The 127,927-nt window shown below is 41.3% G+C and overlaps 2 protein-coding genes across 3 annotated transcripts; one reads left to right on the forward strand and one right to left on the reverse strand.

Annotated features, from left to right (window-relative positions):
- The first annotated feature begins 3,658 nt into the window (after nt 1-3,658).
- CROT (carnitine O-octanoyltransferase) lies at nt 3,659-51,758 on the forward strand. Of its 2 annotated transcripts, XM_081102570.1 has the most exons (18): nt 3,679-3,709; nt 4,290-4,384; nt 8,934-9,069; nt 17,770-17,894; nt 19,685-19,866; nt 20,036-20,160; nt 29,294-29,402; nt 32,641-32,734; nt 33,024-33,149; nt 36,394-36,495; nt 42,064-42,147; nt 42,229-42,336; nt 42,741-42,871; nt 44,934-45,057; nt 46,263-46,341; nt 46,428-46,521; nt 46,840-46,959; nt 49,584-51,758. In XM_081102570.1, exons 3-18 carry the CDS (start codon nt 8,955-8,957, stop codon nt 49,702-49,704), a joined length of 1,839 nt encoding a protein of 612 aa, XP_080958696.1. In that variant the 5' UTR covers nt 3,679-3,709; nt 4,290-4,384; nt 8,934-8,954; the 3' UTR covers nt 49,705-51,758. The 2 variants fall into 2 exon arrangements, 1 of the variants encoding a protein (XP_080958696.1); XR_013996602.1 differs by lacking the exons at nt 36,394-36,495; nt 42,064-42,147; nt 42,229-42,336; ... (4 more) ...; nt 46,840-46,959; nt 49,584-51,758 and having other exon boundaries at nt 3,659-3,705; nt 19,685-19,881; nt 33,024-33,101.
- A 1,730-nt stretch (nt 51,759-53,488) lies between these two features.
- On the reverse strand, nt 53,489-120,477 carry ABCB4 (ATP binding cassette subfamily B member 4). Its single transcript, XM_081102569.1, has 28 exons — nt 120,366-120,477; nt 120,094-120,179; nt 116,373-116,427; nt 113,806-113,956; nt 107,767-107,824; nt 106,303-106,494; nt 105,052-105,223; nt 103,658-103,782; nt 100,475-100,646; nt 98,069-98,182; nt 96,917-97,027; nt 95,097-95,222; nt 90,691-90,894; nt 90,069-90,239; nt 85,721-85,882; nt 80,750-80,926; nt 77,696-77,842; nt 75,724-75,828; nt 74,100-74,177; nt 72,269-72,352; nt 70,930-71,133; nt 66,747-66,847; nt 62,082-62,222; nt 59,612-59,768; nt 58,432-58,629; nt 56,759-56,965; nt 54,882-55,028; nt 53,489-54,336 (listed from the first exon to the last, which is right to left on the reverse strand). The coding sequence occupies exons 2-28, from the start codon at nt 120,171-120,173 to the stop codon at nt 54,130-54,132; spliced, it is 3,846 nt and encodes a 1,281-aa protein (XP_080958695.1). The 5' UTR covers nt 120,174-120,179; nt 120,366-120,477; the 3' UTR covers nt 53,489-54,129.
- Between the last annotated feature and the right edge of the window lie 7,450 nt (nt 120,478-127,927).

Here is a 127,927-nt window from a genome sequence, read left to right on the forward strand (position 1 = left end):
GGAAAGACTGCTACTTAAGAGAATTTTTTTATTAAATATACTGGAGAAGTTGCCCCTAAGAAAACCCTTAGTTTATATTTGTATACATCCATATTGTTTGTATCAAATTTGCCCGACTTCTGAAGCTGAAGTAATCAAGGAATGGAAAACAGTTGTCTTCCAAGTCAGGTGCCACAGCTCAGTGGACACAGATGTAACAAGTGGAACATTAACAATATGCCTAGAAAGATCTATAGGCACTTCTGTATTTTGATCTTGCCTTTAGCGATGCAGGAACTATATAACATAATGCAGCAGGGCTCTGGGAGGGCATCCTGGGTAGCAAGCTCCGTTTTCTCCTTCAGTAATGAATTCCTTCGTGAAAGAGAAAGATTCTTCTTTGGTCCTATCTCTTCACAGCTTGCTTTTCATTCTGCTACACTTCCTAAAACTTATTTTAAAAAATAACCTTTTCCCCCTCCTATACAATCAAGTTTCTGTACAACTCATTTTCATTCAGTCCCACAGTTCTCCCCCGAAACCTCCTCATGAATCCAGAAATCTTTACACAAGTATCGTGTTTCCCTTTAAATAAATATCAAGACCAGGAGAATGACAGTGCAACGTAGTGACCCTAAATTTTATGCCACCAACAGGCATTAAACATGCATGAACTTGTAAAGAGGTGCTAAACTTCGCCAGCAAGGAGAACAATAATTCAATGAAGGTTTCTTTTTCTTTTTCTTTCTCATGTAATTAATTAATTTTCTTTTTCTTTTTTTAAAAATATATATTTTATTGATTTTTTACAGAGAGGAAGGGAGGTGGATAGAGAGTTAGAAACATCGATCAGCTGCCTCCTGCACACCCTCTACTGGGATGTGCCTTCAACCAAGGTACATGCCCTTGACCGGAATCGAACCTGGGACTCTTCAGTCCGCAGGCCAACGCTCTATCCACTGAGCCAAACCGGTTAGGGCTAATTAATTTTCTTAAAAAAAAAAAAAATCTTTATTGTTGAAAGTATTACATAGGGCTTCCTTCCCCCCCCCCCCCATTAACCCCTTCCAGACTGCTCCCGCCCCTCCCTCCCCATGAAGGTTTCTGAGTAGTCTTTTATTATTGTTTAAGAATAAGCGAATTTTAACATTATTCACAACACAGCACTTCTACACTAATAAAAGAGAAAAATGGTAATTGGCGTACGGCGATACCGTTTTCATTGGCTAATCAGGGCTATATGCAAATTAACTGCCAACAAGATGGCGGCTAATTTGCATATGTAGGCACAATGCAGGGAGGCAAAAGGGAAAGCAGGAAGAAGCCCGCTGCCACTGACAGTGATCTGAAACCCAGGGGGGAGCTAAGAGCTGGGGGGCAGGGCAAAGGCGGCCCTGGGGCCGCCTTTGCCCTGCCCCCCAGCCATGATCGGAGAATCAGGCGCCTTTGCCGCCCTGGCCAGTGATAGCAGGAAGTAGGGGTGGAGCCAGCGATGGGAGCTGGGCATGGTCGAAGCTGGTAGTCCCAGGAGCTAGGGGTCCCTTGCCTGGGCCTAAAGTGAAGCCCATGATCGCGGCGCCCCCCGCTGCCACTGCGGGTCCCCGCTGCCCGGGCCAGACGCCTAGGCCAGAGGCGTTAGGCCTGGGCAGGGGCGGAGCCTGCAACCGCGGGGAGCTGGGGGTCCCCTGCCCAGGCCTGACACCTCTGCCGGAGGCCTCAGGCCTGGTCAAGGGGCCGATCTGGTGATTGGTGATTGGAGGGTGATGAGGGTCAACTCCTCTGGCCGAGGCATCAGGCCTGGGTGGGGGGCGGAGCCGGGGATTGGGGGGATATGATGGTCCCCTTGCCCAGGCCTGAAGCCTGGGTCAGAGGCGTCAGGCTTGGGCGGGGGGTGGAGCAAGCGATCAGAGGGAGATGGGGGTCCCCTGCCCAGGCATGATTCCTGGGCCAGAGGCCTCAGGCCTGGGCGGGGGCCAGAGCCAGTGATCGGGGGGAGATGGGGGTCCCCTGTCCAAGCCTGACACCTCTGGCGGAGGCGTCAGGCCTGGGCAAGGGGCCGATCAGGCGATCGGAGGGTGATGGGGGTCAACGCCTGAGGGCTCCCAGTATGTGAGAGCCGCCAGGCTGGGCTGAGGGACACTCTCCCCCCTCTCCCCCCCGCCACACCCAGTGCACGAATTTCGTGCACCGGGCCCCTAGTATATGCTATAAGAGAAAAGTTCTTTATTGCTTCAGAAATTACTTATACAAGTTTACACTCCCTTATCTGAACTTTTGGCCTGGTATATTTCAGAATTCAGAACTTTTACTAGAAAGGCGTGTCTGCCACCTATTAGGCAACCTCTCCAACGAGGGCTGGGACTGCACTGCGGTCTGCGGGAAGCTTACGGCTGTTCACACCAAGTGAACATGTATTTATACATAGCCTCAGTTCCCTCCGGGTCAGATTTCACCAAGGGAGTTAGGAAAGATAAGGATTGGGACCTTCGATCTGACATGTTAACTTGAAATCTAGTTCTTAATATTTGATATCTAGTTTAGAGCCACTGTACATTACTGTTGTTTCTTTCTTTAAAAAAAAAATACTTTATTGATTTTTTACAGAGAGGAAAGGAGAGGGATAGAGAGTCAGAAACATTGATCAGCTGCCTCCTGCACACCCCCTACTGGGAATGTGCCTGCAACCAAGGTACACGCCCTTGACCGGAATTGAACCTGGGACCCTTCAGTCCGCAGGCCGACGCTCTATCCACTGAGCCAAACCGGTCAGGGCTCACAACAAATACACAGTGTATTTAAAATGAAACAGTCTATTTTATTTCAGGAAGTAAATGTAAAATAGATTAACCTGTGAAACTAAGTTAACTACATTATGATCTTCCTCTAGTCTAGAACTTGCCTAGTTCCACTCTGGTTAAAAAACTCTTATTTTTTGGCGCGATCGTACATGACTTCCAGCTTGCCGTGGGAGCATCCCTGGGGCTCCCGGGACCTTCGGCACCGTGCAGACCCGTGCAAGGGCAGGGAGGCGGGGATGGGCTGCAGCACGCCCAGCGGGCGAACTCCCGCCTCCACGGGTGAAGGTGAGAGAGGCAGGTGGGGACGCGTGGCGGTTCCCGCACAGGGCGAACAATGAGATTCCTTTAGAAGGCGCTGGCATCGCTTCTTGCTGTTGGGGTGGCGGGAAAAGTCGCTCTGGGAGGGGGAGGAGCGGCTGGTAAACCCGAGATGTGGCTGCAAGAGGAAGGGAAACGGGGCGCCGAGCCTTGAGCAAGTTGGGTAGTAATGGGTCAGGGCCATCGTGTCCCGCGCCCGTCCCACAGGGTTAGGTATCTGTGTGGGTGGCGCGGGGGGTCGGGGGGGGGTGCGAGACCCGCCGTGTCGGGGCCTGGGCGCTGCGCTCCGCCGGCAGCGAGTCCCTGAGCGCCGCCAGGCCGGGTCGCACCGTTCGCCCGCATCCTCCGGGCTTTCCCAGGCCCGCAGCCTGGAGCCTGCCCAGCCCGAGGCGCCCGCGGGAGGCGGGGTCGGTCCCGGCAGAGCGCAGGCCCGGCCCGGCCCCGCCTTCGAATGGGGGCGGGACCTTCTGGGCTTCCACCCAATCCACGCTCCCCGGTGGCCGAGGGGGCGGGCCCTCGCAGCTTTCCACCCAATCCCCGCTCCCCGGTGGCCTTAAGGGAGCGGGCTGGTGCGGGTGTCGGCGGCGGCGGAATGGGCGAAGGGCGCGGAGTGAGTGAGGCCCCCGAGACAGCACTCCCCGTTCCCCGAAGCTGCCCCGGGGTGGGGGGCAGTTCAGTGGTGTAGAACCGAGTTACATAGTGTAGGCGGGCAGGGGTCAAGGCTCGGCCTGGTGGGGTCAGCAGGCGTCTTGCCTGCGGGGTCGGGGAGGTACCCCCGGTGTCGGCCGCCGGGCGGGACCGTCGCGGTGCTGGGTTAGATTTCTCTCCGTCGGTGGCGTCCCGAGGGTGCAGAGCTGACCTTGGTTGGAGGGCGGAGTCTCCGAGCTCGGGTCGCTCTCTGCGCCTCCGTCTCTAGAGCCCAGCCTTGAACTCTGTCGCCGTGTACCCTGTGGACCCAATGGAGGGCAGTGCGGTTGTTTGCGAACTAGTGAGCCGTGTAGTATTTATCCGATTCTCCAGCAGATGGACTTTTGGAGTATGTTTGCTGTGCTTTCCCCAAAAGTTTGAGTCGTGGGGCCTCCCAACCTCTAGATTGTCTGTCTTCCACCTTCTTTCACCAGTTTTTGCCAATACTTCCCCCCCCCCCACCCCCCACGCACCATCCGCAATTATTAACTTTCTTTCTTCCCACAGTCACCAGCCTAAGCCTAGTTCAGCTCCCGTGATCTGAAAACAGAATTGTTGCAACAGGCTCCTGGAATTCCTAAACAACTCCTCTTGGTGTTCTGGTAGGTGGCAATCAGATTATTATTATTGTTATTATTTTTACTTCTTGTTCCTGGTTCTCTTTTCCACTTTGATTTTACATCTTTTGGCTCCCAGGAAGCCCACTATAATGAAATCCAGTGTCATCATTTTCTTATTGCACATATAGGTTCTTTTGGAATTATGTTATTTAATTTAATCTTTATGATTGAGAATTTAAAAAGCATCCTTCATGAAAGAATCTGATAATTCTTATTTTAATGTGTACCTCTTGGTTAGTTAAGACTTGAGTGGGTATGGAATTGGTATTCTTGGTCTGTTTCCTAAAGGCTGAGGAATACAGAGAATAGCTTTTCTATATATGTATACTAGGTTCCTATTGCTGCCATAACAATTTATCACAAACTTAATAAAAAAACCCCACGAATTTATTATCTCACAGCTTCTGTAGATCAGAAGCCCGGGTGGGTACTCGGCCTAGGATCTCAAAAGCTGAAGTGAAGGTTTCTTTAGGTGTGGGTTCTTGTCTGCGGGCTCTGGGAGAGACCCCACCTCCAGGAGGCCCATTGAGGTTGTTGGCAGAATTCATCTCCCTGCAGCTGTAGGACAAAGGTTCCCATTTCCTTCCTGGCTGTCAGCCGGGGCCTCTCTTCCTTCCATAAGACCACCTGCCAGAGAACACCTTTTGTGGTTTTAATCTCTCGGACTCTTCTGTCACCAGCTGGAGAAAGCTTTCTGCTCCTAAAGGCTCAAGTGATTCGATGAAGCTCACCTGATAATCTCCCTATTTTAAGGTTGATTGTGCTGTGTAAAATAACAAAATCACAAGCATGGAAGTGAAAATCTCATATTCGCAGGTTCTGTGGGTTGGGGTGGGAGGGTGGGTACCAGGGGGGCATTCATAGAAATTCTGCCTAGCTAGCATAATATGGTCATCTGAACCGGATTATTTTTATTTTGTGCAGTGTTAAAAAAATAAAACCTCACAACAGCTTTGTTTGATTATATGATTACTAGAGGCCAGGTGCATGATATTTGTGCGGGGCTGGGGGAGGTGGGGTAGGGGGCGGTCCCTCAGCCCAGCCTGCGCCCTCTTGAAATCCAGGACCCCTCTCGTAGGGTCTCTAGGCCTGGCCAGGGATCAGGGCCTATTGGGACTTTCCTTCCCCAGGCTGCCGGCAGCTGGCCCCGCCCCTACCGCTGCCACTGCTTGCCATCTGTGCAGTGCTGCCCCCCCCCCAAATCTCCCTCTGTGGAAAACAGGTGTGAGGTGCAGTTGCTTGGCTTGCCTGGGCCTCCCTCTGCAGGGTGATTAATAATAGAGCCCCCCCCCCCCCCCATCGCCCTGCAGAGGGAGGGCCTCCTTCTGAGGGGTGATTGTGGCGCTGCCCCCGCCCCCCCCCCCCCCTCCAGCTCCACCAATTGCATTGCACCTGCCTTGGCTGGCCTGGCACCAGTACGTGTCATAGCGTGGTCACCCAGAAGGTCATCCAGATGGTCATTCTGCTGTTCGATGGGTCATTCTGCAGTTCAGTTGTTTCGTCGATTTGCATATTACGCTTTGATTATTATAGATGCTCTCTACAGTTAAGGAAATGGAGTTAAAGTTAGTTGCCCATGGGCACATGTCTAGAAAGTGCAGAGTTGGTATTTGAACCCAGATCTACATTTCCATTAGTTCTAAAGCCATGTTTATGGGTAGTCAAAGTGAAGTGCAGCGAAAGTCATCAGACAGGAAGAGGCTGAGGAACTGTGAGAGCTCTATTGTATCACATTTTTGGATTATATCTTTTTATTAGTGGTATAGGCTAAGCTCTTCTACCCTAACAAAGGAAACCCAAAATGCAATGGTATAAATAAAAGCTTTTTTTTGTTTTTCTTTTCATAAATCTAGAGGGAGGAGTACAGGGCTAGTAGGAAGATTCTGACAACGTCATTACAAGCATCCTTTGTTTTATTTCGCTTCACAGATTTTTTACAAATTGAAGGCAAGACCCACTACCAGCAAAAAGATTACAACTCACTTTATTGCAGTGGTCTGGAACCGAACCCCCACAATATCTCTGAGGTATGCCTGTACATTATGTACATGGCTTCCATAAATGGGCCCAAGGTGCTCTTCCAGTTGGGACTACCTACTAGGCAGTGAGGAGACAAAGCATATGTAACCCTTTCTAGGGTCATGACCTGGAGGTGACACACCCATCACAAAGCCATGCTGAGCTCCAAGGGAGGGTAGGAGAGCTATAGCTATGTAGCTACATGTCCAGCAAAAAACTCGAGATTCTGTTAAGAAAGAAGGGGAAATTATATTGGCTAAAAAGAATCTCTACCATACCCTTGTTTTTGATGTTTTTATTCTGTAACCTCCTATGAGTGGTATATTTTGTTTGTCTTTGATATTAGTTTTAAAAGGTAGTATTTGAAAGGAGAGGGAATTCTTACTCAATATTAGGGGTCCTTGATTTCTCAATTGCTATTTTAATATATAATTACTTTATAAAGGCTTTTTTGAGAAATCTCATTTTTCATTTAGCACTTGTATGCCTCATTCACACTTTGGGTTAGTTTGAATTTTCTGATGAAAATTAGTACAGTTGTGGAAAATGTTCAAGATTGCTTTGGGAAACTTGAAACCATTCTGTGTAAGTCTCATACCATCTGCACAATTAGATTACAGAAGTTTGTCATGTGATTTTATGTATTCTGTAATATTCTTAGATATTTGCTCTCTAAAGTTCTCTCAGTCCATTATCCTCTTCTATACATCTGAATTCTACCTACCCATGTAGATCTACTGCAGGTCCCCTCCCCACTATTATGTAGCATTGTATAGGGAGAGGACTGTAGTCACAGATCTGGATTTGAGTTGTTTGTTTGATCTGAGGCAAGTTACCAAATCTGTCTGAGTTTTAGTTTCTTCATTTGTAAAATGGCAGTGAATGCCACCTTTCAGAAATAATATGGAGATTAGGGAGATAACACATGTTCTGTAACGCCTACTGCAATATTTAACAAATAGAAGGTGCCCAGTAAATGATAATTTTCCTGGTCCCACTGCTTACTCCTTGACTTCTAGCACTTTGAGTTGTAGGGAGGAAAAATACTTCTTTTTTTATTTTATTTTATTTTTTTTATTGCTTAAAGTATTACAAAGAGTATTACATATGTCTCCTGCCCCCCCCCCCCCCCCCCCGCCCTTGACAATCCCCTGGCCTCCCCTACCCCCAGTGTCTTATGTCCATTGGTTATGCTTATATGCATGCATACAAGTCCTTTGGTTGATCTCTTACCCACCCCCCTCCTGCCCTCCCACCCTCCCCGGCCTTCCTGCTGTAGTTTGACAGTCTGTTCGAGGCAGCTCTGCCTCTGTATCTATTTTTGTTCATAAGTTTATAATGGTCTTTATTATCCAGAAATGAGTGAGATCATGTGGTATTTTTCCTTCATTGACTGGCTTATTTCACTTAGCATAAGGAAAAATACTTCTGCCATTCTAAATTCTTCGATTTGGTCCAATAATCAAATTGACATGAAACAGAGTAACAGGAGAAAGTAATCAAATTTATTACGTATATACATACTGAGGTTCTGTAAGAATGTGGGCCCTGAGGACAGGTCTGGCAGTTAAGGCTTATTTGCCATCTTGAGCTAAAAAGAAGTGGGAGGTTGTGGTGTGGGGCTTCCAAGGGCAGGGAGGCAATTAACATGGAGATAGGAAAGCAAGTGTTTGGTAAATGAATGTTTGCTGGGCTATCTTTAGCAATGATCACACTTTATCTATCTATCTATCTATCTATCTATCTATCTATCTATCTATCTACCTATCTATCTATCTATCTATCTATCTATCTATCTATCTATCTATCTAAAGGCTAAGTGCCCTGTATATCACACTTAACTTATATCTGTATATATAAAAGGCTAAATGACCGACAGTCTGTTCGACTGACGAGCTGGTACATATGACATGCACTGGCAATTTAAAAATAAACGTTGACTCGTGCATATAAAGCTCTCGATACATATAAAGCTCTCGCTGGTGCCAGTCGCACGCATGTGTTTCGATCTGTCATTGTCGATCGTGAATTTGGTTGATACTTCTATTATAGAGAAAGGGTGAATAGCAATATTAAAATATTTCTTCTAATTAATTTCCTTTCAATGTGCATGAATCCATGCACCAGGCCACTAGTTTACTTATAGTTATCTATTACTGTCCTCCCTGAAGCAGGTCCTATATCAACTTCTTTTAGGTTGTTTGAAGGAATGTCAAAGTTTTTCCTGAATCTTTTGTTTCTTAAAAATAACGAGCTTAAAATAATCAATATCCCAAAAAAGGCATATTTTGGGGTGGCAAGCTTGGCTTTCCTTCAGAGTCTATACTTCTTAAAAATGGGTTCTCTCACTGACAAGTTTATGAAATTATTAAGGATGAGGACCAAGTCCTGGCTATACTGGTGGTACCTAAATACTGATTTAGTGAATTGGACCTACCATATATAAAAATATTTATGAGGTTGAAGTTGTGAGTGCTGTCTTTTTTTTTTTTTTTTTTTTTTTTTTTTTAAGTTTTCCTACTGTGATTGCATCATGGAAAATCAATTGGCTAAGTCAACTGAGGAACGAACATTTCAGTACCAGGATTCTCTTCCATCACTGCCTGTTCCTTCACTTGAAGAATCATTAAAAAAATACCTTGAGTCAGGTATGTTTGTAATTTTTTTTTTTAATTTTTATTTTTTTAATATATTTTTTATTGATTAAGATATTACATATGTGTCCTTGTCCCCACGTTACCCTCTACCCCCCCCCCCCGCTCATGCCCTCACCCCCCCGTTGTCCGTGTCCATTGGTTAGGCCTATATGCTTGCATATAAGTCCTTTGGTTCATCCTTCCCCCTTCCCCCCACCCTCCCCTACCTTCCCTCCAAGGCCCGACAGTCCAATCAATGCCTCTCCGTCTCTGGATCAGTCTTTGTTCATCAGTTTATGTTGTTCATTATATTCCACAAATGAGTGAGATCCTGTGGTATTTATCCGCTCTCCAGTTCCATCCATGCTGTGGCAAATGGTAAGAGTTCCTTTTTCTTCTTCCTCTTCTTAAAGAATACCTTTCAGCATTTCATATAATGCTGGTTTGGTGGTGATGAACTCCTTTAGCTTTTCCTTATCCGTGAAGCTCTTTATCTGACCTTCTATTCTGAATGGTAGCTTTGCTGGATAAAGTAATCTTGGTTGCAGGTTCTTGCTATTCATCACTTTGAATATTTCTTGCCACTCTCTTCTGGCCTGCATGGTTTCTGTTGAGAAATCAGCTGACAGTCGTATGGGTACTCCCTTGTAGGTAACTGACTGTCTTTCTCTTGCTGCTTTTAAGATTCTCTCTTGCCGAAACCGGTTTGGCTCAGTGGATAGAGCGTCGGCCTGTGGACTGAGGGGTCCCGGGTTTGATTCCCGTCAAGGGCATGTACCTGGGTTGCGGGCACATCCCCAGTAGGAGATGCGCAGGAGGCAGCTGATCGATGTTTCTCTCTCCTCGATGTTTCTAACTCTCTCTCTCTCTCCCTTCCTCTCTGTAAAAAATCAATAAAATATATTTTTAAAAAAGAAAAAAAAAAGATTCTCTCTTTATCTTTTGCTCTTGGCATTTTAATTATGATGTGTCTTGGTGTGGTCCTCTTTGGATTCCTTTTGTTTGGGGTTCTCTGCGCTTCCTGGACTTGTAAGTCCATTTCTTTCACTAGGTAGGGGAAGTTTTCTGTCATTATTTCTTCAAAAAGGTTTTCAATATCTTGCCCTCTCTCTCCTTCTGGCACCCCTATAATTCTGATGTTGGTACGCTTGAAGTTGTCCCAGAGGTTCCTTACACTATCTTCATATTTTTTGAATCTCTTTTCTTTTTTCTTTTTCGGTTGGATATTTTTTGTTTCTTTGTATTTCAAATCTTTGACTTGATTCTTGGGATCCTCTTGTCTGCTGTTGGATCTCTGTAAATTATTCTTTATTTCAGTCAGTGTATGCTTAATTTCTAGTTGGTCCTTTTTCATGTCCTCCATGGTCTCACTATACTCCTTGAGGGATTCATTAAATTTATCGGCGGTTTCCATAAAATTCTTGAAAAACCTTATAAACGTGGCCTTGAACTCTATATCCAGTCGTTTGCTTTCCTCCATTTCTGCCATTTGTGACCTGTTTCTTTGTCTCCGCATTTTGGCTGCTTCCCTGTGTTGATAGAGTGGCCCTGCGCGCCAGGTGTCCTGTAGGGCCCAGTGGCTCAGCCTCCCCAGTTACCTGAGGTGGACACTCTTGGTGCACTCTTGGTGCCTTGGTTGTTGTAGGATCACTGGGAGGAATTGACCTCCAGGCCAGTTGGCTGTGAGAATCAGCTGTGTCTGAAGTGGGAGAACTTCTGTGCTGAAGACACCCTTCTGGGGCAAGACTTGCTTCAGTGGGGCTTTGGTGCTCACTGAGTCTGCTCCTTGAGTGTGTCCCTTATGGATCTGAGGAGTTGCAATCTGGATGGTCCCCCTCTGACCACTGGGTACAGTGGCTCCTGGATCTAAGGAGGTGCTAATTCAGCCTCTGCCTGCGGCCACACAGCAGGAGCCACGAAGAGGCTCAGCTGTGGAGCAATGCAAGCCGCTGTGGGGCCTTGGGCCTTCTCTTGGAAGTTCTGGGTCTGCCTGGCTGGCTGCAGTTAGGTACATTCACATGCAAAAGCCTCTGCCGCAGCCTGGGTGGGGCGGGGTCTCAGGGAATCAAAGGGCGGAGCAAGCAGCTATGGCTGATTCTCCGCCCAGCCCTAAGGAGTCGCGCGTCTCAGTGACCCAATAATTGCTGCAAGCACCTCTGAGGGAAAGCCGCCCTCAAGTTCGCCCGCTGCCCGACAGTCCAGCTTCTCCCCGTATGAGTCCTGGGTCCCCAGAGACTTCCCGGAACCAGAGTTCAGAGCAGTCGGGAGCTTGTGATTCAAAAAAACAGCCGCGTCCTCAGGTGCCACCCTCTTTCCGCCTGCGCGTGAGCCGCCGTACCTCTGCACTTCACCTCCGCAGCTCCTCTGGCTCTCAGCGTGCTTTTCTTTCCTTCTAGTTGTAGAATTTACACTCAGCCAGCCTTCCTGTTGTTCTGGATGATGTCCGCTCTGTCCTTTGCGGTATTTTTCAATTGTTGTGGGAGGCGGCAATTTCCCGGTGTTTATCTATGCCGCCATCTTAGTTTCTCTCTGTTTGTAATCTTTTAGTATAACTATTGTTAGCAACTTAAAAAACTATGAAATTGTTAGAAGTCGATGAAGATCTAATTGCTTTTTCTTTTAGACTCATGATAATTAAATATCCTTAAAATGTCCAAATGTTTCTCTTATGTTAATTTTTCCATAGTTTAAAAAGTCAGATAGTACCATTAGGCTTACAATAAAAAGTAGTAGTTCTTTGCCTCATCCTCCCACCCTCTGCAAATTCCACTTTCTCAAGCTAGCATATTCAAATAATTTATCTGTTCTTGTGTTATCTCCAGGCTTAAACTTCTTATGCCACTATTGCATGGATTTTTTGGTTGTTGATATTATGAATTAGTTCCTAAAAATATGTGGATTTAGCTCTCTTACACCCTCTAACCTCTCCCCCTCCCCAACATATATGCAATTCAACATATCCACATTTTCCCTCTCATTTTCTCAATATAGTTGTACAAATCACCAGTTGGGATTAAATTAGTATTCACCTGATTTAACTTAGGGTTTCACCTGATACAGATCAGTATTTACCTGAGTCGATTGAGCTGACCATTTAGGGCAGCGGCTCTCAACCTGTGGGTCGTGAACAATGAAAATACATCCTGCATATCAGATATTTACATTATGATTCATAACAGTAGCAAAATTACAGTTATGAAGTAGCAACGAAAATAATTTTATGGTTGGGGGTCACCACAACTTGAGGAACTGTATTAAAGGGTCGCGGCATTAGGAAGGTTGAGAACCACTGATTTAGGGTTTATGGTTTTGCAGTTATTCGCATGAGAACCATTTGGTGAACTTTGATTACCTTTTTGCTGCATCCTGCCCCTGCCTCCCCCCCTCCCCCCATTTTTCATTTGCTTAGTTTGCTTTGTATTCACAACGAATTCACTCCCAAACACTTTAATACACTGAGAATCTCTGAATATATTTAAATACATAAGATATTCTTTCAGCTTCATTTTTTTCTTGAAGGCAACCCTACTGACACCTCTACCCTCCTGCTCCAATCATCGTTTCTAGAGCTGGTGGGGCAACTGTTGTCCTAGGACAGTGATGGCGAACCTATGACACGCGTGTCAGAGGTGATACACGAACTCATTTTTTTGGTTGATTTTTCTTTGTTAAATGACATTTAAATATATAAAATAAATATCAAAAATATCTTTGTTTTACTATGGTTGCAAATATCAAAAAATTTCTCTATGTGACATGGCACCAGAGTTAAGTTAGGGTTTTTCAAAATGCTGACATGCCGAGCTCAAAAGGTTCACCATCACTGTCCTAGGGATTTCCTTTGGTCATCATCCTGGCAGCTCTCTTCCCCCCTCCTCTGTTGGATCCCTTGGCTCTTGGATTCTGTCTTCCTCTTTTTTCCCCTTTCTCTTCTCAGGTTGTAGTGCAGTACATCTTCAGTAGCCACTTGAGAAAGGGTGTCTGGGAGGAAAATAATGTAGGACCTAAAAAACATTTCTTCTGCCTTCATGCTTGGTGGTTTGGAAGAATGTAGAATTCTTGGTTGGAAATGATGCTTTTAAAGCATTTTGAAGGCACTGTCTGTTCTTCTTGAGAAGTCTAATGCTGTTCTGGTGTTCAGTCCTTTAATATGTGATCTATTGTTTTTTACTGTCTGGCTACCTCTTTTTTTATTCCTACCATTCTGAATTTCTCAATGATGTTGCTTAGTATGTAGGTTTCTTTTATTTCTCTGAATACCCAATGGGTTCTTTTAGTTGAAAAAGTTAATATTCTTTAGTTCTAGGAAATTTTTGAAATATTTCGTTGGTAGTTTTTTCCTCACTTCTTACTTTCTGTTTCTGGAACTATTGTTGCTCCGATCTGGATCCTTCTAGGCTAAGCTTTGAATTTTAAAATGTTTCCCTTCCGTTATTAGTGTATTAATTGCTGTTGAGTCAGCTTTGACTCCTGGCGACTGTGAATGAGTGATGTCCACAATGGCTCAGCTCCTGTAGACTCATGCCTGTGGCTTATTTTACGCAGTCAGTCCCCTCTGGTCTTCCTCTTTTCGTGTTGTCATCTATTTTCCCAGTTCTATTGTCTTGTCCAAAGAACCCTGCCTTCTCATGATGTGCCCAAAGTAGGGCAGATGCAGTTTTGTCCTTTTTTCCTCCAGTGATATTTCAGGCAAACTACCAGATCCACTTGTTCTTCCTTTCTGGGGGCCCAGAGTATCCAGAGAGCTCTCCTCCAACACCATGTTTCAAATGAACCAGTTTTTTTTCCTGTCAGCCTTTTTCACTGTCCAACTTTTGCACCCATATATGGTTATTGGAAATACAAGGGTGTGGATGATCTAAGTATTGGTCTCTAATGACAAGCTTTGCTTTTGGTGTTCTTTTCTAATTCTTCCATCGCTGCCCTTCCAAGTCTCCACATCCTCTTGATTTCTTGGCCGCAGTCTCCATCTGAATTGCTGACTGAGCCAAGGTAAGCAAAACCTTAACAATGTCAATATCTTCATTGTCTTTGTTAAAGTTGTGTATTTCTTCTGTAGTTATGATTTTTTGCCTTGCTGGTCAAATATAGACCTGCTTTGGCATTTTCTTCTTTCACTTTCATCAGAAGTCCTTTTAAATCATTGCGACTTTCTGCCAGTGAGATGGTGTCATCTGCATATTTTAAATTATTGATAGTTCTTCCACCAATTTTCACTCCTCCTTCCTTTGAATCTAGTCCAGTTTTTTTGTATGATATGCTCTGTGTACAGGTTAAACAAAAAGGGAGACAAAGTGTACCCTTGTCTGATACCTTTGCCTGTAGGAAACTCTCTGGTCTCTCTCTATTCTGCCCTGACAGAGGCTTCCTGTCCACTATACAAGTTATGTGTCAGGACGATCAAATGCTGACACACGCCATTTATTTTAGAGCAACCAATAGCTTTTTACGATTGATGTAGTCAAAGGCTTTATTGAAGTCTATAACACATAGACTAACCTTTTGAAATTCTTTGGAGCACTCCAGTATCCAGCAAATGCCAAATGCTTGCAATTAGAGTGCCTCTTCCTTTTCTGAATCCAGCTTGAACATCCAGCATTCCTGAAAGGTAAAAGTCTTTGCTGCATCACCTGGAGCATCACTTTACTTGTGTTCCTGCACACCTTGGCATCTCCTTTCTTGAAAATTGGAATGTATAGTCATTATTAATGCCGTCACCTTTTTGGTCTGTTTACTCTTTGATATTACCAATCCTTTGTTAGTTCTCTCTTACTCATTTGACTTTCCTCAAATATCTGGCAATCCTTAGACATTCATATTTGAGTCAGACCCTAAAAAACTGAGTAGGAGCTCTGTGTGCATGGGTCTAAGGCAGCCGTGGGCAAACTACGGCCCGCGGGCCGGATCCGGCCCATTTGAAATGAATAAAACTAAAAAAAAAAGACCATACCCTTTTATGTAATGATGTTTACTTTGAATTTATATTAGTTCACACAAACACTCCATCCATGCTTTTGTTCTGGCCCTCCAGTCCAGTTTAAGAACCCATTGTGGCCCTCGAGTCAAAAAGTTTGCCCACCCCTGGTCTAAGGGCTTGGTGACTAGTGAGCCTTAGAGTGAGCCTTCTAGGACAGTGGTCGGCAAACTGCGGCTCGCGAGCCACATGCGGCTCTTTGGCCCCTTGAGTGTGGCTCTTCCACAAAATACCACGTGCGGGCGCGCACATACAGTGCGATTGAAACTTCGTGGCCCATGCACAGAAGTCGGTACCAGTACTCCTTTCTCTTATACTGATCAGTTTTACCAAAGAAGAATCCTGTTAACATTTGTTTAGAAGGCAAAAGCCAGACTGCTGGTGTGTGGGGAACTTAGAAGAGGGAAGGGGTTGGAGGACTTACTGTTCCGGGCATGCATTTTCATCATAATCCAGCCCTCTTTTTTCAGTTTGAACTAGAACCTAGGTATTCTGCTTGTCTGGTTTAACTTCTCCTGAGAGTAAACCTCCACATTTCTACTGGCATTGGAGGAAGTTTCCTGGCTTTTTATACAGATGCCAGTGTGGATAGGGCAATTGTGAGCTGCTTCTAAAGACTGTTTTCAGCCTCAGTTTGCCCCTGCCTTTGGAATTACATGTGTCCTGAATTCTTGAGCCTTTCTAGGATTATATTGCAAGAATTGGCTTGCTTCTTGGTTTGTACCTAACTCGACCCTACCTCCCGCTTTAGATACTTTGCTTCATTCTACAAAGTCAGTTGCCATTTTCCCATGTATTTTTGTAATTTGTAAAATGTTAGCTTGATGTATCTACGGTCCTCTCTCTTTTTTTTTTGTCCTGACAGATTTACTAGTATACCTTTTAAATTACTGTCATTTTAGTGATTTGCTAGAAGTAGTGGAGGTAAATCTATGTATTTAGCTCACTTTAACTGGAAGCCATTTGGTTTTTACATGATTTTTAAATTCTTTTTCTCTCTTCTTTTTTCTCATCTACTTTCATCTGGAAATTCTAGGTGTTTTTTTTTGTTGTTGTTTTTTTCCCTTTGGAAAAACTGTTCTTTATTATGGATTAGTCTTGGGATTTATCCTGCACATTTGAAAGGAGACGCTAGCTTAAAACCCTATCCAAAATGGGATGGTGCACACATTAGTTTTAAGCCAGCTTTTCTCCTTACACGTGCACAGAAATCCCAGACGCACTTACTTGGGGAGGGGGTGACCTGTTTCCACAGACCCTCACTCAGGCGGCCACCCGACCGCCACACAAAGGAGGGGGGAGGGCAGTCCCCCTCCCTCCACACTCGCACACTTTCACCAGACATTCATTCAGAGTTTAAACAATCCAATTCCTAACAACTTCCCAACCCCTGAGGGAGCTCTAAAGCCTCCCCCAGTCTCCTTGAAATGATCAATCACAATACCCAAAGGTGCAGTCTGAGTCCATCCCATAACATCCATCCAGTACAAACACAGAACACTAAACAGGGCCCGAAAATACAGGCTTCCAATTCCATGGAAGCCAAACCCGAAAGCTAGACGTTGGCCTCATGCCAAACCGGCAGGAGCGACCCGCCTCGTCTCAAATCCGCGAGGGGCATATCCATCCCTCCTGGGGAGCGGAACGTCTTCCAACTCTCCCCCCGCCTGTGGTCGTTCACGGGCGTCCTCCTGGACCCCTCAGGCAATTACAGATTCCAGAAACGAGCTCAAACAGAACAGAACACACAAGGACACACACCTACCGCGGTCAGTCAGACTCTTGGGATCGGGGGTCCCTCGATGGCCTTGGGAATCCCGGGCGAGCCCCCAAAATGTTGTGCCCAGATTTCAAGGTTCCCAGGACTCCCAGGGAGCCCGTCAGTCCGATGCAAAAGCAAAGAGTCCTTCATTTCGAACTAGTTCGGCTCCCCGACCACACTCACCGATGCAACGGTAGCCCAGTGGCCGAGAGAGATCTAGTATTTTTTTTTAAATTCACTGATTAATCACTGTTTTTGATTATTCACTTGTACTCTTTATGCATACCGATATTTAAATTGATTTTAAGATAAGATTTTGAAAAAGCAAAATAGGACAAAAGGTAAATATTAATGTCCCAAGATTTCTAAAATTTGTAAAATACTTGTAGATATAGTTTAATTTTCAGAGCACTAGGTTATGATGGATTAAGAACCCTGTATCTTTCTTTTTTCTTTTTCTTCTCTCTCTCTCTCTCTCTCTCTCTCTCTCTCTCTCTCTCTCTCCCTTTTTGTAAAGGAAACCATTACTGGCCACAGGGCACCAAGCACTATTCTTGGGCAGGCATTATACTTGCACATTGCATTTCCAAGGCTCTGCTTGAACATTAGTAGAAAGATGCTTTAATTTCTCTTATTTGTGGCTCAACAGGATTTACTTTCCTATTGGACTGATAGCTACATGCTGGTCCTGCCTTTGTCATTTTAACTATCATCATCCATAATGATTTTAAAATAATTTTTTAGAAAATGGTTATTAGATTACGTAATTTCCACTGTTTTCTTTTTTTATAGTATTTTTTTATTGTTGCTCTTTAGCTATTTTCATGTTATAAACTCTAATTTATTGAACTGCTGTGATAATTAATAGTCCATAATTGTTTTACATAACTGAGTCTCAATATTTGTCTAAGTAATAATGAGGTGCGTTTGTGGTACCTGATGTCTAACTACTTTAATGCATACTTTTTCTTTATAGTAAAGCCATTTGCAAATGAAGAAGAATATAAGAAAACTGAAGAAATTGTCAAAAAATTTCAAAATGGTATTGGAGAAAAATTGCACCAGAAATTACTTGAAAGGGCAAAAGAAAAAAGAAATTGGGTATGTATGTTATTATACTTAAGATTAGAAAATTGATGATGCTTAAAAAATGAAAAATAAAAATGTACATAGCTTTCATTTTAAAATTATTACTGTAAAAATTCTTGCAGTCACTATTGTCATGATCATCATTCAAAAGAATGAATGAACTGCTTAACACTGGAGTTTTGAGTTTTGTGGGTGGGCTACTCTCTTATTATATGGAAAACTTGTTAAAATGCAGATTTCCTGAGACCAGTCATTCTGATGCAGTATCTCTGGAATGAAACCCAGAAATCCTTATTTTAACAACTATGCCACGTGGTTTATAGACCAGGCTTGAGAGAAACATTTTATCTAGGTCATTGTTGCCTAAAAAACATCAAAACACGTGTCATATCGGTGGTGTACAAGTATTGAAACAATGCATGTGAGAAAAAGGGCCATTACAAAATTGGAGGGGAAATGGTTATGAGTATTCTGTGTGTCAATTAGATTAATGACACATTGCTATAATAGCCATTTAGGATATCAATTTTCTACAAGGAATCTTCTTTGACTTCTTCAGCTTAACTACTTGTGTAGTGTAAACCAAAGGACTGAATTAAAAATTACTCTAATCTAGAAATAATGATTACAGTTATTTTAGTTTTCGAAATGAAAAAGCAAGCTTATCTTTTTCATCAGCCATTGATACCTATAATGGAATAATAAAATTTTATACTTCCAGATTGCTTTATTCTCAATCTTGAACCTTGAATGATTTTTTAAAAAATTAATCTCAGAGAGAGGAAGAGAGGAAGAGAGGGAGGGAGGGAGGGAGGGAGGGAGAGAGAGAGAGAGAGAGAGAGAGAGAGAGAGAGAGAGAGAAACATCGATAGATGGCCTCCTGCACATGCCCCAATGGGATCGAACCCACACCCTGGGTATGTGCCCTCACCAGAAATCAAACTGCCACCTTCTGGTATATGGGACGATGCTCCAACCAACTGAGCCACACTGGCCAGGGTGAACCTTGAATGATTTTAATTAAATTAGGGTAAAGTTAACAAGTTGTTTTGCCTGTATCCTTTTTATTTATATCTTTTTTTGAATGACTCATTGTAATTGAGAACATCAGTTTCTTCAAAAATAACTCTAGGTAACTTGATAAGATATGCTTACTGATGTATGAAATTAAAGTGCATATAGTGCCCTAACCGGTTTGGCTCAGTGGATAGAGCGTCGGCCTGCAAACTGAAAGGTCCCAGGTTTGATTCCGGCCAAGGGCCTGTACCTTGGTTGCGGGCACATCCCCAGTGGGGGGCGTGCAGGGAGGCAGCTGATCAATGTTTCTCTCTCATTGATGTTTCTGACTCTCTATCTCTCTCCCTTCCTCTCTGTAAAAAAATCAATAAAATGTATTTTTTAAAAAAGTGCATATAGTGAAAGAGGGATTTAGAACATTGTCTGTGAAAAACCCAAATTAGTTTTTTTAAACCTACTCAAAAAGTTTTTATATTTCTGATTTAGTATTTTAGTTTTTGCTTGGAAAAGGAAAATTGTAAATCCCTTAATTGAGGATTTATTGAGTAGCTATTTTTCTCAGGTACTCTGAGAAAACACACCTAAATACATTGTCAGGTATTTGTGACTTCAACTTGATCTGCCTGAAAGTGCTTTTTGTTTCATGTTTTTGACAACATAGTTAAACACAATAGTATTTAAGACCCTACAGTTCCAAAGGAAAGAAGAGAGGAAAAAAAACACACCAAGTAGACAGTAACTTATTTTTTACATATTCATGTATTATCTGATGTTCTTTATTTTAGTTGGAAGAGTGGTGGCTGAATGTTGCTTACCTGGATGTCCGTATACCATCACAACTGAATGTCAACTTTGGGGGTCCGGCACCCCATATGGAACACTACTGGCCTCCAAAGGAAGGCACGCAATTGGAAAGAGGAAGCATAAGTCTTTGGCATAACTTGAACTACTGGCAACTGTTAAGAAAGTAAGGATACTTAAGGTGAATTTAGTATGAAATTTAGTATGAAGATTTAAGTGTCAGGTAAAGTTGAGAAGCTTAATTTACTTAGATGGGGATGAATATTACAGTTGTGACTATTTGGTTTATAAGTTTTATAATTACTTCTTAAAGTACTTACTTTTTGTTTTAATAGAGAAAAATTGCCTGTTGATAAAGTTGGAAATACTCCTCTAGATATGAATCAATTCCGAATGCTATTTTCTACCTGTAAGATTCCAGGAGTTTCTAGAGATTCAATTATGAATTATTTTAGGACTGGTAAGTAGAAAATGCGGGTACTTTCTTTGGTAAAGGCATTGGGATTTGGGTAGTTTCACTGTAGTTTCTATGACACTGAAACATTTTGGAGAATATTTCTGGTTGGATTTTGACTAATAAAAGGCTTTCTGTGAACCTTGTCTTTCAGTCATTCAGATTGGTTGAAAGTGATTTATGGGAATGGATTTCCTAAACTCTGTCTTACATGGTTTTATATAAACTTGATGCTTACATTACATCATTTAAATTTTAGTTAAAAGAGTAGAATTATAAATCAGAGTATTAGGAAATCTGGAGAATATAATTTGGGTCCTGTTTCTACCCTCATTACTTCTTATCAAAAGGCTCTTTTTCAGTATTTGCTTGTGTGTGCTCATCATGCCCGTCTTCATTGTGAATTTGCTTTCCTCTGTCGTCTATGAGGTGAGAGCCTGGTATCAATCTTCTTAAGGTTACATGAGTTCAGATTGACTCATCAAAGTCTTTGTTTTTACTGCCAGTTTAATGGCAGTGTCCGCTTGGTGTCCTAGCATATCTTGCAATGGAAAATTCTGTTGTAGCAACTGCTAGTTTTGTTACTTCAGGAATATTTATTTATTTATTTAGTTTTGTATAGCAAAGGTGGGAATTTATTGAAGAACAAGTACAGACTCCCATGTGGGGAGGGGGAAAGAGTCCCAGGAATTTTTATTTTTTATAAATTTAATGACCATTTATAATTACTACAGAATTTAATTGTAAATGGATATTTTTTGTACATCCAATTGTATTTAAAAGTAAATTTTCTGTAGCCAACTTTGCTTGTAGTGTGAGAGGTCTGAGTTTATTTTCATGTAGAACTCAACTCCTTTTTGTAAACCTCTTTAGATGCTTGAGATAATGTCCTCAAGCCTACACACATTTACCTTGAGGTTGCAAGTGAAATATTTAAAAGAAAGGATTAAGGAACCTGGTTATTTATGACATGAAGTTTAATGCCTAAATATGAGTGGAAAAGATGAACATGAGACTAGCAGTAGCAAAGAGAGATAATATATACATCAGGTAAAAACTAATATCAGTAGACCTGGTTTTGAATTAAATCTTTATCACCAAGTAGTTATATCTTTCAATAAGGTATCTCCTTTAAGTTACAGTATGTAAAATGGAGATTCATTAATGATATGCATCTTGATACAGTGGCTTAAGCTGTCATGGTTAGTATATTCTTGAACTTATGGCTATGTGAAGAGGTATAGATAGGGATAAATCTGAGGTAATAAGTAAATACGAAAAATATCAGAGAGTTGGTGACAAATACAATATAGAAAATTCAAATAATGTGAGCAATTGGTGGCTGTTTTAGACTAGGTAGTTAGGGAAGACCTCTCTGACGATCTGAATGATAAGATAATCAAGCACAGTTTTTTGACATTTTTTGTTTGCTTGTTTAGTTCATTTATTGTTGTTTTCATTTGTTTGTGTTGCGGAGGAATCCCCTGGGCATATTAAACTTGGCATGTGTGAAGGGCATTGTGGATGGAGCAGAATAGGCAGGAAGGAGGAGCAGATTGGAAAGGTGACTAGAGACTAGGTTGTATGCTACTTTGTAAGCCAACTAAGGATTTTGGCTTTTATTTTAAACCAGAGGCCCGGTGCACAAAAATTTGTGCACTGGCGGGGGGAGGGGGGGTTGTCTCTCAGCCCGGCCTGTGCCCTCTCACAGTCTGGGACCCCTCGAGGGATGACACCTGCTGGCTTAGGCCTGCTCCCCGGGGGATTGGGCCTAAGATGGCAGTCAGACATCCCTCTGGCGGCTCGGCAGCCCTCGGGGGATGTCCACTTGCCAGTGGGGAGCAGACCTAAGCTGCAGTCAGATCCTTAGTGCTGCTGAGGAGGCAGGAGAGGCTCCCACCACCACCACTGTACTGGCAGCCATCAGCCTGGCTTGTGGCTGAGCAGAGCTCCCCCATGTGGGATCGACTGACCACCAGAGGGCAGCTCCTGCATTGAGTGTCTGCCCCCTGGTGGTCAGTGTGTGTCATAGTGACCAGTCATTCCCAGTCTTTCTGCTGTTATGGTCAGTTTGCATATTACCCTTTTACTATATAGGATAGAGGCCTGGTACACGGGTGGGTGCCGGCTGGTTTGCCTTGAAGTGTGTCCTGGATCAGGGTGGGGGTCCCGCTTGGGTGCCTGGCCAGCCTGGGTGAGGGGCTGATGGCTGTTTGCAGCTGGTCACACCCCCTTCAGGGTGAGGGTCCCCATTGGGGTGCCTGGCCAGCCTGGATGAGGGGCTGATGGCTGTTTTCAGGCTGGCCACACCCCCTTTAGGGTGGGGGTCCCCACTGGGGTGCCTGGCCAGTCTGGGTGAGGGGCTGAGGACCGTTTTCAGGCTGGCTGGGACTGAAGCTCCCAGCCTCTCCTTTTTTTCTTTTTTTTTTTTTTATTCTGAGATCTATTTATCTTCTATAATTGAAACATTGTTGCCATCACTGGTGCTCCCAGCTCTGAGGCTGTGGCTGGCCGGCTGAAAGCAGGTATCTGGGGTTTGTTTAGCTTCTATAATTGAAACCTTGTTGTTTCGGGCTCAGAGCCGGGCCGCAGCAGGCGGGGAACCTTGGCTTCCTCTATCACTGGAGCAAGCAAGCCTCCTGCTTGCTTCAGCTGCGTGGCTGCCGGCCGCCATCTTTGTTGGCAGTTAATTTGCATATCGCCCTGATTAGCCAATGGGAAGCATAGCAGAGGGTAAAGTTAATTACCCTTTTTGTCTTTTATTAGATTAGATGTGAATGGATACTATTAGTGGGTTTTGAGAAAGCGTGATGTGATCAGGTTGATATTTTAAAGATAATTCTACCTGCTGTGTGAAGAAAAGATTTTTTAGGAGACAGACAAGTGTAGAAGCAGGGTCAGTTAGAAAGGTGATAGTCCAGGTGGGCCATAATGATGATTTGTACTAGGGTGGTTGCATAGAGTGGTGAAAAGTTATTCGATTCTGGATATATTTTGAATTTGGGCTTAGCAGAATTATTCATAGATTGGTTATAAGATATGAGAAAAAAACAGGAATTAGAGATGGCTCCAAGATACTTGGCTTGCATAACTAATGGGGTAGATAGGTGTGTTGGTTCATGAGGTGGCAAAAATGGAGAAGAGATATTTGGAGGGGGAGGAAAATCAAAAGTCCTGTAGACTATGTTAAGGTTAAGATGCCTTTTAGATTTCTAAGTGGAAATGTTAAGTAGGCAGTTAGATGCAAAGTTTGGAGTTGTGGGGGAGAATTCAGGACTGCAGATAAAGACTTAGGGATCATTATTAGCAAGCATAGAAATCATTTTAAAGCCATAAGAGTAGCGGAGATTACTTTTGGAATAAATAGATGAAGATGACTGATTCTTATTACAATCAAATTCAATATTTGGTGCTCAGAGGAGGCGGCAGCAGCAAAAAAGACCAAGGTAGGAAGAAAACAAGGACAGTGGTCTCCCAGAAGCCAAGACAATGAAGTATTTTATATAACATTTTTGAAAGATCAACTAAGATATAAAAATTAACAGTGACCATTGAATTTGTCAACATGATGAGGACAAAGTCTGCCTCGACAAGAGCAGCATTGGTGGAAGTTGGAGAAGGGAGCTCAGGTGGAGGAAATCAAAGCAAACAAGTGGTGATAACATCTGGAAATAATGCTTGTGAAAAAAGTGTTTTGTTTTATTTTTTTCATAAATGTGAAAAAAGTTTTGATGTGTAGTGGAATTTTTTCAGTTTGTTTTAAAAGATGAGTAATATTATATCATAAGAATGACAAAGAGAAGGAAAAATCATTTTTCAGGGGAGTGGATAAGGTGCCAAAGTCACTGAGAAGATAAGAGCTGAGAGGATCAAGTACAGAAATAGTGGAGGGATTGGACTTTGGTCTTCAAGGGCAAGGATGAGGGGGAATGTGGAAAGTATGCATCTGGATGCAGACAGATGAGGCAATTTTGTTGTAGGGAAATGAGGTCCTCTGTGTTCTTCGTGTTTTCCCTGATGAAATAAGAACTGACATGGAAGATTTAAGGAGAAAGGAGAAGGTTTGAGATGGTCCCTTTGGAAAGTGGGGAAAGCGCACATGCTGTAGAAATGTAGTGTAGCTGAGCAGGGTGGAGTGCCCATTTGAGATGTGTGTTTATGAATTTAAACTTAGACTAGATGGTGTGTTGTGGTTTTTTCTTCAACAATTAGAGGCAAGTGCAGAGGAGAGGGTGTGAAGGATTTAAGGTTTTTTGCAAGGGGGAAATTATAATGCTGGATGCTAGGATCTTTCCTGGATAAGGTAAAGGTTGAAGAAAGTGTGTGTGTGTGTGTGTGTGTGTCAGGGGCGGGTAGGGGGCAGCATGTAAGCTGCTGTGGCTACAAAGCTAGTCTCAATAAGGAGGCAATAGTTAGAACTAGTTTTTGTTTGTTTGTTTTTTTTGCTTATCACCTAAGACAGTGGTCGGCAAACTCATTAGTCAACAGAGCCAAATATCAACAGTACTTCTTCAAAATTGACTCGCCCAGGCCGAAAACCGACTTCTGCGCATGGGCCACAAAGTTTCAATCGCACTGTACGTGTGCCTGCACGTATTTTGTAGAAGAGCCACACTCAAGGGGCCAAAGAGCCGCATGTGGCTCGCGAGCCGCAGTTTGTCGACCACTGACCAAAGAGACCATTAAGACTAATTCAATCTTACCTTTCATCCTGTTCACCTTATTTTGCCCAAGAAGTTCAGACTTCCTATGTCATGTCCTGTCATTGGGATTCATGCATTTGTGGATAGCCTAATTTGAGCCAAGGTCCCCACTACTAATTTGACCCACCCCAAACCCTTTGCTGTACTTTATGGAGCTCGTGGTCAGCAAAATTCATTATATTCTTAACCTATTTTTGGAAAGTTTCTGTTTCCTTCTGAAAGGTACTGGTACTGAACCCTGGTTATGCTTTGAGCGTACTGCTTTCCATATGACCATCTAGTAGGGATTTTTTCCCTCTTATACTTGGTGCTATAGGCATGTAGGAGATCTTCATGTCCTCTCTATTTCCTATTGCCTTGTCCATTTTTTCTTCTTTCTTACAATTTGAGCTCTTGGAAAAAATGTATCACCACTGCTTGTCTCTGTTTTAGTGACTTTCCTTTTGATCCTTCCCCTTCATTCATGGGTTGTTTTAGCACCGGTCTCACTCTCTTTCCATTATTACCTCAGTCACATTCTTGATGACTTGAGCTTCCAGTTGTAGATGATGTAGGCCCTCTCCTTTTCTTCATTTTCTTCCTCCTTCTCAAGCAGCAAGCCACTCCCATGGCAATGCCCTAACCTTGTTATTATCAAAAACTCCATCATCTCGCCGAAACTGGTTTGGCTCAGTGGATAGAGCGTCGGCCTGCGGACTGAGAGGTCCTGGGTTCGATTCCGGTCAAGGGCATGTACCTTGGTTGCTGGGGGATGTGCAAGAGGCAGCTGATCGATGTTTCTCTCTCATAGATGTTTCTAACTCTCTCTATCTCTCTCCCTTCCTCTCTGTGAAAAATCAATAAAATATATTTAAAAAAACAAACAAAAAAAAACTCCATCATCTCTAACATTACAGTTAAAAGCATCTCAGTCTGATATCCACCTTCTCTTCACCATTCACTTCCTTTCGTAGTCCACCTCAGCTATTTTTTGACCACATTGTGACTTACAATTCAGTTACCCTACAGTTCTTCACAGTTCCATCCCTCCCTCCCCCACCCCAATCTTCACTTCTTTCTATGATTCTTCACTGTAATCACTCTGTAGCATATGCATTGAAATCTTTGCCCACCCACTTCCTCCCCACTGCATCCCTGAAATTTATAACGCTGTTTAAAATTCAATTTTTAGTTTTACTTCTACATGTCCAAGATACCTATCCTAGCAATTTACTTGGCCAGAGAAAACCACAAAACCTCATTTACTTCTCTCTCTTTTTCTTTCTCCCTTTTCCCCCCAACTTACTTTTCTCAGTTAAACCTTAAGTCAGTGGTTCTCAACCTTCCTTATGCCGTGACCCTTTAATACAGTTCCTCATGTTGTGGTGACCCCCAACCATAAAATTATTTTCGTTGCTACTTCATAACTGTAATTTTGCTACTGTAAAAATGTATCGTAATGTAAATATCTGATATACAGGATGTATTTTCATTGTTACAAATTGAACATAATTAAAGCATAGTGATTAATCACAAAAACAATATGTAATTATATATTCAATATGTGTTTTCCAATGGTCTTAGGTGACCCCCAAAGGGGTCACGACCCACAGGTTGAGAACCGCTGCCTTAAGTGAACCCACATTACTATCTTGCCATATTCTTTTGTCAGGTTACTCTCCCAGAAAAGGCTGTTTCATGCCTTTCTCCTTCCTTATTCTCAGCTAATGAGCTCTTTTCTTATTCTCAACAAATGTCAAGCAATCTTCCCATTCCCAGAGTTACCATTCTGGTAGACAGAATTTACACTCGGCTCCTCCCTCCCTGGCTAGTATGGAACCGGTTGGATGTGTTAGGTTACATGATAAAGAGGATTTAAGACTGTAGATGAAATTAAGGTTGCTAATGAATTTAATAAACTGACCTTGAGATGGGAGATTATCCTGATTATTCAGGCAGGCCCAAAGTAATCACAAGAGTTCTTACAAGTGGAAGAAAGAGGCAGAAGAGAAAAACCAGAGACAGCAGCTTGAAGAAGTCAAGATTTCCCCTCGATGACTTCAAATATGGAGGAAGCGGGGCAGAGCCCAGGAATGTGGGCAGCTTCCAGAGGCTAGAAACATGAAGGAGACATTCTTGCTTAGTCTCCAGGAGGAACACAGATCTCCTGACACCTTCATTTTAGCCCAATAAGCTACATTTCAGACTGCTGGTCCCCAGACTTGTAAGGTCATACATTTGTGTTGTTAGTGGTACTTTCCACTAAGTTAGTGGGAATTTGTTTCAGCAGTCATAGAAATATACTCATTTAAGTATTTGCCCATCCTACAACCCCCTTGCAATACATTACTGCACAGTCATATATTTTGCCTTCCCTTTCTAAAAATGGACAAACTGACTCCTTAGGACAGTGATGGCGAACCTATGACACGCATGTCAGAGGTGACACACGAACTCATTTTTTTGGTTGATTTTCTTTGTTAAATGGCATTTAAATATATAAAATAAATATCAAAAATATAAGTCTTTGTTTTACTATGGTTGCAAATATCAAAAAATTTCTCTATGTGACACGGCACCAGAGTTAAGTTAGGGTTTTTCAAAATGCTGACACGCCGAGCTCAAAAGGTCGCCATCACTGCCTTGGGACAACCCTTCCATGTGGTGCACTGGGCCCCTCCTCCTCTTGCCTAATCAAGGACCTTGCTTTGGATTATCTTTTCTCTCTCTGCCGTGTTATCAGTTTCCCCTTCTTAGTGGGTAGTTCCAATCTAGACTGTCTTCTCAAAGGGGAAAAAAAATTGACCTCTCGTCTCTTTCATGAGTCACACTCCTGTCAAAACCACCATCACCTTCCACTTCTATCATTATCATCTGATCCCCTACAGTTACTTCCTAATTGATCTTGCTGTGTATTCTCTTTTTTTTTTTTTAAATATATTTTATTGATTTTTTACAGAGAAGAAGGGAGAGAGATAGAGAGTTAGAAACATCGATGAGAGAGAATCATCGATCAGCTGCCTCCTGCACATCTCCTACTGGGGATGTGCCCGCAACCCAGGTACATGCCCTTGACCGGAATCGAACCCGGGACCTCTCAGTCCGCAGGCCGACGCTCTATCCACTGAGCCAAACCGGTTTCGGCTCTCTTTCCTCTTATAATCTCTTGTCCGTATATCTGCTGGAGTGACCTTTTTAAAGTATCAATTAGATCACATTATTATTCTCTTGCTTAAAACCCATCATACTTAACATTGAAAGCCTTTTCTGAAGCCAGTATGATCTGGTCCCAACCATATCTGCCTGCTACAGCTGCACTGATCTTGTTTTCCTTTAAGCAAACCAGTTCAAGCAAACTCTATCAAATATTTTCATGGTTCACTCCTTTTCCTTTGCTCAAATATTCCATCTTAGGCTCATCCTGAGGTAGCATCCTTCTGTCACCCTCCTCCCAAACATTTATTATTTTTGTATGAATCTTTTACATGGTGGTAAATGTAAAAGAGAAAGGGGGAGGGTTGAAGGAGGAGAGAAGAAATGGGTTGGGATTAGCCATGAGGGACAAGGATAATGCATGCCTCACCTCTTAGGATTTGAGGAAATAGGATATAAGGGAAGAATTAGTAGTCCTCTCAGAAAATGAATAGTTGATGAATAGATTTCATGAAATAATATCTGTAAAGCATTTGGCACAGTTCCGTGTACATAATATCAACCAGTAAATTTCCTTCCAGAGGCAATATATGTCTTTTCTAACTGTTCTTTCACTCCCCCCGCCCCCCTCCCCTTTCTTCGAGGGAAGGAGCAGGAGTCATACAAGAAGATCCTTGTTAAAGGGACTAGTACTTGAAAAAATGACGCTAAGTCAGAATAGTCTGAGGTTTATAGCAAACTAGTTCTTGGGGAGCTAAGGTGTGCCAAAGGAAACATAGAATCAGATACCAGTGGCTTACCGGGCATTATCAGAGCTTTAAATAAAACTACAGATTGGGCAGAATTCTTTCTCTTTGCCACTCAGACATACAGTGTCCTTATTCTCCTGAAAACTATTTTATTGAGAAATAATAGCTAGATATTATTGGAGTCAACATTAACATAATATGAAAGAGAAACTTGCTAATTCAAATAGCTCTCTTCCAGGGTCCCTCTGCTATCCTTTCCCCTTCCCCCTCCTATCCGTAAATAAAACTAGAAAGCCCTGCAGTAGTTGGAATTTATATGATTTTCAAGGTGTACAAATACTTGAAACTCCCATGGATTTCTAGATGTTTCACATGGACAGGTTTTGGGACCATGCATTTATATCATAGTAACTGGAATTCCATCACCTTATGAGTGTTTTATTCATGTGACTTACTGAATACATGATAAATAAAATATTGGAGGAATGTATATGCAACTTTACTCTTGTTTAACTTTGAAAGATTTGGTTTTGTGTTTTCTGTTGTTTTTTCCAGAGAGCGAAGGGTATTCCCCAACTCACATTGTAGTGCTGTGCCGAGGCCGCGTTTTTGTCTTTGACGCAATTCATGAAGGATGTTTGATCACCCCGCCAGAGATTCTCAGGTTTTCAAACTACTTTCTTGAATCTCATTAGGTCTTAAGCTTTTGCATGAGTTAAAAATAAATACAGAATTGCCTATTTATAAGGTGACAGAAAATTAAAAATTTTACATATGCTGAATTAAAAAATATTTTTATCTTTTTAATTTAAATTAATTTTTAGTTTTACTAGGCATATATGAATATATTCTAGTTGGAGAAAAGGAAAACATTACAAATACTACCAGTTTCATCTGCTACCCCAGGATTAATCACTGTTACTAGTTTGTTGTATTCTAGCCTTACGTATCTACTTATATGTACATATAGACTTAAAATATATATATTTTTTTATTGATTTCAGAGAGGGAGAGAGAGAAACAACAATGATGAGAGAGAATCATTGATCGGCTCCCTCCTGCATGCCCTCCACTGGGGATCAAGCCCAACCCAGGCATATGTCCTGACCGGGAATCAAACTGTTACCTCCTGGTTCATAGCTTGATGCTTAACCACTGAGCCACTCCGGCCAGGCAGGGTGAATAATTATTATTAAACAACTGTGGCTCTATTCTTAATAGGTGCCCTTCCCCACGATCAGAAATACTTACCAAGGTTGTTAGAAGCTTTTCCCCCATGTGTTCTTCTGGGAGTTTTATTGTTAAGGTCTCACATTTATACCTTTAATCCATTTTGAATTGATTTTTGTGTATGCTATAAAATAGGGGTCCAGTTCCATTCTTTTGTATGTGCAATCCAGTTTCCCCAGCACCATTTATTTAAGAGACTATCTTTTTCTCATTGTGTATTCTTGGCACCTTTGGCAACCTCAGTGGAAATCTATACAAGTAGATTTATTTGGGAGCTCTCTATTCTGTCCCACTGTGCATATGTCCATTTAAAAAAAATATTTCTTTACTGATTTCAGAGAGGAAGGGAGAAGGAGAGAGAGATAGAAACATCAATGATGAGAATCATCCATTGGCTGCCTCCTGTACGCCCCCTACTGGGGATCAAGCCTGCAACCCAGGCATGTGCCCTTGGCTGGAATCAAACCTTGGACCCTTCAGTCTGCAGGCCGACGCTCTATCCATTGAGCCAAACCAGCTAGGGTGCATATGTCCATTTTTATGTTTTGATTACTGTCACTCTGTAGTAATATATTTATTTTGAAATCAGGAAGTGTGATACCTCCAGCTTTTTTCTTCTTGCTCAGAATTGCTTTGGCTATTCAGAGGTTTTTTTGTGTGGCTTCGTGTGAGTTCTAGGATTTTTTTTTTCTATTTCTTTGAAAAATGCAATTGGTATTTTGATAGGGATTGCATTGAATCAGTAGATTGATTTAGGAAGTATGGACTTCTTAATGGTGAAGATTTAGGCAGTTATTATCTGACCTTTTATTATCAAACTTAAAAAATGTCATTTCAGGTTTAACACATTTTCTCTGGTAATTTCTTTGTAATAATGACCATGTTTTATGAGGCGATCATTTCCCACTGAATATAAAAATGGCCATATCAGGGAGCAGGAGAAAGTTTCGTAGTCAAAACTGGTGACTTGAGGTGGTAAGGAAAGAGCAGCAACCAATACCATGTGGAGAAAAAGGCTGAGGTAGATTTTATTACTTTAGCATTCAGAATTCATGCCTAGGCAATGTGCTCACCACATACCCACCAACTGTAGACACTTTATTTTTTAAATATATTTTTATTGATTTTTTACAGAGAGGAAGGGAGAGGGATAGAGAGTTAGAAACATGGATGAGAGAGATACATCGATCAGCTGCCTCCTGCACACCCCCTACCAAGGTACATGCCCTTGACCGGAATTGAACCCGGGACCCTTGAGTCTGCAGGCTGACGCTCTTTCCACTGAGCCAAACTGGCTAGGGCGAAACTTTATTTTTAATTAAAGCAAAATCAGATTTAGCAAAGACAGGTAAACAGGGACAGACAGGGCATGTCATTTACCCCCGCCCCATAGGTGCAGATTGTTTGGTGAAGAAACTGCTGCCTAGGACTCCACTCGTGTTCAAATAAAGGGGGAGGAGTTTATTTCCTCATCAGTATTACAGAAATAGTTAAGGAACAAAAATACAGTTGAAAGTTGTATTTTTTTCCAGTTTGGAATGAAAAAGTCACAAATAAGGGATGGCTACTAGTGGTGCCTTTTGATCATATTTTAAGCTACATTAGCTCACTTTCTAAGAAATGCTTGGAAGCTTTTAATTGAGGTAATTTCTTAGCATGTTCCATGAGGAAGTAAGGCTGAAACTAACCTCTGTAGATTTTTGACTGATAAAAATGTATTTCTTTATGGAAGAACCCTGTTATTTACTGGCCATTTGTTTGAAAATTACATTAAACTGCCCTAACCGGTTTGGCTCAGTGGATAGAGCGTCAGCCTGCGGACTCAAAGGTCCCAGGTTCGATTCCGGTCAAGGGCATGTACCTTGGCTGCGGGCACTTCCCCAGTAGGGGGTGTGCAAGAGGCAGATGATCGATGTTTCTCTCTCATCAATGTTTCTAACTCTCTTTTCCTCTCCCTTCCTCTCTGTAAAAAATCAATAAAATATATTTTAAAAAAATAAAAATAAAAATTACATTAAACCATCAGACTGGGAATATAGAATGTTATGGGGTGAAAGAATTTATTCTTAGCTAATAGAGTCTTTAAAATATAATGGTTGTAATTAATAACAACATGGACTAAATGGTACTTAAATGTTTGTTGGGTTTAACACAAATATTAATTTGGTATAGGTAAGTCCTCCATTAAATATAAGGTGTCCTAAAAATTGTATATGCACTTTGAATAATTATTCTAATGGGTTAAATCTGAAAAGAAAGAATCAGCTGTTGAAGTGTGTATACATTTTTGGGGGACACCCTGTATTTACGTACATAGTTTTCAGCTAGATAAGATGTATAGAATATAATTCAATTTCTCTGTTGTGTAAGGGGTATTTACTTAGACCCTGAAGTTACATATACATTTTAAAAGCATAAATTATATCAGCCAAACACCAAATTTATTAAGTTTATTGTCAAATACACTTTTGGTGTTAATTAATCATGTAGTTCTCTTTTTAAAAAATGATGTGGTATTGGAAATAAATCTATTACCGTTGAGATTATAACCCCTTTCTTTGGATAATATATCAAAGCATTTAAAAATGGTAAACATGACCTATTAAAGGCCAAAGTAGCTAGTGATCCTGCCTATGCTCTTTTTGAATCCTCTTTCTTTAATCTTCCGTAAGGCAACTGACATACATCCACAAGAAGTGCCATAGCGAACCTGATGGACCTGGGGTGGCAGCATTAACTAGCGAGGAGCGAACTCGATGGGCAAAGGTTATAATTTACACTTTTTTTTTTTAAATTGAGCTATGATTGACATAGACCATTACACTGTAATTAGGTGTATAACATAATGATTTGATATTTGTGAAATAATCACCACAGTGTCTAGTTAATGTGTCACACAGTTACAAATTTATTTTCTTGTGATGAGAAATTTTAAGATCTACTCCCAGCAAGTTTCAAATATCTAATACATTATTAATTATATACTTGTCTTAATGAACCTTTTCTCTCCTGGATATAGTATTAATTTGTAACATTTAATCATTATCTCCTTTAGGCACGAGACTATTTGATTAATCTTGATCCAGAGAACTTGACTAGGTTGGAAAAAATTCAGAGCAGTTTGCTGGTGTATTCCTTAGAGGATGACAGTCCACATGTAACACCAGAAGATTATTCACAGGTACTTAACTATCGTGTTTTGTTATTTCTTCCCACAAATTCTTTCTGAAGGACTCTTGTATGTATTGAATATGAGAAGATTATTTTGTTATATTCAGGCTCTTAAAATGTTTTCTTACATTTTCTTACATGGTATATATACATGTACCAAATTGAAGTTTATAATCTATATTAGAGGCCTGGTGCATGGTGGGATCCCTTGGCCTGGCCTGGGCCCTCTTGCAATCCTGGACCCCTCGGGGGATGTTGGATAGCCAGTTTCAGTCCGATCCCCACAGGCCCCATCCAGATAGGAGGGAGCCTGATCCCCGTAGGCCCGATCCAGACAGGAGGGAACCCGAACCTGTGTGTTGAGCATCTGTCCCCTGGTGGTCAGTGCGTGTCATAGCAACTGGTCATCCGGTCATCAGGTCCCTTAGGCCAGTGGTCGGCAAACTCATTAGTCAACAGAGCCAAATATCAACAGTACAACGATTGAAATTTCTTTTGAGAGCCAAATTTTTTAAACTTAAACTATATAGTTAAGTACATTGTTATTAACTTAATTAGGGTACGCCTAAGCTGGCCTTTGTTAAAAACGTCCTAAATCTGATTGAGGTACGTTCGCTGAGGTCGACCCCTTCCTACTCTCCCATCCACACTCATCTTGTATACTTGTTTCAGATAGACGAGTGTGGATGGGAGAGTTGGAAGGGGTCGACCTCAGTGAAAGTACCTCAAAACAATGTACCTCCCCCACGCTGCGTATCCCACGGCCTGCCTGCGCTGCGTCTCCCGTTGCCCAAATGACCGACACCCCCCCACTTCTTCTAATGCCACTTCTTCAAAATAGACTTGCCCAGGCCGAAAACCGACTTCTGCGCATGGGCCATGAAGTTTCAATCGCACTGTATGTGCGCGCCTGCACGTGGTATTTTGTGGAAGAGCCACACTCAAGGGGCCAAAGAGCCACATGTGGCTCGTGAGCCGCGGTTTGCCGACCACTGGCTTAGGCAATGATTACGACCGGACAACTGGACAACCGGTCAGTAGCTATGATATACACTGACCACCAGGGGGCAAACATTCAAGGCAGGAGCTGCCCCCTAGTGGTCAGTGTGCTCCCATAGCCAACCTCCCATGGGTGGCCAACCTCCCATGGTCCCTCCCCCTGGCTGGTTGGCCCCAATCGGCCCCACTCGCCAGCCAGGCCAAGGGACCCCACCTGTACACAAATTTGTGCACTGGGCCTCTAGTAGATAAATAATGCTTTGTGAATTCTTTCCACATTGTTTAGGTCCAGTTAGATAAATCTTGTATGTTGTTTAAAGAAGTATGACTATTGTTTGCAAATCCCATATCAGTGTTTCTCTACACTTTTATTGAATGCGTATACAGAAAATTTTCACAGGTCACTGGGCTAAATGAGCTTTTCATGCCAATGGTGACATGAGAACCTACCTGTGACCCATACCAGTGTGCCTTGAAACCTTAGCTGTTGAGTTCTATCCTAAGAATTATATCAAACTATAAGTAATTTACTTTATCATTAGGTGTTAGTGAACAAACTGACAGTAGTGAGTTTAAGGGTAAATGTGGCTTTACCTTTTCCCCCCTGGGAAAATATCATTTCCTGGGAAATAATAAAAGGTGAAAGTCATATTTTTAGAAGTCTCACTTAAATTATTTCATAATGCATTCATCAGTATGAAATTATAGCAATGAAATAATACAGAATTGAAAAACCTTGTAGCTAGAAACCAACTTTTCCTCTTATTTATTTATTTATTTATTTAGCAAAAGAATCACTAAACTTTTTTTTTTAATATATTTTATTGATTTTTTTTACAGAGAGGAAGGGAGAGAGAAACATTGATGAGAGAGAAACATTGATCAGCTGCCTCCTGCACACCCCCTACTGGGGATGTGCTCACAACCAAGGTACATGCCCTTGACCGGAATCGAACCTGGGACCCTTCAGTCCGCAGGCCGACACTCTATCCACTGAGCCAAACCGGTTATGGCAGAATCACTAAACTTCTTGAGGAAGAATATGTTTTAATGCAGTCTTTTTTAAACTGCAATCTACAGTTAGACATACATTGAAACTGCAGCTCACTACACACACATGTGCACACACACACATGCTTATACACACACATGTATATAAGAGAAGTTTCACAAAACAGTAATTACTTTTATTATCTGTGATGTACTCTGATATTTATGTTTTATTTGATTCTTTCTTTTTGTAAAGAATACATACTGTGATACACTAAATTCATTTCATGACTCAACTAGTGGGCCAAAACCTACTGTTTGAAAAACAGGTGTGGTGAGATCTGAATTTTGAAATATTTTTCTCGTAACTAAATTTTTTTTTAAAAATATATTTTATTGATTTTTTACAGAGAGGAAGGGAGAGAGATAGAGAGTCAGAAACATCGATGAGAGAGAAACATCGACCAGCTGCCTCCTACACATCTCCTACTGGAGATGTGCCCGCAACCCAGGTACATGCCCTTGAACGGAATCGAACCTGGAACCTTTGAGTCCGCAGGCCGACGCTCTATCCACTGAGCCAAACCGGTTTCGGCTCATAACTAAATTTTAATGACTGAATTTATCAAGGCCTCTTAACACTATTCAAGTTGCAAAAGCATTGTCCTTTCAATTGTATGTTCTCGAAACATTTATGAACATTGTACTAGCATTCTCTTTTATAGAGGAGTTCTTGAAATTTTTAAGAAATATCTAGAGGACCAGAATTATTATCTCTTGAGTATAACTGTTATCATTATTTAAATTTGGTTTAGCTCAGCGGTTCTCAACCTGTTGGTCGTGACCCCTTTGGGGGTCGAACGACCCTTTCACAGGGGTTGCCTAAGACCATCGGAAAACACATATATAATTACATATTGTTTTTGTGATTAATCACTATGCTTTAAATATGTTCAATTTGTAACAATGAAAATACATCCTGCATATCAGATATTTACATTACGATTCATAACAGTAGCAAAATTACAGTTATGAAGTAGCAACGAAAATAATTTTATGGTTGGGTGTCACCACAACATGAGGAACTGTATTAATGGGTCGCGGTATTAGGAAGATTGAGAACCACTGGTTTAGCTGAATGGGAAAAGTGAGACTATATTTACATATATGTATATATGTGTGTGTGTGTGTGTTTATGTTTAAGATAAAATACTTACAAATCAATATTAAAATCCTTTTAATTTGGAAATATTAAATTATTTTAGGTAATTGCAATGGTCCTCACTGGAGATCCAACAGTACGCTGGGGTGACAAATCCTATAACTTGATTTCCTTTTCTAATGGAGTATTAGGCTGTAATTGTGATGTAAGTAACTTACTATAGTTATTTTTTCTTTTTTATCTTTTAGGTTGATTTAATGGCAATAAGCTACAATATTTATGCCATGGTGTGGTAGTATGAGTAAACACTTCTTCATTTTTATGTCATTATCATAAAAGGTTTGGTTATGAATTCTACTCAGTGAAAGTAGAGTGTAGGACAAGTTCTTTTTATCTGTAGTAAAGCTGATAGTTTGGTGTATATGTGCAAAGTTGAATTTGCATATATTTTCATGTAGAATAAGCACTTTTAAATTCACTGTTGAGAATTATAATCTATTTTAAAAGATATACAGCATTATGCATATGTTCTATGCACAGAGAAATATATGTAGATATTTCTAGATTTACCAGTAATTTTGTAACTATTTTCCCAAAATGACACATGCTCTATGGAACATTATTTATTTCACTATGGATATTAAAATGTCTGGTATTTAATACCATTTTTACCTTCTTCATAAAACAACAACAACAAAAAATCTTTGCTTATTTCTCTTCTGTTCTCCCATGCTGTTCATTAGCTCTACTTTGTCATCTTCTGGTAGATAGTCAGGAGGGCTATGAATCAAGAAAATTTAAAAATCAACCTTAGTCAGATTTGCAGGACACACTTGTAATCTCATTGTAACACTTTTCATAAAGTATGTAATTTGGCATAGAGTATAGTATGATGTAGATTTTTTGTTTTTTAAAAATTTAAATTCTTTATTGTTTAAAGTATTACATATGTCTCCTTTTTCCCCCATTGACGTCTCCCTGGCTGTTCCCACCCCCTAGCACATGCCCTCACCCCCCTATTGTCTGTGTTCATGGGTTATGCTTATATGCATGCATACAAGTCCTTTGGTTGATCTCTTACTACCCCTCCTCCTCTGCCTTCCCTCTGAGGTTAGACAGTCTGATTGATGCTTCTCTGTCTCTGGATCTATTTTTGTTCATCAGTTTATGTTGTTCATTATATTCTACAAATGAGTGAGATCATGTGATATTTATCTTTCTCTGACTGGCTTATTTCGCTTAGCATAATGCTCTCCAGTTCCATCCATGCTGTTGCAAATGGTAAGAATTCCTTCTTTTATACAGCAGCGTAGTATTCCATTGTGTAGATGTACCACAGTTTTTTAATCCACTCATCTGCTGATGGGCCCTTAGGCTGTTTCCAAATCTTAGCTATTGTAAATTGTGCTGCTATAGAATAAAAAAGACCCCAAATAGCCACAGCAATCCTGAGCAAGGAGAACAAAGTTGGAGGGATCACAATACCAGGTATCAAGTTGTATTACCAAGCCGCTGTTCTCAAAACTGCCAGTTACTGGCATAAGAACAGACACATAGACCAATGGAACAGAACAGAGAACCCAGAAATCGACCCAAGCTATTATGCTCAATTAATATTTGACAAAGGAGGCAAGAGCATACAATGGAGTCAAGACAGTCTCTTCAATAAATGGTGCTGGGAAAATTGGTCAGATACATGCAAAAAAATGAAACTAGACCACCAACTTATACTATACACAAAAATAAACTCAAAATGGATAAAGGACTTAAATGTAAGACGGGAAACCATAAAAATCTTAGAAGAATCCATAGGCAGCAAAATATCAGACATACGTCGTAACATATCTTTACCGATACAGCTCCTAGGACAATGGAAACTAAGGAGAAAAAAAGCAAATGGGACTTTTGTTAGTTTTTGATGGCCTGCCTCTAAAAGAGCAGTTCTCAACCTGTGGGTCGCGACCCCTTTGGGGGTCAAACGACCCTTTCACAGGGGTCACCTAAGACCATCGGAAAACATATATAATTAAATATTGTTTTTGTGGTTAATCACTATGCTTTAATTACGTTCAATTTGTAACAATGAAATTGGAGGTCACCACAACATGCGGAACTATAGTAAAGGGTCGCGGCATTAGCAAGGTTGAGAACCACTGCTCTAAAAGCATTTAGTGACTGCAAAATACTAAAAAGACCTATTAATGTTCAGTGATTGTATTAATCATTATTTATTCAGTTTTAGGTGATACAAACCTAAATCAAATGGGCATTAGTTTAAGAAGATAGCTTTTGGCCTAGGTATGCAGCTACATTTGGGTCAAGCTGCCTTTCAGTGTTCTAACACTTTCATTAGAAATTACTCTTTCCAGTTTTTGGTACGGCTTTCCTATGTTTGCCTTTATATTTAGGTAGACTATCCCATTTGATTGTTGTATCCACAATCTCCTGCCTTCTCAGCTCTTTTCACAGATTAGATCTCTTCCCTATGGAAATAGCCAGTTATTTCCCCCCAGTGGTACCAGCAGAAGTCCTGGGGATAGCGCTCATGTGATTGTCGAATGTGAACCTGTGCCCATTCCAGGCAATCGGGTACTCTGATTCACCTGGTCTGGGTCACAAGCCAAACCTTGGGACCTAGGGGTAGAATCACTCTTATTCAAACCACCACAAAGATATGTGGTGGTTGCCTAAAGGAAAATGAAGTTGTAATTATCACACAAAGGTGGAGTGACTAATGAGTAGGTAATGAAATTAGGTGTCTATTATAGTAGCTCACCAGAGTGAAAGGTTGCCATGAGTCATTTTGAAGTTTTGTTGTCTTTGCTCTTCCTTGGAGTCCAGTGTTGACAAAATGTTTCTTGTTAATTGCCTCAGTTTTCTACTCTTCAGCTTCTCTTTGATTCTTCTTCATCTCCTCTGTCTGGTTTATATCCTCACTAGTCCCTGGAAACTCCGTGGTGAGGAGCTGACTGCCGCCTGCCCTTTGCCCTCCGTTTCTCTTGGACCTGTCTGCTGCAGCTGACACCCCTCCTCATACGGTTCTGGCACTGCCTCCGCCCTCTTGCCAGTCCTTCCCTGTTTGTTTGTTCTAAAACTGACCTTAATAGTCATACCTCTTCCCCGTGCCTGCCGTCTTCCCTGGTTTAATACTTTCAAGGCCATTTTTATATAGGTGGCTTGCAATTCTACTTTTCCAGTTTTACTCACTGTATGTTATATTGTTACATGGGGCTGAGTTGCTCTCATCATCAAGAAGAACTCATCATCTTGCTTTCCTCCTTCATTCCCAACCCCCAACCCCCCCAAAACAATAACACCTTGCACTATTTTACTGGTAGCAACAAACATCCTGCTGTTTGCTCAAATTCAGAATGAAAAGACATTCCATGATCTTTTCTATCTCTGAATAAAGAATATTGGTCTCATTATGAGTGTACATCTCAACACAACTGAGATGCTTTCATGCAGTAATAGTAAGGGTATGGACATGTCTTATGTGTATTCATTAACACCCATATATTCATAAAATCAGTCTGATTATCTCCACATGTAATCTGCTTTTGAAATTCCAGGTAGATTTCCCTTGTAACCTAAGATGTTACAGAAAATACAATTTAACCTATGTAAAACATTATTAGTAAGTATATACATACTGTAAAGTAAAACTGTTCTTCATTCAAACCCCTGTGGCTGTTCTCATCCATTGATACTTGAATATGTGCTTTTGTGATTATGCTAATTAATCACATTTCCCTCTTGGGATTTAAAATCCTGGGGTCAGTGAGTTTGTTTTGTCTACATAGGCTTTGTTGTAGGGCTTTGTGAAGGGCACATAGAAGCATGTAGTAAACATTAGTTGTTAATAGTCACAGTAGTTACTGGTTATTGTGTGAGCCAGGTTCTGTATAAGATTATGCAAATCATTTTCTCAGCAGCTGTCTTACTATCCCTACTAAGAGAAGAGGCAATTTACTTAAAGAATTAAGTAACTTTCTCACAATTGCACAGCTAGCAGATAGTGGGGTGTGGACTCAGAACCAATGTCCACAACTTTATTATTTGTTATTTATTACTTAAAGTGTGTTTTTATTGATTTTAGAAAGAGGAAGGGAGAGGGAGAGAAAAACATCACCAGCTGCCTCCTGCAGGCTCCCTGCTTGGAATCCAGCCCGAAACATGAAAAGAAGTGCAGAATTCTCAAATGCCCTTATCATCTAGTGATCAGAATATGAATATTGTAAAGTATAGTAATTGTCATATTTTATTTTCTGAGAAAGAAGAAATAATTAAAGTTGGAAGCACCGAATCAGGTAATGGGGAAGGTGTGCAGTAAACATGAACCATCTAAAGAAAATACTTGCTTTTTGTACTGGAAGTCAGAGCAGGCAGATGGATGCAATCGAAGGTGAGCTGGAATTGTAAGAGCACTGTGCAAAAGCATAGGGGGATGGCGGACGATCTGAAGGCCAAATAGAGGATGGTCATGAACTTTAGGTAAAGACATGGGCCCACTAGATGAGTTAAAAAGCATAATAATTGTATTCACATATCTCCATGAGTGTTCAGAAGTGGCAGAAATAATGCTCAATGTTTAAGGACTGTGGGGAGATGGGCTGGGTAACACGGTGTTACAGGTTTGAAAGCTATATCTAGAGAAAGGAATTGCAGCTAATGAATTTTTCCATCGTTTATTTTGAAGGACAAACTTTCTGCCATATTTTCTCCATGTTCCTTTGATGGCAGTTCCATCAGACAGCCTTTTTCTCTGTGCTGCTGCTACCACTTTATGTTAAATCCAATCACCATTCATGAACTGAACATGACAGCCTCAGGGAGGAAGAAGTGGGGCTTAACTTATAAACACAGCCCACATGGGCGGCCCAGGTTCACAAGGAGAAACAAGGTGTCTAACATATCAGCCCAACATGGCATAGCTCTGCTGCCCTGGATCAGGGCCCAGTGGAGCCTCGGAGCACAGTGTAATGTTGCCAAGTAGGTAGCAGCCACAATATCAGGAAGGGCTCATGAAGGGAGGTCAGTACAAGATGCTCAAGCAGCTGAGGCCACCTGTCAGTAACAGCTCACCTAATAAACTGACAAACCCCTTTTCTAACTGCATCTCGCAACTGTGTAGTGCTTTATAGATTTACAAAGAATTTTCACAGACATCACGTACATTGTTTCATTTAGGATAATGGTATTAATCTCTAACTCTTAGTGGAACCAGTTACAAAGAATAGGACTAATGGATATACATCTCTTCAACTTAAAATTCTACCAATCCACCCCCTGGTGGAAAGCTAATACTTTCAAAAAATTAGAAAATAAGAAAAATTCTAATGCTTTCCTGCTGCTTTATGTGTCAACCTAAGTTTGACCATTTTTATTTCATTTATATGAAGGTAATACGCGTAACATGCTGTTTAAAAATGAGTGCGTGGGTTTGGATTGGTGGCAGGCCTGTCCCTCAGGGTCTCTCATATGCCCAGGCCAGAGCACGCTGCAGCCTTGAACCATCGCCCGGCCTCTGCTCATGGGCTGCAGGAACCGAAGCAGGTTGCACAGCGGAAAAGAAAAAGAAAAAAAAACAGTGGCCACTGCCCTGGCTGGTGTGGTTCGGTTGGTTGAGCATAGTCCCATGTACCGAGAGGTTGCTGGTTCAATTCCTGGTCAGGGCACATGTGTGAAAGAATGGAGGAAGAGTGAAAATAAAATATTGGGTCAAGTTTCAACTGGATATAATGTATTCAAAATAATGTGTATTTCATTTCAGCATGCTCCTTATGATGCAATGGTTATGGTAAGCATCAGCTATTATGTTGATGAGAAGATTTTGGAGAATGAAGGAAGATGGAAGGTTTGTTAGAACAAATATTTTAGCTTTCTTTCTCCTCATGTTTTTATAAATATAATATTCTTAATTCTTCCCTACTCACAGGGTTCAGAAAAAGCACGGGATATGCCACTTCCAGAGGAGCTTGTTTTCACTGTGGATGAGAAAGTATTAAGTGACATCAATCAAGCTAAAGCCCAGTATCTCAAGCAGGTAGATTTTTTTTTTTAACTTTTCTTTTAGATAGTAATGCCTTTTCTCTCTTTTTTTATCCTATGTTTTTTTGTTACTTTTTTTTTTTTTCTTGAGAGAGAGAGAAACATCAATTGGTTGCCTCCCATACTCACCCGACCAGGATAGAACCCGCAACCTTTTGGTGTACTGGACAACACTCCAACCCACAGAGCCACCTGGCCAGGGCATGCTATCTCTTTTAACTATTGTATATAAAAATATGTGTGTACTTGGCTAGTATCTAAGTATGACAGTATGAAACACTTAAATTATAGCTCTAATAACTGTGTCTGAATTACTTTAATGCAAATGATAACCTGGCTATCTTTGGGATGTTCTTCTTAGCTGATTATTCACCGTTCCCATTTAATTCTTTTTGTTAGGCATCTGATCTGCAGGTTGTGGCGTATTCCTTTACACACTTTGGCAAAAAGCTAACCAAGAAGAAGATGCTTCACCCTGATACATTTATTCAGCTTGCACTTCAGCTGGCCTATTATAGACTTCATGGACGGTGAGGGACATTCATTTTCTTTTCTTTTTTTTATTGCTTAAAGTATTACAAAGGGTATTACATATGTCTCCTTTTTCCCCCCTGCCCTTGACAATCCCCTGGCCTCCCCTACTCCCCAGTGTCTTATGTCCATTGGTTATGCTTATATGCATGCATATAAGTCCTTCAGTTGATCTCTTACCCCCCCCCCCCCCCGGCCCCCCCGCTTCTGCGCCCCAACCCTCCCCGGCCTTCCCGCGCAGTTTTCATTTTCTTTCTTTTTTTTTCTTAAATTTTTTATTAGTTAAGGTATTACAAATGTGTCCTCATCCCCCCCATTAACCCCCTTCCTTCCCCCCCCCCCCCTCATGCTCTCATCCCCCTGTTGTCCATGTCCATTGGTTTGGCTTATATATGTGCATACAAGTCCTTTGGTTGATCTCTTCCCCTTACCCCCTCTCTCCCCTACTTTCCTTCTGGAGATTGATAGTCTGATCACTGTTTCTCTGTCTTTGGATCTGTCCCTGTTCATCAGTCTATGCTGTTCTCTATATTCCACAAATGAGTGAGATCATGTGGTATTTATCTTTCTCTGACTGGCTTATTTCACTTAGCATAATGCTCTCCAGTTCCATCCATGCTGTTGCAAAAGGCAAGAGTTCCTTCTTTTTTACTGCAGCATAGTATTCCATTGTGTAGATGTACCACAGTTATTTAATCCATTCATCTGCTGATGGGCACTTAGGCTGTTTCCAAATATTAGCTATGGTGAATTGTGCTGCTATGAACATAGGGGTGCATATATCCTTTCTGATTGGTGTTTCTGGTTTCTTGGGATGTATTCCTGGAAGTGGGATCACTGGGTCAAATGGGAGTTCCACTTTTAGATTTTTGAGGTAGCTCCATACTGTTCTCCACAGTGGCTGCACCAGTCTGCATTCCCACCAGCAGTGCAGAGGGTTCCTTTTTCTCCACATCCTCTCCAACACTTGTTGTTTGTTGATTTGTTGGTGATAGCCATTCTGACAGGTGTGAGATGATACCGCATTTTCGTTTTGATTTGCATCTCTCGTATAATTAGTGACTTTGAGCATGGAGACATTCATTTTCCATCTTCAGGTTCTTGAACTCCAAAGATATATCTTTACCATAGCTACTTCATTCTAACTCCCAGTGTTTTTTTCCTACCTTTTTTTTTTTCTGAGAGAGAGAGAGCGAGAGAGAGAGAGAGAGAGAGAGAGAGAGAGAGAGACAGACAGACAGACAGACAGACAGACATTGATTGACTGCCTCCGGCATGCGCTGTGACTGGGATTAAGCTCGCAACCTGGGCATGTGCCCTGACCAAAAACTGAACTGGCAACCTTTCGGGACAAGGGACGATGCTTAACCAACTGAGCCACACCCACCAGAGCATGTCACCTCACATTTTCTGTCAACAATCCAGTTGCAGCTTAGCTCGGTGCCTCTGCCTTCAGCTCTGTTGTGAGGTTATAGTCAGGGTGTCAGCTAGCGCTGTGTTCTCATCTGCAGGTACTTTCAGCGCGGATCTGCTTCAGGCTCACACGTGTGGTTATTTGTGGGGTTTAGTTCCTCCCAGGCTGTTGCGCAGAGGCCTCCCTCAGTTTCTCACCACCTGGGCCTCTCTGCAGGGCAGCTCCCAGCATGGCAGCTGGCTTTCCTCGGAGCAAGGAGGTGAGAGTAAGAGTGAGTGAGCTCTGAGTGAGCTCTGAGTGAACTAAGTCACTAAGTCCATCCAAAGTGAAGGGCACATTCAAAGTGAAGGGCACGAATAGCGAGAGACAGGGATCACTGTGGGGCAGTCACACGGGCCACCTGCCACAGACTCCAGTGTGCACACCCGGACCGCAGCCAAGCCTGTGAAACACTCCATTTCACCCCAGGCCCTGTGTACCAGGGCAGTTTTTATCTTTGATATTGGAATTAGCATCTTCGTTGTTGGAAGTCTCAACTGTAGTCTTGTGTTAATAGAACTTAGTCTCTGACCAAAGCCAGCGTAAGGTAATAACAGAACATTTTTGTTAGAATAATACATTCTCTTATTCCATTTTGTTCCTTGTAGCCCTGGTTGCTGCTATGAAACAGCCATGACAAGATTTTTTTATCATGGCCGAACGGAGACGGTGCGATCGTGTACGGTGGAAGCCGTCAGGTGGTGCCAGTCCATGCAGGATCCTGCGGCCAGTGTGAGCGTTTGAAAAGGAGAATGAACAGAATTTCTTTGTTCTCAGGAAGCCTTGACCCTTAAAGAACTAGCTTCTTTCCCTCAACTCTCCTGGCTCAGTAAAATGCTGTCAGACTTTTTTCGCCTGAAGTTTTCAAAACATCTGTTTGTTCATTTGCCAGGGAAGGACATAGGTGGAAAGAACAGGAAAGGGGAGCCCCTGAGAGGAAGCCCATGGGTGCCTGTTCTAAGCACAGCATCGTCAGTGCCTCGAGTGTTTCACTGCGATTGCTCTCCCTTTAGAGTACACCAGGGAGATGCAGACACCCCCAAGGTGCTTTCGAGAGGACGTTTTTCTTTTCTTTTTTTAAATACAGTGGGGCCTTGACTTATGAGTGTCCCGACTAACGAGTTTTTTGAGATACCAGCTGTCTCTCGGCCGATTTTTTGCATTGAGTTGATAGAGTAATTTGAGTTAACGAGCTCCTTAAGAGCCCGGTCTCGGAACGAATTAAACTCGTAAGTCAAGGGCCCACTGTATATTGACTTTTTTTACAGAGAGGAAGAGAGAGGGATAGAGTTAGAAACATCAATGAGAGAGAAACATCGATCAGCTGCCTCCTGCGCACCCCCTACTGGGGATGTGCCCGCAACCCAGGTACATGCCTTTGACGGGAATCAAACCTGGGACCCTCAGGAGAGGACGTTTTTCTGAATGTGGTGGAATGTTTCTGAAGTCACAGATTCTTGTTCTCATATGTGAGAACCAGAACAGTTTTATATGTTTTGTACCTTGGGAAGCATTTAGACAACAGGATAGTTCCTTTCCCACTACTCCATTGTATTTGTTTTTTACTTTTGATAGACATAGTGTATGTTACTTTGTTTTAATTTCATAGCACTGCATCATTATCATTTTGTATGACTGTTCTTTAGTTTGAAGTCAGAGTTGCTTCTTTCTTTACACTTGACAATGTTGCTTCAGTGCTGCCCATAAGTTCCTGCTTTCCTGTCTCTGGAAAAAAAGAACCGAGATGCAGGGCACGTAGGAAAGGAAAAGCAGCGACAGCGAGGAAAAGACACGGCAGCACGTGTGCCAAGGCCTTCCTGGAAAACCCTGTCCCTCCCCCATTACCCGCAGCCTCATTCCTTTGAGCTCAGGTTTTTTATTTGTTTGGTTTCTCTGCCGTTTGTTATTGAAGTATCTCTTGTTTTTTTTTAACACAGGCTCTTGAGAGGAAGCAGATGATGTTACAAGCTTTTGCAAAACATAATAAAATGATGAAAGATTGTTCAACGGGAAAAGGTACTCACCCTGTAATTACTCTAACTCAACAAAGTTCTCTCATGTTGACAATGTTTTCTAACTTCAGGTGGGGGGTTTCGTTGCAGGGTTTGACCGTCATCTTTTAGGTCTTTCACTCATAGCAAGAGAGGAAGGTCTCCCTGTCCCGGAGCTCTTTACCGACCCACTCTTCTCCAGAAGGTAATAGAATGTAGTGCTTTATGTTGCGCGGTTGTCCACGGCTTTACATTGCACAACATTTTGGTTTTACCTTGAGCTTAATGTATGTTTTGCTGGAATAAATTTGAGTGTCTGGAAAGGAGAAGACCAATTCCAAGAGAGTCGGTCGGTAGCCCGGGTTCTGCTCTGAGCACATTTCCTATGTCCTTGAGCTTCCAGAACCACTTTACCACCTCCCCACCCCCATCCCCACCCCTACCCCCACCCCCATGTTGAAAGCTCTTCAGAAACCGTGTGAGCTTCTGTAGCCTCATGTAATCTCTTTCCTTTGCGCTGCAGTGGAGGAGGTGGAAACTTTGTTCTCTCGACAAGCCTGGTTGGTTACCTAAGGGTCCAGGGAGTGGTGGTGCCCATGGTACACAGCGGCTACGGGGTGTTCTACCACATCAGAGACGACAGGTGAGGCACTCTGCTGATTCTTCCTGTGCTGTAGAGCAGGGGTCCTCAAACTTTTTAAACGGGGGGCCAGTTCACTGTCCCTCAGACCGTTGGAGGGCCAGACTATAGTTTAAAAAAACAACTATGAACAAATTCCTATGCACACTGCACATATCTTATTTTGAAGTAAAAAAACAAAACGGGAACAAATACAATATTTATATTTGCATGTGGCCCGCAGGCCGTAGTTTTGAGGACCCCTGCTGTAGAGTAAGAAAGCTGTCACGTTTGTTGTTTGAATGTCTCGCCTACACTGTGATTCCAATTGTTTTATCACCTGCCACTTGTTAATGGGTAATTTTATTTTATTTTATTTATTTATTTTTTTTACCACTGAGGCATTGATTGTGTATTTCATTTGGGTTTCTGGAGTTTGAGTTAAGTTTGTGGACAGAATAAGAAAGAAAATATTAAAGCCTGGTAGGGGAGAGAGAGGTGGGAAAGAAGGACACATGGAATTGACAGACAGGCTTGAAGGTCCTGTTCACAGCCTGGCAGGCTCTTCACAGGGACCTTTCCGAGCCTGGGGAGCTTATAAAAAATAATGTCGCGAGTGACGGCCGAGGAGTGGCGGGGTGAGGGTGTGCCTATCCTCTCCCCCTGACATTTCAACAAAACAACCACCTGTAATTCAACAAAGAAGTCCCTGCTCAACACGGATGCACGCCTGAGAGCTGCATACCGGAGCAACTCAGAAAAAAATTATAATAATGTAGCTGCATTCAGCACGCAACTAAGAAGTGAGCCGGCTTGGTGGCACTGCAGATGGAAAATGCATGTAAACTGTCTGGAAGGGTTTTCTCATTGATTGTTAAGTGTGAAAATGGTATGACTTAAAGAAAATGGGTTTATTTTTGAAATAGCATCTTATTTTAAATGTACTACATGCTCAGTATAAAAATTCTGTACAATAATGAAAATTGTAGATTGTATTATAAATATTTTCATGTCCTTTGTGTGAATTTTATTCATTTAATATTATTTAAAGCAATTACCAATGCATAGACTATTCTTTGAGCAATTTTAATGGTTGAATAATGTCTAGTTTTAAGGATTACCATAATTTAACCTCTTAACGTACAATTTCAAGTGTTTCGTTATTACAAATAATAATAATATATCCTTCCTTATTTCATCACATCATTACCAACTCTAAGCATTCTAAAACATTCTTTACCAATTTATAGGGAAAAACAACAAAAATAATTCTGATGAACAAGCCATTTTTTCTTTGTTACTGGCATCTGTGTACATTTTTTTTGTGAAGATAGTTATTTCTTTCTATAATTTAGAAAGATAACAGAATTTCTGAGAAATTTGACATTTAAATAGGAATTGTTGATCTTTGCTGCAAAGGAATATATTTAGATGTTGCTAACTTTGATAATTACATGCAGTGTAGCTGGAAAATGACAAGTTATGCGAAACCACTGGGTGAAAACAGGCAGGGCTTTCTGTAGGTTCCTGTGTGTCTTCGAGCAAATATAATCCCTTGGATATTAGTCTCATCATGTTATCCTGGCCAGAGCATGTTTTTACTTCATTCTGCTGAACTAAAGCACATGTCAAAGATATATACTGCTGTCTCTTTATAGTGTTGTGAAAATTGCACGGTTGTCCACGGCTTTACATTGCACAACATTTTGGTTTTACCTTGAGCTTAACGTATGTTTTTCTAGAATAAATTTGAGTATCTGGAAAGGAGAAGGCCAATTCCAAGAGAGTCGGTCAGTAGCCCAGTTTCTGCTTTAAGCACATTTCCTATGTGCTTGAACTTCCAGGGCCACTCTACCCCTTGCCAGACGGGGAATTTTTTTCATCAGGAGGACCGAGGAGATATGTGGAAGATGGTCCCAAGAGAGTTTCTCTCTGGCTTTCCTAGAAGTAGCTCCCTGCCCCCCCCCGCCCCCCTTATATTTCTCTATTTTATTTTATTTTAATTAATTAATTAATTTATTTATTTATTTATTACTCTTTTCAGGTCCTGTATTCTTCTTTAAAATAGTTCAGGTTTGCCCTAACCAGTTTGGCTCAGTAGATAGAGTGTCGGCCTGCGGACTGAAAGGTCCCAGGTTCGATACTGGTCAAGGGCATGTGCCTTGGTTGCGGGCACATCCCCAGTAGGAGGTGTGCAGAAGGCAGTTGATCGATGTTTCTCTCTCATCAATGTTTCTTACTCTCTATCCCTCTCCCTTCCTCTCTGTAAAAAATCAATAAAATACATATTTTTTAAAAGTTCAGGTTTTATTGCAAACAATGGCATGAATTCGTATTCCACCTCATTCCATTCAGAGCACGTGCAGGAAGGTCTGTTTTAGGGGAGAGGTGGGTGTTTCTATAACACTCCAAGCACTGGGAGTTCTGGCTCGTGTATTGTCCCCCTTTGTCCTTAGTCATCAGTTACGTAGCGCATTCGGTGTTCCCAGCATTATGTGTAACGAAGCCTGTACTTTCCATGCGTCAGCTTCCATGTACCTCCTGCCAGGCGGAAGTCGCGCTTCACACGCTAGCAGCCAGCCATGGGGAGCTTTTCGGGGTTGTGATTTTCGCCTTGTACTTCATTGTTTATGACTTGTTCTTTGCAGGTTTGTGGTGGCCTGCTCAGCCTGGAAATCCTGTGCGGAGACTGACGCAGAGAAGCTGGTTCAGCTGATTTTCCATGCTTTCCAGGATATGATGCAGCTGATGAACTCCGCTCATCTCTAGAGACTCACTATGCACTAAGCACTTACCAGTTAGACCATGTAAACTGGGTGCTGGGAGTGGGTTGCTGAGGGGAGGTAAGGAGGAGGGTCAACTTGAAGGAAATGTAGAAATTAATAGAATCATGCTCTCTAAACCTATACTGGCATACAAAGTAGAAATATTTTTAAGCTTCCTCTGATGCAGCAGCAATGCAAATTTTAATATAGTGATTATAGAACTATGCAAAGTTTAAGCCTCAACAATGCAATTCTACAAAATTTAACAATGCAACTCTAATTTTAACTTTTAAATATTTTTATTGATACCTGTAAAGGTTATAAATTCCTTCTCTGAACATCATGGTAGAGCAGTGATTTTCAACTTTTTTCATCTGATGGCACATCAAAAAATGTATTTTTGGCCAATATGACCAAAAAATAGGTATAATTTTGATTCATTCACCCTGGACAGCTATTCTGTTTGCTGTTGTCACTTTTTTTTTTTTGACAATCTAGGGGAAAAGAGGTCAGTGTCCCTTACTAGTCAGTTATTAAAAATGCCACGACACACTGGTTGGAAATCACTGTTATGGAGTCTATCTTTCAGGCACTTTAACATTTTCTAATTGCCAAAGGGTATGAGATACCTGGTTGGATGCTAATTTCCCTGAAATCAGTGTCTTTCACATTTCACCACAGGGATACAAGCTTGTTATATTTGGGAAAGACCACTACAAGTTTGCCGGGAGCCAGTCCATCCTTGCTGTTTCAAGGGACCTGGCATATATGGCATACTGTTCTTAATATGTTTGCTCACCTTCTTGGCACTATGTGTTTTAACCAAGGTCACCTCTCTGAGAAAAGTTGTTTCCCCTGGTAGGGATTTTCCCCTGAAGTTAGGGAGGGAATAAAACCCCTTAACTAAGTGCCAGGCAGGTAATTAATCACTTTAACTACGAACAATCATGCTTAAGCTACATAATCTTTACTCCCTGGAATGGAGATAAGAAACGCCCTAACCTTTGGAATAGAGATTGATAGGATTGGAATCAACTGGTATAAATACAGATGTAACAAGACAACAGGACATAGAACCTAGACACAGAACCTACACAGAACCTAGAGACAGAAGAACTTCTCTGGAGAGAACATGGCAAAAGATCCTGGACAGAAACTGGCCACAGAACCTAGAGACAGAACCTAGTGAGACAACTTGGCTGAAGAACCTAGAGACAGAACCTGGAGAGAACATGGCAAGAGAACCTGACTAGAACCTGGTGACTGAACCTGGCTGGAGAACCTAGTGAGGGAACATGGCTACAGAACCTGGCTGGAGAACCTAGCGAGAGAGCATGGACACAGAACCTAGCTGGAGATCCTAGACAGAACTTGGCTGGAGATCCTGGCTAGAGGAACCTGGCTATGATGATCACCAGAAGGCTGCCTCCGTGTCATTCCTTCTTCGCCGACTCCGTCCACACCTTTGGGGACCACTGGACCTGCTGGGGTTGGACCCCAGCACAAGTTAATGGTGATTAACAAAAATAGTTTCTGCTGACCTGGCCAGGGTGGCTCAGTTGATTGGAGTGTCATCCCGTGCACTGAAAAGCTGTGGGTTCAATTCCTGGGCAGAGCGCATACCTAGGTTGTGGGTTTGGTCCCTGATCGGGACATGTATGCAAGGCAGCCGATCAATGTTCTCTCTCACATCAATATTTCTCCCTAATTCTCTCCCTTCCCCCCTCTCCCTCTCTCTGAAATCAATGAGCATATCTCCTGATGAGGATTAAAAAAAAAAGTTTCTGTTGAACAGACAAAAAGTAAGTTGTAGTAGGGAGGTTTCTACCCTCTGACACTTATTAAAAAACCCCTAACAAAATTCATTTTAGTATATTGTCATTAGTTTGTGAATATAAAATTAAAGCACTTATATTTAAAATTAGGTATCATAATTAATGACTACAAGGATTAAATATTGAATCAGATTCTCAGGATTTTAGTGGTTGTTTTTTTTTCTCTTCTGTTCAATTTTGTAGTTTCTCCCCTCAGAAAATAAAACTCAAAATCATATAGCTTCTTGTGTTTGAATAAGTGGTTCATTCCTGTTTGACCTTATACTTTCTGACCTGTTATAAATTGTTGTGTAATAATCCACCCTGAACTTCCTGCTTCCGACAACGTATTATTCCTCACAACTGTGTCAGTTGACGGTGCCCATTTGGAGGTCTGCTTCTGTCTTGCCTGAGTCATGGATGCGGCTGCTGGACTGTGGCTGGTAAGTCTGAGATGGCTTTACCCACTCTCTGGGGACTGGTGGCTGGGGCTCTCTCCACGTGCTATCTGATCATTCGGTATTTTAACTGGATTTCTGTACTTGGCAGTGGGTGTTCTAAAGGGGAAAGGTAGAAGTTGCAGGGCCTCTTGTGGTCTAGGCTCTGAAGTCATACGATGTCACATCTTTTGCATTCTGTTGGTTAAAACAAGTAACAAGGACAGTCCAGATTTAAGGGGTCAGGGGAAAAGTCTCACCTTTGGATTAAGAGGAGCAGCAAAGTCAATTTCATAAATGACTTTAAGAATATAAGTAAAGCCCTAGCTGGTTTGGCTGATTGGATAGAGCATTGGTCTGTGGACTGAAGAGTCCCAGGTTCGATGTCATGAATGCAGCTGCTGGCTGTGGCTGGTAAGTCTGAGATGGCCTTACCCACTGTCTGGGGCTCTCCACGTGCTGTCTGATCATTCAGTATTTTAACTGGATTTCTATACTTGGCAGTGGGTGTTCTAAAGGGGAAAGGTAGAAGTTGCAGGGTCCTGGTTTCGATTTCTGGTCAAGGGCACATGCCCGGGTTGCAGGCTCGATACCCAGCAGGGGGCTTGCAGGAGGCAGCTGATCAATGATTCTCTCTCATCGATGTTTTCTCTCTCCCTTTCTGAAATCAATAAAAATATTAAAAAATAAAAAATAAATGAGACCCTCTTATAAAAAATGTAAATAGACACAAGAGGGGACATGACAGTGGTAGCAATCTGTCACATAAAAATGACAATAGATTTAATAGATTGGTTGGATGTCCTTTTTGTTCTTACATTTTCCTATGTTCTGAATTTGGTAAGTCTGGTGTATTTCTTTGTGAAAAAATTCAGAGTTGGCTTCTATGAACTCTGGACCTTTTCCTCACTCGTACAATTTTGTAGACTAAATTTCCAGGCACTTTAGTCATTTGGTGTATTGTTTTAAAATATTATCTAAATAGTATTTTAGCAATGGGTCACCTCCTAGAGAGGAGCCTCTCCTTACTCCTGCTTTAACACGTTTCCCTACATTGCCTCAAGTTAAAAATCACCTGGAATACTCTCTCCAGACAGATTCTTGGGCCTCAACCCAGACCTACTGAGTCCATTTCCAGGGCAGATGCCCCATTATCCTCATCAGGCAACTTTGGGAATAATTACACAAGAGTAAGTTGACTTCTGCTCACATTGAGTCACTGTGCTAATGCCCCTTACCCCGTTCTCCTCTTAATCTGAAATTGTCTAGTGATACACATGGTCACATTTGAAACATCTTCGGTAATACAGTATATGGTTTATTACAGGTAGAAGAATTTGGTTTGAATAACGATCTAAATAATTGATTTTGCTGAGGTAAACTGTGGAAAAAAACATTTCAATGTGGTTAGTTTCCAAGGGTTGCCTGAAATATTTCTGTTAGCCCTTCATATCTAAATATATTTCCTTCTTGTTAGGAGAAGTGGGTTCACATCCTGGGAATATTAGTATTATTTGGAAAAAGTAATACAGTTGTTATAGAAAAAGAATTTTATTGATATTTCCAGTGTTACAAATTGTACTGATATATGTACAATAATTATTCATGAGTTTAAACATTTCTTTAAAAGAAATACTTAATGATACCTCTTTTTGCTTTACAGAATAAATGTGTGCCTGCAGAGTTACCTTGTCTGAGGGAAATTGTATCTTCTCTTGGACTGTCCTAAAGCTGGGGATACATTCATTTTTAAAAATTAGTGCCCAGTAGAATAATTTGGAAACCTACCAAGGGAGAGAGTAGGCTTCTGAACAATTTATATTTTCTTTGTACTTGGGGAAAATGTTCTCAAAACATCCATCTACCCAACTGTTCAGGACCATAATAATTGTCCCTATGTCTGTGGCTTCTACTAATTCTACAGCTTTATATACCTGAACTTTGCTCTTTTTTTCCCCCCCGTATGTTTCTGAAAACTCAGGAAGAGCTAAGCTGTTAACATATTTCATCAAGAAATGTGTCTTGATGATTTATAACTCCAAAATTTCAAATGTTGTAATAGCAAACCCCCGATTGGATGTACCTGTATTTTACGATGACTTAGAAACTTCTTTTGCAAGTCAGCAAAAGTTGTAGAATGATTTGAGTTTATTTTTTAAGATACACGGTAACAAGAGTTCATGAGTTCTGCGTCCCAGACTGGACGCTGACCATGGAGAAGTAGATGCCCTTCTGCGCAAGCAGCTGCTGATGGGTGCCGTGCTCCCTGATCTTGCCGTTCTGAAACACCACTATCAGGTCTGCGTTCTGGATGGTGGACAGGCGGTGGGCGATCACAATGCAGGTGCGGCCTTCTCTGGCTTTGTCCAGGGCTTCTTGGACAATCTATTAATAAATCAGATCAGAAGTCTTACCTTAATTATATAAATAGGTGTTAGCATTAAAGGAAATTAAAAAATGTTACCATCCAAGCAAGAAAATTTCTTTCATTTCTTATCTCTTTGAATATTTGCCTTTATACCTGTATATTAATATAACTTGACATTACAGTTATGTTCTTTTCAATTATAATAAAAATGGATTGTCACTATAATCTTCACAAGTAGTTAAAATTTCTAACTAGTCACAAAATATATTACTTAACTAGTTCCCTTTTATTGAGTATTGTTTTCCATTAGAATTAATATGCTAAAATGATTTATGCAGCCTTTTCTTTTGAATGCTTTACTTTTAGTGTGTTTCTAAAATACATGATCATTTTAGAAAAATTGGAAAATAATGAAAGGAATAAGAAAATATTCTACCTCAAAATAACCACTGTCTAAATTTCTATTTACTTTTTTCTGTGCTTGCATATTATTTTTTTTCATGGCTAATAGCACAAAAACCTGTTTTACAAATTAAATGGGATGTGAGGTGGAAGGCCATACTTTTTCACTTTCAGTGTCCAGAGCGGATGTAGCTTCATCCAACAGCAGGATCCGAGGTTGTCTGATGAGGGCCCGGGCAATCGCAATCCTCTGTTTTTGACCTCCTGAGAGCTGAGTCCCCTTATCTCCCACTTTTGTGTCATATTTCTGCAAGTCGGTCAACAAAATTAATTAAGGTCCTAACCCAGCAAAATTACTAATGTTATAATGAGTAAACTTTTACTTAACATATGACAGTACTACTTATATGGAAAAATAATTTGGAATCAATAAAAAGTTTCTGCAACAGCTACATAGTTGTCCATTTAATGTTTTTTTACATTTAACAGAAAGTTTGTTTTCAAAATCCAAATAGAAAACGAGTGACCTTAATTCTCAGTGGTATTCTGCAACAAATTCTCAAATTCCTACCATTATCATCATGTCATCTGATGTCCTAAGAAGGTTAAATGTTAATGTCTAAGGTTTAAAATTCTTTAAAAATTGATATAATCAGATGACCAACAAGGAATCCAGTTTATTCTCTTTTAAACTCATTCACTCAAATATTTCCTGAGTATCTGTTATGCCCAGAACTGTGGGAAGTGTGTAAAAATGAATCAGGCTTTATTCCTACCCTGAAGGAATTAAAATCAGCATTCAATACAAGTTAAATACCAAATGAGTAGTATAGGCAACATGCTATGAAAGATCACAGAGGGAAATAGAAATTGTGGAGATAAGGTGGGAGAAGGAGAAAGGGGAGATAAATTATACTTTTGTAGAAAAGTTGGTAAGCTTGATATTGAGAGAACATTCTAAGCCAAAAACATACAGAATGGATAAAAGTAAAAATTGAGTTGGTTCAGTTTACAGTAAACTGAATACTACTCAGCAAAAAAAGGGATGAACACAACTTCAGGGAATTAGGCCAAGAAAAGCTAATGGCAAATGGTTATATACTGTAAGTTTATATAATGTTCTAAAGGTGGAAAGTTACAGAAATGAGGGACAGTTACTGGTTGCAGAGGCTGGGGGAGTGAGAATGGGAAGGAGGGGTATTCTATATAATAAAAGCCTAATATGCAAATTGAACAGCTGAATGACCTGTGGAACAACCAGTCGCTATGATGCATACTGACCACCAAGGGACAGACACTCAATGCAGGAGCTGCTCCCAGCCCACAGGCCCCAGGCCAGCCAAGGCAGGTGCTTGCAGGGGCCCAGTCGCCCTGAAGATTGGCCCTGATTGCTGGCCAGGCTTAGGGACCCTACCCATGCATGAATTTCATGCATCGGGCCTCTAGTGTGCTATAAAAGGACAACATGAGGGATCTCTGTTGTGATAGAATGTTCTGTGTCTTGACTGATAGTGGATACATGAATCTGCAATGCAGTAAAATTGCCAGAACTAAATATACACATATACAAATGTGTACACGTAAGATAAAGTGTGAATGAGATCCAGGGATTGTATCAATGTCAATATCATGGTGTTTTGCCATTTTGTCTTTGGAGGAAACTAGGTAAAAGGTATATAAGATCCCCCGATTCCTTACAACTGCATGTGAATCTATACTTATCTCAAAATAAAGTGCTTAATTAAAAAAAAAAAGTATCACCAGGGATACTTGGCCTTGGTCTGAATGCAGCCACCACTTCGCAACCTGCAATATTGTGCGTTAACTTAATATCACCTTATTTGCTTCTCACCACATTTGTATGAGGTAGACGTGACATCAGGACACTTGGTATCGTGAAGTTCCATGTCTTGTCCAAGGTCAGAGAGCTAGTAAATAGACACATTCTGTGGCGTTTGACTTTGGGAAGTGTGTTGGGGAGGGAAACAGTGCGCAGTTGATTCTGATTTCATCCTGAGAAGTTACCAGTTAACTTACATGAGGTAAGGTCTCGATGAAAGGGTGTATATTGGCTGCTTTGGCTGCACTCACAATCTCATCCTGGGACACCACCCTGCTGTTGTCTCCGTAAGCGATGTTCTCGGCAATGCTGTAGTCGAACAGGATGGGCTCCTGGGACACGATCCCAAGCTGGGCTCTGAGCCATTGGATGTTGAGTTTCTTTGCCTCTTGACCATCTAGCAGCTGAAAACCAAAGTCCACAAATTATAAGAAAGGCTTGAAAAGAAAAAGGAACTAGGCGGTAAGTTACTAGATGAACCAACTGGAGGATTTGGGTGCGTGTGGGCATCAGCAGTTTATGAAATACCAAGCCTCAGAGCCCCTACACACTTACACTGTTGGAGGCCAACATAGCCAACAAAACGATTTTTATGATGATCATGCTGTCCCTTTCTTGGTCTAACTGGCAAAATGACAGCACGTTTGGTCTTATCTTCATATTCCTCTGTCCCTATCTGCTCTTCTTCAGGCAAGGGTACCATCCCCTGCCTTTAGGAAGCCTGAAATTAGGTGTTCTACTCATACCTGCTGTCCCTGGAATCACTCCAACCTTTCAACTTGACTTTATCCCCCTCCAGCAGGCATACCAGAACAAAATGCAGATTCACCAGAACAAAATGCAGATTCTGAAAGCTGGTTACTTCCTAACCTACTTCTACTTCTCTTTCCCCTGAGATCGACGAGCACTAACTGTTCTCTCTTTGACAGCACCAAGGACAAAAGTTCAAGAGGAAGTGTACAAGGTCAGGGGGCGGTGTCCTTGGGAGAATGGTTTTGTTGGTGGCAGTTTCGATTATTTTTTGTTTGCTGTAAGCAGGAGGCATGATGCTTCCAGAGCAGCTTTGTGATGTAGTGACTGCAACGCAGCTTCCCGCAAGGCTGGAGTCACCAGAGAAGAAACAGACACAGATTCCATTGGTCTTGACCCCTCAATGAAGAGATTCCCGCCACAGTATTAGCTCAGCGTAGCCACAGTGCTGAGCTGGTCTGCCTGTGTTCACAACTGCCGAGTGACTGTAATGGTGGAAGCATAAGGTTTTCCAAAAAGAAACAACAAGGTTTAACCCTTCGGTGACTGTCTACATGGGGGTGGGCTCCCAGGGCTAGGTCAGTGGGTGCTACCCAAGGTGATGGAGGAGACAGGCACTCTCAGAGCCGAGGCTTCACTTAGAGAAGAGAGCCAGAGCTGGAGACCAGGAAATCAATGATGAAAGCCAAACACGAATGGGCTGAAGGGGAGGGCCAAAGTCAGAGAGCCTGGAGTGCAGGGTTGGAGAAGGCAAGCAGAAGTGGGTGGGGAGGGAAGAAGCAGGCACGGGCCTGTCCTGGCAGCCTACGTCACACTCTGGCAGGAGCGTGGGCTTTCCTTTATAAGCCAGGAACTGAGGGTTTACTTAGGAGGATAAGGCTGGCAGGTAGAGGTCACCTTCATATTCACTCTTTTCAGAACTTCACTAAATTCCAGATGTTCTACCTGACTGTTCCAATATCCGTTTGACTCTGGGTGCCAGTTTCGGGTTTACAGAATGTGGTCATTCTATCCGATAGGACTGTGGGTCTTACTCAGGTTTTTCCATTGTGGGAATATTGGTTTAGCCACTTGAGACACTGCCTTCAGTCAGGTCACTGACGTCAGAAAGTGCACGTACCACGGTGCCGGCCGCCGGGTCGTAGAAGCGCTCCAGCAGCTGGACTACCGTGCTCTTCCCGCAGCCGCTGCTGCCCACCAGGGCCAGCGTCTGGCCCTTCTTCACCTCCAGGCTCAGCCCCTGCAGCACGGGCACATCGGGCCGGGTCGGGTAGTTGAACACGACTTCATTAAATGTCACATTTCCTTCAAACTTATCCTGAAAAACATTGTTTTATTGTTGCTATTGTAATCGGTCTGATCATTATAGTAATAAACAGTATTTTTTCAAGAAAACTTGACCAAAGGCTGTAGTAAAAAGACATGAGAGTCATATTCAGTACAAGGGCTAACACTCGTTAATACGGACAGAAAACTGTTACATAAAATGAAGATGGGAGATGGGCTACAGGTTACATTAAATAGTCCTTTCATAGATAGTGCTTATCTAACCCTCATTTCTGGTTTATTTAAGACAAATATTTAGCGTTCTCAAGGGACAATCGGGAGCCTGGAGCCAAGCCAGTGGCCAAAGATTCAAAGGTGTGGGAATTTAGGGAAGTTTCCACCTGCAGGCTCGGTGGGCAGCCCATCCCATGCCCTGGCAGCCTCTTTCTCTCACTCACCAACACAGCAATTTTCTCAGAACATGAATACCTGGTAAAGTCCCAGAAAGATCAAGTCCCTATCTCTCTACCCACACTGCTTCTTGTGCAGTAAAATGTACAGCAGCTCGTGTTGTGCCAAGAACCCTCCTATCCAAGTTTGAGCTCACTTTGGAAATAGCGAAGTGTACGATGACTCACTGTGAATACGGTGGCCTTCTTACCAATTGTAATTCAGTCATTACAAGATGTGACTAAAGCCAAATTGCTCATTGCATTCACATACAGAATTATATGGATATACCTTCATGCAGAAGTGCCTAACAGTTTTCATAACAATTAGCCAGTTCTGGTACATCTGGACTTTTTTTTCTGTTTTTTTACTTTTGATGTGCTAAACTTCAGAATCCTTGAAACTCCCTATGGAATTTTAAAATGCCAGGAAAGTTGGCCAAATCCTAGATCTGTAAATATCACCAAGATAAATAAATGTCAGTGTAATCACTATAGATTTTTATCTTGTGGCCACAACCGAGCAGACAGCAGACCTTGGGGAAACAATTAACCAAGCACGGCATAAGGCAGCAGAGAACTCACAGGCCTCAGGCCTTCCTCGCTGTAGCTGTCAATCACAGGCTGTCTTTCAAACAGCATGAACAAGTGGGCTGCCGACAGCTTGGCTTTGGCATAGTCTGGAGCAAAGGAGCTGGCGTGTCCTAGCGCCACTGCGCCAAACACGATGGCTGAAAACACCCTAGAGACCGGAAGAAGAGGGATTAAAACATTAGCCTGTATAATTAGCTCCATGATGTTTAAAAGTCCACAGACATACTGCCCACCGGTACAGATATTTTTTTACTCCCTGAGTCATGCCCCCACCCCACCTCACCCCACCTCGTCCTGGGAGCACACATTCGTGTGAAATTCCAGTAACGAAGGAGCGAAATCCACAGGGAGGCAGATCACCATGGAGGGTTTCTTTATTCCTTAGGAGCCTCTACTTTCTTAGAGTTCCTGTAACTTTCCACAGTTCTTCTCATTTTGGAAATGGCTTATAACGTAATCTGATTTGCAATCTCAAGGAATATTAATAAGTACGGATACCCATTTTAGAGCTGAGGGAACTGAAGTAGCGTATAAAGGGGCTTGGTCAGTGCCAGACAAGCAGTCATGTTTCCTCTTGAATCTACAGCCCTGACTGCCAGTGTGTGGTTCCTGCTAGACTCCCGCACAAACAATACTGACCACTGGAGTTAAAGAGTTTTTATTAGGAAAAACAAGCCTTTACCAGAAATAGCTTTTCTCTTAGAAGTAAAATAATTATTGATACTACCCTGAAACAACTGTCCTAAGCTAAAGGTCTCGTTTCTAAGTAAATAGTCTTTAGAGGACAGATAAGGATTATAACTGCATTTATGAAGGGCCAAAGATTCCCAGGACCTTCATCTCCACAAAGCCATTTACTTCTGGCACCAGAGTTCCCCCAGAGAAAGGGGAGAGGGAGAAAACCTCTATCTAGTAATAATGGAAACGTAAAACCTTCTTTCTTCTACCAAGCTTCTACAGCTAGGATATTAAAATGTGTTTTAATTACACGGGGACAGGAATGGTGGGTATAGCAAGGCTCTCAAATACTTGGTAAGTTTGGTTACCAAAAACTAAATTGTCAAAGAGTGATGAACCCACATGTAGCTGCCTAGCTTTCCTATACACCTATAATCTAGCTTTAGCACAGAAGATTAAAAAACTGGCTTCTGATTATCCAGAATTTAACATTTTGATGGTAAAAAGTGAAACAAAAAAAGACCAATTTTCTCAGTGATATTTTTTTAGACAGCAGAAATATTCCAAGTTGTCATCCCCAGAGCTGAGCTGCATATTTCCATTTGATCTTCCGAAACCACTTTCTACTCTCTACCCATGTCTATGTTGTCCCTTCCCAGTGTGTCAGAGGCTGACCCTGCGTGGACTGCACCAACAGCTTTCCTTGTTCTCTGGCGTCTGGGGTTTGGCAATGAAGGGGACTAGCTGGGGGTGGGAGGGCTGGAGGAGAGGGAAGCCAGGGTACTGGGTTTCTTTCTGGTTGGATTGTTGTGTGGTTGGATCCCTCCACCAAAGAGGACAGAAGGCATTTTTTTTTCACAGTTATTCCAATTTTGGATGAAAAGAAAAGAACAGCTTTTAAACACTTCACCTTCTTTGTTTTGACTTTTTTTTTTTTAATGGTTCCTCACTAGTGCTTTAAAATCATCCCATCAGAGCAGAAATATGCCAAGTAATCTTAAAAAAAGAATGGCGTCCCTGTGGCAAGACTAGGCTGCAACTTAATTGAATGTATTTAGCATATTTTGAAAAGAGGAATGTATCAATTAGAAAGACCACTGGTTAGTCTTGGAAACCAAGAAAATAGGAGAGAGACTAAGGCAAATGTTGGCAAGGTCATCCCAAGTCTGGTTAGGGGACAGAGCCTTTGCCAGGCTTCAGGCAAGCATTCCCATCTCCTTGACAAGGCCATCTTTGGCTGCCCATAAAGAGCAAGCTATTCAACGCTCTGTTTTCAGTCTATGGTCACCAGCAACTTTCTAATTCTGATTTCTATCTGCCTACATCTATAGAGAGCAGTTAGGGCAATCAGGCAGGCAGGCGGTTAGGAGCCAGAGGTTCCAGATTGTGAGAGGGTTGTCTGACTGCTGGCTTAGGCCTGATCCCACCCTAAACCAGCAGTTGGACATCCTCTGAGAGGTCCCGGATTAAAGAGGGTGCAGGTGAGGCTGAGGGACCCCCCCCCCCCCGTGCACCGGGCCTCTAGTTATACAATAAGAAAATTTGCTATCCTCCTGTCTGGAGTTCTATCTATTCCTAAAATTCTGGTCTACGATGAGCTTGGTTAGTTTTTGCCCACTCCAGTGATTAAACTGTCCTTGTAGTTTTGATTAGATCAGATTTCTGTAGTTTACTCTCTAAACTTATCTTACAACAAGAGAGGGGTTTTTTCTTCTCTAAACTTTTGCATAGACCTATTAAAATCTTACTATAGAATATTCTTAATATTTTAAGAATTACTTACAGAATAACATCTCTGAAGAGCATATGTCCATTCACGATGAGATAGGCACCAAATCGAAAACAACCGGCATAGGAAAAATACATAAATGCTTGTGAAATACTAAAAGTAATTCCATAGATGTGTGCCTTCCGTACAGAATTTCTGAAAAGCAAATTAGAGCATTCATAACCATCTCTTCAACCACTCTTAGCACTGTGCAGTGGAAAGAGCATAGCTTCTAAGTCTAGTTGACCTGGGTTTAACTTCTGCCCCCAGTTACATTAGTTTAAGTAAGCGACTTAACCTTTCTATGTATCAGTTTTCTGATGTGTACAATGAGGATAACCAATATGATGCAGAATTGTTTTGAGAACTAAATAAACAATATAAATCTCTAGCATAGAACCTATCTCTTAGCGGTTGTTCAAATGATAGTTGCTGTTATTACATGTTAATATCTGCTGACCCAGGCAGTCAGCCCCTATGATGTAAACATAATTATTGTGTTAAAAATATTGAGGATGTCAAAGATAGCACTAACCTTTGAATTGTCTGCAAGTGATTTCTTTAATATCATTATCTTGTCTTCTATGACTAGTTATCATCTCTTATGTAAAAACTCATCTTTCTGATTCAGAAAAGTAGTGTCACTGAGGTTTACATAGAAACACATTGGGAAATCTTTCCTCAGCTAGCTCCCATCAGCCCCAATAAGTTTTTGGTTTTTTTAAAAAATATATTTTGTTGATTTTTTACAGAGAGGAAGGGAGAGAGAGAGTTAGAACATCGATGAGAGAGAAACATCGATCAGCTGCCTCCTGCACATCTCCTACTGGGGATATGCCCGCAACCCAGGTACATGCCCTTGACCAGAATGGAACCTGGGACCTTTCAGTCCGCAGGTTGACGCTTTATCCACTGAGCCAAACGGGCTTCAGCCCCAATAAGTTTTTAGTACTATTTCTAATTAGATCCCATCCTCGGTATAGTTAATTATTATTCTAAATCCTCTAAAACAGTGGTTCTCAACCTTGGCTGCACATTAGAATCACCTGGGAATCTTTTCAAAATCCTGATTTCTGGGCCTCATCCTCCAGAAATTCTGTTTCTTTGTTATGGGGTGGGGCCACAACATCAGTAACAAAGAAACAGAATTTCCGGAGGGTGAGGCCCAGAAATCAGGATTTTAAAAAGATTCCCAGGTGATTCTAATGTGCAGCCAAGGTTGAGAACCACTGCTCTAAAAAAACAACACTTTACTTTTAGATTAGAACGATTAGGAGGAAGGCATTTGCCAAGACAGAAAAGTCAAAGTATTACTGACTTGGATGACTTTTAAGTTATGTGCTGTGATCATGGCCTTATAATACTAATATTACTGAAAAATTTACCATGATATTAAATCTTTAAAATCATAATCAAATTAGAAATTAGCTCCAGCGTTCTATTATTCCTTAATTCTCTTGCAGTTTCAAATAAACCACAAAGTCATAAATAATGCCACATGTATATGTCAAATACCAAAAAATGTAACTGCATGAAGTATACATAAAAAGGAGAGAGAATAAATTGAGAATTTCAGATATCCGTTTTTAAATCTGTAAGTGTTCAAACTATTCTAGTCTACAGAGTTGTAATCTAAGTTGTATTCAATTTTGTTAGTGTTAAAATATATTCACAACACCTGACTTAGAAGACCCATGGTGCTGATGTTGATATCTGAGGGACCCAAAGTGCTATGGGAAACTAAGACTCCCCACCTAAAGGACTCGACCTGAGACCCAGCAAAAAAAACAACAAAACAAAATAACAATAAAACAGCAGCTGAAAAAGCACCCAGACTACACGGGAAAGAGATTCACTTGCTAACCTAAAGCCACTGACTCTCCAGGAGTTGAAAAGCTCCCGAGAGACGGAGGGGCTGGTGGATGCAGTTATTCACTCTCTACCTGACCTGCTAACTCAGTGGGCAAGTGATCAGGGCACTACCCCACTGCCTTGCTAACACCAGACAAGAGAGTGAGTCATTTTGGAACATGTCCCCACTCCCTGGAAGGGGAGGGTGACCTGGAACCTTCAGCCTTCTCCTGCTGCTCCGCTACAGTCTGCAAGTGCCAGCCATTGCAAAACCACCCTGCCCCCCTGCTAGGGCTGGCAAGGAGTTGCAGCTCATGGATTGGAAGAATTAATATTGTCAAACTGACTATGCTACCCAAAGCTATATACGAATTCAGTGCAATCCTTATCAAACCACCAATGGCATATTTTGCAAATAATCTAGCACAAATAATCTTAAAATCTGTATAGATACACTAAAAACCCTGGCATAGCGAAAGCAATATTGGGAAGGAACAAAACTGGAGGTATTATGCTCCCCAATTTCAAACTATACTACAAAACCATAATAATCAAAACAGTATGCTGTGGGCACAAAAAAACAGACAAATAAATCAATGGAATGGAATAGAGAGTCCAGAAATAAACCCAGGCACATACAGCTAATCTACAACCAAGGAGGCAAGAGTAAACAAAGGGGAAAATACAGTCTCTTCACAAAGAATGTTGGCAAAACTGGTTATGCAAAAGAATGAAACTGAACCACTATCTTACACCGTATACAAAAATAAACTCAAAATGGGTTAAATACTTGAATATAAGATCTGAATCCACAAAAATTCAAGAAGAAAACATTGGGAATAAGCTTTTGACATCACTCTTAGCAATATCTTTTTGGATATGTCTCCTCGGGCAAGGGAAACTAAAGCAAAAACAAACAATTGGGACTATATCAAACTAAAAAGCTTTTGCACAGCAAAGAAAACCATCAACAAACTGAGAAGGCAACCTACCAAATGGTAGAAGACATTTGCAAATGATTCATCCAATAAGTGGTTAATACCCAAATATGTAAAGAATTTATACAACCAAATATCAGAAAAACAAACAAATCTATTAATAGCAGAGGACTTGATTAGACATTTTTTCCAAAGAGGACATACAGGTGGGCAAGAAGCACATGAAAAGATGCTCAACATCAGAGAAATGCAAATCAAAATCACAATGAATACTACCTCACACCAGTCATGATGGCTATTATAAAAAAGACAGAAAAGAGCAAGTGTTGGTGACGACGTAGAAAAAAAGGAACCCTTGTACACTGTTGGTGGGAATGTAACTGTAGCAGCCACGATGGAAAACAGTATGGAAGTTCCTCAAAAATTAAAAATAGAGCTACCATGTGACCCAGCAATTCCATTTCTGGGTATTTATCTGAAGAAAATGAAAACACTAATTTGAAAAGGCATATGTGCCCCTATGTTCACTTAAAGCATTATTTACAGTAGCCAAGATATAGAAGCAACTTGAGTGTCCATCAATAGATGAATGGATAAAGAAGAGGTGATATATACACACACACTGTGGAATATTATTTAGCAATAAAAAATGAAATCTTGCCATTTGCAACAACATGGATAGCACTGGAGGGTATTATGCAAAGGAAATAAGTCAAGGAAAGACAAATACCATATTATTTCACTTCCATGTGGACTATAAAAAACAAAACAAACAAAACAGGAACAGATTCAGATACAGAGAACAAAGTGGTAGTTGCCAGAAGGACATGGATAGAGGTATACAGCTGGGTGAAATAGGTGAAGGAAGATAAGGGGAACAAATCTGCAGTTATAAAAGAAATAACTCATGAGGATATAACCAGCAGCATGTAAACAGAGTCAATAATACTGTAATAACTTTGTATGGTGACAGAGGTAACCAGACTTATGACGATCATTTCATAATATATGCAAGTATTAAACCACTATGTTTTACAACTGAAATTAATATAACATTGTAAGTCAATTATACTTCAATAAAAAATAAAATAAAACTTATGAATTGTATATTTCTGGAATTTTTCATGTAATATTTCAACTGGGGTTGACTAGGTTACTGAAACTATGGCAGGCAAAACCATGCATAAGGTTTAACTAAATCACAAGCCTCTTCTTTGATTCAGTCTACACAATCCAAAGAAAATAAAGGTTTGAGCAATGCCCTAAAACAATGTTTATCCTGAATCAGCCAGATGGGTTGTTTCTGTTGCCCGCACTGATGAATAAAAACTTGCACAGTCTTCTGGACCGTTCAATTCTTGGAGACCCAATCTATTGTTTTTAAAAGAGATAGGAAAATTTAATCCTATGGCTCAGTGGCATGAAATAAGCCAGTCAGAGAAAAATAAATATCACATGATCTCACTCACTTATGGAATATAATGAACAACATAAACTGATAAACAAAAACAGATCCAGAGACAGAGAAGCATCAATCAGACCGTCAAACCTCAGAGGGAAGGTAGGGGAGGGTGGGGGTAAGGGGGAGAGATCAACCAAAGGACTTGTATGCAAGCACATAGGCCTAACCAATGGACACAGACAACAGGGGGGTGAGGGCATGAGTGGGGGGATAGGGGGTAATGTGAGGATAAGGACACATATGTAATAACTTAATAAAGAAATTTTTAAAAAGCTACTTATTTTCAGTAAGATAATTAGCAAAAAAAAAAAGATGTCATCCTTACAGTTGCATTAGTGTTTGGAACAGCAGAGGTTTATTATCTTTTGGGGACATTAACTCAGCCGTAGGCCAGCACTAGGTTCTTAGTAACGATCACCTGTTCATTACCTGTAAGGTCCGTACAATTTTTCCACATACATTGATTCAAATTTTTTTTCCTGGGTCAAGGACACAACTGTCCTAATATTTTCTATGGCCTCTGTTGCAATCTGTAATGTAGAACAGATCTTGATTAGACATGGGGCTTTTCTTTCTGAAACAATGAAAAATATAAACCGTAGGGCATTCTGAAAAGAATCCTGAAGGATATGAAATTCCTTCATTTTGAACGCAAAGACATAACAATGTGTCCTTTAAGACGAGCTGTATGACACAACTGGCAATCTGAAAAGCACTTCTGGTTGTGCCAAGTATATTGGGCAAGCTTTTGTATTCCGGGGGAGACTGACAAGCTTAGGGCAAGAATGGTAGCCTGAGCACCAGAGCCTGATTCTATTCCCAGCCCTGCCACCAGGCAGGTACTTGACTGGCTTTAGTGACAGCCCTTCATGGCTTTGCTTTCGCCAGAGGGTAGAGTCCTAGAGAGTTAGGCTAAGTGATTTCTGAGGGCCCACGGGAAGTGCCAATCATTTCCTCCATGAGCACATCCCTAGGTGGAGGAACTGCCCACCCATAATTGGAAAGAAGATCCAAATTGTAAATAACATGACCCGGCCACAAATCCCTGATTAAACCCGGGACAGACCCCTGACTGACGCAGGCCAATCAGATTATTTTCTGGACTTGGAGACAACTGCTTGAACTGAGAAGCCCTTGGATTGGGAGGTTTAGGTCACCAGGGTATGTGTGGGAAGCTGGTCTGAATATGCAGCAATGGAGGAACGGAACAAATGTAGAGAGGGCCTCAAAGACAATAGAGCTTACAGCTCTAAAGGAGGAGCCATGACTTTCTAGTAACATAAGCCATGGGTGCTCCCTGCATTTCTGTGTGTCCTTACATTACCCACCTTTTACCCAAACCAGCCAGAACAGTTTTCAGATGACAGCCAAATCTCCCCTTGACTAATGTTCACTGTCACAGACTAGACTATAGCTGTCATCTAAACCATTAGCACAAGGGACTTCAGGTCTTATCTTGAGGTTGTTTTATCAGCTTTATGACTTCTACTTTAGTTCTCAGCTTCTGTAGCCATAAAAAAGCAAGATATTTGATAGTTGAGGCTGAATAGCCTTGTATCTCTATTATAAATGAAAAAAAAAAAAAACCCAAAAAACCTAACAGTAATAATAGCTGGAGTAGAGAACACTTATTGAGCTTTTACTATGTGCCAGGTATTACCTCATTTAACTGACATGATCTCATTTAGTCTCACAATAACCCTGTGAGGTAAATATTATTCCTGTTCCACAGGCGAGGAATTGATGCACAGAAAATTTAAGTGGCTTGCTTAAAGCTCTGGAGTTAAGGAGTAGGCAAGCAAAGATAGTCTACCTAAGGCCAAGTCAGGTTCTTAACTCATGATGTCATTCTGCTCTCCCTGCTTTGTCATTTACACAAGGAGGAACTGGTTGTTAATGACTAGGTACACGAAACTCTTTATTTTCTGGTCGTGGATCAACTACTTGGAGGGTTAATTCTGATTCAGCAGGACCTTGAGCTCAGTAATTAGGCAGGGCCCAAGTCAAAAGGGAGGGTTACTATTCATCCTTCTCCACCCCCCTTCCCAGCCCAGCAATCAACACCCTCACTACCAAGCCCTTTTTCAAAAATGAAAATGGGAAGATATCCCAAATCCCAATGTACTTTACCCATGAATAATCTCCACCAGATAAATAAGAACATTTCATTTTGAAAAAAAAAGAGAAAATTACAGTGATGTGGGTAGTTTTCAGAGACTTATTTCTAACCCTCATTCTGTGTTAATCAAGAGTTGACTAAGTAAACAAACTTGAACTGTGATTAAATTGCTGGTCATGAACATTTAAAATATTCAATCTCATATTTTCTTTAAAAAAATCACCTCATTAGGTTAAAGTAGTTTCAGGATGGTCAGTCTGAGTTGCTCATTCCCTGGTCCCTAGAATGGCAGGGTATGTGATAGCTGAAAGGAACAGGGTCGTTATCTGGTACAACTCCCCATTTCATAAAAGTGGAAAGTGAGGACCAGACCTCCTCTAGTATCACACACTGAGTAGCAAAGCCAAGACGACTAACCCAAGGTGCCGTGTTGGTTTGCCATACTGCTCAATTCTAACTGCCTTCCTCCTGCCCAAATTCTGGCCACTTTCAGTGTTATTTAGCCATTGATAATAGCGTTCAGACTCTATTGTCTTAACTAGGTTCAAGATGTTTTCTTTCATGTCACCAGTCTAAGGAAAATGTATCTTCATTCTATCTACGGACAATTCTCCCTTCTCAAATGGGAAAGGACACGGGGTGCAAAGGAGAAAGGAAACAAAACCACGTACAGGATGTTTTCTCAGCAGTTAGCTGTGACAAACAGAAGGCAAGGACATGATGCCCTGAAGTCCCCACAGCCAGGAACCAAGAGGCTCTTCAAGCATGTTGGGCACCCAGGGCTTCCCGAGTTTGGGCACCATGCACCGTGCTAGCGCTCTGGAAGGCTGCAGGGCGAACACGAGAAGGAAGCGCTCTGATGGGAATCTGGCGGTGAGACCACGCTGCTTTGAACTCAGCTGATGCCATTAAGGGCGAAGGGGCAAGGATCTCATTGGCTATCACTGGTTTAGTGGACACAGGCTTGTTAGGATTCTACGCTCACCCCTACATGCCCTATGACAGTGGTTCCCAACCTTGGCTGCACATTAGAATCACCTGGGAATCTGTTTAAAATCCTGATTTCTGGGCCTCATCCTCCGGAAATTCTGTTTCTTTGTTATGGGGTGGGGCCACAACATTAGTAACAAAGAAACAGAATTTCCAGAGGATGAGGCCCAGAAATCAGGATTTTAACAAGATTCCCAGGTGATTCTAATGTGCAGCCAAGGTTGAGAACCACTGCCCTATGAGGTGGAAACACTGTCAGTCCCACCTCACTTAGCTGTGCAAAGGCCAGTTGCAGTAATGTTTGTGAAAGGGCTTTGTAAAGTCTCATGCTGTAGAAACTATCACACTATATAGTCATGACTGCTTCACCTCCTAATGTTTCAATAAAGGATAATATTTACATAAGTAAGAGTAAAATATACCCTGGCTGTAACCTACATTTAAATTTTTAAATGCATGTACATGTGAATAAAATATTTATGTGTAGACTTAGACACATTTAAACACATATAAAGGGGCTGTGGAATAAAGAGCTTCAAAATTAGGCCTGGATTTGAATCCCAGCCATGCCTTTCACTTGTTTGATTCTCAGGTTCCAATCTGTAAAATTGGGGTAACATGAGTGCCTGCCTCGTAGGATTATTGTGAGGATATAATGAGTTGGCGCACATAAATACATACTTAGAACAATAATTGGCACAAAGTAAAGACCAAGTGTTTGCTTAAACTGCCATTATAGTTAGAACCACAAATTGAAGCATTACTGCCCTCTGGTGGCGGTCCACCTCAAGTACAGAAATCACAGCCAAGAAGAAAAGAACTTTTGAGCCCTAGCTGGCTTGGCTCAGTGGATAGAGCATTGGCCTGTGGACTGAAAGGTCCCAGGTTTGATTCCAGTCAAGGGCACATGCCTGGGTTTCGGGCTCAGTCCCCAGTGGGGGGTATGCAGAAGGCAACCAATCAATGATTCTTTCTCATCATTGATGTTTCTATCTCTCTCTCCCTCCCCCTTCCTCTCTGAAATAAATAAAAATATATTAAAAAAGAAAAAGAAAAAAGAAAAGAACTTTTGAGTATCAGCAAGTGCCCTAGCTTGAACAATTCACTTACATTGTTTTAAGGACTCCTCGTCTGTAAAATAAAGGTGATATTTGTCCTAACAATGGCTTCAGGATATGAAGTCAAAGGTAAAATCAGCTTTGGAAATTCAGAAATTCTTTATAATGACCCCACGTAAAGTGTTTTCTACAGGCTAAACGCTTTCCATTATTCCATGCTCAAGTTCTAGGCATTCTTAATGCAGTCAACTATTTCATGCACAGTGCTGGCAATTATTAGCTGTAGTGAGCACAAACGTTTAGTCATGAAAACATTAGTTACTAAAACATTCACGTTGCAATACATAATTCCAATAAGTCATGCCAAAAAACAGTGCTCATACTAACACACAAAACACATGTCCAAACACAATGCTCATGCTCACGGAAGCCTTATGTGACCCACCTTTCCAGCAGCTTCCAGTTCCTTTTTATCTCTTTTGGCATTTCCAGCCAACATTTTCATTTCAACAATTCCCGACACCGCGATGATTGGAACGACCGATAACAGCAAAAGCGTTAACTGCCAACCGTAGATAAACGATATGATAATGCCAGTCCCAAGGTTGGCTGTGTTCTGTGCCATTAAAGCCAACCTGGTCCCAGTGGCCTGGAAGGGCGAGAGAGAGGCGTCAGCTTCCTGGATGGCAGGGTTTTGCGTCCGTGCTAACACTTGCTCCCTTTCACTACAGTAAATCCAAGACCCCTGTGCTTCACTCGCGAGGCTCTGCAGGCTTTTTCACCTCTTACTCCTCTCCTGCCCACGTGAGCTCAGCGTGGCAGCACCGAGGAATCAGCGGCTCTGCTTTGGGGACAGGCTGTGGGGCAACGTTCACAGAGGAAACTCACCCCGGGGTTCTCTGGTCATGTTGAAGACGATTTGCTTTAAACGTGCAGGAGGGAAATTTAATACTTCAAGAGACCACCTGTTACCAAATGTGCACGCCCTACGACCAGCCACTGTAGGGCCCACGTGGACATGAATTCCTGTTGGCACCTCTCAGAAAGCAGGGCTGATGCCGCAGAGGCTGCAGTGGACTCTTCCCGCTCCCCTGAGCCGTGCGGACACAGTGGGCTTCACAGCGACAGACCTCAGCTCCAGGGGTGGGGACCCAAGCCAGGGAGAGCGTGGCATTTCCCAGAGACACAGTTATTGGTTCGGGGCCTGGCATATGACCCAAACGAGCTCAAACCAGATTTAAGGGAAGGGTGCGCGTTTGGTGAATGAGGCACAGGTGTGCGCTTTCGCTGGGTGGGAAACAAGGACGCTGTGGCTCTGGTGACTCCTGGCAGCCATCCTCGGGCCTGGAGGGACGGAGGCATAGCAGGAAGCCAATGCTCAGGACTGAAAGCCACTCAGAGCCACACAGACAAAGGGCACCTGGGTCCTTCCTGAGCCAGTGGACCCATCGACCCTGAAGTCTCACCTTCGTCTTTATTGTTTAGGCCTGTTTGAGTGTTGTCATTTCCAGCTGAAAGCAACTTAACAGGTGCAGCTATGCCTATGTCAGTGGTTCTCAACGTTGACCGCACATTAGAATCACCTGGGAATCTTGTTAAAATCCTGATTTCTGGGCCTCATCCTCTGGAAATTGTTTTTTTGTTACTAATGATGAGGCCCAGAAATCAGGATTTTAACAAGATTCCCAGGTGATTCTAATGTGCAGCCAAGGTTGAGAACCACTGCCCTATGTCTATTCAAAGCCACGTTAAAGAAAAATAGGATTAGAGTGCAGCCTACATACCCCTTGGACTTGGGAGGCGTCCGTTGCGAGTCTTGTAGAAAGTGCACCAGTGCTGTTTTTATGATCATCAAACCAGCTCATGTCCTAGGGCACAAAATACACCTTTCAATCAGTTCAAGATGAAAACAAGAGAAGGAAATCAGATGAAACCTTGCAAACCTTCAATGCTGAGGCAGGATCCACACTTGACTTGGGAACTGGAGTTCCGGGGACCCTCACATGCAGCATAGAACCCCGGTCCCTGCCCGGGGCGCACGCCCTCAGAGTCCACCAGGGTCCGAGCCTGAGGCGGCTCTGCTGGGCCAGGGACGGCACCACCGATGGGGCAGGTGTGCGTGTGCACTCATCAGATGGCAGCTTCCTGCCAGTGTCCCCTGAGGTGCAGGTGCTGTGGGCGTTCCATCACCCAATGCCGACAACTAGCTCTATGGACACTCCCTCCTGACCGGGCCTGGTGGGGTCCCTCATAACGGCGGGGAAGCTCTGGGCTGAACATGGCTTCCTGTAAATTCTGGGCACGAGAGCATCAGCCCTGGTTTCTCACCATGTTTGTTTTCTTAAACACAAAGAGTGTCGCTTAGGGATGATTTTAAGTATAAGCTACTCATCCGCAGCATCTTTTAGTTTCATATAAAAAAATGTCCCTACATAGCACAGTTTAAAAGATACTGAGAAAAGGTTTGTAAACTCAGATTTGCTAAAATACGATTCATGCTGTGTGCCCTTTTATGAACACCTTCTAGAACAGCGGTTCTCAACCTGTGGGTCGCGACCCCTTTGGGGGTCGAACGACCCTTTCACAGGGGTCGCCTAAGACCATCGGAAAACACATATATAATTACATATTGTTTTGTGATTAATCACTATGCTTTAATTATGTTCAATTTGTAACAATGAAATTGGGGATCACCCAATTGAGGAACTATATCAAAGGGTCGCGGCATTAGGAAGGTTGAGAACCACTGTTCTAGAAGGTAATCAATTCCTGTCAATTGGGTGAATATTCTGGTCCTTTCCTACGACTTTTTTTTATAGAACTAGACTCTAGTGATGGCGAACCTATGACACACGTGTCAGAGGTGACACTCGAACTCATTTTTTGGTTGATTTTTCTTTGTTAAATGGCATTTAAATATATAAAATAAATATCAAAAATATAAGTCTTTGTTTTACTATGGCTGCAAAGATCAAAAAATTTCTATATGTGACACGGCACCAGAGTTAAGTTAGGGTTTTTCAAAATGCTGACACGCCGAGCTCAAAAGGTTCGCCATCACTGAACTAGAGGGTTCTATGAACTTCCTAGGAAAGCAGGCAATGCTTGTCATCCCAGCTACCAGCACACTGCCCGGGACACAGCAGGGAGCAGTTTAGTGAATGAATAAGCGAACTAATGTGAAAACAGAGCTCAAATAAGACAGAAACAAAATAAATCACCCACATTTGGGAAAACCTATAGCTAGTATGGTCGATTGTGGTGCATGAATTCTATCAACCTCTTTTCCCTTTGTTTAGAGGCGGCCGGAGTCTCAAATGACTCGCCAGGGCTTGTGTAGAATCCAGAGGCGAGATACGGGTCCCTGAAATGATAGTGTCCACACAGACAGAGGTAGTTGTGAAATAAGCCTCCAACCCCCCTAAATTAAGCCTAGGCCAACAAAAACCCTGCGAGGTTTTGGGTAATTGATGGACCAGGACAATTTGCAGGGCCCCGACCGGTGCTTGTATGAACACCCAGCCAGGTGGGGAGGGGGGACAACATGAAATAGGAACAGAAGAAGAGGCTGAAAGTAGGAATCCTGGGCAGAAGGCATCCAGTGCACACGCCTACCTGTCTCAGCATCGCTCTAAAAGCCATTGACCGAAGCCTGGTGGTGAGGATCTCGCCAGCTTTCCCAAACGTGAAGCCCTGGTTGAGAAAAGGAAACAAAAGCTCCTGTTCCCTTTGATCATCCCTGCTGTTCTGACGCAAGTGGGTACCTGCCCATTGACTTTTTTACATGACTTATATATTACCCAATGGGTAACACATGTCTGTGACCAAACATTCATTCAAAGTCCCAACTTAAAGTTCACGTCCTGCTGAGTCATGGGTATGTAATCGAGATGAAAAGCCTTAAAAGTGTCCAGTCTGGCTTCTGAACCATTCTAAATAGGTTTTCTTCTCAACACTTTCAAGAACATCTCAGTGAGGACAATACTGTGTTTAGTCACAACTTTCATGTGTTCATATTACTTTAAACAAAACAGTGAAAAGAGAAGTAACAAAATTCTATGCAGGAATGCATTTGGGCCATGTGGGGAGGGAGGGCAGGGGCCTGGAGTAAGAAGCTCCAGGAGAGTTGGCTGGTTCCTGGCCACAGCTCCCCCTGCGCTCAGATTGGGGACCAGGCCCCTCTCCCTCCCCAAGCATGCTTGCCAGGCAGTTTCCCTCTTTCTAATCAGGTCCTGTTCACATGCCCACAGCTGGGCTGGTTTCCGGGGTGGGTGGGAGCCTCCAGGCTCACGGAGCATTGGTGTAGGTGTGTGCAGGCCATTCCTGGTAGGACACTAAGCCAGGGGGACGGTGCCCAGGGGGATGGTGCCCAGGACTAGACCACCCTGGTCTCCTCCTTGCTTTGCTGGCAGATTGCTCAAACCCAGTGTGGGCTGCCCACTGTCGGTGCAGCCTCTAAAACACATTTATGTACCTTACTCCACTCCCTAACACACCAGGGCTAGCAACTGGGTGGGATCACTGAGAGCTAAATAAATGATTTCTAAATAAAAATCTTGGCTTACTTTTACCATTGGTTCAACAATGATGAGAGAGAATCATGCTGACTAGGAAACATTTTGCTGAATTAATGGATTGTATTGGAAGGGCCTGCATGGTGCTCACTGAGTTAACAAGACAAAAGGTATTTGGTAAAAATCTAGGTAGAAAAGTACAATCGGAGTAGGTCTGCTAGTTCACTCTGGCCAGGTCTACACTATCTGAATGCAAAACAATATATATGTTCTCTCAAAGAGTTCATCGATTAAGGAGGAAACACTCAGAGAAATTATCGATATTATGTAAAGAGTAACAACAAAAAAAGAGGATGCGATTGTACTGTTCCCTCTCAACTCCCCCCTCCCCTCCCCAGCTTTTAACTAGTTGAGTTTAACTGGTTCTCATGTTCTCCTGGGGACCTGGGTCTCTTTTGCCCTTGCTAAGGGAAAACCTATGACATGCCATAAGTCAGCGAACAGGGAAGTCACAATTGCTCCTGCTAAGGCCTGTCCTCTAAAAATGTCCTCTGTCAACTGTGTTTGCCATTTATTTCAGGCTCAGACTCAGAAACTCCATTAGGTCTTGACTGATTGATAATTAATCAATCTACATTAATAGGTAGTTAAAATCTAATAATTAATCTATATCCTAATTGAAGGATAATCTATATCCATGCGAAGACCAAATCGTAGGTACCTACCTGAAGGAAGAAAGTAAAGAAAGAAGTAATCCCCAGACCCAAGAACAGCAACGAGATCATGTTGCACTTCTGCTGCTTCACGGCATCGTCCCCTGGCCCAAAAATCTGCGAAAGAACATGCAGAGGGCCCGCCTCATTACAGGTTCCTTGTTTATTCCTCCCACAAACAGTGGCTGGAGCATCTCATTTTAAAGACGGGGCTTTGAGATAGGTGGGTTTTTATTGTGGTAAATATGCATCACACACAAGTTACCATTTTAATCATTTTTAAGTGTACAATTCAGTGGCATTAAGTACATGCACAGAGTTGGAAACTCTGTACCCGCTAAATAGTAAGACCGCTTTCCACCCTCCCTAGCCCTCTGGGAACCACTATTCTAGTTCCTGTCTGTGAATTGAGGAATATGTGGTTATTAACATGGGTTGTGAGTGGCTGCACACTTTGGTGTTTGTTCCTCTTCCCCTGCACTTGCTGTTCCCTCTGTCCCAGCCTCTTCGCTCCACCCCTCACTTCACAGGGCCTCTGCCCAGAGAGGCCTCCCCTGACCAACCTACAGGAATAGCAACCCCACCTCTAGCCCCCTCCCTCCCCACCCCCCGCCAGATCCTACTTTTAAAATGCTCGTTATCCCTTGACACATTATGTAGTTTGTTTTGTTTTGTTTTGCATGTATAATAACCTGTTTGAGAGCAGGATTCGGTTTATTCTGTTTCCTGATATATCTCCAGTGCCTAGAGCAGTGTTTGGCACATAGGAGATGCCCCAATATATAGATACAGTCCACATAGCTCTTAAATTGCAAGACAGTTAGGAATTGCTTTACTTTTAATATAAAAACATTCTAATTCATTTATTTTTTGGCTTGAGGTCTTCGTTGTAGACCAGTGTCCAATGTCACAAGCATAATGAATTCAACATGATGGAGAATAAGTCACCTTTAACAAAAAAGTCTCTCCAAAAATGTAAGTGGTTGGCTAAGGTTATTACAACATAAATACTGGGTTCTATGGAGCCTTAGGTGTTTCTGACAACTTCCTATAAATATCCCCTCAATGAATGTAACAACTGGGTTGCATGAGTTTTCTTTCTTAGTCTCAGACTCCCCAAGCCATGGAAGGATTGCTGAAATAATGGCGTGGTGGCTATCGCTTATTTAAAAGTGATTTTAGGGAGAGAGAGAAAGGGAGGGAGGGAGAGGAAAAGGGAAAGAGCGGGGGAGAGAGAGGAATATAGGTTTGTTGTTCCACTTATTTATGTGTTCATTGGTTGATCTTGCATGTACCCTGACCAGATGATCAAACCCACAATGTTGGCATACCAGGATGATGCGGTGACAAACTGAGCTCCTGGCCAAGTCTGGTGGATATCACTTCTTGAATACTTACTATGAAGCAGGCAGTCTTAAATGCTTTCCATAATCTCTTTTCATCGTCAGCTATCCTATGGTGCATTTATTTTATGGATGAAGAAACTGAGGTACCGAGAGGAAAAGCATCTTGCCCAAGTTTGCACAGCTATTATGTGGTGAGGCCAGTCTGTGCCCAGAGCCTGGCCTCTTAAACGCTATGACTTGAACTCTTTCCTCCTGTGCACACTACTCTCCCTGCACCCCCCACTCCTCCCCTCCCTGCCCACCCGCCCAAGCCTTCCTGTGAGACCAGCATCTCCTCTCCACAGATGGGATGGACATCACTGCCTGACACCAGTTGGACCCAAATGAAGAGAGCTCATTAGAATGCCTCCTTCATGGATTTTACAGTTTACTGTATAATTTCATTAATATCATAACCTGGAATGGTTCATACTTTTCTTTGGCCTCACATTTTTCCTCAAAAGGGTATTAAAGCCTTTGGCTTAGTTTATTTTGAGGCTGCTTTACTCCAAAATGGACCCAGTGGTAAGGCTGGCGTGAGCACTGATTTAATGATGAAGCAATTTAATTCAAGTTATTAAGCAATGTTTCAAACTTACCGTTATCATCTCTGAGAATATGACTGAAAATGCCGGCTGAAGCGCCCCGTTAGCAATGGCACATACCGTTCCCACCACAAAGTAGGGCCATTCTGTTTTATTCAGTCTCAGGACCTTCAGAAAAGATACCGGTGGCACATTTTCATCCTAGAAGACATCAGGATAGACTGGCGATCAGACAGCAGCCACCAGAGTTTGCAGACATAGAAAACAGACACTGCATCGCTCTGAAGGCACTTGCACACTGAGTGCAGAGAACCACCGTCCAGCTAACGGTGTACTAGAGAGCAGGACAGTGTACTGTCCATGTCCACAGTGTGCATGATTCCACAGCATCAGCTGAGTCTGAGCTGTTCGCCCAAGAAGCAATCTTCATGGCGTGATCAGTGCATTTCTGTTCCAGCCTCAGCACAGTGAGCAGAAGCAGGGTCTGTGCACAAAATGCCCTAGAATTCAAGTCCCCACTCAACGCAATGAAACAATACCCGTAAACAGAGGCTACACGGCCACACAAGGGTAGGGTAGGTACCATGATGAACCTGAGAACACGGGCCTGGTCTCCTCACCCCCAGAACCCAGCCCGGCACTGCCTTCTCTGTGACAGGCTCCCAGCTCACAAAACCAACTTCATGCTGCCCCTTTCTCTTCCCACTGTTCCCTGTGCCGACTTCTCGTCTCATGGCTTGGCTTGTTTTATTTTCTGTTGTTGTTGTTTTTCTTTTGTTTGTTTTCATGTCTCCTTTCCTACGTGGGCTTTTTAAAGGTGAAGACTACATCTTCATATCCCCAGAAACTAATCCCACGCCTGGCACATATCAGATTCAATGTCTGGTCAAGCATGACAGATTTAGGTCACAAAAAGGAGACTATTCTGACTACAGAGGTAGGTTAACATTAAACTAGATACTAAAACTGCCTATGGAATGCTCTAGCCTGATGGTCGTTCAAACGGGTCATGTTTGTCTCTATGAAACAGAGCATAGGAGTAGGTTCTACTCAGCCCCTTTTTATTCAAACCACCCATTTTCTCATTTTCGTGTTTAGTTTTTCTCCCTGTTTAACATTATCTTCAAGTCCTGGTCGCCAGCCCGATAAATGGGCCATTTTCTCAGGCTGCCATTCAACACAAACAGGTCTTCCAAGATCCCTCCCTTGGATACAATGTTTATCCCACAATGATGGTACTTGTGAAAATCCTGTCGACTGGCATTTTATCTTCCCTCTGAGCATTTTCCCCAAGAGAAGTTCTTGTCTGAAATACCAGACTCCAAAGACTTTAGCAGCATAACTCTCAGGACAAATGAGAAATAGAAAGTGAATACATCCACAGCCAACAAGGGGGAAATTGTTTATCTTACTTGCGATAGCTCAGGTCTACGATAGCTCGAGTATTACCCTTCTTTCTATAAATACACCAAGCTTAAGACCTCTAGAGAGCCCCTGAAACTTCTGCAGTAAATAATATTGTGGGCAGAGAAAGCCAGATGCCAAGAACTCTCAGTAGGCTTAATTTCTTCAGGCCAACACAAGAGTAAAAATAAACTCATCCTTTATCAATAAATAACACCAAAATGTATTCTCAAACCATTTCTTGAAATAAGAAAACATCTTTCTTAGGAATGGATTCCCTCACTGTTATAAAAGTTTCTGTTAACTTGAATAAATAATTTCCCAAGTCTTACTAGGCCAGTGTTGCTCAGTGGTTGAACACTGACCTATGAACTAGGAGGTCACAGTTTGATTCCTGGTCATGGCACATGTCCGGGATGCAGGCTCAATCCCCATTGCGTGGGGGGTCAGGGGGAAGGGTAAAGGGAAGGTGGTGTGTGCAGGAGGCAGCTGATCAATGAGTCTCTGTCATCATTGATGTTTCTGTCTCTCTCCCTCTCCCTTCCTCTCTGAAATCAATAAAAATATGTTAAAAAATAATATCCCAAATCTTCAGGTGAGAAATGTTAAAAAATGCACAATTTTGCTATTCCTGGCCATGCTCCCCTTTTTCTTAGGAAGAGAAATCCAATCTAATTCAGAGTGGCAATACATACAGCAAAAAGTCTCCATCTTCAACCCTTCCTTGTAGCTAGGTTTGGCCCTGTAATTAAGTCACTACCAATGGCATGTAAGTAAAGGATTGTGTTATATTCTAGAAAATCTTTGTTTCTTCCTGCTGCTTGGGACACAGATGTGATAGCTGGAGCTCCAGGAGCCACATCATTGAAGATGGCAGCCACATGCCAGGATAGTGATGATAAAGATGAAAGGAGCCTGCAGCCATGGTAACTGGGAGCCACCATTCTTGCCCTGGGTTTCCTAGTATAGGTAATCCAATGTGATCCTATCTAATAGAGTATGCAACTACCAGAGCCTCTGACGTTAGACGAGACTTGCAGGCACGCTTCATTTTATTACACTTTGCTTTACTGCACTTCACAGACGTTGTATTTTTTTTTTTAACAAATTGAAGGCAAGACCCTCCACCCCCAAAAGATTACTACTCGCTTTATTGCGGTGATCTGGAACCAAACCTGCCATATCTCCGAGGTATGCCTGTATTTATCTCTGTATCTCAAAGATGAATGGGATATCTAATTTTTTTTTAAATATATTTTATTGATTCTTTCCAGAGAAGAAGGGAGAGAGATAGAGAGCTAGAAACATCGATGAGAGAGAAACACCGATCAGCTGCCTCATGCACATCCCCACCGGGGATGTGCCCACAGCCCAGGTACATGCCCCTGACCGGAATCGAACCTGGGACCCTTCAGTCCGCAGGCCGACGCTCTATCCACTGAGCCAAACTGGTCCCAGCGGGATATCTAATTTTAATGTAAGCATTTAAGCACAAAGACTAAGTTGTTTCCACTGGAAATTCATTTTTAATTATAATTGACTTCAACTCATTGTCAAGAACATTTAACATCTGAAATTTCCTTTTCTCAAGAAGAGCATGGCTCATAATAGGAGTCACCTATGCCTGCAGGATACTAGCAAGGCTAAGAATTTCAACAGTAAAAACACACAATAAAAGATTTAACTTAAGTGAAAACAACTTACAAGTTCATTGGTTTCCACATCAAGGCCATTCTGATACCTTCGTGAATTTCTAAGGCTTTTATGAGTAGAATTCCTAAATATGCGAGATTTCCAGCCATTTGGGGCCATACCCGGGGCAGCCTTTTCATCATTTAGTTCAACTTCAAATTCTTCTGACTGGATCTGGCTTCCTGATGTCTGAAAGAAGAACAAAATGTTAAATTGCATGTGTGTATGTGTGTGTCCAGACCTACGTAACCTACAAAGTTAGAACTATAAAGACATTTTCAATATTACATGTGTGAAGACAGATTCCATAACAGCACCGCAATCAGCTGGAAAACTGTAAAGAAGTGTATCAACACATGGAAGTTAAGAAGGTTAAAAAGGAAGCTTAAATTCGATTTGACCAATATGAAAATTGGAGTATAAAAATATTTTCTAAGAACTAAAAGGCAAATTTTCATCATCTAGCAGGTATGTAGGAATTCCCTCAATATGTTAAGAATCCAGAAAACAAGGCATGGCCACCACGGAAGGGAAGAAAATAAAGAAACATTACCAAGGGCTCACTTTTAAAGCAACGGACAAGGAAAAGTTGGTCAATCCCTCACATGAGGCAAGTAAGCTGCTTTCCTTGACTGAGTGCAATCAGCTTTCTTCCTCACAGTCCTGCTCAGCATCACACCTCACCCCCGGTGACCCAACCTGCAGGCTCACCCTCATTGCAGGCTTTGGGATTAATTCTCTCCTTAAAGGGGCAGAGATGGGTAATTTAAGGACCTCTAGCTTAATGCCAGTGAGAGAACATCAAGCCAACCTTGCTATAGTGTGACTTTTGTCCAGTTCCCTGTTTGTTTCCTCCATGTCCAAGTACACATCATCGTGGTTTGTCCAGGACCCCAGTCCCTGCAGTAATGACTTGTTCTTGCTCCTGCCCTTCAGGTTCTGGCCCAACCCGATCCTATGGCTAATGCCTTACTGCACCTATGGTACCCTATCTTGAGCTCTGCACATTATCTGATCCTAGCTTTTCACTTGTGTTTTCAACACCCAACAGAATATTGCCCCTGTGCCTTGAACCACACTACAAATGTATGTTCTGCTAGGTGGACTTCCTTACTTGCTTATAACTAGAAGATGGTTTTATACTGTCTCCCCCCAAAAATCCCACCTACACTCAAGGTGTAGTCTTGTAACTGACCCCTGTATCCTCACTTCTCCCTACTCACACACTACCAGACTCAATTTCATAAAAGGTTGCTCTGCTCAAATTGTACCCCAGCTCAAAAGTCTTCCACAGCTCTCTGCCACATACTCAAGCCTGGCTCCCCCCAAATTCAGTTCATGGCAATTCACACTGGACCACATCTCAGGAATGCCTCCCCTTACCTTTTCTTCCTTTTGTATTCTCACCCATACTATCAAGGATAGTTCTTCCACTAAGCCCATTCTGATTTTAGCCTCCTCTTATAATCAAATGAACACTACCCACCCATACTACTTTTTTCTGGGCATTGCCAAAAGCCCTCATTTATTGGGTGCTGAGGTCTACATAAGTATATTTCAAACCAATAGCCCTCATTTCTTACACCTTGAATATACTTCAGCTGTCTCAAATATTTAATTGTAAAAAGTAAAACAATAGCCCTGGCTGGGTGGTTCAGTTGGTTGGAGCATCATCCCGTACACCAAAAGGCTGCAGATTTGATTCCAGGTCAGGGCATATACCTAGGTTACAGGTTCAGTCCCAGGTCAAAGTGTGTATGGGAGGCAACCAATCAATGTCTCTCTCTCTCTCCCTCTCTCTCTCTCTCTCTCTCTCTCTCTCTCTCTCTCTCTCTCTCTTTCTTCCCCCTCTTCCCTTCTCTCTAATCAATAAAAACATATCCTGTGGTGAGGATTTAAAAAACACTGGTAAAACAATAAATGTTGATAGAAAATATGGGTGAATATCTTTTCAAAGAACAATCCCAAATCCTGAAGACATGGAAGAAAAAAATCTAATTACGTACAATTTAAACACTTCTTATGGTAGCCATACAAACAATAAAGTGAAATTGAAAGCACAAAGTAGGAAAAAATATATTTAATATGTGCAAGAGAAAAGCATATTTCCTTTTAATGCAAGGTATTCTTAAAAATGCATAAGAATATTATAAACAACCCAACCAAAAAAACAGCCTAATACAGGAGAAGGTTCTTTCACAGAGGAAAAAATACAGATGGACAATTTGTGAAAACATGCTCAATCTCATGAATAATTGAGGAAATATGGAGTTACCATTTAGTTCTTTTAGGCTATGAAGATGAAAAGTAAATATCAAATAGCTGTCAGCAGAAGGTTTGGTTATGGGGGAATTTCACATTTCTAAGATACTTAAGTTTAAATTTTTAAAAAATGCTTGGATTTTAAAAAATAAGAATGGCCCTAGCTGGGTTGGCTCAGTGGATAGAAAGGTCCCATGTTCGATTCCGGTCAAGAGCACATGCCCAGGTTGGGGGCTCGATCCCCAGTAGATGTGCAGGGGGGAGCCAATCAATGATTCTCTCTCATCATTGATGTTCTATCTCTCTCTCCCTCTCCATTCCTCTCTGAAATCAATAAAAATATCTTTAAAAAAGAAAATATAACAAAATTCTAAGAAAAGTAAAATAAGAATGCATTCCCTTTATAATCTGAAAAAATTAAGTTATAGTTAAAAGAAACAACTAAGAACCAACCCTCTACCTGGAGATCATTCTGCTTAGAAACAAAACCAAGACGAGGCTCTATTGACAATATGTTGGTCTTTGGAGTTTGAGGAAAAGAAAGCAGGGTTAGTGGGAGCCTTTCGTAAACCCTCAGGCTCACTGTGGCTCTCTCCTCCATCTCTCCGACAGCGCCAGCAAGTCAAAGGTAAGGCAAACTCAAGTCACAGGTGGGAAAGGTGTGGGCACCAAGACCCAAGGACTTGCCCAAGCCACTGCTCAGGTGGCAGCAGCCTGTTCAAGCACACCAGGCTGTAATCATACAGCGTTTCCTAGGAAAGAGAGCTAAGGGGAGAAGCTATAGAAAGGTCAGAGTGGTCCTATCCCCTTGGCAGTCTCCCAGCCTAAGTCCTGGTGGGAGTTCAAGGTCATTCCCTAAGGGACACAGAAATAGGCCAGCCAGGGGAGAAAGTGGCTACTTCATTCGAGGACCCAGCAGCAAATAGGAGACACCATGATCCATCCCCTACTGCTGGAGAACATTCTCGGGCAAAATCAAGCATGAGTTATCACACTTTCTATCATTTCATTGGACATTTTCACTTTGGGAACTTTGTACATTTCAATAACTATCATGTCTCATGCATCTATTTTGTGTCAGGTGCTAAAAAATTAAATAACAGCCTATTGAGACATAATTCACATTCTATAAAATTTACCCCTTTAAAGTTTGTTTATTTCGTGTGTGTGTGCGTGTGTGTGTGTTTGTGTTTTAGTATATTCAGTGCCTATTTCTTAACCTTATAACAACGTTGCATGGTAGGTTTAGTGTTCCAAACGTGGAAACTAAGGGACAGAGGAGTTGATTTACTTGTCAGAAAATAAAGCAAATTTTTTACTTAACCTTTTTGACCCACATGCTTCAAGAGAAATATTCAGAATAGAGAAATACTGGAAACAAAGCATGTACCCAGCTTTAGAGAAATGACAGAGCAATTAATTACACATTAATGTAATGGACTGCTAAGTATGCATTAAACTCATAGTATTTGAATGATGTATATCTGAAAAAGAACAAAAATATATATGTACATACTTATGTCACAATTATAGCAAAGCAAATGCATATACTTTTATAAATATAAGAATCCTGTTTATAGGATAAAATATTTTTAGGGTATTTATTTTGCAAAGTTAAAAAGTGAGTAAGCACAATAAAATGTCTTGTTCAATAAGACAAACCAATAATTCCCAATATCACCTGTTTTGGGAATTAGAGTGAATCATTTCTAACAAAAACAAACTATAGGCATACCTCACTTTATCACACTTCACTTTATTGTGCTGCACAGATGGTGCATTTTTTACAAATTGAAAGACCCTTTACCAGCAAAATGATTACGATTGCTTTCTTGTGACACTCTATCTCGGGGGTCTGGAACTAAGCCCTCAAATCTCTGAGGTATGCCTGTATTCACTTCCTAGATTTATGAGTCTTGCTATTGGTTTTATTAGAATCATCTGGGAAGCATTTTTTTAAAATATATTTTATTGATTTTTTTACAGAGAGGAACGGAGAGGGATAGAGAGTTAGGAACATCGATGAGAGAGAAACATCGATCAGCTGCCTCCTGTACACCTCCTACTGGGGATGTGCCCCCGCAACCCAGGTACAGTGGGGCCTTGACTTACGAGTGTCCCGACTAACGAGTTTTTTGAGATACCAGCTGTCTCTTGGCCGATTTTTTGCATTGAGTTGATAGAGTAATTTGAGTTAACGAGCTCCTTAACAAGCTCGGTCCCGGAACGAATTAAACTCGTAAGTCAAGGCCCCACTGTATATGCCCTTGACCGGAATCGAACCTGGGACCCTTCAGTCCTCAGGCCAACGCTCTATCCATTGAGCCAAACCGGTTAGGGCGGGGAAGCATTTTAAAATTACATAAAACCTCCCCCCATTGCTAGAGATCCTGGCCTTGCCCTCCTACTCCTACCACCACTCTGAGCATCCCTAATCTTATGGTGGAAAGGACCTGTTAGTTTGAACATGCTCCCCAGGCAATTAAGAATCTCTGTCCTAAGGAATACGTTCAAAATGTTTTGGGCATTTTCACCCTCTCTGCTTCTCTCTTTCAGGGCTGTTTCACCGATTCTGAACTAAAGTCTCAAATGCATACTTTTAGGACTCCCCCTGAATACCTCCTACTCTTCACTATGGCATTAGCTGTCTGATATTTTAATCGATATGTACAAATACCATATTGAGGAGCCAACAGCAGCACACTTCCCGGGAGCAGATACCTGCATGTTAACCAGCCTGAAGTACAGCCCCTCCTTCTTCATCAGTTCGCTGTGGCTTCCTTGCTCCACGATGACTCCATCCTCGAAGCCGGCGATGACGTCTGCATTTCGGATTGTAGACAGTCGGTGAGCGATCACAATGGTGGTCCGGCCTTCTCTGGCCTAAAGGGGACGAGGACAAACATGGGGCAGCAGGTTTACAAAGGCGACACACTGTCAATTAGCTGGCACAGTTAAGCACTGGGATGGACATGCTTGCAGCTGGTGAGACAGGAGCTCACCCCATCCCCCACGCATCCCCATGCCGTGTGATTAGGGCACAAAGGCATCACTCCTCTAGTATATACATAAAAGGTTAAAGTGAGACTTGAGGTCTGGACCAGACAGAAATCCAATCCTTTCTGTATAGGGATGGGTAACTGGAAGCCCAAGGAGTGTCAGTCTTTACTCAAGAAATAGGAGAAAAGGTTTGACCCTTCTTAAGTGTTGTCATACCTGCCTGAGGAGCCCTAGTTCTGAGCTATATGGCATGCTGGAGACTTCTGTTAGGGGAGTGGTTGCCACATATGCCTTCTCCAGAGGCTTCTGCAGGGTTTCTTCTGAAGTTGCCTGATTTTACCTGTAATTCTCATGGACTGCATGTTGGCGGTTTAGGCAAAAATATACCTTGGGGTCTGGACGGTTCAAAACATGGTTCAAAGTCCATCTGAATCACAACCTCTGGAGTATGGCTAGTAACTTTTTAAAAAATATATATTTTATTGATTATTTTTTACAGAGAGGAAGGGAGAGGGATAGAGAGTTAGAAGCATCGATGAGGGAGAAACATCGATCAGCTGCCTCCTGCACAACCCAGGTACATGCCCTTGACTGGAATCGAACCTGGGACCCTTCAGTCCACAGGCCAACGCTCTATCCACTGAGCCAAACCGGTTAGGGCTGGCTAGTAACTTTGATTTTTAACAAGGGCCCAGGTGATTTTAAATGCATGTTAAAATCTGCAAATCATCCCTTTAAGTAGTTCAGTGAATGGACATGCTGGCTTGGTGCGTTTATTCATGGGAATTTAAAACCTGAAAAATGCTCATCAAATTATTCATGCTATGTTATTTATAATCGTTACGCTTCTTGATACTCTAGAGATTGTCAAGAATTAGGTTAATGGTGTCTTTTTCCCCCCTATGTGATTTATTTTATTTTTAATAAGGTTTATTTTGCTTAGTCCCTTCACCTTTTTCACCTAGCACCCCAAATTCCCTCTCCCCTGACAGCTGTCAGTCTGTTCTCTGTATCTGAGTCTGTTTCTATTTTGTTTGTTAGTTTAACACTCGCCAGGTATTTAATACTTATCTATCCATGCTGTTGCAAAGGGTAAGATTTCCTTCATTTTTATGGCTGAGTAGTATTCCATCGTGTAAATGTACCACAGCTTTTTGGTGTGGATACATCGTGTAAATGTATCCACTCATCGACTGATAGGCACTTGGCTGCTTCTAATCTTGGCTATTGTAAATAACACTGCAATGAAAATAGGGGTGCATATATTCTTTCTGATTAGTGTTTCAGGCTATTTCAGATATATTCCCAGAAGTGGAATCGCTGGGTCAAATGGCAGTTCCATATTTAACTTTTTGAGGAAACTCAATACTGTTTTCCACAGTGGCTGCACCAGTTTGCATCCCCACTAGCAGTGTACTAGGGTTCCCTTTTCTCCGCATCCTCACCAGCACTTGTTTGTTGATTTATTGATGGTAGCCATCCTGACAGGTGTGACTACTTCTACTCTGAGGCAATAAAACCTCGTTAGGATAGTTATTAGAGTATAACCTAATTCAGCTAAGTAAGTAAATCAAAAACAAGAGGCTAGACTTATAATAGCCAAAAAAGTGGGACTAATCCACATATTCATCAGTTGATCAAAGAGTAAATGAAATGTGTATGTCCATACAAGAGAATATTATTGCATCGTAAGAAGGAATGATACTCTGATGCATGTTTCAACAGGGATGGCCTTGAAAACATGATGCTAAGTGAAAAGAGCGAGTCAAAAAGACCACACATTGTATGATTCCATTTACATGGAATGTCCAGAATAGGCAAATCCATACAGACAAAAAGTAGATTAGAGGTTGCTATGGCTAGGGTGAGTGTAGAATGGTGAGTGACAGCTTGGTGGGTTCAAGGTTTCCTTTTGGGATAATGAAAATATTCTAAAATTATATAGTGGTGATGGTTGCAAAATCTTATGAAAATACTAAAAACCAATAAATTGTTCATTTTAAGAGGGTAAACTTTATGGTATATAAATTATATCTCAATGTTTTTGAAAAGAGCAGCCATGAGCCCTAGTTGGTATGGCTTAGTTGGTTGGGTGTCGTCCTGTTCACTGAAAGGTTGCTGGTTTGAGTCCCCATCAGGCCACATGCCTGGGTTGCAGGCTAGATCCCCAGTAAGGTTTGTACAGGAGCCAGCCAATGGATGTTCCGCTCTCACATCGATGTTTCTTTCTCTATCTCCCTCTCCCTTCCTCTCTCTCTAAAAATTAATGAAAATATTTTTTAAAAAGGGCAGTCATGAAAATTATGAACGTTTTTCATGAGAAGGGAATATCTTTAGCAGATAAAAGCTACAGCAATTAAAACAGTAAAATGCAGGGGAAGTTATCACATGAATAGGCAATTTGATCAATAGAACAAAATAGAGTCCAGAAATAAATATAAAACATTTAAGAATTAGTATAGCATAAATATGGCATTCTCTATCAATAGAGAAAAGGTAGATTATATAATAAACTAGAGGCCTGGTGCATGAAATTCATGCACTCAGAGGGGGCGTCCCTCAGCCTGGCCTGTGCCCTCTTGCAGTCTGGAGCCCTCGGAGGATGTCCAACTGACAGTTAGACATGCTCCCTATGGGGAGTGGGCCTACGCTGGCAGTCGGATATCCTTTAAGCTGCCACAGAGGCAGGAGAGGCTCCCACCACTGCTGCTGCGCTCACCAGCCGTGAGCCTGGCTTCTGGCTGAGTGGTGCTCCCACTGTGGGAGTGCACTGACCACCAGGAAGCAGCTCCTGTGTTGTGTCTGCCCCTTGGAGGTTAGTGTGCATCATAGCGACCCATTGTTCTGCTGTTTGGTTAATTTGCATATTAGCCTTTTATTATATAGGATGGTATTGAGCCAATAGTATAGCCACCTGGAAAAAAATTAATGTGATCTTTCTACATCAGTCTTTACTCTAAAATTTTAAACTAGATGAATTAACTAAATGTAAAAGAGTTAAACCATAAAAAGAGATGCCGAGGTTCTTGTCCCAGCATCAAGAAGGGCTCAGGAATCTGGAAAAGGGGCTGTGCATAGGAGAATGCATGTGGGTACAAAACTTTGTGGTTATTGGCTTACCTTACAATTTCAAAATATCAAATCCACTTTTATATTCTTTAAGATCTTATATTGAAAAACCTATTATTTATTTTGACAAATAGCTGTTATCTATTGAGTCAAAAGCTAATATGGTCATTACTTTTTTTTTTTACTGTAAACATGTATTGTCTCAATGAATTGGATCATGGTAATATTTATTTAGGCTCTCCTATGTGCAAGGCACTGGATTATGTGTTATATAGATACAGATATGAAACATTTATTAATGTTGCCTCTTAAGGGGTTTATTCTTCCTGGGAGAGAGAAGGCAAATAAATAAATAGCTAACCACAGTAAGTTGGTGCCACACGAATCTGGTTTTTACACTCCGTTGTTATTAGAGCTGACATCAGCACTGATGCCCAAAGGGTCCTAAGATAAGGCTCTTCTTGTGAAGCTTCAGCTTAAATGTGATAGGAAGATTTAGGATATCTGACCCAGGAACATGAGCTCAGCATCCTTAAAATGTGCTGCTTATTTATTTGTTTAGACAAATACAAATTGAACTTTATTTCCAGAAAATCATCCACTCGCCTTCGTGAGTAGATAAAAATGATGTTACTGCCTACAAAATAAGGCAATTATTTTGACTGTTTTTCAGCTGGACCAGTGTCTAGGTAACCCTATTTTTTTGGTACATTTTTACACAACTTCTTTGGATCAAAGCAATGACCTACCTGCAAGGGAAAAACAAAGATGAGTGGCTCAATGCCTAGGCCTGGATTTCAGCTCACTGTACCTTGGCCAGCAAGCCAGATAATGGGCCATCCACCTCTCTGCAATGTGACCCGACAGAGGGGAAATCAATAAAGCTCCACGAGAGAGCTTCGTTGGCTCTCACGTGTTTCAATCTGAACTTGCAAAGCATTAGGAAGAATTTTCAAAAACTTTCAATCGGCGGGTCCTTCAGCGTTTAGTGTCTACCCACCTTATCCAGAGCCGCCTGTACCTCAGCTTCACTTTCAGTGTCCAAGGCAGACGTGGCCTCATCCAGCAGCAGGATCTTGGGGTTGCGAACCAGGGCCCGAGCGATGGCGATTCTCTGTTTCTGTCCGCCACTCAGCTGCGCCCCTCTCTCTCCAACCAGGGTGTCAAATTTCTACAGCAGAAAACATGAAGGAGCTGTTAAAGTTCTTTCTCTTTTTTTAGAGAATTTTTGTAAGAGTTTATTTGAGCCAAACTGACATGTGCTGGGGAGCAAGATCTCAAGTGTTCCCTAAAATATTTTAAATAGAAAAGGCTATGGAGTTTAGAAATTCATGAAGACACCATGGAGCATCATTTTCACCATCACAGTGAGTCATAAATTATAATAAAATTAATGAATACTAACTCATAAAAACTACTAATACAGACTCTGTATAAAATTTTATGTGATTTGTGTACCAGGCTCTACTCCTTAAACTTCCAACTGAATAATTCAAGGGACTTACCTAGCAAAGTTGGACAACCTTGTATCTCAAACATTATTAGCTTAACCTTAGAAGAAAACTCGGTTGCATGAGGTGAGATTCTAACTTTGAGGGCAACTGCATTAACAAAGCTGTTACCTGTGGTAATTTCATGATAAACTCATAGGCGTTGGCGTCTTTGACAGCTTTCTTTATGTCATCCATGGTGACATTTCCACGGCCATAGCGAATGTTTTCAGCAATTGTGGTAGAAAACAGCACTGGCTCCTGACTCACCACTCCAATGATTTCCCTCAAATACCTGACGTTAAAGGTCCTAATATCCTGGCCATCTATGCTAATCTGAAAAAAAAAAGAATATTTTCATTAAATATTTGAACCATTTGATATCCAAAGCATCAAGACTGTTTTTTAAAAATCTTTATTATTGAAAGTATTACATATGTCCTCTTTCCCCCCTCATTGACCCTTCTAGACCACCCCTGCCCCCCACCCCAGGCCTTCTCCACTCTATTGTTTGTGTCCATGGGTTATGCATACACATGTGCATACAAGTTCTTTGGTTGATCTCTTCCTGCCCACCCACCCACCCCTGCCTTCCCTCTGAGATTCCACAGTCTGTTCCATGCTTCTATGTCTTGGAATGTAATTTGTTCATCAGTTTATTTTGTTCATTAGCTTCCACATATGAGTGAGATATGTGACACTAGTCTTTCTCTGACTGGCTTATTTCAATTAGCATAATACTCTTTCATTGGTTATGAAAAAAGTCTTAGCTAATATTGAACTTACTTCAGTGGTTAGAATGAGAATGGAAATAAAGAACAATGTGCAAGAATAACAATAAAAAGTATATGTTCTCCTGATATTTTCCCCTTACTTACACAGTTTTTTCATGGATGGGTAATTCTCCATAAACATTGGGGGTTATATAGTTTTGGCATAGTATTATTTTTGCTTACCATTAGTAAATGTGAATAAAAGTCCACTTTCCTACCCAGTCTGCATATCGTTTTGATGGCATTATGATGTTTTACTATATGTAATACACCATAATTTTCTTTAGCATTTCCCACCTGCTGGACATTTTACTTCCTTCAAGAAACACTGTAGGACAGTCATTGTAGAAGTAGAGAATTACCAGGCTGAGGAGTGTGACTTACTTTTTCTTCTCTAATAACACCCTGTACAGTTAGTGATATATGTTGGCCATTTATTATTTGCTGAATAAAGGTTGAATAAACAACCCTCTAAGAAGATTTTAGAAGGATGGCTACTGCGGTGCAGGAGTATGACTCAGCCCAGGGGTCTGGGCGGCTGTCCCCTGGGCTCCCTCCCCAGAGCCACAGGCCCCAGTCTCTCCTCACAGGAGTCCAGGCCGCTCTGCCCTCCCTCCACTGGAGCCCAGGGTATTAGCAGCTGAAGGTCAATCTTTCTCCAGTGCTTCTGCAGTTCCCTGGGACCTCATATGAAACCACACGTGTAACTTGATAACAGATTCAGCCCCACAGCCTCCACATGAACAAGCGGAGTAACAGTTCATGCTGAGAGCAATGAGAAACTTTCTAATCTGATCAAAACATTCATTCTCGAGGCCTGCAAACAAGACCATCCATGTACTAAACAGTCTAATGAAGTTGAGTATAAAATGAGTATGTGGTAGTGGTGAATAGCTTTTAAAGGCAGGAACAATGAACCTGATTTAAACTTGATGAATCTCTAACTTTCTAATTTCAAAAGAGGAAAGTTTAGTAAACGGAGGATAAAGATTATAGTGCCTAATGAATTCTAAAGCAAATATTGATTGAACTGTCTCTATTGTTATCTAGATATTACTTGCTAGATAATGTTGCTACAGTTAAATATATTTTCAAATGCTGGAATAAGTATTTGCTAAAACTTGCAATTTTTCAAATTGTTAATTGGTTGGTATAAAAAGGATAAGTGAATACAAATATCTTTCCCAGTATAGCACATTAATAAAGGAAATTAAAGAAGACAGATAAATGGAAAGATATTCTTGTTCATGGCATGGAGGAATTAATATTGTTAACATATCCATACTATTGAAAATGATCTACAAATTCAATGAAATCCCTGTTAAAATTCCAATGGCATTTTTCAAAAAAATAGAAAAAAAAATACAAAATTCATATGGAATCATAAAAGACCCTGAATAGTCAAAGCAGTCTTGAGAAATAAAAGCAAAACTGAAGGCATTACATTTCCTGACTTCAAAGGGATACCATTGTAATGAACCTAGTTATTAATAACAGGAAAGGAGCAAAGGGAAGGCCAAATATTATAGGCATGCCATTTGGGCAGCTTCACCAGGAAGCTAAAGCTTTACACTCCCCAGGGAGCCACCTGTCTATTCCCTGCAGACTGCTAGGGGAAGCAGGGAGGCAGATGCATGACCAGTAAAGTTAGGGGGGCTAATAAGGTGCTTGCTCTCAGTCACACCTGAGAACAGAGGTCACTGGTCAGAAAGGGCATGGCCACTGCAAGCGTGGGAAGATTGGGGATATTTAATTCCCTGAACAAAGGAATTCACCCTCTTGGTGCCTCTTGGTTGACTCCTGGCTTGCGAGACTTCCTCCTGCTTCCCTGAATTCATCCACATAGAGGACTAATGGACTGCAACTAGCCTGATGCTGAACATGGAATGTTGGTTGACTCCCGGCTGCAAAATGGAATGGAAACTCTGGACACTGGCTTTGCTTTTAGCTTTACTGAATCTCCAGCTCACTTCTTCCAGAACTAGGCTAAAGGGAATGGGACTTGGGAAACCCAGGGATGTAATGCCACACAAATAAAAATCATTCATCCTCCCATGCTAGTCTCAGAAAGTTCTTGTTCTTGAGATATTGTAAGGACTCCAGCCCCAGCACTCAGTGGGGACAGGGATACCTCAACATCCTCAATACACAAAGGTATATTACAAAGCTGCAGTAATCAAAACAGTATGGTACTGGTATAAAAACATACATAGGTACTGGAAAACAACAACCCCGAAAACATAGACCAATGAAACAGAATAGAGATCCCAGAAATAAACACACACATATATGATCAACTAGTATTTGATAAGGGTGCCAAGAACACACAATGGGGAAAGGAAAATCTCTTCAATAAATGGTTTTAGGGAAAATAAATCTGCATACTCATATGTAAAAGAATTAAGTTGGACCCTCATCTTACACCATACACAAAAAGTAACTTGAAATGAATTGAAGATTTACATGTAGGTCCTGAAACTATAAGACTCCTAGAATAAAACATAGGTAGAAAGCTCCTTAACAATGATCTTGGCAATAATTTTTTGGGATATGACACCAGTAGCACAGGCAACAAAAGGAAAAATAAACAAATAGGACTATATTAACCCATGAAACTTCTGCACAGCAAAGAAAAACATTAAAAAAAGACAACCTATGGAATAGAAGTAAATATTTGCAAATCACATACTGATAAGGAGTTAAAATCCAAAATATATATGGAACTCATACAATTCAAGAGCAAAATAAAAAACAATCTGATTTAAAAATAAACAGAGGAACTAAATAGCCTTGTCTTTTTTTTTTTCCAAAGAAGCCATCCAAAAGATCAACAGGTACATGAAAAGGTGCTCAATATCACACTAATCATCAGGGAATGCAAATCAAAACCACAATGAGATATCACTTGACATTTGTTAGGATGGCTGCTATGAAAAAGACAAGAGCAGAGAGGACAATGAGCAAGTGGGTCAAAATATTAACAATTAGTAAATCTGAAGGGTAAAGAGTAAAGTGAGTTCCCTGCTTCCAACTTTTCTGTAAGTTTGAATGTAACATTTTTTTAAATCCTCACCCAGGAGAGAGAGAGAGAGAGAGAGAGAGAGAGAGAGAGAGAGAGAGAGAGAGAGAGAGAGAGAGAGAGAGAAACAACAGTGTGAGAGAGAAATGTTGATTGGTTGCCTGCTGTAAGCGCCCTGACTAGAATCGAACCCATCACCTTTTGGTGCATGGGATGATACTCCAATCCACTGAGACACCCAGACACTCAGAATTTAACAAAATATTTAAGAGGTCAAAAAATATATACCCTAGGCTATTACTGTCCCTCATATCCCCAGAAGTTTCTTATGAGACTATCCCATTTTCCCCTTCTGATATTCCAACATTTGAGAAAACTGAACTATCTCTGATGAATTTAATTACTGTCCAAAGATTTGTTGTGGCCCTGATTACCAAATTGTCAGCAACTGAGATATGAAATAATTTTGACCAAACCCAATCACTCATCAAATATAATTCTCTCCGTGGTTTGGATGACTGTTTCTGGTGATGTAGTAGGTTATGAGGCACTAAGTTGGAACTGAAAAGAGTGTTGTCTAGCTTCTTTGGCTTTTATCATTTTGAATACCTTTGTTAAACTAGCCCTACCCCTTGTACCAAAATTACATTAACATGCAAATTTTTTACTAAAAAAAAATAAAAAATTTCAAAGGGCTAATTGGCACCCAGCTTCCCAATTTGGAGAACTTAGTTCTTCCCACTTACCATACCCTCGTCAGGGTCATAGAGCCTCTGGATCAGCTGCACTGTCGTGCTTTTCCCACAGCCGCTGTTCCCAACCAGGGCCACCGTCTGCCCGCTCCGAACCTGCAGGTTGAGGCCCTTCAAGATCTGGGAGGAAAAGGGCAAAAAAGAACACACTTCACAGCAAAGTCCTAAAAGGGGAGTAATTTGATTCAATGTTAAATTTGAAAAACTATGAAATAGGCCCTGCCCCCATGGGCCCAGCGTGACTGAGGAGTTGGGTTTCCACCCCCAGGCCACACACTCCTGTAGGTGGTGCTCCTGTGGGTGCTCTGAGCAGCACAGAGCCTGCAGACCACGGCCCTGGGGCCTACGGGTGTGTGGCATCAGGAGGCAGTGCACCCGCCCGAGTCTGCTCTCACTGAGTAGCAGGAATGGATAACAACAGAAAATGGTATTGGAACAGTGAGAATCTGCAATTTTGCACAGGAAGCGTTGGGAGGCGTTGTTTACTGTAGTCTGTCTTAAATTGGGACAAAATTGATCAAACAAGATGAATTTGGTGCTTAGGAACGTGTGAAAGCTGCTAGCAAACTCTATTCTCCTCTACCAGAAGTAACTGCAATTAATGCAGCTCTTGCAGGGAAGCCAGGACTTGCCCGCACATCTTGTCATGGAGATGGTTGGCTGACCAAGAATGAGGCTGAGTAACCCTGCAGAACCAGATGAACCAATGAGTGAAGAAGCATGTGAGAAATACATAAAATCTATCGAGGAGTGAAAATGGAAACCCCCTCCACTAAATAAAGTTGTCCAGCATAGTTGGCTAAAATTAGTTGTGGATAAAAGATTTAGCAACTTTTAGCAGTACCAATGGAAAAAGTAACTACAACAATGCAACTGGAAGAAAAATACCCCTAACTTTCTAACAATTACAGATATATACAATATGTACCTCCTCCCAACACTCTATGACAATGATGGCGAACCTATGACACGCGTGTCAGAGGTGACACACGAACTCATTCTTTTGGTTGATTTTTCTTTGTTAAATGGCATTTAAATATATGAAATAAATATCAAAAATGTAAGTCTTTGTTTTACTATGGCTGCAAATATCAAAAAATTTCTCTATGTGACATGGCACCAGAGTTAAGTTAGGGTTTTTCAAAATGCTGACACACCGAGCTCAAAAGGTTCGCCATCACTGCCCTATGATTTTTAGGCTAGGCTACAAGGTATAATATTAAGAATTCCTGAAATGATTTGTGGTAAAATCTAGCCATAAAAATTATATAATTCAAAGATAACATTGTTATCTTAAGCCTTATATAATTCAGGGTAGGGCAAAAATAGGCTTACAGTTGTTTATATGGAAAATAATACAATAATAAATAATAATAATACAAGAATACACTCTGTGTTTTGCATGCTCACAACTATAATCATACTTTTGCCCCACTTGTATTATAACTTGCTTACATCTGTCTCAGGATTGGGTCAAAATACTGAATGATCTTTCCACTGGAAATAACTGGTAGTTGAGAAAAGCTTTTGTTAGTTGTTACAGTGTCAGATGATGAACAACACTATCTTAATTTTGCAGTATACTGTGTTTGCTGGTGCTATTCTTAGACAGTGAAGCATCAGCCTTGCAGGAAAACAAGAAACAGTTTAATAATAAAACTTTCAACTTCTTCATTAAAAAAATGTCAAATCTAGGAATATAACCCCCAAAAGAAAAAACACATAAATATCAAAAGATTAGAGGCGTTAGAGTCTTTAAGATGATTAAACATTCAACCTGTGTTAGGAATTCCTATAGATACTATTTACAGTACCTTGACATTAGCTCGAGCTGGATAAGAAAAATGAACATCATTGAACTCCAAATTCCCTTTGATGTTGTCTGGTTTGTGTCCTCTCTCTGAAAAACTGTCAATTTTAGGATTCTAAATAAAACAAAATTCAATGACTATTCTATCATACAATAAACAATTGCATTTTTAAGGAATATGATTCAGCAAATTCCAAAAATAACACCTGGAATGGCACACTCTCCCTCCCATATGATAGAACCGTAGGTAGAGACTGTGTGTGTGTTTAAGGAAATGTTCATTCTCAGAAAACAAGCATTTCCTTAAAAGAGCATAGTGACATACTCATTTTATTTTGTACAATATTTCACTTTAAGATTTTGGCATACCCTTATAAAATTTCTAAATGGTCAGATTTTCATGTTTATACAACAAAACATACTATTATAGGATAGCATCATTTAGTGAAAATTAGTTTATTCCTAAATAATAAATGTAATGGATTGGGTTAAGAAGACTGACTAAACAACTGGTTAAAGCAAGTTATTTAGGGCCAGTGTAAACATTCAATAAATTTGGAAGCTGAACAATTTTCTCATGACTTGGATCAATGAAACAGGAGGAATTGCTTAGATTAAATGATCAAATTTCAGTTATCCTCTTTGTGGATTATCTGTGTATAAACAGTGACATTTTAATATTCAAAACTATTTTCTTTATTCCATTGCAATCAGTACAACTTATTCAATCAACATAGTTAATTCAAAATGATATCAAACATGCAGTGATCATTTTTTTTTTTGAAGGGTGCAACCCAGTAAAACATACTGTCAATTTTGGCTCCACCAATAATTTTTCCACCCTGTATAGAAATCATATTATTCTTAGTCTGGCCACAAAGGGAAAGAGAAAAGGGAAAAAAAACTAGGAAGACAAACATCTGTGCTCTGAACTCTAATAATTACACAGGTGCAGACGTACCTTTCCAAAATGAGATCAGGGTTATTATATTAAAGATAAACTTTTAGAAATATTACTAAGAGGCATTTGCTTCATTCATTACTAAAAAGAGGTTGTTAATTCCACATAATTAATGTTCACATGACATTTACCCTAAAGCCAGACTTAGTTACCCAAGCCTCAAGGAACTTTTCAGCATCACAATAATTGACTCACCTTATCTATAATATCAAAGATCACATATGCTGCTCCTCTTGCATTGGCAAAAGCATCGACACAAGGAGCGGCCTGCCCAACGCTAAAAGCTCCGATCAGAATTGAAAAAAAGACCTGAACAAAAGAAAGTGAGAAAGAGTTATAAGCCCCATTCTGGGGTCCAGGATCTCAAACATGATTTGTGTGAAATACACGATACAAAGGGTTGCGTTTAGGTTTCTCCTTTAAAATTGTTTTAGCAAAAGAGCAAAACGTACAAGGTTACCAGGTACTATAACATTTCATTGCACAAATGTGTTTCTTCAACCTCAAAAATATTTGTCTGGCTTGGGAAACTATCTATTGACTAACTTCTCCTGAACTCAGACAGAGTCAGAAAGATTCTTCAAACCTACTGCCTTGATTCTGAAGCGAATACCACCAGAGGGAAGCATTTTCCATCGCTATTACTATTCTCATTTTCTCTAACTATATATTTATATGATATTCAGAATGTTCAAGAGGAGACATGGGCCTGAATGGTGTGGCTCAGTGGTTGAGCGTCGGCCTATGAACCAGGAGGTCATGGTTTGATTCCCAGTCAGGGCACATGCCCGGGTTGCAGGCTCGATCCCCAGGGCGGGGTGTGCAGGAGGCAGCCAATCAGTGATTCTCTCTCATCATGGATGTTTCTTTCTCTCTCTGGCTCTCCTCCCTCCCTGAAATCAATAAAAATATATATTTTTTAAAAAGGATGAAACATGGTAGGTTTGGGCCCCATGGAATTTTCCTTAAAAAGTACCATTTTGCATACATATTTTAATAAGATTTTAATATAAGAATTAGTTCACACATTATAAAACACAATCACATCTGTGTGCACTGATGAATAATTCCTTTGTATAATCATTCTGTACTATACCACACAAAACTTAACACATTTTCCTTTATATTTTTTTTAAGTAGGAAAATAAATTGATATAGAAAAGCCAAAAATATAGCTTCAGGAATCCAGATTATTAGCATAACTCAACTGAGGAAAACATAAATGAAGAGAAATTACTTCTTTCTCTCTGGGCATGGTGAAACTTATACACATAGTTTGGCTTTTCCCAGAAGACAGGAACAATGACACTTCACATAGCCAGAACTCAAATATCCCTCATTATCTCTCCACTGTCTGCAATAAGGTAAGAGCCAGTAGGAAAGCAAAAAGTCTCTACCAAAATAGATGTTATTAAAGTTAATGCACTAGAGCCCTTTACCCAGAGGGTGTTGCTGGCTCCCTGCACTGTGGGCGGATATCACCCTCCAGCCCCAGGAGGGAGCTGTTGCTGTCCACGTACTGCCAAGGGGGAGACAAGGCCAGAGAGGACACACTCGGCACAAAAGGTGAATAGCAAAGTCAGGATTCAGTCTCCTTTCTTCATAAAATTTAGCAAGCAAGGAACTGAAGAAAGGTGGAGAGCTTCTAAGCTAACAATTAGAGAGAAGACCAAAATGAGAGAAAAAAGAAAAGTCACAGCAATTATGAATGCTCATCCAGTCAAACAGCCCTCCACACCTCAGTGGAGTCTGAAGATACCACTCTAGAAAACAACTTGAAGTGATCAATTTTCATAATGGCCTGAAGTCATCAGCAGAGGGACAAACTGTGTTCAGTATCCTTTGTTTGAAAATATAGGAAAGTTCGGGTTTTAAAAGATCACTGTTTGAACGGTTACATGTTGTTCTGTCACTGATATGGAATGATGGTCATAAAATTATTTCGAGCTTGTAAAAAAAGATTACAGAATGATATAATACAATCCCAGTTTTAAAAGAAAAAAATATGTGTATATACAGAAAATATATACACTTGGAAGATGTATGCCAAAAGTTCTCATTAAATGTATATTATTAGATTATGAGTAATTCTAAGTAATTTCTATTTTTTAAAATTCTAATCCTTTTAATAACTAGAATATATTATTTTTATAATCTTAAACTAAAGCTATCTTCATTTTGAAAAATAAAAGGAAACTAAAATAACTTTTCATCTCCTATTTCAGATAGCTGATGTTTTATGATACATAAGTTTAACATTCCATCACTATGTAATGTTTACTTTCTTATATAATGGAAATCAAGGGCAGAATGAGGATGGCTCCAATCCATATTTGTCTATTCACAAAATCAATCAATTTTTATTTCCTTTACATATTGTATATGTTTCTTACTACATGCTATTTTCTTGCCCTTACTCATAATTACGCCTTGTGTAGTCTAGGCCAACTCTGCCCACAGGACAGAGCAAAGATTCACCAAAAGAAAAAAAGCCTATAATCATGGCTCATCCTTCGAAAAGGAGGAATATGAAAGTAAAGACAAGGAAGATGGATAAATAATATTTTTAGATTCTTCATAAATATTAGAGAAAATACTTACTGTCATTGCATTTCCCAGAGTATATTCTTTTGATATGACCAGAGTGGATCCATACCAGAAGGCCAGCGCATATGATGCATATATTAACAGGAAGGCAATGCCCATGGAAATGTTTGCTGAAATAGCTTTTTTAATTCCAATCTTTTTGGCAACTTCTAGATGTTTCTGATACCTACCAGAAAATCAGGGGAAAACGTTATAATAAGAAAGTAAACAATCCATAATCTGAGCCATATTCACCTCCTGTATAGTTGGAGGTTTAAGAAACAAAGCCAGCAAAGTAAGAAATCCCTTGGGGGACCCAGCTTCCTGGAAACTGAACCAACTCAGGATCAGCCAGATAGGGCTTGAGAAGGCTAGAACCTATCTGAGCCTTCTCCTCACTGGCCCGGACCCCTCTCCATTGGACCTCACCAGTCCAACCAATGTTCCTGTAGCCATTCCAGAACTGAGCTCTCATCCCTGGGATATGGAAGAGCTTCATCACCCACTCCATGGCCAGCATCACAAGTCAAGGTTAAGGAGGAAGGAGAAAAACCAAGCCAACCAAGAATGACACCAAAATGTAAATACTATTCAGGACTCTTAAAATAGTTCAATTCTTAACACAGTTTAATTTCTCTTCTCTAGAGAAAAGAAAATCCTTCCCTTGTTGCCCCACTGGGTGAGGGGCAGGAATTTTACATGTTCTTATACTTAGGCCTTTGCTTTCTTGTTATTGTTTTGTTTTTTGATCAATTGACCTTCAACTATCAAGCCAGGGTACACTGTTATAAAGTGGTCACTACTTGTGGGATTTGGGTTCTTACTCAATATTTTTAGATTTTTGTCTCATTATCTGTAAAATGAAGTGAATAATGCCTACCTTCCAGGTAATTCTGAGGCTGACACAAGTTATAGAGAGCAGTTAGTACAGGGTTGGCGCAAAGTTGGCAAAACCTGACACTTCCTATTCCCACCATTACTATTACTGCTGTTCTCAAATGTAATCTCTTTCTGAATATTGCCCATTCTACTATTATCATATTTCTGAATAGTAATTAAAATTCATACTACTGGCTTCTATGATGTGATACAAAAGCACAAGTATCTAGAATGGTTCTATTAAATTGCAATGTTGTTGTTTTTTACATCAATTTAAATTAAATCTATCTTTTCATGCTAGACACAGAGAGTATAAAAATGTTTATTTTGGCTCCCTAACTTCAGAAAAAAATTCAATGAATACATGAGACTTTGGGGGGAAAAATATAAAGCAGGGTGTTTCTGTTTCTAACAAAAAACAAACATCATGTATTTTTTTTAGTTTAACCCAATGAGATGTTGAGAACTTATTAGTTTGCAAAGAATGCATACTGCCACCAAAAAGTGTTTGTCCTTTTAATTACTTGAAGCACTCAACTCTTCAGTGTATTTTTCTGTGTTGGGCGCTGCACTCACTTAGCAGAGCTGTGTCCCTGGGGAGACAGCCAGAAGGCCAGGTCCAGTCCTGGGCTGGGCCCTGAGCCAGCCGTGTGCAGGGAGATTTATGTCAGCCCCAATGTGACACAAAGCTCCGGTGACAGTGGTGGACATGCTGTAGTTACCTTCGCTTAGGCGGCTTGCTTACTGCAGCTAATGGAGCGGCACTGATTACATTCACATCCTGATGTCCAACTGAGGTTAGTGTGGTCTGTGTGAGCTATTGTGTACAGGAAGCAGCAGTAAGAGAGAAAAAGGGAGAGGTTAGAGAACCAGGAACGTGGTGGTTTTGAAGAGGGCTTAAGGAATAGAAAAATAGAAAAGCAAATGGAGGAAATTAGGGAAACTTGGCTTTTAATGCTGGAGAATTTCCAGGAGTTTCTATTTCAGAGTTGTGGGTATCAGGAGTTCCACAGAACAGCAAAAGAAAATGCTTTACACAAAATTATGCTTTGGCTATATTAGGGGGTGTTATTATTTAGAGAAAACTGGTGGAGGGAGTACCCTTCATCAGTGGGCTTTGTTCTGACATTTAGATTTTTTATATATCAAGTTCCTTTAGAGCAGAGATAATTGACCTGGGATCCAAGGTCAAGGAACTTGAATGGGGGAAAAAAATTACATATTTATTTTCATTAACCTCTAACTGAAATTTAGCATTTCCTTTCATGATCAATGCTGGCAACAAACCACGGTAGTATGAGCAGTAACTGTGACTCTGTTGCCAATAGAAATCCCAGATCATTTTCCTATCATGTTACAATTGCTACAAATATCTTTAAATATATTTTACTCACACCCCAACTTCAGAACTAGAGTACCTGTCAGACCAATGGTTAGCTCTTATTATTTAACTAGTGGCCCAGTGCACGAATCTGTGCACATTGAAAGGAAATTAATTAGAAGAAAGATTTGTGCGGTAATTATGTTACCGCAAAAAATTACATGTCAAAATAGTATATATAATATAGTATTATAAAATCAAAACACGTGTGTGATTGGTGCCAGCGAGAGCTTTATTTATGTATTGAGAGTACATATACTGCGAGTCAATGTTTATTTTTAAATTGCCAGTGCACGTCATATGTACCGGCTGGTCAGTAGGTCGGACAGTCAATGAATAAATCATGATGCAGTTCGCGTTGAATGTCAACAAAAACAACCAAATTCATGATCGGCAATGACAGATTGAAACACACGCATACAATTGGCACCAGCGAGAGCTTTATATGTATCGCGCATGCACGAGTCAATGTTTATTTTTAAATTCCCAGTGCGTGTCATATGTACTGGCTGGGGGGTTAGATGGTCAGAGAGATGTATGGTTGGTCACTTAGCCTTATATATATATATATATATATATATATATATATATATATATATATGTTAACAAAAGAGACATATTTATTAGATTACAATTTAAAAATATTTTGATAATTGAACTTCAATATAATTGGTTTCCCTGGTAATCCTATTTTGTTTTATGCATTTGAAACCATTATTTTAAGGAGGGAGTCCATGGGCTTCATCAGACTGCCCAAGGAGTCCATGGGACATAGAGGGTCAGAACCCTGCTTTAGAATCTGACGTTAAACTCTAGCCATTAGTGAAGGTGCCTGTCTACTGTGGGGGAGTTTTAATATGAGGAAAAGGAAAGTGGCGAACACATACCACAAAAGCATGAACAACAAAATGTGCAAGTGTGCAAAGAACCTTCCTGACCTTTCCAGCTCTTTGTTCTGGCCCCCAAAGGCTATCACGGTCCGGATGGCGCCCAGAGCCTCTTCTGCCACAGCGCCTGCTTTCGCATATGCAGCTAGTTCTTTGTCACTAAATGCCGAGAGTATCTGGAAAGGAGAGAAACATTCATGACTTTTGTAAGGGAGGGACGTTAAAAGGCCAACCCTTAAAGTTACTCTTTCTCCCCCAACCCTATCCTCTACTAAACACGGAAGTCAGGAAGCAAACGGCACTCAGTGCGGCAGCAGGGGCTTCCTCCCCTCTACACAGGCCACTCAGACCCACCCTGGTGACATGCTCCCCAAGAGCACCAGGAAAAGGAAGTCCACACGTTCCTCTCTAGAACTCGTTTTTGGGAACAGTTCAAGTTCCCCATCTATTACGGTTTTTTTCTCTGTTGATTGCAAAATAAATGAAAATAAATCTTTACTGCTTTGAAAGGATTGCCCATCCTTTCCTTAATTTTGCCATGATTTTTAATGACTATGAAAGAATATTTCCAGATGTACTCCTGGGCATTCTACTGAATAATAAGATGGCTAACAAGATATTGTGGGAGAAAGATAAAGGAAGAATAAAAACAAAATAGATACCAGTAGTTTATTAACACATTGCGGACGGATCACGAGAATTTGCCAGCTTTGTTCAGTTCCACTTCATATTACACAGTGTTTTACAAAGTATCATACTTTAAAAAGATGTTAGTTTGTAAGAACATGTAATAAGTAACTTCAAAATGCAATGGGTATTTAATTTTAAAGCGTGCCTTTAACATTTATGTAAAGCGTTTTTATACTCGTTCAATAGAAACTTATCTGGCCACTGGGTAAAGCTAGCAGTAAAACTACTGGTCCACAATGTGTTAAGTAAATGATCAATTCCAGAGTGAGCAAAAAATGCTGGTAAAATTTCTCACCTGTGGCTGAAGTAGAACGGGTTATGTGTATTTTACTGTAAGGCAAATGTGGCAGAGTGCCACTCAATTGTCAATGTAACAATTAAAAATCAATCAATCCAAACTTTATTTAAATTTTTCATATTCACAGAATAGTTCAGAGGTATGTTATATTTTAAAATTGTGTTTCCTCAAATAAGGACACAAACCTTACATGTAACTTAAGATATTGTGCCAGAAAATTTACCAAAGAAATAACAGCAGTGTAAAAAATCTGTAACTGAAGTAAAAACGGTGACATTTTGAATCACATTTGAAATAAATTTTCTTAGTAAAGCACCAGATTAACAACCTGCTTCTAAATGTGGTTTCAACTGACACTTAACACCGATTTGCACAATTACAAGCACTGGAATCCTGCATCTTTCAAATAACTGCAGATGTGGGTTCCCACCTGTGAAAATGCCCCCGTCTCACATACCTTTGCCCAAACAGCTGCAGAGAGTCCCAGGATAGGGCTGATGGCCATTATCACAAGGGTGAGCTTCCATCCTCTCATGAACCCCACTATGAATCCTGCAAAAAACGTGGCTATTGCTTGAAAGAACATTCCAACCTTGTCACCAATTCCTTCACTGATTTTGGAGATGTCACTAAAAAAGATCACACCTAAGTGGTTACAGGCAGGAGGTCTTCGGTTAGAGCGGTGAAGCAGACATCTAACAAACACAGACAGGCCAGACTGTTCAGACACTGCAAGCCTCTTTCAGAGTCTTAGCCTCTCGAATGATATTTTCCCCACCTAAATACTGTACAAAGGAAGAAATTCAGGATTAGTTCATGCTTCTCAGACATTAATATCATTAAAGTGGATGCTATTAAACTCACAAATCCTATACAAGAAGCATTAACATTCTGAAGATGAGCCAGTCTGACTAAAAGCAGAAGTTAGGAAGAGCATTATGATAATCGGGAAGTGCTTCTTCCATCTACCGTTGGCCCTGTTTTCCATCCACTCGATCCTCAACACGGCAGCCAGTGTGATCCTTTGAAAAGGGAAGTCTGAACAGGCTACTCCTCAGATCAAAACATTCGCCATCGCTGCCCATTTCACTCAGAGTGAATGATGAAGTCCTGACTGAGGCCAACCAGGTGCCAAATGCCTTGACCTTCACTCCTTTTTGACCTCATTTTCTCACTCCACTCTCCCCAGGACCTCCAGTAAGAAAAGTCTGTCATCTATCTCCCCCTACTGGAATGTAAGCAATAAGACGGCAGAGGTCTTTGGGTCACGGGTATATCACAAATTCCTCGTGTTTGGCACATAGTAGGCCCTCAAATTGATGAGTAAGTCGAGTCAGCAATTACTAAGAAGAGCATCTTTGTGAATTCATTCAATCATGAATTCATTCATTCAACCATCTTAATTGACTATGTAACGTCTGCCAGGCCGTGTGGTAAGCTCCATGAGAGATAAACAAGTATACAGGATGTGAGCTCAGTCCTCAAATAAACTTACTCTATAACTAAGGAGAAAAACTAACAGATAAAGAAAATATGCTGTGGCATAGGCTGTCAGTGCTAGAAATCGCTGTCAGATCATCCATCTGTTCTTGGTATTATATCAGATACTTAACCTAGTACTTTTTCCATTTAAAAATCCTCCCATGACAAACGTTCACAGTTAGTGGTTAATCTCTTCACACAAGTATAACAGTAACTATACACTTACTCTGTTAGCCGTGTATTGAGTTCAGTGGTGTCGTTGATGTCAAACCAGCCTATTTCTTGTCGGAGAACAGCATGAAAAAACTCTTTCCTAATTTTCCTAATCTGTCGGCCGGCTGCCAAAGTCCAAAATGAAACTTGTATATAGGCAGCAATGAGAACTGCAGCACCTAGTCCTGAGTAATAATATGCATATCTGGAAAATATTTAGAAAGTTTCTTTTATATACTGTTCTTTATTCATCTCTTTCAGGAGCAATCTTCAGAATTGGGAATAAATAAAATTATGTAGGCCATTATAACAAATACATATTAAAGTTTCTTTTTCTTTTCTTAGATTATAAGAAGACAAAGGCAAATTGATTTACTTGAATTATCAGCCAAAGAAACCAGATAAATTTTTTTGGCTAACTGCAAAAAATAGTGGTGTTAATGAATCATTTTAAAACTAATATTGATAATTTATAGATACAATTTGATTCTTTTTTTACAATTAATATTCTAGACTTGCATATCTTGTACTGAAAAAGTTCACTACTGTTCAACATATTGCAAATGAAGTAATAAACAGGTTGACCATGTTAAATATTTCTTAGTTAAGTTTTCTAATATTGTTCACACAAAGAAACAAGAAAACCCTCTTTCTATTTGGCAGAATTTGGAGGTGGTATTTAATAGTGTGCTAAAATTTTATATTAATTTGGAGTGAGGGCTTAACTAAATTAGAGGAAAGTTAGTATCTTTTATTTTATAATATAGTCTTATTGATTTCAGAGAGGAAGGGAAAGGGAGGGAGAAATGGAAACATCAATGATGAGAGAGAATCATTGATAGGCTGCCTCCTGCACCCCCCCTCCTGGGGATTGAGCCCACAACCTGGGCTAGTGCCCTTGACCAGAATTGAACACGGGACTCTACAGTCCACAGGCTGGCACTCTATCCACTGAGCCAAACCAGCTAGGGCGAAAGTTAGTATCTTTAAAAATAATAAATTCAGTTTGAATAATTTCAAGTTTACTTTTTATATAATTTTACAAACATCTTCCAGATAGAGCCTTTCAGGCCTGCTATCACATACAGATAGTACTCATTTATATCAGCAACTTTAATTGATATGTTAAACACACAAACATTATGTTACAGGCTTTTGAGATTTCCACTATGAAGGCTAAAATGGCAGGGAAATGCCATAAATGACATTATTGGATCAGCTAACAAAATTGGAGTGCAGGTGGTAGATTAGATCAAAATAGAGTATCAATATTAAATTTACTGAAGTTGATAACCGTACTATGGTTATGAAGAAAATATCTTATTCTTAAGATCCACACTGAAGTATTTATTAGTGAAGGGCTTGATGTATGCAACTTACTTCAAATGGTGGGGTTGGGGTGGTATAAATTATAATAATAGGTTAAAGAGTATAACAAAAGGTAAAGAGTATATATATATATATATTAGCCAATTACCTAGTCATTTCTTCTTCCAGAATTCTGCCTGGATTTAACATTGACAATGTAAAATTCACTAAATAAAAACAAAATGAAACAAAAATGAGACATTTTTGAAAGGTTGAACTATTAATAGATATTGCTGGGTTTTAAAACTCTTTTCTCTTCACTTTACTCAAGGAAACAACCCAAGGGTTTAGGTGCAGGACATGGAGGCTCCCGATGGGGAAGATAAGCCCTCCCAGGTTCTTCCCCCATCCTACGGGTCTGCGGCCTTCAGCAAAGCAGCTTCCTAAGGCAGTAGAGGAGCCTCAGAAGGCAGAGGAGGAAAAAAGAAACGGTCCAAACAGAAAATACAGGATTTAAGGGGCCCTCTTTTCTAAGTGGCTCAAAGGACTTGACAGAGACTTGCTCCCGTAAATTTTATTTTAATATATGTGTGTTTTCCCTGACATGCTTCCTCATAACCTAAGTAATAGAAAGGCTGAATTACTTGCATTGTAAAGGAAGAAAACCTCAAGACAAGATCTTAATGATCATTGGCAATGAGTCATCATCCTGTGTTCCATGTCTTGCTTACTAGCAAAACTGTATTCTGGTATTTTTAAAGCAGTATTAATTAGAAGGAAATATATTATCCATTAATTTGAGCTAATTTGATAAAAATGTCAGCGTGCTGTCCTGGTTTTCATTATAGCTAGCATTTATTGAAAACAGTTTACATATATTAATTCACTTAATTTTCACAACAACCCTCTGAGGTAGGACTGTTGCAGAAATCCCCATTGTACAGGTGAGGAAATTGAGGCACAGAGAGATAAAGCAATTTACCCAAAGTCACACAGCCAGCAAAAGGCTGAGAGTTCCAACAGTGTACTGTACAGCTCCTAACACTATACTATGCTGAGTGATGCATGTGGTAATCACTTATTTTCACTTTTTAAAAAACCCAACGGGGGGGGGGGGGGGGCGGGGGGGTGGAAACAGACCATATCTATTGCATCCACAGAATAATAGGATAAAGTGTCATCACTATGGTACTGGTGAGGAAACATACCAGGGTAGGTATTTCCCATCTCCCATGATGCTAGGAGAGAAACTAGTTAATCTTTGTTCATCATGTGTAAACAACCCAGAGGTCATGTTTTCTGGGTTCTGTGTATCCTCCTTATCTTCTTCCAAAGGGAGATAAGGTTGAAATTTATTTAAAACTTAAACTACTCTAAGGATCAATTACCAGGCATAATTTTTCCCCTCAAGATTATAAATTCTACTGATGTTCACAGTAAAGTGCTTATTACTCTAGCTCTCCCTCAGCTATCAGATCCTGGAGGAAACATGCCCTATTTTACTCCCGTTCTTATCAGGTCAGTTCTGTGTGTTCATTTCCTTCTGAGTTCTTAAATATGTACCTTTGATATGCCAAATTGGAGCTTTGTTTGGAATTAGAGGTAGACAAGCTATCCTAAAGCTGTGGTACTTGTAAAATCATTGTGCAAAACCTTGGGAAACCTCCAGGTATATGTATACAGGGCTAAATTTTTAAAATATATTTTTATTGATTTCAGAGAGGAAGGGAGAAGGAGAGATAGAAACATCAATGAAAGAGAATCATTGGTTGGCTGCCTCCTGCACAACCCCTGCTGGGGATTGAGCCTGCAACCCAGGCATGTGCCCTTGACCAGGATTGAACCTGGGCCCCTTCAATCTACAGGCCAACGGACTATCCGCTGAGCCAAACCAGCTAGGGCTGTATACAGGGCTAATTTTTTCCTTGAACTTAGAAATCTTAAATGAGTTTTACTCTCCTCCAACACCTATCTCAAACTTTTAAATTCTCTCAATGAGGATATTATAATTGAAATTGATCCCCCCTCCTAGGAAATAAGAATTTATGGGCATTCCAAATTTGACCTGCTTCTTTCTTGAGTCCCAGGCCGGTTCCAGATCTGGTGTTCTAGATCTAAAAATCTCCTGGGATTCTAGATCTGGACAGGGAGTAGAACTGTTCTCTCAGATGCTACCTGCTATGCTTCTGTCTCATAAACAATCTCCAAATAGTTATCTGGTTTGGGAGTTCTTAACACTATCTGCCTGTTAAAATGACATGGGGAGCTTGAAAAATTACAGATGTCCAGGCACCACCAAAACCATAAATCAGAACCTGTGACTGAGACTAGAGATCATATTCCTAAAACTACCTCCACTGGATTCTAATGCGTCCACATGGAGAACTCTCACTCTCATCTGCCTGAATGCCTCCCATGACAAGGGGATGGGGAATTCTTCGAAGCTGCCTATTCATTTCTGAGAGCTCCTAGAACATTCATCCATTTTATAGATGAATAAACAGAATTTTAGTTATTTCACTTCCAAGTTCCCACAACTAGTTTTCCCCAATATTAATTGATCATTTACTATGTTCCAGGCACTTTACATAAACCACCTCATTTAACTCTTTACATAATACATCTCATTTAATTCTATGATTACCTTCAAAGATGAGAACTATAGAGGTTAAGTAACCTTCCCAAGGTCATGCAGTTGGTGAGTGAAGGGCCTAAAGAATAACTATATACTTTAAGGATTACTTAAGGAAACATTGCATAGGGAATCCTGACTGTCACTTATGAGTCTCAAAGTAAATCCATGTCTGTCTTCTTCAATTCTGCCTAAAATTTCTTTTATCATATAGAAATATTCAGCACAAAACAAAGAGATGGTATTTGTCCAGGTAGCTTAGCAGCATACGCAGTTAGTTAAGGTAACAAGGGGCTCAAAATGAATTTGCCTCTTTTTTTAAAAAAATATATTTTTATTGATTTTAGAGAGGAAGGGGGAAGTAGAGATAGAAATATCAATGATGAGAGAGAATCATCGATTGGCCACCTCCTGCATGCCCCCCATACTGGGGATCGAGCCCGCAACCTGGGCATGTACCCCTGACCGGAATCGAACCCAGGACACTTCAGTCCACAGGCCGATGCTCTATTCACTGAGCCAAACCAGTCAGGGCTGCATTTTCCTCTTAATCTGAGGGCAATGCAAGGACATGCAGAACATATTGATTTCCCCAGACTATCCTAGATTATTACAGTCACATAGACTTGGCATAAAATATATCAAGTTCTTGATACTCTGCAGAAAACTGTTTCTTATGGATCTGTCCTTAAGGTTTTGGAGCAGAATGTTTTATGCATAGTTTCTGCACAACTGAGTCATTGTGAGGGAATGACCTTGCCACGGAGTGACTTTATTCTGTTGACAGGGATGGTTTCTGCTCACAATAAATCATTGTCAGACCCTCTTGTAATTTAAACTGGTGTTTTCTTCTAACATTCCCTTCCCATTTAGGTGTCCAAGAATCCAACAGTTCTAAAGAATGGACTCTAAATAAACATGATCTCTATGAGATAAGCTAGGGAGCTCAGCTAAGTACTCTATCTTCTCCCAACTTCCAAGATGGGTGCTAAACTCGACAACTCTAAACATATCAATGATCTCTCTGGATCTAGAGTGAGTATGAAATGTAAAGGTTTTGCTCTCGCCAAAGAGATATGAGAATATTATTTTTACAAACTACAAAAGAGTGGACATTGAAATTAGAAACATTGGAGGAACTTCCCCTTCCAAGTCCCCTCCGACAGCCAATAGGCCTAGAGACAAACGTGGCTGTGGAAGACCAAGGGTCACAGCATGTGGAGGCTACTGAACATAAGTTGGCAACTCTGCTGAGTTTAGCACTCCAGCAGTCACAGGTCTGTAAGCGACTTGCTTGTACCATTCCCCAGAGAGACCTTGAATTTGGTCCTGGGCACAGCACGGGCCACCTGTCTGCCATGTTCAGCTTCAAAGCAATTCAGTTGCATAATTAGAAACAAGTAAAAAAACACAAGCAAACTGCTCCAAATAAGAAAGTTGTAGGAGTATTGTGATATTCTAAAAACAAGACTAATAAAGTTAGCACAAATGCTAACTTATCTGTGATGAATGTGTTGCATTGTTTTAATTTGATTTTTTAAAAAGTTTATTTGTGATAAAATTAACCATCTTAACCAGCTTTAAGTGTACAGGTCAATAGCGTTTAGCCTATTCACGCAGCTGTATAACCAATCTACAGAACTTTTTATGTTCCAAAATGCAACTCGATGCATTAAACAACAACTCCTAATTCCCACCTCCCTCCAGTGCCTGGTAACCACTATTCTACTTTTTGTTTCAATGAACTTGACTACACTGTATACCTCATAGAAGTGGAATCATACAGTCTTTGTACTTTTGTTACTGGCTTATTTCACTTAGCACAATGTCCTCCAGGTTTATTCATGTTGTAGCATGTTTTGGGAGTCCCTTCCTTTTTAAGGCTATTATTCCATTGTCTGGTATACCACATGTTGTTTAGCCATTCATCTGTTAATGTGAATTCTTTAAATCCTGAATTGAAACCAATTTTGGATTAATTTGCCTGAATGTGGACATCATCCTGCTTTATACATCTACATAATCAAGCATAATAGGCCTATAGAATTTCTAAAAAGTCAATAGAAAATTCCTACCCTTCATTCACTTAAAGATTTTTTAAACTATCCTAAATTAATTCCAATTTTACCTTTCTGGTATTTATGTTAAAATTCTGGTCACTGGTTAAACATAGGTAATCCACTTAACTTTCTCAAACACGTTTCTTTTTAAAAGAGAAAGCAAAATTATTCACATCTGGCAGTATACTGTATTTATATGGTTGGTCATGATGAGCATGGTTTGGATGGCAGAGAGACCTGGATTTGAATTCTGTCCTCATGCTCACCAACTAAGTAACTTTGGACAAGTTATTTATCCTCTCCTAGCCTCATCTGTCACAGAGGATAATATTACCCACTGTGTAGGACTGTTCTTGTGAGGGTTAAGTGAAACGGGACCTAGCAGATAAAAATGCAATAAAAGATTGCTATTACTGTGGTTATTTTTATTATAAAGAGGGTCTTATTAGAGGCAACGTACTTGAGAATTAAAAAAACACACACACACTGGTTTTGTAAGAGCCTTCCTTAAAATTCAAAGGATGCTTTTACTTTCTAAAAGGCATTAATGTTTATCACTATTTATGTAAATAGGCCCTCTCTTAGGTATTCACACTTGCATTCTACAGTGCTAATGAAATATTACAGTGCTCAGTCAGTGAACCCTGAAAACTCTTACTGAATATTCTCTAAATGATGGGGGTCCACTTTTTCTTAGGTTCTTTGCTAGGAAAGCTACCTTTCCTTTATTGGTATTTTGTCCTTATATTCTACCATCTGTGTGCCAATAAAGTTCTATTCAGTCTTCTCCAGTATAATGCTCACACAGAGGAATGAAGTCTTAGGGTTGGTACAAAGCATGGAAGTCTTCCTCTCTATGTGGAATTTGACTAATACGAAAAATAGCTATGTCCGTTGGAACCTCACACCCATGCTGTTGCCACAGCCCCTCTTTAGATGACATTAACTTATGGGACTCCTCCGGCCCTTCAGTAATGATAGTCCTTTTGGTGTGTCTGCATCATTCTCCTATTGAATCCATTCACCCTTTAGTGAAGTGCTACATCAAGTTTTAACCAACCTGGTTGATCTAAATTTAATCACAAAAAAATGGCTATAATTTTAACAAAAAGGGTGGGGAAGAGAAAAAAGAAAAGCAGAAACATATCTATAAGCTGAGCACAGTTAGGAAGCACTGCCGACTAACTGGTGTATTCTGAAATTCACCAGGGATCACTAATGGGATGGATACTGTTACAGTTCCCCCGTCCTAAAATAGAGCGACTGCCCGACTTTATTTAGAGGCAAAGCATTCTGTATATTTCCTCATCCTTTCAAACAGCAAACACCTATTTCTTAAAATTTAAATGACTATTTGAGGAATTTTCTGAGAATTTTACAACTTCCATAATATCTAAAGTCACCCAGATGGCTAAAGCATTACACAAGTACACAGTGAAGAACAAAATCTGTTTCTAATCCTTCATGTACTTAAAAGAGTACTGTTCATTAAAAAAAAAAGTTGAGAAATGCTTACCTGGAAAGGAGAAGTTTCCTGCAGTAATAACAAATCTGTCGGTCATTTCTCCAAATACTATCATCATGAGGGGGAGACCTGATCCATGAGCTATGGCCATGATTGTGCCCAGGGACATAAATAATTTATCCTGCCAATCGGAGTATCGAAACTAAAAAAAGGAAATAAAATAATACTTATTTTACCTTGTGGGATAGAATTTCCCTTTTCCACAATTCCATGTTCTTTGGATTTTTATTTAAGGTCGGCACATTTGCAATAGTTGTGTAAAATTCTCAGTGTTGTGTTCAAGTCAGCTTATTTTACTTAATAATGGCCCCAAGTGCAAGAGTAGTGATGCAAGAGACTCAGAACATGGAGGTGACTAGAAACTGCATGAAGTGCTCAGTGCAAAGTGTGGGAGATGACATTAGAGAGAGGGAGAACGGCCGTGGCCACACCAAGGACCTTGGTCTTAGTACTACCCATGTACAATGTACTTAGTACTATCACTTAGAGGGGGGCACAGTGGAGCGCACAACACCCAAGAACCAAGCAGCTGATCAGTGTCACAATGCTCCAAAGACTTCTCCATCACTGTCTCATTTTAGTCCTCTCCAGTTTCTCACTTTCCGCATTTTAGATCAATGGTTCTATGGCTCTTTCTTTATTCTTCTTTCCTCTGCTGCCTTTCAGACTGCATCTTCATTCTCTTAATTTTCCACTTCTATATCTTCCCTCTGTCCCTTACATCTCTCCCCCCTTTTTAATATTTTCCTTCTACCCATTTTCCTCACCCCACCTATCCCCCTTTTGGGGACAAGGAACGGTCATTGGGAGAATGGGTGATGAGTCAGACTTGGCAGCATGGGGTCCTTGAGAGCGAAAGTTGGGTCAGACAGGGCCAATATGATGGGCAGGCTGAGGTCAGACACACATGGTGGGGAGGGGGAATGTGTGCAAACTGTTCTCAGAGAGTTCCCAAAGTTCCGTATGGGAAGGCCAAATTCCATCATCAAACACACAGGGCACGCCCAGAGTGCCAACAGAGGCAAAGGGTCAGAGCCAGGTGGAGCTTGGGGCGAAACAAGGGGAGGAGGTAAAGTCAAGAGCCAATGGAGAAGGGTCCCTGTAGTTGCTACAAAAGGGAACTGTGTCCCCGAGGTTCAATTTAGTGGCTCCTGGGGAGGGAGACGGAGCACTTGGGTCTGTGGGCTACAGTGACAAACACAGGATCGGTAGCGGTGTACTGTTCTCTTTACTGAACATTTACATGACATTGAAGAATGTTTTAAGTGCTTCCCAAATTGCTAAATAAAAATTTTTGTATTTAAGTTTAAAATGACACAAATTTCATAGCAATATCCTAAGTAAACCTAGGTATTTGTCAGTGATTTTCAACAAAACAATGCATTGCAAACTCATTTACAGTACAGTTTTGTAAATGTCTAATAACTATGTTGTATACCTGAAACTGATATAATATTGTATGTCAACTGTCATTGAAAAATAAAAAAGAGAGAAAAAATAGGGGAGAAAAAGAGTAGCATTCTGTCCTGAACCTCTTTCAGGACACAAAAAAATATCTATTCAGAGTTTGAAAAAGATTACATTTAAACTTAATTTAAATTTTAACTTTTAAATTCAGATAAAATTTTCCATGTTTCTACTTTAAGGTTTGGGGTATTTTATTTTATGTAAGAGGCAGATTTAAAAGCAGTGCATTAAAACCAGAACTAGTTTTACTATTTATTCTCGAAAGCATTCAATTAAAAAACAACAACACCTCTTATCGAGACAAAAACATAATGAGAATAAGGGAAAGAGAATGAATAGGGGCTTTGTGACATGGGAAATCTTCAATGAGGCTCGAAACCTAGGATGTTTTGCTGTCTTTTCACCCATTTACTTATTATGGTGGGGAATTCAACTGATGCCACTTAATACCAACTTCTTTCGAGTAATGGCTGTCATCATTTGAAACACATATTCATCAAAAGTGAGCAAACATTTTCTTGGGCTGCCTCTCTGAGACATATTACAAATGAAAAACAGATTAGACTTCTTCCAAAAACATGTTGGCTTGCCTTGTACCGGCAGAAACCTCTGAGGATTGTGTTGCACACAATCTAAATCCCTAGTAGTTACTCTATATTTAATGTTTTCTTGGATGCCAAATGTGAACACAGATTTCTTATTTTAAATTTTCTATGATTAATGATCACGCTATATGCAATCTTATTTTAAGCTGAATTTGTGGGTTTTTGTGAAACAAATGCAGAGATATGTTTTTTTCTGAAATGGGTTAGTTTGTTTGGTGCTACAAACACAAGTCCTATTTTCAATTTCCCTGTGAACCAGTCAGCTCTGCTCTGTTTCACAGCCAGCCTACCCCTGCCTCTTTTATCATCCACCTTGAGAATATGAGCCGTGACTGCAATGAGCCGACCTAAGACAGCGCGGGTGCAGCAGGGAAACTCTATCGCTGCCTGCAGACAGTCTTAAAGTCCTGGCTCAGTAACTATCGATTCAAGACACCAAATCTGAACGAAGGAAAGAATGATCACATTTACTATTCCATAGCTTACCAATGTTAATGGTCCAATTAAATTCACTTTCTTCGTTTCCTTCCTGTCTTGGCTGCTGGAAAAAAATATATAATTGCTTTAATTTAAAACTGTTACAAATATTTCACAGTCAACTGAATATAAATTTCAGTAGTTATCATATTCAACTTTTATAATATTTCTAATATAAAACAGTGATGGCCGCAAATTATAAAAATTATCCAGTTTCACAAATACTTTCAAGGCAATTCCCTTTTAACTAAGGTAACTGTCCAAGGTACTACAGGACTGTCTGGGTAAACAGAAACGGTCACGGGCCTCCCAGAGCTCAAACACAGAGGGAAGATGAGCATGTTAACAGTGCCTGCCAAATGGATGGCAGTAGTCACCCTTCCCCTATCCACAGTTCTGCCTTCTGCAGTTTCAGTAACAGCCAACTGTGGACTGAGAATATTAAATGGAAAATTCCAGAAATAAACAATTCATAAGTTTTAAATTGTATGCCGTTCTGAGTAGCGTGATGAAATCTCACGCTGTTCTGCTGCATCCTGCCCAGGACGTGAATCACTTTGTCCAGTGTATCTATGCTGTAGATGCTACCCACCTGTCAGTCACTTAGTGGTCAATTTGTCAGTTATCAGATTGACTGTTGTGCTATCACAGTGTTGTGTTCAAGTCAGCTTATTTTACTTAATAATGGCCCAAGTGCAAGAGTAGTGATGCTGGCAATTTGGATATGCCAAAGAGAAGCCATAAAGTGCTTTCTTTAAGTGAAAAGGTGAAAGTTCTTGACTTAATTAGGCATTTTATCATATCACATCATCACAAGAAGAGGAAGGGTGAGTACAGTATGATAAGATATTTTGACAGAGAGAGAGGAGAGAGAGAGAGAGAGAGAGAGAGAGAGAGAGAGAGAGAGAGATCATTCATACTGTGGGGGCAAAAGTAGGTTTACTGTTGTGAGTGCTCGAAACTCAGAGTTTATTCTTATTTGTTATTTATTAATTATTGTGTTATTTTCCATATGAATAACTGTAAACCTACTTTTGCCCCACCCACAGTATATTGTTATAATTGTTCTATTTCATTTAGTTATTATTGTTCATCTCTTACTGTGCTTAATTTATAAATTAAACTTTATCATAGGTATGTATAGAAAAAACATAATATACTAATATAGGGTTTAGTACGATCTGAAGTTTCAAGCACCGACTGGAGGGTCTTGGAAGATATTCCCCATGGATAAAGGGGGACTACTGTAAATTCTTCTTTGGCTAAAGAAACATATTGTTCTAAAAATACGAAAGGCCACTCTTCTAAAGGGTGTGGGGAGTGGTGTCAGGAAATCTTGTTTACTCTACATTCAAAACACATCCAGAATTCAACCACTGCTCACCACTTTCATTGCTATTCCATTAGCCCAGGAGAATGCCTGCCTAGCCTCTCTGCTTCCACTTACTGGCATTCCCACTTGATGTACCTCAACACAGCAGCCAGCCCAACTCATCTGATGTAAAAACTCGTCAGTCTATGCTGAGCCTCTGCTCTAAAGCCTACAATGGCTCCCATTTTTCTCAAGTGTAAAATCCAAAACCCCTACATTGGCCGGTAGGGCCCCACACAATCTGTTTCCTTGTTACCTCTCCGACCACACTTCCCACCGCCACCTCTGCTTCCTCTGCTCCCACCACCCTGGCCTCTCTGCTGTCCTGTGGACACAGCCAGCATCCCCCCCTCACAGGGTCTTCACACTCTCAGACGCCTCTGCCAGGAAAGCTCTCTTCAGACACCCACACTCGCTCTCCTCTCATTTCTTTCAAATCTGTGCTCAAACACTGCCTCCTCAATGAGACCTACCTTAACCGCCCTATTTAAAACTACACACTACTTCCTTGTCACCCTCTTGATGTCCTTACTCTTGACTGATGTTTTTCCATAGCATTCATTATCTTCTAACATTTACTGTAGTTTACTTATTTAGCCTGTGTATTATTTATGTCTGCCCGCCACACAATAATGTCAGTTCATTCCATGAGGGCAGAATTGTGTGTGTGTGTGTGTGTGTGTGTGTTTATAAAATTCATTTACTTGGCTTAAATTTCCTGGTAGGTGATAAAGTTAACTCATAAAACTTGATTATTTAGAACATTTATTTAGAACAAATTATTTAGAACATTTGCTAAAATCAAAGGGCAGACATCTGCCACAAACCATGTTTATAAGAACGTGCCACAGGCAATAGCCGCATGACTGGAATAAGCATATAACGAAGTTTCCATTTTCCCTAGATGACTGAGGTGAGTTTAACTTCCTTTGAATGCAGAAGCTTTTTAGAAAAATTAGCCTCATTACATTTAATTTCATAACTTTACAGGCTTATTGTCTTCTTAACTTCCTGCATTCCCTTTTGAACTGTTTTCTTCTCTCCAGCACAAGGCTGTGAGCTCCATTTCTGAGAACTTCCTTCTGGTTCTGGATGTTACTGCATTTTTTTTTTTTTCCTTCAGGGGTAGCTCCTTTGTACACTTATCAAATGTTCAGCCAAGGCAATACATAAATAGCCTTCCTGGTGAAAATGCCACCTATTTATAGAGTCACAGTCAATCCCAGACTAAAGTGCCAACTGATGAATACCGGATCTTTCCGGTAGAAATTCCACCATACATCCGTTTTCCAGTTCTACGGGCAAACTAAACTTTCCATGAATGAGTGTCACGGTGGGTACTCAGAAGGAACAGAGCAGTATCACTGGAAGGAGAAGCCAACAGACTAAAGCGATGCTTCGGTCCCAACATCAGATAGGCATATTTCAGTTGGCTAATCAGGCCCCTTGCAGCTTGAGGACACACTAGGGAACTTGATAAATGGGTCTCCCTGGGTGATGACTCCGAGACACGGGTCATTTAGTTCTGGATGGCCTGGTGTGAACTTAGAGGCCATACATAACTGCCTCATAAACTATTCGAGGCTGAAGGCGAAAATGATTCACTATTCCCACAGTGAAGGAGGAAACAAAGACAGCACTCCACTGAACGGCCGCTTCTGCTCCTGCGAAGGCCTGTGAAGTGCAATTAACAGGGGCCCCCGGGAACCCAAGAGCCAGCGCGGGGAGAAAGACGCGCAAGCAAAGGAAGCCCTGAGCTCCCCCCTCGCCCCCCTTGAATTGGAACAAAAACTGATTTGGAAGCGCGGGGTACGGAAGAATGAGGCTGCCCAAGGCCCCCCTCCCCACCTCAAGGCCCGGGGCTGAGAAACACGGAACCCGCCGGGCTCTGGGAGGAGGGGGAAGGGGTAAGACGAGGAGGAAGCGGACTAAGGAGGGGGAGGAGGGGGAGGAGGGAGACCGGCTTCCCGGCCCTGGATCTAAAAGCGCAGCCATCCGCCGCGAGTGTTCGATGCTCTATAAGCATGAAAAAGCAGATGATGTTTACGAAAGTTGTTTGTAAAAGTTTTGAGTTATATAACACCAGGATTGTTATACAAGAGATATTCCCCGAATCACCCTGACAAAGGGAAGCGGGCGCCTGGAAAGGCAGCTTCTTCCCGAGCCCGCCCGCGGCGCCAGGGGCCGCAGGGACATTCCTCGGGAAAGGTCCGGATCGCAGGCGAGACCCCCCCCCCCCCCACAGTGGCCCCGAGACCCAGGCCCAGGCATCCAGCAGGTTTTGTGGACTCCCGTCCGCGGCCGGATTCGGCGAGGCCGAGTCGCGCGTAACGGGACCGGGTGCCCGCGCGGCTGTACCTGCTGCTGCTCAGCTCCAAGTCGCCTCCCGCTCTCCTGGGGCGCCGGGCCGTGCCGTTCCTTCCCGCCTCCAGATCCATCGCTGCCTGGGGAGAGAGCACAGCTGCAGTCCCAGGGCCCCCGCCCCGCAGCCGGCCTCCCCGCGGCCCCCGCCGGAGGGGTCCCGCCGGGCGCCGGGGTGCGGGGCCGGGGCGCCGGTGTGTGGGGGGGTCCCGCCGTCCTCGCCCCCCGCCCGCCGCCCCGGGTTCCCCCGCGCGCACGGACTCCCTCACCTCGGACCTCCCGCGCCTATGGCCGAGCCGCCGGGCGCCGGGCGCTGCGACCAGGGGCCTGGACTTTGCTCGCGCGACTTCGCCCCCGCCCCCCGCGCGTCGGGGCCCAGCGACGCCTCCCGCTGCCGCCGGGGCTCTGGCCCCGGCCCGCGGAGCAGCCCCCGCCGCCCGCCGCGCTCGCCCCGCCGGCCAGGCGCGGGTGAGGGGCCCAGCGCGCCGCCCTCGCCGCCGGGGGCGCCCGGCGCGGCCGCCGCCCACCCGGGCGAGCCGCCAGCCCGGCCCGGCCGCGCAGCTGTGGGCGATAAGCCCGCGCTCAGCCGTGTGCCGCAGGGTGCCCAGCGCCGCGCCTGCGGACCGCCGGAGCCCCCCGGGTCACCTCTCCAGGCGCTCAGCTTTCTCGTTAAACCCTTGCGGGGACACGTCCAGGAGGCTCAACAATCATGGGGGGTGGAGGGTGGGGTGGGGAGAACGAGGACCGAGAGAGCATAGACTCGCTCCCATTTCTGCATCCCTAGGTCTGGTCCTGATGGCACCGAACCCAACCGCCTCCAGGGCCCCCAAGCACCACGTTATGCTCCTTGGAGAAGAGGCGCGTTGTCGGCGCCCTCTTGATACTTCGAGACAGAACTTGAGGGTTGGAAGGACTTTAGCGATCACGTGATTCAAAACCCGCATTCTTTGCAAGGAGAAACTGATGCCCAGAGAGGTTACTCCTGCCTGAGGCTGCACCAGCGGGACCAGGGTCCAGTCTCCAGTGCCTCCCCCGGCTCCCTGCTCTCTGATCTTGGACTTCCTATACTAAACTGTCTTACTTAGCACCCGCGAGTCCCCTGTATGGTTTTCTTATTCCTTCTGATTAATTTCTCTGTACTCATCCAAAAAGGAAGGGTCTACTAAAACATCAAGTGATAAGTTATGGAAGTTCTGAAGCCAGTGGGATTCAAACTCAGACCTTCACATTTTTAAAAAATATATGTTTTTATTGATTTCAGAGAGGAAGGAAGAGGGAGAGAGACATAGAAACATCAATGATGAGAGAGGATCATTGATCAGGTGCCTCCTGCAAGCCCTCCACTGGGGATCGAGCCCACAACCCGGGCATGTGCCCTTGACCGGGATCGAACTTGGGACCCTTCAGTCCTCAGGCGGAGGCTCTATCCACTGAGCCAAACTGGCTAGGGCAGACTTTCACATCTTTTTTTTTTTTTAAATATATATTTTATTGATTTTTTACAGAGAGGAAGGTAGAGGGATGATAGAGAGTTAGAAACATCAATGAGAGAAACATCAATCAGCTGCCTCCTGCACATCCCCCACTGGGGATGTGCCCGCAACCAAGGTACATGCCCTTGTCTGGAATCGAACCTGGGACCCTTCAGTCCGCAGGCCGACGCTCTATCCACTGAGCCAAACCAGTTAGGGCCAGACTTTCACATCTTATTAGCTATGTGACCTTGGACACTTAGCTGACCTCTGAAAGCCTCAGTTTCCTCCAATGTAAACAGAGGATAGAAACATCTCCCTTATTAGGTTACTGTGAGGAATAAATGAATTAAGAAGGTAAAAGGACCTAGTATCATGCCTAAAGCATAGTAGGTGCTCAATAAATATGGCTTTCCTTCCTCATCAGGCAGCAGGACTGCTGGCTGCTCCTTGCTCCTGCTATGCCTTACTAATGCAAACATCATCCCACGGTTTTCTTGGGTTTCCAGAGAACCTGAGGTGGAGCATGGTACAAGAGCAGGTGTTGTTGGGCAGACCCAGGGATGACTCTCACCTCTGCCATTTGGGCAGTTTATTTAATTCTTGGCTGAGTCTCCTGAAAACAGGAATATTAGGATTAGATATAACATATGTAAAGTGCCTGGCATAGGAGGCACCTCATAAATGATACCTAGAATTATCGTTAAAAGATCAGAAGAGGCTGATGAGGAAAGACTGGAATAGGAGCCAGCAGCTCTGCCACCCACTCTTAAATGTGCCACTTATCTCCACCTGCCCCTTACCTTGAGCTAGAACATGACTTGAAGAATATGCTGGGAGTTGATTGAAATTATGGTACAATCTGGAATTACGTGATAGAAATCAATTTACTTTTAAGTATTTTTTACTCAAAATGTTTTTCTCCTCATCCTGTCTTCCATAACCATGAGGATTCTTTCCTTTGATCAATCAGAATTCCTCCTCTTCATGAATCTTAACAGGTAGTCAGGTCACGAGTGACTAAAGATACTCTGGGAACTAAAGCAACTGGAATTGTTTAGTTTGAAAGAAGACGTGGTGGTGAGTGGAGGACATTAGCCTATAAGGAAATGACAGCCTCTACAGTTTCTATCAAAGAAAACTTAGGGGAGTAAAAAAGACAGATGCTTGAGAAAGTAGCCAGTTCTAAACTAAAAACAAAAGCGCACAAAAAGCATCTTAGAAATAGAGTATGTTTACCTATCTGTCTAAGTCAATTCACAGAGATGTCCCTCTGACAAATGCTCGTGTTTTCTGCGTCTGAGAGCAGAAGTAAGATTGTGGGACAAGCAGGTGCGCGTGGAGAGCGAGGAGCCCACGCCTACGTGACTGTGTGTCTCCCCGTGTGGGAGACAAATCATGGGGACATTTTATATCTGACAACAATGGAACAACTCTATGTGGTGCATCTGACCGGTTATTCCTTCATTCATGAATTATATTTAAACCACACTGGATTTCTTGATGACATTCAGGCTGTAAGAAATCTTAACTTTCTCTTCGTGGCAGAATCCTAAGATGCTTCTCTGTTCTCACTGACATAGAGTTAATGCCCTTCCACCATTGTGTTAGCTCAATTTTTCTATTTCTCCCATTTCTTCTATCTTCCCATTTTAATCTTAACTCTGCATTTTTTGGCTCAGTTGAATATTTTTTTTTCAGTTGAATAGTTTTAATATTTAGGTTTCTTCCTCTTTACTTACTAAGTATACATTCTTTTACTACCTATTTAATAGTTAACTCTGTCCCAGAGATTATGACACGTATCTTTGACTAATCACTGGTACTTTTTCCTCTTCCAGGACAATGCAAGGATTTTAGAACCCTCAAACCTCATTTATCCACCTGGCTTATATACTATTGTTGTCATGCACAGTGTTTTAATTTTCTCTATTTATGACCCTCATGATAATATTATTACTTTATAAAGTCGATATTTGTTTAGATTTATCTCTCTATTTATCCTTTTCTTGTCCTTTATGTTTTCCTACATATCAGAGCCACCAACTCGGATCATTTTCCTGTACAGGAGGACCACTCTTTTTCGTTTCCCTTAGTTGGTGATGAATCATTTCACCTTTCCCCCCTGAAAATTTATTTCATCTTAATTTTGAAAAATTACTTGGGGATTTGCCTTATTGGATAGCAAGAATTTTATTATGAAACTATAGTAATTAAGGGAATGTGTTTTGGACAGGGATAAACAAAATTAAAGTGGAACAGAATAGAGATCTTCTAATGGACACTACTGGAATTCTAATGCAAGCAATGTTCTTTGCCACAACCTTAAATAGAGCAGGAAGTAAGGATGGAAAAGAGGGGTCAAATGTATCAGATGGTTAAATACATTCATCCCCAGTCAATTGATCTTACCACCTTTTAACTGTTCTTGATGTGCTCTCTTCCTTCATCACCCATCTTGCAAGCATCTGCAGCCCCCTTCCCCTCTCCCTTTATCAGGCTCACTTGGTAAAACCACAACCCTAGCTAATCTAAATTACCCAACTATTGCAAGCGTCCACCTTGTTACAGAACATGGCTAAAGAAAAACACGAAACCACCTGACTGGTCTCACCATGAAATTAATGGCCCTTGACTTATATACTTAATGTAAAAGTATGCTTATTATTTATTGTCTACTATGTGGGATACAAGACTCATAAAGCATATTTAAGGCAAAGAAGCAAGGAGCTATTCTCAGTTGAAAGGTGTGGAACCTGGGATTCCTGAAGAGTCAGTGAATTTCCACAAACCTGAGACACAATGGAATCAGGGCTCCCACCCTGGCTGTGTGATTCCCGGCTGCTCCTTCAGTATCCCTGGGGAAGACTACAGCCAGGCAGAGGCCATGCCTACCTATATTTCTAGTCCCCACAGCACTAGAAGGCTCATTAAATGTATATTGAATAGATCAGTATTTGTAATCTATAGTATAAAAAATTTATATTGTAAAAAGTTTCCTATAAGGAAGGGCCAAAAGGAAGAACAAACTCCAGCTACCAAAGTATTTAAAAATATAGTATACTAGTATAACTATAATAATAAAAGCATAATATGCTAATTAGACTGGACAGCTGAACGACCTTCTGGATGAAGCCAGGGCTGCGAGGGCCGAGCCCCTTGTACGAATTTCGTGCATCAGGCCTCTAGTTAAAATATAATATTACATTTAATATATTATATTTTATTTATATTGTAGTACTTATGTTAATACATTTAATAGATCTAATTATATTTTAATATAAATTAATTTGCAGCAGTTTTCTCTGAAGAGAGTTTAATGGACTCAGCTCTCCCTCCAGCTGACCTTTAGCTTGATGATAATATGCTTTGTGGTCATTATATTGTATTTGTGGCTGTCTAACAATTCTCCAACTTTTTATCTCTGAAGATCGGCAGTTAGAGGCTCTCTTCCACAGTTATATTTGTGCATGGCCATACCTACATTCTGTTTCCATTTTTTCTGCTACCAATACTTTTCATGCTTAAATCTTCCATCTTCTCAGAGTATAAATCTTGATTTCTCCTGTCTTTATTTCCTTCAAGTCATATTATCTCTTAAACTTTTCTCACAAATTATTTTTAAAAAGTGCTTCTTATTGCTTGAAAAACAAAACAAAAATCCCTCTCCACCTTGGACCTCTTTCCTTCTAAAAATCATTTCCTTGTAGTCTCCCTCCTCTTTTGTTCATTATAAAATTCATGTAACTAATCTAGCCCGGCATTTAGAAGGCATGCATAAAACATTGATATGAGGGAGGTGCTAATTCAGCACTCTCTTTTCCAATAATCTCATTCTTACATCCTCTTAAACCGGGTAGACTGGCAAAAGTGCCATGACCAAAATTAAAGAACCAGTTGGGAAGAGTTGGCTATCAATCAATGTCATATCATTTCCACCAGCATAGAGTAATGACACACTGAGAGTTCAAAGGTCACATTGCCTAATGGAATTTTGTGTTCTGTGAGTGTTAAGGGAGCTGTTGGGTGGACAGGGAGGGCTGCAGGGTGCTAAGGTCAGAGATTAAATGAATAAGTATGAGCTAGGGTCACTATGCTTTAGGTCATTTATGTTGACTTACTTTTAAGGTTATTCTAATGTCTTTTTTTCCCCCCTCAAATTAGAATGTTAGTTCTATTCAATTTTTAACTTTGGTTGATGGCAAAAACCGCTCTTTTTTCCCATTTCACTTTGTGTTGGTTTCAGGTGTACAGCATAGAGGTTAGAGACAATCATACACTTTACATAGTGTTCCCTCTATACATCCAGTACCCACCTGGCACCATACATAGTAATTACAATATTATTGACAATATTCCCTATGCTTTACTTACGCCCCTGTGACTATTTTGTACCTACCAATTCATGCTTCTTAGTCCCTTCACCTTAAGGCTATTCTAAAATCATAACTTTTAAGTATTGTACTTTACTTTGCTATAAATTTAAGTATTTGCTAACACCATATCAAATATCTATAAATAGCCCTAGCTGGTTTTGCTCAGTGGCCAGAGCATTGGCCTGTGGACTGAAGGGTCCCAGGTTTGATTCCGGTCAAGGGCACATGCCTGTGTTGGGGGCTCAATCTTCAGTGGGGGGCGTGATTGTCTCTCATCATTGATGTTTCTATCTCTCTCTCCTTCTCCTTTCCTCTCTGAAATCAATAAAAATATATTTAAAAATATCTATAAATAATGTAACAAAAAAGAACAGTAACTTCTGATTTGCATTTGATGTTAGTTCTCAATCACTCATAGCACTTTTTCTTAGCCCTAAAATTGTGGCATCCTAAGAGTTCTTCAACCACTTTAAAGGGTGTTGTGAAATGATGTTAGGAATCTACTGAAGCAAAAAAAACCCGGGTTTGTAATCATCTGTGCATCAGTTTGGGAACCTTACTAATACAAGTAAGATCTATGATTCTCTTTTCCCCCTTCTTTGCTATCTTTTAAAAAAATTAAACATTTTATTTTGAGACACATAATTTACTTAACAGTAGCAAGAGTAATTAATACACAGAGAGTGCCTATGTCCTTTATTTAGTTTCCCCAATGGTAATAGATTGTATTTGTGTCTAATTCTAGTTCTTTTGCCTTTCCACATAAACTTTAGAATCAGTTATCTACATCCATGGAATAACTTGTTACTGTCTGTTACTGCCATGTAGTTACTGCCAGGATTTTAATTGGCATTGCATTGAATCTATTGATCAAGCTGGGAAAAGCTGACATCTTGACAATATTGAATCTTCCTATCATGAACATGGAGTATCTCTCCATTTATTTAGTTCTTTGATTTCATTCACCAAAATGTTATCATTTTCCTCATATAGATGTATATATTTTGTTAGATTTATATCTAAATATTTCATTTTGCGGAGTGCTAATGTATATGTTACTATTTTTAATTTCAAATTTCATTTGTTCATTCTGCTATATTAACTTTGTATCCTGCAACCTTGTTAAAATCACTTATTAGCTCTAGGAGTTTGGTGTGTGTGTGTGTGTGTGTGTGTGTGTGTGTGTGGTTTCTTTAGAATTTTCTACATAGACCATCTTAACATCTGTGAACAAAAGCAGTGTATTTCTTCTTTCCAAATTTGTCTTCCTTTTTTTTTTTTTTAAATATATTTTATTGATTTTTTACAGAGAGGAAGGGAGAGAGACAGAAAGTTAGAAACATCGATGAGAGAGAAACATCGATCAGCTGCCTCCTGCACATCCCCCACTGGGGAAGTGCCCGCAACCCAGGCACACGCCCTTGACCGGAATCGAACCCGGGACCCCCCAGTCCGCAGGCCGACGCTCTATCCGCTGAGCCAAACCGGCTTTGGCTGTCTTCCTTTTTAAATCTTATTTAATTAGCTAGGACATCTTGCAGAATGTTAAAAAGGAGTGGTGAAAGGGTACATTTTTGCTTTGTTCCTGAAACTTAAAAGCTTCGAGCTTCTCACCATTAAGTATGATGTTAGCTGTAGGGTTTCTTTCTTTGTAGATATTCCTTATCAAATTGAGGGTATTCCCTTCTATTACTGGGGTATTGAGAGTTTTTATTATGAATGGGTGTTGGATTTTGTCAAATGCTTTTTCTGCATATATTATTTTTTGTTTTTATCATATGTAATGGATCACATTGATTTTTAAATGTTGAAACAGCCTTACATACTTGGGAAATTTTCCATTTGGACACAGTGTATAATTCTTTCTCCCATTGTTGGATTTGATTTGCTAATATTTTGCTGAGGACTTTTGCATTTATTTCATGAGAGTAATTGGCCTGTAGTTTTCTTTTCCGGTAATGTCTCTGTCCAGTTTTGGTATCA

This window comes from Myotis nattereri, assembly GCF_964212035.1.
Source record: "Myotis nattereri genome assembly, chromosome: 11".
Classification (NCBI taxonomy): Eukaryota; Metazoa; Chordata; class Mammalia; order Chiroptera; family Vespertilionidae; genus Myotis; species Myotis nattereri.

Bases quoted from the DNA above. Each gene is read 5' to 3' on its own strand.
- CROT (XM_081102570.1), top strand. From the start codon at position 8,955: ATGGAAAATCAATTGGCTAAGTCAACTGAGGAACGAACATTTCAGTAC. The intron at 9,070-17,769 runs GTATGTTTGTAA...TTTTCTTTATAG, and splicing joins AAAAAAATACCTTGAGTCAG to TAAAGCCATTTGCAAATGAA. The intron at 29,403-32,640 runs GTTTTCAAACTA...ATCTTCCGTAAG, and splicing joins ACCCCGCCAGAGATTCTCAG to GCAACTGACATACATCCACA.
- ABCB4 (XM_081102569.1), bottom strand. From the start codon at position 120,173: ATGGATCTGGAGGCGGGAAGGAACGGCACGGCCCGGCGCCCCAGGAGA. The intron at 106,495-107,766 runs GTAATTGGCTAA...AATATTTTCCAG, and splicing joins CTGGAAGAAGAAATGACTAG to ATATGCATATTATTACTCAG. The intron at 71,134-72,268 runs GTATGTAGGCTG...TCGCCCTTCCAG, and splicing joins ACGCCTCCCAAGTCCAAGGG to GCCACTGGGACCAGGTTGGC.